General features: G+C 37.6%; 6 protein-coding genes and 1 long non-coding RNA gene across 7 annotated transcripts in view; 4 read left to right on the forward strand and 3 right to left on the reverse strand.

The window, feature by feature from the left end:
• Positions 1-222: 222 nt before the first annotated feature.
• On the reverse strand, positions 223-2,561 carry LOC129746636 (zinc finger protein 771-like). Its single transcript, XM_055740426.1, has one exon. It carries the CDS (start codon positions 1,537-1,539, stop codon positions 295-297), a length of 1,245 nt encoding a protein of 414 aa, XP_055596401.1. The 5' UTR covers positions 1,540-2,561; the 3' UTR covers positions 223-294.
• A 4,819-nt stretch (positions 2,562-7,380) lies between these two features.
• On the forward strand, positions 7,381-11,143 carry LOC129743070 (uncharacterized). Its single transcript, XM_055735013.1, has one exon. It carries the CDS (start codon positions 7,910-7,912, stop codon positions 11,141-11,143), a length of 3,234 nt encoding a protein of 1,077 aa, XP_055590988.1. The 5' UTR covers positions 7,381-7,909.
• A 1,837-nt stretch (positions 11,144-12,980) lies between these two features.
• Positions 12,981-57,587, forward strand: LOC129743818 (PR domain zinc finger protein 5-like). The gene is made up of 2 exons (XM_055736017.1): positions 12,981-13,570; positions 55,878-57,587. The coding sequence occupies exons 1-2, from the start codon at positions 13,415-13,417 to the stop codon at positions 57,369-57,371; spliced, it is 1,650 nt and encodes a 549-aa protein (XP_055591992.1). The 5' UTR covers positions 12,981-13,414; the 3' UTR covers positions 57,372-57,587.
• On the reverse strand, positions 36,968-58,485 carry LOC129743819 (defensin-B-like). Its single transcript, XM_055736018.1, has 3 exons — positions 58,271-58,485; positions 58,063-58,191; positions 36,968-37,440 (listed from the first exon to the last, which is right to left on the reverse strand). The coding sequence occupies exons 1-3, from the start codon at positions 58,392-58,394 to the stop codon at positions 37,349-37,351; spliced, it is 345 nt and encodes a 114-aa protein (XP_055591993.1). The 5' UTR covers positions 58,395-58,485; the 3' UTR covers positions 36,968-37,348.
• Positions 58,486-64,081: 5,596 nt separating this feature from the next.
• Positions 64,082-65,095, forward strand: LOC129745549 (defensin-A-like). Its single transcript, XM_055738677.1, has 2 exons — positions 64,082-64,294; positions 64,364-65,095. Exons 1-2 carry the CDS (start codon positions 64,171-64,173, stop codon positions 64,543-64,545), a joined length of 306 nt encoding a protein of 101 aa, XP_055594652.1. The 5' UTR covers positions 64,082-64,170; the 3' UTR covers positions 64,546-65,095.
• An 11,644-nt stretch (positions 65,096-76,739) lies between these two features.
• The window catches only part of LOC129743071 (protein phosphatase 1 regulatory subunit 12B-like), a 186,006-nt gene continuing 118,566 nt past the window's right edge, over positions 76,740-144,179 (reverse strand). The window contains exons 9-11 of the mRNA XM_055735014.1: positions 101,327-101,393; positions 100,548-101,078; positions 76,740-78,345 (exon numbers count right to left, since the gene is read on the reverse strand). Coding sequence (XP_055590989.1) covers positions 77,888-78,345; positions 100,548-101,078; positions 101,327-101,393 — 1,056 coding nt within the window. The 3' untranslated portion in view covers positions 76,740-77,887. The remainder of the gene's footprint in view (positions 78,346-100,547; positions 101,079-101,326; positions 101,394-144,179) is intronic.
• Positions 133,934-134,911, forward strand: LOC129744712 (uncharacterized). The gene is made up of 3 exons (XR_008736975.1): positions 133,934-134,121; positions 134,190-134,400; positions 134,480-134,911. It is a non-coding gene; the product is annotated as an uncharacterized LOC129744712 (long non-coding RNA).

The following is a 144,179-nucleotide window of genomic DNA, read 5'->3' on the forward strand; positions in this document are numbered from 1 at the left end:
AAACTGTTTCTTCTAAACGATTCTCGGTACACGCGATTATGTCAATAGACAGACAGCGCGCGTACAGCTGATAACAGAAGCATGTTAGTTTTAGATCTTCAACTGATTACCACCTTTTCTCATTGGTAGAAGGTAGGTTCACGCTTACGTCCTAATGAGGGAGTAGGTCATCATTTTCTTGTTTCAACAAATAAAGCAACATTATTTAAAAGCGTGCTTTTATTCTAAATTTATTATTGTCGCAATAAGGAAACATTTAATGCATACAAGTTTAACACTGTTTTTTTTTTTGGTTTAATCACTGTCTTCGATGTGCACTTTTTTCCGATGTTGATTCAGCAGGTACTGAACCAGAAACGATTGGCCGCACAGGCTGCACCGAAATGGCCGGTCCGTGCTGTGACGTGCCCGCTGGTGAACCTTGAGATCATGTCCGGTGAGAAAGCGTTTTTCGCACCGATTGCAACCAAAGGGTCGTTCGCCTGAGTGGGTTAGCAGATGAGTTTTCAAGTGACCCCGTTGTTTGAATCTGGACGGACACTGATCGCAGGCATGGGGTCGATCTTTGCTGTAGTGGACTTTGGCCCTATGTTCTTTAAGGTCTTTGGATGTTTGGAATGGTTGATTGCAATCAGCGCATGAGAAGTTTTGTGGATTGTGCTTCTCAGCTAGATGTACCTTAAGTTGTTTCGGGTAGATGAAGGCTTCGGGACAACTGGTGCATTTGTATCGCTTCTCGTTAGTATGAATGCTGGCAATATGTTTGCGGCAGTTTCCGTTGGATGAGAAGCGTCGATCGCAGTACTGACACCGGTAACCAAATTCCGCCGTAAAATGCGTTCTTCTGTGAAAGTGCAAATGGCTAGAGTTTTTGCACTGCTTGTTGCATACGTCACAGGCGAAAGGATTATCTCCCACGTGAAACTTTCGATGGCGCGCAAGAGACTCTTGGCTGTCGAATAGCCGCAGGCAAATATCACATGGCAGTGTAGATTTGTGGATTTCCCGCAGATGAATTTGCAAAAGCAATGTGGTTGGAAATATCTGATTGCACCGGCGACAACGGCTGTAAATTTTCTCTACCCTGTCAGGTGAAGTCTCTCGTTTGTGTTCTAGTAGCATGTGTCTCGTTAGGTGGGCTTTAATTTTGAAACGAAACAAACAAATGTGACACTTCAAGCCGCCGGCAGACTCACTCTCTGTGCCCGGAGCTACATTGTGTGTCCCATTTTTCCACCCACCACCCACCGCTTTTGCTACGTTCGATGTCGGCTTTTCATTCGGGGCAGGCCTATTACATAACGAAGTATCCAACAACAAGCTCTCCACGTCCACATTACTGACACCATCAATGAGAAATGAATCTCCTTCCAGGCGCACAAAATCTACAAATTCTTCGTCACCGTTCAACGGATCCGGAAATTCTTCATCCACCGAAATTTCCTTCAAAGTAACACTATCACAGTCCAGCACCAGACTACTTTCACAGTCGGTTCCAGCAAGCAAATTTACTCCGTTCTGAGAAATCGTTTCAGACATGCTGAAGACGACGCTAGAGCTCTAGCATCCGTTCCCCGCTAGACCAAACACCACACTAATCGAAAACATCAATAAACTTCAATTCAGAAAATCAAAATACACACCATCATCCACAAGGAAGGAAGGATGCAAATTGTTTTGTCAATGGACGCCGCTAAACAGACCGACTAAACTCAATTTCTCAACAGCTCAGCTCTAGTCAGTCGGTCTGTTGGTTGAGTTGAAGGAAGAGGCGAGCGGGCAGCCATCGAGTATCAGTAAGGAGAGAGAAAAACGTGATTCACCTCCCGGTCCGGCCCGGCGGTTTTGCTGCACGAGACGTGATCCTGCGCTAAAAAGGAGAGCACGAGCAATCACGAGATGATGGCATTCAGCTCTTGGTTTTGCTTACTTTTTTGCGGACGGAGGCTTGTTGAATTTTAACCCTTCAGTTTAAGAAAAAAAATTCATTTCATTTTTAATTCTTTGATACCTGTATATAATTTCAGTTTGGTTTATAAAAAGGAAGTTTATTTCAGTTTAGTTTATATTAGGTCCTAGGTATACCTATTACCTTTCAAAGTTTTTGTTATTAATCAGTTGAAAAGTACAACTTCGACATGCGCTCATCATATGAGAGCCGTTCCTTCCTCATCCTTCCAGTCCCATCCGCACTTTTGCGAATCACGGTTTTTTCCCCTCGCTGTACCCCGTCTGCGGGTGCACCGCATGTGAAGATACAAAAACATTATTCTGTCTGAGACGTTGGCGAACTGTTGTTGCTGCTCTCGAGTGAACTCACGTGTTGCGCTTGCATACACTCTGGCAAGTGTATACTTTCTTAGATGCTATTTCTGGGGCACAGTTTTTGGTTGCAAGAAGCTAAATTCAGTGTTCAACATTGTAAATCAATTTGCAAAATAAGTTCAGAGACGGATTTGAGTTTTCGGAAGGAATTGAAGAAAAATCATTTGAAGAAAATGTGTGGTTTAACATATCCTGTCTGGTTTGGTAGACTATACTGCTAACCGGAAACCGTTCAGACCACGTGCCAAAAAGCGTGCGAAATTTTCATCTCAGTTTTACTGGTTGAAAACGTGAATGCATTGCTAAACAGGTTTTCCAAGAAAAAAGAAATATAGTTGGATAAATGTAAGTCGTTTCCGTAGCAAATATTTGTGTCACTGAAAATTCTAAAATCAAATTCAAAAATTTACCAAGAACGGATCACTGTTCTTCAACCGACCACTCCGCCCACCTAAGATCTGAGAACGCTTTCAAAAGATACGCGCGCGCTCAAGAAGCTATACTGTGAACGCGATCCCGTTGAAATGGGATTGCGTTCAGCTGTTGATAAACAAAACCGACGCTTTACTTACTGTAGGTACGTTAACAAGATCAATATTGATATCTTTCGATATACATATTTTCTCAATTTGGTTTTCAAATTTTGCTGAAATATTAAAAATTACGTACTCGTATTATTATGGTAAATTGATTTTTTTTTATGTTATAGAAGCCAATCCGAAGGACGTGTCTTTTAATTAATTAATTTTCGTTTCAATATTTTTGTTACAAATAGTAGGGGAGAGCAGGAATTGTGAGCTATGGGTCATCGTAAATTATCTCAATATCTTCGAATCATGTTGACATAAACATCTCAATCCAACTGTCATCGTCGTCGCTCCGCATAAAAGCATATATTCACATACAGGTTGTCGACTTGTTTACTCATTAGATGTACTGTTTTAATTGGCCTTGGCAAAATAAATATATCTGTTGATCTTTTTAATGCGTTTGTAAGTTGCAGTCGGTGTAAAACTTATGGAACTTGTGGTTGTGATCATATTTTTTTACTCTTTCTCATTAATAAGGAATTTTATGGAAAAATCAATAACTCAATAGCTTGTGGTTTACCTATCAAGAACCACCTACATTTAGCTGTTTTATTTATGTACACTCATGACTCATACATTTTCTCAAAACTCCGGAAAACAAATTTATCAGAAACTAGCTTGTACATAACTCTATTTTTTCCCTGAGTAAATCCTGTGTAAGAAAATCTGAGAAATTTCAATTTGATAAAAATGCTACCTTTGAAAATTCCTCAAAAATTCATTGTTTCGTATTTTGAAAATGTACAGATGCGAAAATGTGCCAAATTACGTCAACATTCCAACCATCTTCTCAAAATTTGTCTGGTATGACCGAAAAGATTATGACAAAATACAATTTTTACACCACTTTTTCACATTATTTGTTATCAAGATCTTAAAAAAATATATCCTTATGCGCAACGTATTGCTTCTATCTTTAGCTTTCTTGGACACAAAGTGAAGTTTTTAGAGTATTCTTTAGCTGATCTATAGTCATTTTTCAAACAAAGCATATTTTTCGGATATTTTTCCTAGAACTTCAATAACGCAAAATTTAAGAGTTGAAGCTGGATATTGTTTGGAAAATATATTTCAGCTACATTACGAGGTTTCCAAAACTATAAATTTTGCAAAAATCGGTTGAGAAACAATAGAGAAATAGCGTTTTAGTCAGGAGTGTCATAATGATACTCCAGAAACTCTAACGGGTAAAAATTTCAGAGACGAATGAGGGTTAACTTAGTCTCGAAACGTTGGATGAAATGAAAAAAGGCCGTCAAAATCTGAAACATAAATATTATTGTTAACCTATTTAGATCGTAGAAAGTACGATATTAACGGTCAGTCACAAGCAATAGCTCGTATTCATGTTTTACTGCATGTTGATCCAGGTTCCATTTCTCTATTGTAACGCTTATTCTGATCTAGAAGTCAGTCAGCTTTCGAAGTTCCCTTCATCACCGGAGTTTACCACAAGTGGAATCGATCGATTATTTGAAGCAGCAATAAACTTCTGATAATAACCAAAAAAATAAGACTTTAATATGTTATTTTTTAAGTAAGTCTTAACTTTATAGATCTGTCCTTGGATATTCTTTACTCTGAAATCTTTCTATTTTCTCTATTCTAGAATTTAAAATGTTACGTACATTATTTGTCAGGAAATTCCAGGAAGCCTGAAAAAGATAGGTTTTTTTAAATGCCGGAAAGAGTTAAAATTTATATTTTAAGGGTGCGAGTTAGGAGCTTGTACCAGACCTTTGACATCTATTCCTTATCTCAGGCTAGCGCAAATCAGAGATTTGGCTGGTATCCTCAGTTCAGTACCAAGGGTGCAATCAATCATTTCAGCAACAGCTCAATACGCAATTATAATAAAGTTATAAACGATGTTTCTATTTGTCTAAAGATTTTTGGCCAATAATCTTTTTCAATTTTAGGCCATTTGGGGGCTTAGTAACAACATTAAAAAAAATCTGAGTAAAGTACATGGAACGAATCTTTGAGCACCAAACATCATGTGCTATTTAAATTAGAATTTTATTTCACTATTTTATCCAGATTTTACTTCTTAAAAAACACCCTTACTAAAAACCGCATTTGGTTTGGTGCCACAGAGTTCTTCTCTAGCACCAAGTTGTGTACTTGCTTCCCTCTGGAACCAAATGAAACAATTCAAATCATCACAGGTTAAATATTTAATGCATTTTGCTTTGTCTATTAAACCTATAATTAAATGATCAAACAAAAAGCTCTGTCTTGTTAATAGAATCGTTTAAAAAAGTTCTCATGAAGTTGTTAAACTAAAACGGAACTGTTTAGTTTCTGAAACGACAGACTCTGTATTCAATGATCCCCGAACGTAACTCCTCTTTTATCCAAGAGAATTATCGTGAATTTATTCTTCTTGCCTATTGCGTCAAATAGAGGGTGATACGGTCAAAATTTGGTCAATATCAACTTGACGTATTTCTTTCAATTTTGCATTTAAAAAACCTGAACACCCCTCATTTTGAAGGTGTGTGTGTGTAGAATGTTGCTCCTATTTTGATTTTGGAACTCACTCTTCAGTTGTCAAAATACCGTCAAAAAAAAAAGAGCAGCGTATCAAAATTTTGCTCGCGCATCGCGAAAATCCGAGCTATTCGCACGCAAAGCTTGCAGAATCGCTAAAAGTTGTCAAATCAACCGTTACAAATGTAATTAAAGTGTTTGGGGAACGTTTGTCGACAGCCAGGAAGTCTGGATCGGGGAGAGAGTTGCCGGTAGTTTCAAGCGATCCCTAACCTCTCTCTCCGAGATGCCTCAAATAAGCTGGGTGTATTGTCTACAACCGTGCATCGATCCAAAAAACGAGCCGAACTATCGACTTACAAGAAGGTAGTGACTCCAAATCGCGATGATAAACAAAATACGACGGCCAAAGCGCGATCTCGGAGGCTGTACACGACGATGCTGACGAAGTTTGACTGCGTGGTAATGGATGACGAAACCTACGTCAAAGCCGACTGCAAGGAGCTTCCGGGACAGGAGTTTTATACGGCAAAAGGAAGGGGAAAGGTAGCAGATATTTTCAAGCACATGGAACTGTCAAAGTTCGCGTAGAAATATCTGGTTTGGCAAGCCATCTGTACCTGTGGCTTGAAAAGCAGCATTTTCATAGCTTCCGGGACTGTCCTAGAAATTTACGTGAAAGAGTGATTGAATAAACGTCTGCTGTCTTTCCTGAAGAAACACGGTTGTTCCGTACTGTTTTGGCCGGATTTGGCATCTTGCCATTACGGTAAAAAGGCCATGGAGTGGTACGCCGCCAACAACGTGCAGGTGATTCCCAAGAACAAGAACCCTCCCAACACGCCAGAGCTCCGCCCAATTGAGAAATACTGGGCTATTTCCAAGCGGAACCTAAAGAAGCCCAAAAAAACTGCTAACGACGTGCAGCAGTTCAAGGCAAACTGGCTTTCTGCGGCGAAGAAGGTGGACAAGGTGGCTGTACAAAATCTGATGGCAGGGGTTAAGCGTAATGCCCGGCAATTCGGATTTGGAAAAGCAGAAGCCTAACTGAATATTTTTACTGAATTTTATACTAATTAAACTTGAACAAGAAATTTATTTGATTTTTTTAAATAAACGATTTTACATATTTACACGCGTTTTCCCTTGACCAAATTTTGACCGTATCACCCTTTAAAAGCCTCTCTAAATGTTGCTGTTCTGAGTAGAAAATTTAAAAAAAAAAATACCAAAATAGATTGGACACCTACACCTTTGCAAATAAAAAACAGAAAAAAAGAACCTCAGAAGATTGTCTTCCTCCACTATATCATGCGTTTTCATCCAAGAAGAATGACTTCACTTCTTGTTGTGATTATTTACATCTTAAAATGGTTGTAAAACAAAACTTTCTGACTGATAGGCATTTAAAATTTTGTTGAGCAAAACTCCTTAAACGGATGTGTTTCAAGAATTAGCTTTCAGTAGATGTAATTAGAAAGTTTTAAACGAATAATAATCACGTTGTTCTAAATCATATTAATGTGGACAGCTCGATTGAGAGTATAACACTAATGACAGAAGGGTATAATCGCACTTCCTTGGAACTAGAGGGGGTCTTTGGTGCCAGAGGGGTATATGTGCAAATATTGATAATATGGAACCGCTTAAGGAAACGTTAAAATGCATTATTTTTTGTAAGAAAAAGTCAAATACTTCGTTTTTATTCCCAAAGTCGTTTTGTACATAAATATTTTCCCAAATTAATAGTTGTGGATTTTAGTGGAACTGTTTGAACTTCGAGTGTGTTTTTCTCGAAATCAGCTTTTATATGCACTCAGTGTCACTGAACGGGCCTAACGTGCCGACAGCATTGAACGCACTCATAGAGATGACAGTTCTCAAATTGGGACGATGAGAGAGGGAGAAAAGAAAGCTGCGAATTAAGCGGGAAAGCGAAAGCAAAAACATAAGGTCAAATTGTAAACAAACACAAGAGGGGAATTGCGAAACGCAAAATAGTTTTTTTTATTAAGTTCAATTGTATCGCCAAACGTTTGTGCTAATCAACAGGACACTTTTGTGCTTTATTACGGCAGTGAGCAGAAGTGAAATTTACTACATCCCAGCTAAGGTAGGCCAACGGAAAGTAGATTTGTACCTTTTTTAATTTGACGTTATTCGAACGTAGGCTAAAGTGCTAACCTGATAGTACGGTGGTGCGCAAGTTGGTAGAACGGCAAAGGAATCCAGCGAAGGTGAGAAATATTTAGAGAACTTATAGAAGCGCGTTCTAAATGTACAATTTGAAAGTTCAGGTGAAAAACGGAGGCACAAAGCTGAAAAGTTCAGGCAGAAGGTTACGAATTGAAAGGCCACTAAACGTAAGAAAGAAAAACTACAATTTCATTATGATTTGTTAATAGAATTGTACCCGTAGGAATTTAAAACTCGCCCAACTTCGAACGAATAAAGGAGTGTTACAAATTCGGAAATTACATTTTAAATTCGTTTACGGAAGGATGTCTGATTCAGCCAGCACCGCAGCCACTGCTGCCCAACAAGGTAAGAGCGTAGCTAGTAGGTCCCCTAAGGCCAAAAGTGATACCCCCCGTCAACTCAAGTCCGTTGCTCTTGGCCCCAATTCTGAGAACGGCAATACGAAACCAGGCACGACTAAGAAAAGGCCCTCTTCTGAAAAATTAAACCCCATTACCAACAAAACTCCTCCCAAAGAAATTAGCCATACTTCCTCCGCGAAAACGGTCGTAAATATCGGTCACAGCTGTCGGACGTGTAAATCGGTGGACAATAGCCAGATGGTGCAGTGCGACGATTGTAATGGATGGAATCACTTTAGTTGTGTGGGTGTGAACCAAAATGTGGAAAGTAAGAAGTGGAACTGTGAGAAGTGCAAAGCGAAAAAGAAGAAGGCAGGTGATATCAAGGCTCACAAAAACGCTGCATTGCCGAAGAAGGTCGATAAACCGAAGCTGGAGAAGCTGAAGAAACCCAAGCGAAAATCGTCGAAAGCTGCCTCAGTGACGTCAGCAGGCTCGAGGAAGTCTGCGAAGGCACATCTAGAGCTGCAGTTACAGAGACTTCTGGCGGAACAGACGCTGTTGGAGGAAAAGAAGAAGTTGATGGAGAAACACTTTAGCATTCTCGAGGAGCTGGTCGATCTCGAAGACGAAGAAGCAGCGGAAGAAGAAGTGGACGCTAATGCAAAGGTACAGAACTGGTTGGGCGCCGCTGGAAGCAAGCTCCAAGAAGAGGAACCAAATTCTACAAGTGAAGAAGAAGAGTGCTCCGATGACGAAGAAGAGGAAGAAAGTGGAGAAAAAGATTCCAGCGATAATTCCGAGGAGGAAACGGAGACAGACAGCAGCGATGACTCTAGTGAGGACGAAAAGGGAGGAACAAACGATTTCAGCTTCAATCCGAAGGATCGTTCTACGCCAGCGAAGAAAGGTGAAAGTAAGCCCAAACACGCAACCAGTAGCCGGTTAACTTGTAACCTAACGCGCAATCAGCTCGCCGCTCGCCATGTTGTCGCTAAGGACTTGCCTGCGTTCTCAGGGAATCCCGAGGAATGGCCGATGTTTTTCTCCACTTTTGAGAGCACGACCCGGATGTGCGGCTACACAGACGACGAAAACATGATTCGGCTGAGGAACTGCCTGAAGGGAGATGCGTTTGCTGCCGTTCGAAGTTTTCTTCTCCATCCGAAGACAGTGAACAGGGCGATGGATGCGCTCAAATTGAAGTTTGGACAGCCAAGGTTTATCATCGAATCTCTGAAAGAAAAGGTTCTTGCCATTCCACCGGTCGACCCTGAGTCGATGAACGCGATGGTCGATTTCGCGCTGGACGTCCAGAACCTGACGGTGACGATCGACGCCTGTGGTCGGAAGGAGCTCAAGCAGGATGCTTCGTTGCTGAATTCCCTGGTTTCCAAACTTCCGGGACCAATGCAATTACAGTGGGCGAAACACTCTAGAAGTATTCGGAAGGTCAACCTGAAGACTTTCGGAAAGTGGATCTACGAGATAGGCGAAGACGCCTGTCTGGTTTCGAAGCCGCGTCAGCCCAAAGTACCGTCACACAACCAGGAGCCACGCAGGAGAGCTCAGGCATACGTGAATGCTCACGTTGAGCACCAGGGAGAGTACCGTGCTCATTTCCCAGGAGGTAGCACATCATCAGCCGGCGCAAGAAGAACCTGCCCCACAGCGTGTATTGTCTGCAGGGGATCTTGTGCATCTCTCGCGAACTGCCAAGGATTTCGGGAACTGTCGTACGATGGACGGTGGGCAATCACACGTGAAGCCAAGATGTGCCGGAAATGCCTGAAGCGCCACAGAGGGGGATGTGTGTCCAGGAACTGCGGAGTCAACGGATGCACATGCAAACATCACCCATTGCTGCACAAGCAGCTCAATCCAGAATCCGCGCCCATGCAACCAAACGCAGAGTTCACGCCCATCCAGACCGGAGACAACGTGCAACGGGAAGAGCAGTCCTGCCACACTCACCTGTCCGGGTCCAGCGCTGTCCTGTTTCGCTATGTTCCAGTCGTGGTGTATGGGAACGGGATTGTGATCCATTGCTACGCTTTCTTGGATGACGGATCCTCGCTGACACTTATGGACCAAGATCTTGCGGACGAACTAAACCTGGCTGGAAAATCTTGTCCATTGAGTCTCAAATGGACTGGAGACACACGCCGTATTGAAGATAATAGCCAGATTGTCAGCTTAGAAGTGTCCGGCCTAACGGGAGAGCGCTTTCACATGGGAGACGTACGAACAGTGAGCGGACTGCAACTACCGCCTCAGACACTTGACGCGAAACAACTTCAGGCTGAAAACACCTATCTGCGAGGGATTCCCCTGGAGTCGTATCATAGTATCCAGCCTCGTCTACTCATCGGCGTGCAACATGCGAACATGACACTTGTCAGGGAGAGTCGAGAAGGCAAGCCTGGTCAGCCGATTGCTGTTAAGACCGATTTAGGATGGACGATCTACAGTGGAGCGTCGAATGGAGAAGCGCTTAGCATGGTGCACTACACTTATCACATTACCTCTTGTGACCACAAGACAGAATCGAACGCTGAAGAGGAGCATGAGCGCGGCGTGCATTACCCGAATGGCGAATCGAAGGCAACTGCCTGTACGCGTTCTCCTGCGGTTGATGGCCCACCTGTGGATTCATCAGTCACATCATCGACTCGACCGTTCGCACACGTTAATATCGACGTTTTGGAAAAAAGGGAAGTGGCTAAAGGGAGTAGAGTAGAGAAGAGATTGGGGGGTCCTCTGTTTTGTCTTTCTATCCTCGGGGTGTACTTACTATTAGCTAGCTCTTTAACCTCAAACTTGTGCAGCGACAGCAATTGGGAAACAAATTCCGTTGGCATCGATCGAGCGTTGAAGGAGGCGTTGCAAGCTGTATACCAGCACAAGATGATCCAGGAGTTATGTTTGGTGTCCACCACCTACTGTTTCAATCTACCGGCAGCTCCCCAGATGGGGGGGAGCTGGGGACAATTTGTACAGTCCGTCAAGCAGACTTTAGCGGAGTTACAATCACCATATCGCTCTAAGGAGGAGGAACTTAGGAGTGCCTCAGTCGGGGTCGAAAGCATCTTCAACGGAAGGCCGCTCACCTATGTACCGATCGAGGATGAAGCCGTTCCTACGCTTACACGAAACCACTGGTTGGTCGGCAGTTTCCACGTGATCAAGCTATGAGCCGACGTATGCGCTATCGCTATCATTCGAATGGCAAACCGAGACGGGTGGGCGCGTATCGTGAGAATTAAGACGGCGAAAGGCGTGCACAAGAGATCAGCTGTTAAGGTTCCAGCGCTAGACATGCGAATTAAGAAAGAGTTTGCAGACTCAGAGACGGAGTCAGCAAACTGGGGGGGAGTGTCACTGAACGGGCCTAACGTGCCGACAGCATTGAACGCACTCATAGAGATGACAGTTCTCAAATTGGGACGATGAGAGAGGGAGAAAAGAAAGCTGCGAATTAAGCGGGAAAGCGAAAGCAAAAACATAAGGTCAAATTGTAAACAAACACAAGAGGGGAATTGCGAAACGCAAAATAGTTTTTTTTATTAAGTTCAATTGTACACAAATAACACACGACGTATTACAGGACACGACACTTAACGTTTTTACTAACGGAAAAAGGAATTAAATTTACCTTTTTTGTCGACCGGTTTCGGGCTCGATGTTGCCCATCTACAGGACGATGTCCGACTGACTAGATGAAGGAAAAACACTAATACATGTTCATACTATCCAATAGTATTCGTCGAAGGGTGGTCGGGTTGTTGAAAACTTGGTTTGAGCAGGTTGAAAAGCGGTGATATGATTGGAGCCTCATCCTCGTTCATAAGTGGCCTTTCCGATGTAGTGATATACATGGATTCCCATGCGTTTAAATGTGACGCTTTGCGTACACATTTTTTGAACTTAACCTTTCCCCAATCTATGTGATGATTAAGTTCTGACGCGTGGGCAGCTACACTTGATTCGTTGCTCCTGTTGTTATCTACTGCGTTTTTGTGCTCTTTGATTCTGGTTCTGAATTTCCGTCTGGTTTGCCCAATATAGACGGCCGGGCAGTTTTGACATGGAATCTCATAAATTCCAGATCTCTCTTCCGGTAGCAGATGGGCAACATCGAGCCCGAAACCGGTCGACAAAAAAGGTAAATTTAATTCCTTTTTCCGTTAGTAAAAACGTTAAGTGTCGTGTCCTGTAATACGTCGTGTGTTATTTGTGTAGCATAAGTTTTTACGTTTAGCACAACCAGTAAAATGAGTGAAGTTCAATTGTATCGCCAAACGTTTGTGCTAATCAACAGGAAACTTTTGTGCTTTATTACGGCAGTGAGCAGAAGTGAAATTTACTACATCCCAGCTAAGGTAGGCCAACGGAAAGTAGATTTGTACCTTTTTTAATTTGACGTTATTCGAACGTAGGCTAAAGTGCTAACCTGATAGTACGGTGGTGCGCAAGTTGGTAGAACGGCAAAGGAATCCAGCGAAGGTGAGAAATATTTAGAGAACTTATAGAAGCGCGTTCTAAATGTACAATTTGAAAGTTCAGGTGAAAAACGGAGGCACAAAGCTGAAAAGTTCAGGCAGAAGGTTACGAATTGAAAGGCCACTAAACGTAAGAAAGAAAAACTACAATTTCATTATGATTTGTTAATAGAATTGTACCCGTAGGAATTTAAAACTCGCCCAACTTCGAACGAATAAAGGAGTGTTACAAATTCGGAAATTACACTCAGCCCTCTCTGGCTTTGAGGACCTGATTTATAAAATGACATATTTAGTAATTCACTTAATAAAATGATACCAGTCAGACGCAACTGACCCTGCTAGGTATTTTCATCAGCCTTTGGATCAAAACAAAATTTTGTATGTCTGCCATTCTACTCTTACCTGCGGTGCGAATACACTCGACCAGCAGCTTAAGTTGTCTTTCTCTTTCACCCATGTTTATTTACTTTCTGCCGACGCCGACTCTCGCTCCTCGAAAGACCGACGGTGCTTGCTGGCCGGATCACGTTCATCACTTTCCCGGCAAACTCGGCGGTGAACGGACGTTGTTTTTCTAGCGGCGTGTCTCTGTGTTGTTCCGGTTCGTTGGGTGGTGTACGCGCGCTACACATGCAAGAGTTTATGTGTGCAGCATCTGTGCCGCTCTTCGAGTGTTGTTAAGATCATCATCATCATCGTCATCGGGCTGCCGCCGTCATTGACATTGGGTTGCTCGGGTTGCTTTTTCGGTACTTGTGTGAGTGTATGTGCGAAGGAGGGAAGTATTGAGGCAACTGCTTCATGGTTTTGTAGACCTAGCACGGTTCCGTAGCGCTGTACATTGTATTGTGTACGCTAGAAGAACATTGGTTAAGTGAAGAGACTTCAGTAGAATACTGATCGATTGGTACAAGCCTTGTGAGGTAGTGAGGAAGAATCGGAAGAATAGTCATCCATCATCATGATCAGCCTACCGGAGAACATCGAGAATATCTGCAGGTTGTGCCTGTCGGAAACGGACGGTAGTGACATGTTGCCACTGTTTCCGGTACGGGGCGGAAACCCCAACGCTCCGACGGCGGTTGTGTCCAGGATTCGTTTATGTACTACTGTTCAGGTGAGACCACTTTTTTCGTTTATGGAGATACGGGGTTACAGGTTTGAGTAAGGGTAATTCAAAAGTCCTTCCTCTTAGTTTCATGATCAGGATTGAATAAGTCCCCTCACCCTTAATAATCTGACAACCAACAGTAGAAAATGTGAGACTACCGAGGGTATCAAATTTTCACAACTTGACGGTGATAGTCTCGCCATTGAATTTCAGGGAGTCTTCAAACCCCAAACCAAGATAAATACGTAGGACACAGCTCATGATACATACTTGTTCACCTCGACTCAAGTGGGCGAATGGTTTTGAGGGCTGTCCCATACCATAGCATCATCATTGGACCAAAGCAAACCTTAGTCCCAATTTCAATCAGGCAAACCCTCCTATGTATCTACATGCTTGGCGAGGGTCATTCAATTTTGTTCGGCTTCGGTACCACCACGCACTTTCCGTCCCACTTGGGTTGTGTTGGTCGGGTATCGAGTATTTTATGTTTAGCCTTCGTTCAAATAAAACGAGACACTCATCTGGTTCCAGAAGGTGGTGAAAGCTGGCCGGATACGCTGGGCGGGACATGTTGCGAGAATGCCGGACGACTGTCCTGCAAAACAGGTGTTCGCTACGAATCCGGTAGGAACAAGACGAGCGGGGGCGCAACGAGCGAGGTGGTTAGACCAAGTGGAGCGTGATCTGGTGAACGTGGGGTGCCCGAGAAATTGGAGAACGGTTGCCATGGACCGAGTGAATTTTAGGAATTATGTTCGTCAAGTTATGTCGTAAGACGGAATACTATGAAAATAAAAATAAATAACTCATCTGGTTTAGGAAACACGTTCCGAAGGCCTCTGACGTGCGTTTGCTACGTTCCACTTGGGAATTTTGGCTCAGCGCCATAAGTGGTACCCTGTAGAGTAAGCTATGGTGACCGATGGTCCAATCCTTGATTGTTATTGAGCCCCATTGAGTGCCGTCCGAAACCTACTACGTATTTCGAAGAGTTGTCTCGCTCCATCCACGGGTAAAACCAACGGAAAAGGGTGCTGCCTGAATTATATTGCTTCTTGTGCTGCTGGCAGGAATATAATCCAAACCCTTCGATGCCAAACCAAGCGAAGGGGACTCGAGCAATCCGGGATAGCGAGACCTTTTTCTTTACCGTTGCTGTTGTTGTTGACTCACTGGCTGGATTGAGTTGGGTTGAGCGCAAGATTTCCCCTATTTTCGTTTTGCCTCTGTCCTTTCGTTTTTTTTTCGCTCACCGGATCGCCCGTCGCCGCAGCAAGATATTTAAGAGGAAAACGTTCCATGCCGACTGTTGGTTGGTTTGGGATTCCAATGTGGAAGAAGCACAACTTGGGTGATACTATATTTTCGAACCGAGCTACAGTTGGTGTGCACGTTGGCTGTGAACCGATATCAACGTAGTTGCCGGGCTCGCTCGTCGGATCTTGCTAATCCCAACTGTGAGCGATGGGTTAGGAGTTGAATGTAAAGAGCATAATGATTAATCGAATAATACTTATAAAGCTACAGAAGTAGTAACGTGAACCGATAGATTATTGCTGTTTTAAACTGAGAAATGCTTGACGATCTATGATGCTAAAATTTTCTTATCTTTAGTAAGGAGACACATAACTTCCAGGCAGGATGTTTATGTTCGAGAATAAACAAGTTGATAATGCTATACCGTTTGTGCATGCTAGCCATTTTGACAATTTCATAACGGTGTAGATCACCTCGCTTGCAGACGTTTTTGAGTAGTTCGTCTTATGTGACTTGGTCATAAATGAGATCGTTTGCTGGGATTTTTTTAAGGCAACATTAATCTGCATTCGTCACAAAAAATGACCTATAGATTATTTCTACCTGAATAATACCGCTGCAAATGATCTTTGAATATCACGGCTTGAAACATAAAAATAATGTCATTATTTTGACCTGAAAATAAAATTTACGTTGGCTACATAGTCCAAATAAACCTGTTACTAGAAGCTATTGATTTTCGTCTATAATTCTATTTATTTTCGTCTATAATTCTATTTATTTTCATATCCCTCTATCTATTTCCTGTTCTCTTCAAAAAGTGATAATCTATACCTAAGTAAACAAGATTAAGAAGATTTTTAGTCTAAAGCTGTTGTCCTATTTGGTCGGATACCCTTCGGCCCTCAATTTTCAGCCGCATACCTATACCCATTCTATCAAATTAATTAAAATAGCTTTTTCCCGAATTTCCATAAAAGGGTCCATAAAAGCATACTCAGCTTTTGAAGAACGGCTATAACGTGCTACACACCTGGAACTTCAAAAATTAAGCCTTTTTCGAAATTTAGTTTCATAATCAAGCTGGAAAAATAAAGCCATTTAACCTTTCTGTTGGGCTGATAAAAAAACAAATTTTAAGAACCCTTTTGAAGCCCCACACTGTTTAAAAATTGTACTTGGAAATATGAACTGCTGCGCGTCGAATTAAGAGCTGAATATGCTAACACTAAGCCATGCTCGATTCTCACAAATTCCTTCGCTTTCAATTCCCTATTTGTTCATACCTTTAACCCTTCATTTCATGATTTTTCATTTTTCCTTAAAAATCATTTTTTTCAGTTAGAAATGATGAGTACATCAAGAAAAAAAATTTCAAATAAATACCGATTTTTCACTTTTTCCATACATTAATTGTTGCAAATTTGTTACTTTATGAAACGAAGGGTTAATTTTTCCTTTGATTCCAAGGAATTTACAAGAAAACATTTTCCGGCGATCAACACGGATTCATGCCCAAGCGCAACTAACCTTCTGACGTTCACTTCTTATGTGCACGAAAGTTTTGCTGCCAAGTCTCAAACTAACGCTTTTTATATCGATTTGTCTGCGGCATTCGACAAAGTCAATCAAGATATTGCCATCGGAAAACTCGAAAGCCTGGGTTTCTGTGGAACTCTTCTTGGATGGTTCCTATCTGGACGTAAATTAACAGTTCGCACGGGGGACTCTTTCTTCAGAAAGTTCTTAGCTTCTTCTGCGCGGTGTGCCTCAGGGAAGCCATTTAGGACCGATTATCTTCTCAATCTACTTTAACGATACGCTCTCACTCCTCGACGGCCCAAAGCTGTGCTATGCTGACGACCTAAAACTATTTTACGACATAAACGGCCAGGTCGATATTGATTCGATATTATTCCCTACAAAATCAATTCAACCTTTTCGCACACTGGCTGGTGTGACATAAACTGCCTGCCATTGTATCGCAGTAAATGTGCACTCATCAGTTTTTCAAGAAGGCGGCAGCCTTTTTCCGCTGAGTACTTCCTCGGAGATGAGCCAATCGCACGCGTATTCTAGACCGGAAGCTGGAATTCAGGGCACAAACAAACTACGTTGTCGACAAAGCTTCCAGAAGTCTTGGATTCTTATTTCGAGTGGCCAAAGACTTCAAGGATGTGTATTGCTTGAAAAGTTTGTATTGCAGTATTGTTCGCTCTATCCTTGAATACGCATCAGATGTTTGGTGTTCCTACTATTAGAATGGTGCCGAACGGCTCGAGGCTATACAGACCTATAGGCTATAGACACCTGTCTTGGCAAGACCCGTTTCGCTTGCAAAGCCAAGAACATTTATGCCGTCTCATAGACATGGACAATCTTCAAGCCCGCATAAACGCAGCACGATACTCCTCCGTCGCAGATCTTTTAACATCGCAAATCAACTGCCTCACGCTACTGGAAGCCATTCCTCTAAGTGTGCGACCCCGTGAACTAAGAACCCAGGATCTACGTTTGTATGTCCCCATTTGATTGAACTATTACGGAGCTAATAGCGCTATCATCGGTGTTATGAAAACATTCAACCGTTTTTCCGAGCACTTCGATTTCGATGAAGAAATGTCTTACGGCGTGTTCGTAAATTGATTTTTTCTATCGAAGTGATTTTTTCTATCGATGTTGGCGTTCGTAAATTAAACAAACTGTATGCAAAAGCATTGGAAGGTGATTTGACATCTACCAAACAAATCGATGCATCACCCAAACAAATCAGTTTACGAACACGCCGTTAAGTAAATTTTTAATTTAATTTATCTATTTAGATCCCAGGCTTCAACCCTTTATCTTATTCTAGAGTATACACGAGAACTACACGAATAATGAATATGAATTAACACTGCCTTCTTATTTTAATTTGTTCTCTGGCCATATTTTATTCGATAATATCAACGTTTGCATTATAAAGTGTCGTGATTCGGTAAATTCGCTCATTCCTAGCATTATTTTGAATCCGATTAGCTAACTGAAATGGCCTTCCGCTACGCAAACCACTGCGGCCTTCGTTATGACATATTTGAGATGTTAAATACGATGGTGAATAACATCTTCCACTGGTCAGATTTTTTAAAAACAATGCGTCCATCGAATTTCTGCGGGTTTCCAGGGATTCCAATCCTACCAGCATGCACAACACTCGATACTCCGGCATTTCTGCTTGTCGTCAAAGTTTTCTCAAGGCGTATCTCAGGAACTTCTTTTGAACTCTTTCTAGTCTGTTTATATGAATGTTACAGTATTGGCGCCAAACCATACTGGCGTACTCTACTCTTGCGGTCCGAACTAATCCGACGTAAATTGATACAATAGTATAGGGATCCTTCAACTGGTGACGAATTCTGCTAACCATTCCAAACATTGAATTAGCGAAGAATTAGAGAAGTTTAGCTCTGAATCCAACTCAACTCCCCACTCTTTTATTGAGGCTTGCCGTGTAACCATCAAGAAATTTTCCAGGCGATAGAAAGGACATGATGTTGTTAATTTTCCGAGGAAAAGTAAAACATTGCATTTAGAGTCGTTGACTTTTAATCCAACCCTGCCGCAGAATTCCGCAAATTTGTGTAGGGCATTTTGCAGAGTCGTGAAATCTGTTGGGTGAAGAATTGGCAGAAACATCTTTAAATCATCGGAATATACAAGCACGAACACATCAGACAGCACTTCAGGAAACTCGTTCATAACAGTGATGGAAAAAAGCGGTTCCAAGCAGTGATATCAACCTTCCAGATTTTGTCTGGATCTTCCATTTTTTTTTCTTGTAGGGGAGAGCCCACTGCGACCAGTAGTTGATCTATTGTGGTAATTACCCCGCGTTAATATATGCTATCAGGCTCACCTGCACTATGGGTTGAAGTGACAGTTGATTGCTGACTAAGCATTTTATCCCAATCGGGTATGATATCAAAGATGTATGATATAACCTTCTTAGGGCTGATATGCAACCATATTTCTTGTGCGTTTATTAACTTTGCCCCAAGTACACGCTCTCTCCTATTTAGGAAGGCGCAGCAGTTGCATAGAAGATGCTCTCCAGTTTCTTTTTCGAGCCCTCATAACCGACAGTCGTCGTTTTGAATAATGTTTATCCGTTTGAGATGTTGTTTTGTTGGACAATGTCCGGTCAAGAGACCTGTGTAAGTACTTAACTCATGCTTACTAAGGTTCAACATGTTTTTGGAGAGTCGTGCGCTTGGTTCAATGAATCTTTTCGCCTGAGCTGCTCCCTCTGCTGTTCTCCAATTGGAGACAATATTGGTGCTTTCCCAGTTCTTGAGTTCCATATTCAAGGCACTCCTCGATACTCCGCAGAAAGGTTCAGGTCCAATTAACAGGCCCTGAGATCCTTCCCTAGCTAGCTGGTCTGCTTCTTCGTTCCCTAGGATACCGCAGTGGCCTGGAACCCAGAATAAAAATACTCTGTTCCGTATGGCCAGGTTTCTTAGTGCAACAATACACTCCCATACTAGCTTGGAGTAACATGTGAACGTACTTAGTGCCCGGAGAGCGGCCTGGCTGTCAGAGAATATATAAATATTTGTGTATCTGTATCCTCTTTTCAAACAGGCTAAAGTGCATTCTAGAATTGCTTGAACTTCTGCTTGGAATACTGTTGGCTGGATCCTGAGTCTAGGTCCGAACACCCCTGCCCCAGTTCTATTATCCATTTTTGATCCATCAGTAAAGAATTTTATCGATCTGGAAGGAACCGCAGGTTACCTGACTCCCACACGTCCCTATCGTTGATAGTTACATTGTATGGTATGTCTAGATTGAAAACGGGTTCCATCCAGTCATCGTTCTTTACAATAAGTGAGTTTATTTTAAATATCTTCAGGATTTTTAGGTGCCCTGTAAGATCCCCCTCATAGAGAGTTTTGTTTTTGGAGAGTCTCAACGCACTACGTTCTGCCTCTAACTCAATAAATTGATGTAGTGGCAGGATATTTAGTAGTGCATTCAGAGCCTCGTTTGATGTGCTTCGCATAGCGCCAGTTTTAGCTAGGGTTGCTATTCTTTGAAGCTTCGCTAGTTTCTTCCGGGCCGTAGCTTGCACAGTTTTGGTCCACCACACTAAAGAAGCATACGATCTTCCATACTTTTTGGACTTTTGTCAGACATTTTTTAGGTTTCCAGACTTCCAGACTTTTGAGCTTAGGAATTTTTCACAAAACATTCAAAATACCAAGTTTTAGTTGTAAAATGGCAGGAAATGATTTGATAGTAATTGAAAAGTGAGGAATGCTGCGATTATGGATGCAAAACAGGGAGTTAAGCATAGAACGGAGTACTGCCGACAATACCACAATGGTCTCAAGCAGCGATAGTGTATAAAATGGATGATTATTATCAAGTAATGAACACTATTTCCTACAGACCTATCCAGACTTTTTTTTCAAAATCTTCCAGACAATTGGCATCTCTAGTCCCAAGTGACTCCCTTGTGGTACACCATTGTTGACCGAGAAAGCTCTGGATCTCACGTTCTTCTGCTTTAGGTATATCGTCTATCGATTAAGTATGAAGGAATCCGTTAAGTGCCACTGATTCCATTTTTGCACAGCGCCGACAGAAAAGCGTCTATGTTGATCACATCGAAGGCATTGGACATGTCGGTGTACAAAGCATCGACTTGTAGACCTTCCATCTGCATTGTGACACTCTTTTTGTCCACGAGTACATCTGGTCATAGAAAATGCTTTCGAAAAACTTGGGTATAGCAGAAAGGATTGCTACACCACGATAGTTATCGACGGAGATCCTACAATCGCTATTGTTTCTGGGCACTATATATGAATCTTCTAGAAGTTTGAAAAAAGGTCTTCATGAATCGAGGCAGTAAAAAGAAACAGTAAGAGCTCTTCGAGCGCATTCACACATTTATAAACTATTGATATGACATGATAAACTTTCCTAATGTGATTAATTTATAGCACTTATTCAATTTCACACGGTTAAACACTGGTTAATATTAGCTGAATAATTCCATTGATTTCTGTTGACTCAGCTGTCGATCTTGTCATCAAGTTCTTAATCAAATATTTAAAAAAAAAAAGTATAGGCAAAAATAAATTCGAAAAGATTAGTGCTAGTGTTGAAGCCTGGTAGAATTTTTACTTTTGTATCCCTCATTACTTGAAAATGATTCTATAAGCATCACTATGAATGTGCCTACGAATGCACCATACACAGTAAACGAAAATTACCGAGTTCGGTAATTTTTTTTACCGAAATCCTAACATGTGTAAATCGTTAAACTGTTCGGTAATTTTTTCGGTAAAAAATAAACGAACATCGGTAAATGAAGAATCGATTTACCGATGTTCATTTATTTTTTACCGAAAAAATAACCGAACAGTTTAACGATTTACACATGTTAGGATTTCGGTAAAAAAATTACCGAACTCGGTAATTTTCGTTTACTGTGTAGTTCATCGGCGAGTTCGGTGTGTGGGTTCGATAGAACTCAAAACAAAGTCACCTCCAATACATGTATTTGATCCAACTCCAGGAAACTTTAATCAGTCTTCAAAGCGAAGCTTACGATCCCATTGCTAAGCCGCCTTTCACTCAAGCGCTGCTACCTGGCCCAGACTGTACAAACAAGATATTTGATGCCCGCCCCTATGCGAACGACCAAACTCATTCCATTCAACCAACCAAACAACCAGCCATCGACCGACTAGCGATCCACGACCGTTCATCAAGCAAACGCAATCATCATCAACTTGAATCGTGTGTACATCTGCCTCTTATTTTTAGGCCGTTTTATAGACGTTGACGCTCTCGGGTTGGTTAGCGATAAAATGTATGTACCGTAGAACGTTTCTCTAAACCATATTTGTATCATCGACCCGATATAGTGTTGCTAGCTGGATGGGGTCGGTAGACCCGAATTGGTAGCCTCCCAGTTTCGGAACAAAAATCAATACTTTCCTCAGTAAAACATTTCGAAGACGGCCATTTTGTACTCCGGGTCCGATACCATGATTCCCGCTGCTAGCCGATGAGACAGGTTTCGAAGCTCACCAAATGGTGATGGTTGTGTCCATGAGCTCAGCTACCACACGCCATTCGCCATTCCCGCATAAAGCTGCTCCTGATAGCAACTCATGGCCTCCGGGTCAAATGAATGCCGTGGGTAAAGCATGTGCATTTCAGTATCAGCAGAGCAGAGAATACGGACACAAAACTTAAACTTCCATCGAATCCGGTCCAGGCAGCACACAGAAAATGCGCAAAAGCGAAAACCGTTCGTGATGTAGAGAACGACAACGATGATGATGATGATGACGTCGACGGCCTGGCCTGGTCTGGGTCTGTGTTCAGAAAGCGTACATTCCTCTGTATGGAAACCATTCGCTGCACAGTACTATGGCGTGATACAAGAAGAATTCTCAACGCGACCAAAACCTCGGGGGGTTTCGGGCTGGTTTCCCCCTTCGGCCGCGCCCGGGATTTCCTCTTGTCCGGACCCTGGTAATTTAAATCCTCTTGGAACTGGAAACAAGACACTGTCCGGGGCCAGATGAAGACCCATATCTTGAGAAGTATCCTTCAAGGGATGCCAGATGGGACCTTTTTAGAAAGAGAGCCATTATGGTGGGCGGATTACTTTTATGACTGGAGCCAACGATTTGCTTGGGTCCGATCTTCCGGGTGCACATTAATTATGCTACAGCATAGGGTATCCGAATACTTGCAAGGAATGATCGGAATACTAAAATTGTTCGGTATGAATCGTATGAGTCCATAATCAAATGGCGTGAACGTTAAGAGGTTGATTGCTTAAAATGTTGTCAAAGCACCTTGAATCATAATTAGCACACTGATAGTTCAATCATGGAACCCAAAAGCTTCATAATCCTCATAACGTCAAGTTTAATAAAGGAAGCCTTTTGGTTTCTTATCCCCACATGTTAGTCTAGGAAGTATTCTTACAGCAAGGTTAAAACAAATCACAGAAAATATCGGTTTTGCTTAGCATCTTTTCTACCAGTAGCCCTAATACAAACGCTCCTTGCTAAGTGTTCACCTCTGATCTCATGGAACCGATAGGTACGTCTCCTAAAAAAAGGTCACAAACGGCAGATTATCGCAAGCGCAACTGTGTGCGTCAAGAGCTTCAGGGAGGTTCGAAAGTGTTTGACCTATGCAACACAAATGGAACACAATTTTATGAACATTTAAGATAGCATGCTTTAAAACAACCGTTGAGAAAACCTCAGCTAGGTATCATATTGATGAACTTTAAAATTAAATATATATTCAAATTCAATAAATACAAGTTATTAAAGTATGATGTTCAAAATTTTCAAGTCCTTCAATTTTAATCACTATCTACCTATCGCTGAAACCCTATGGAGTAGTAGGTGTTATTTTATGCAGTTACAAGGTTTTATGCGTTCAGCTCCATAAAAAAGTTCCGAATTTAAAAGTTTGCTTGCGCTGACCGGCACAAGAGAACAGCAGCATCGACAACGGACGAGTGACTGTGGGTGGGTGGCCACACAAAAATCCAGTTCATTGTGATAGCTACAGGCGTTTGCTTCAGCGACGTGACTCCTGTCTCTCCATAGGATGAATGTTGTGGTAGCACAGCTTGGTTATTATCAAATGACATCGAAAGTTTTTGGTTTGACTTATACTTTCCTCGAACTAATACCTGACGCATGAAGTGATGGTTCGCTTAAGGAATTGTATCCTACTGTGATTTTCAGGTAGATGCTACGAAATCAATAAGTAACTGCGGCCCTGTAAGAATTCGTATTTCATGGGACTCACCTTAAATTTACGTGAATTTTAGTGAGTTCAATGCGATGTATTTTTGAAAGCTACGGGGAATGTTTTTAGTATTGGAATGAAAGGTAGGTCGATTTGTATTTTTATTGTTGTTTATAATAATCAAAATAAAACAAAATTAAATTGTTAAACCATGCTGGAGCCTATCCCGTCGTGTTCACCGTGGTATAATTGGCTTACGCGCCGTTGTGTTGAAGCAGAAATCGCGGGTTCAAGGCCCGTATGTGAGCCGTTGTATATTTTTCGAAAAATTCATCATATTTACAGTTTATGTTTTTTCATTCTTTGATATCTCATATTTATCTTATACTTTCCATCAGTTTTGAAAATGAGGAGTTCTTGCCTCTCCAATGATTTTTGTACACCAATGAGCTCAAAGTTTCGAAAAAATATTCGATTGGGCGACACTGAGGCAGAATTGTTGGGTTGTGGTCCTTAGGTAAAAATGGGATCGAATGGGTGTTCAGGAAGGATTGTGTTTTTTTTGGCATAATGTGATGACCCTTTATCCGGCCAAAACACGTATTGTCCATCTGCATGATGTTTGTGTTGAAACGGCATCAACATTTTCTTCGAATATTCATTCTGGTTGGTGGACATCTTGTTGATAGTCAAACCAGGCGGCTTGAACCATGACTTAGAAAAACCTCTCTCGGAAATGGCGGTATATAGCATTACTTTCTGTTCAAACTTATGTTTCAACTCGTAGGTATTTAATGTTCGGAGATGTAGTAGAACTATCCTTGGAATAGTATCGATCGTTTATGGGGATATGTGTCTACGATAGAGGTAAGTTACATTTGTGGTCCAAAACAAAACATTTTCCGAAATATTTTTTTATCATCCTGATCCTCATTTTGGGGCTCTTGTCTTCTTTCGGCTAATGTCCTGGTGAGAACAATGGAACTTTTTTGCGGCATCCCGTTGGCTCAGTGATTCCTTGTTGTAGAAGGCACGAGAAAGAGAACGAAGTCCTTTTGCGTCCATAATTTTCGCTGGTCTTCTACTACCTTGCTTGCGAGTAGTTGTTGGTGATTTAAGGATATGGTAAACAGTGGAAGCCGCCACATTTTCACTTTTAAAATGTTGTACTGTATACTTTTTACCGAGATTTTTGTGCAGTTCGTAGAACTGTACAACACGTTCGCGAAATGCTTCTTGTTTCGACGGCATTTTGTATAAAACTTGACAAACATAAACAAAACAAAAAATACTAGTGAAAAGGGGAGAAGAAAAGCAAACACATACACACTCCCGTTTTTTCTCTGAGCTCGTTTACACAGTAAATAAACGAACATCGGTAAATGAAGAATCGATATACCGATGTTCGTTTATTCTTTACCGAAAAAATTAACGAACAGTTTGACGATTTACCCATGTTAGGATTTCGGTAAAAAAATTACCGAACTCGGTAATTTTCGTTTACTGTGTATGTTTAAATATTGGGGCCTAGAAAAAATTCCATTTTTTTTCTTGTTTTCTTTTATTCATCCTTCTTAAATCACTTAATCAAAGATTTTGAGACTTTCAATATGTTTTTCGGTCTCTAGGAGGTTACACAAATTAAAATACTGTCGTGCAAGGTGACTGTGGGCCTGGAGGGTGACTATGGGTTGAAATGAAAAGTGTTTGTTTTTTAAATATCTCTTTAATATTGAATATATCGATTTCAATTTTTAACACTTTATAGCTGGCAAATAACTTCATCTTTTACTTAAATAGCCAGTTCTAAGAAATATTTAGTTTTAATTCTAAAATGCTTGATAGTTCTGCATGGAATTGACATGCATACAACACCACTTAAAATTGTCATGTAGGAACTAATATCAACACAAAGTTCTTTACCAGTAAGATACATGCATTACGATTCGCTTAGCACGGAATAGTGTTGTTTTTAAGAATCGGTTTAAAATGTCATAAGTTATTCTTATTTTCGGAACACTGTTCAAAATTTGTTTAATAACGGTAAAACAAGTTGTAGTGTATACAACTTTAAACTTTTTTTTACAAACACAGCACAGATTAAAAATGTTATTGTTCACTACAGGAACATTGAGTATTACATTTTTACATGATTTTTTTTAAATACCTTGATTATGGCACTTAGGGCTTCACCATTATGAACAAACGGATTTTTATTATTATTAATAAATTTGATATGTCTATTGGTGAATTCTTAATAATACAAGCTCTGCCATTTCGGGCGTTGTTTTTAGTCCCCGTTTATCCATTTAAAACTCATTTTTCGTGTATTAGACGCATGATGATTATGCCCCGAACGATTAACTGTCTAATGCTAAAGAGTGCGAAAAAGGATTGCGCAAAATTCTACCCACCGTCTTCTGATGTCGTTCGGAGTAGCAATGCGCGGAATGGCAAAGCACTATTTGAGGTACAGCCGTGATTTAATGCTCAAATCTACTCATGATTATGGTTATTTGGTAACCGAAGCTCAGATTATGCACAATAGAGTTACACTTGAGTTTATGGCTAATTTTATCTTCTTGATAACATTTTTATAATAGAATACTAATTCAACGTTGACCCATAGAAGTTCACCCCTAGGGGGGACTATGGGTCAATTTTCATAACTTTTTCGAAATTCAATATTTTTCAACAATATTTTGCACACTTACACCTTTGCTTTTTGTAAACATCTCTGCATAGTTACTTTTTTATGTGAGTTTATTAACGGGAGTTATTGGGAAAACATTTCTGAAACATTGTTTTTGGCCCATTGTTACCTCGTATGACGGTACTGCTTTACGAAGTTTTTATTGAGTAAGCTTTTCGCATAATTTTGTTCAGCACATGAATGCCGATTCGCATAATCCTAAATTTTGAAGAATTGGCTTTTATCTTCCCCGTGGTTCGTTCCCGTTGGTTTGATTTTGAATTACGAATGCTTTTAAAAAATATCTCAGGCATCAACCTCATTCTTTTTTTTTTTTTTTTTCCAGGAATTTACCACACTGTGGCATTCTTCCCTTTTCCTATATTTCTTGTTCTTAAGCATTATCGAAATGTTTCCAAAGTACGGCACACAAGTCCGGCTGATAAGTGAACAATTTATTTTAACGGAAGCCAAGTCCAGATATACCAAGACTGATTTCTCTTACGGTACATAAGTCCGGTTTTAGAGTAAACAGGTAGTCCTGATGGCAGTCAAGTCCGGATATAACAGAAACAAATTGTTCGAACGGCACACAGGTCCGGATAGGCTAGGAAACAAATTCGAAGGACGGTAGATATGTCCGGATATACATATGAGTAACAAGGGATAGGTATAATCTAGTAGTTGGTTTCAATCCTTATGTTTCTGTGTGTGTGTTTTTCTTCTTCGGTTTTTTTTGTGGTGTTTTTTTCGGTTTTTTTTTGTGGTGTTTTTTTTTTTTTTTTTGGGTTTGAGGTTTAGGAAGGTTTAGGAAGGGAAAAGGGTGAGGGGAAATTAAGGGTGAAGGGTTATATTTCTTTGAGAAGACCGGTGTTTTGGAGAAAGTTGATGAGTTTCTTCTCTTCAGAAGGACAATTCGATAGCACTTGGCGAATACTATTGCCCAATTGGCATGCTGCTCTTTGAGGGGAGTATATAAAGTCTGCTTCATTTAATATTGGAACAAATTCTTTTGCTCATTGTGGCGCTCCTAGTGGACGGACTTTGAAACTTTTTTCACCCACGTGTCGGGAAATTTATTACCTTTCACCATGTATTTATGTCATAACACCAAATGATAGCATTTTGTAAACAACCGCCATGGAAGCCGAACGGAGAGATCAAATTGTGCACAGTTTTCTTGAAAATCCATTGTTGTCGGCATCGAAGCTAGCTAAACAGCTTAAAATGCCCAGAAATACCGTATGGCGTGTTATCAAGCAGTACAAGGAAACATTGACGACGGCTCGGAAGCCGCATTCGAAGCGTCGGAGTGGAACTGTCGACCGGAAACTGCGTGGGAAAGTCATCAAGGCCGTCAAGAGGAATCCCAATCTTTCAGACCGCGATTTGGCCAATAAGTTCCAGGCCGCTCACAGTACGGTGCGACGAATTCGTCTCCGGGAAGGAATAAGGTCATTCCGAGCCAGCAAACAGCCAAATCGGACGCTGAAGCAGAACAATGTGGCCAGAATCCTTGCTCGAAAGCTGTACGACCAAGTGCTGACGAAGTTCGACGGATGTATTCTGATGGACGATGAGACCTACGTGAAGGCGGACTTTGGGCAAATCCCAGGTCAAAAATTTTATTTGGCGACGGCTCGGGGGGATGTACCTGCAAAATTTAAGTTCGTGTTTGCGGATAAATTCGCCCGCAAGTACATGATTTCACAGGGGATATGCAGTTGTGGACAGAAAACCAAAGTCTTTCTCACTGACAAGACAATGACATCAGAAGTCTACAAAAAAGAGTGCCTACAGAAACGGATTCTGCCGTTTATTCGTGCCCACGACCGTCCAGTAATGTTTTGGCCGGACCTCGCAAGCTGCCATTACAGCAAAACGGTTATGGAATGGTACGCAACGAACGGGGTCACCGTAATACCGAAGGACCTCAACCCCCCAAACTGCCCCCAGTTCCGGCCGATAGAGAAATACTGGGCAATCACGAAGCGGAGGCTTAAGGCAAAGGGAAAACTTGTTAGGAACATGACTCAAATGAAGAACTGGTGGAATCAAATCGCCAAAACGGTGGACGAAAAGGGTGTGCGCCGCCTAATGTGCCGTATTACGGGAAAAGTACGAGAATTTCTTCGAAACAGCAATGAATAATTTTTTTAATTTTTTTTTATGAAAGAGTAAAGAAAATGCTACATTTGTATGAAAAACAAATTATGAATTCGTTAATAAATGACTGAACTACACGCAATTGTTTGTGTTCCAATATTAAATGAAGCAGACTTTAAGACAGTCAATGAGGAGGTGGCGTACAGAGATGATACAATGGCAAGAAGGGCACATGGGTGGGTTGTCTTTTTCGAGGAGGTAGGAATGGGTTATACTGGTATGACCGATTCGGAGTCGTGTTAGAGCGATTCTTTCTTGAGGGTTGGAACGGTCAATCCAGTTAAGTGTCGTGTTTTTTACTTCGCGCAGTTTGGCGGTTCGATTATCTCCCCAGTTTCTCTCCCAGGCAAGAATCAGTTGACTTTTTAAGTATCGATATGCATCTTGTTGTGGGATGGGAATGCATAATGGAGTCTTTTCTGTGCCGGAAAGAGCCAGGCGATCGGCGGCGACGTTACCGGGAATACCTGAATGGCCAGGTATCCAGACGAGGATTGCTTTTCTTTTCAAGGCTTCTTCCGAAATATATGTTATCCAGGGATGTTTGATATTTCCCCCGGAGACCGCTTTAAGAACACTCGCTGAGTCGGAGAATATTATAGGTGGGCTAGAAGTCTGAGTGTTCTTGAGTGCATCTAACAGAGCGAAAGCTTCAGAGCTGAATACCGAGCACTGATGTGGTAGAGCAATAGATCTGTTGTTAATCGTGTCGTGAATACCACAACCTACCCTGCCATCTATGGTCTTAGAACCGTCGGTGTAGATATGGGGACTATCGTTGTATTTTGTTTCAACTAGGGTATGGAAATGTGGCAAAACGGTTAGTGGATGTTGACCGGCTTTAATTTTGTTAGACAAAGAGAGATCTACGGGAGGAGTTTCCTCAGTCCAATATTTGAATGACGTTTTTCTTCTTTGTGAGATAGTGGGAATAGGTGTGTTGATGAGATCGCTTAGTATTACGTTATTGCGATGTATCATAGGGGAATCACTATTGCCGCCGATGGCAAGCCATCGCAAGGACTTGCAAGTCAAGTGTTTGGCAATCAGATAGTTAAATGGAACCTCACCACTTTCCGCCATTAATGAAGTTATTGGGCTGGTACAGAAGGCAGAGCTAATGGTTCTAATGGAATTATTGTATAACGGTTCAAGTTTTTCGTATAGGAGTGGCCGTGCTCGACTTACGAAGCCTATACCATAGAGGGTAGACGGCAGTAGCCATCCATGTAAGAACCGTGAGAGTGAATCTCGATTTGCCATACTAGGTGATTTGCTAAGGATGCGGAGTAAGTTGATTTTGTTAGTAGCGTTTTTTCTAATTTGGTCAAGATGAACTCTAAATGAAAGGCGATCGTCAATCCAAACCCTAAGAAGACGGGTGGAGTGGACTAGTGGAATGGTTTGGTCAAAAAATTTTACCGGAGGGAGTTTTTGGAGTTTCTTTCTATTGGGACCAAGGTGGAGGAGTTTGGATTTGTCTGGGGAGAAAATAAATCCGACTGTCGGTGCCCAATTTGCTACAATGTCTAAAGCTGATTGTAATCTCTTACGAGTAAGACGGGCAAAAGGAGACGTTGATATCAGAAGGATATCATCAGCATAGACGAGGATTTTGATATTATTTGGAATGATTTGGAATATGGAATTAATGGCAATAAGGAAGAGAGTTGGAGAGATCACTGATCCCTGTGGGACACCTGAAAAGACAGGTTTCGGGTTGGATAAGGTAGCATTGACAATGACCTGGATCGTGCGGTTCGAAAGAAAACTGTGGATGTACTGGTACATGCGACCACCAATGTTCCATTGCTGTAAAGACATTAGGATTGTTTCTCTATTGACACGATCGAATGCTTTGGACAGGTCCAGGGAGAGAAGATCGATATGTTGGTGATGGTTTAGTGAGTCGTCAAGAATGTTTTCCAGAAAGCAGAGATAGTCGTCTGTGGAGCGGCCGGGGCGAAAAGCATACTGTCGGTCGTCTAAAAGGTTATTTTGATCAAGGATTGTGTTTAAGCGATGGTTGACCATCCTTTCCATGATCTTTCCAGCACAATCTAGAAGGGTGATTGGGCGGTAACTGTCAAGATCACAGGGGTCTTTTTGTGGTTTTGGGATAGGGACGACCAACCCTTTTTTCCATTCCTCAAGAATGTGTCCTTCGTTCCAAATATTATTTATTATATCTAGGAAGGTGGTTTTGGCAAGGAGGAATAGGTGTTTGAGAAATGGGTATCCAATGTCATCGGGGCCGGAAGACAAACCCTTAACTTTACGTAGAGCTGCATGAAGTTCTTCAAGGCTAAAGTCGGAATTGTAAATGTTATTGTACGGGGTGGAGAGCATAGTAGAGAGAGATGAGTCGACGGGTGGAAGGGGTTGCTGATTGGTGGTGGTTGGATTGTTGTTGTTGTGGGTAGAAGTAGTGGAGGTAAAGTGATAGGAAAACGCGTCGGCTAGTGAAGATGGATCATTGGTGTCTATTTAAAAGAAGGTGAAACTGGTTTTTCCTAGGTTCTCCATTTAGAGCTTTGATTTTGTTCCAGAGGACTTTAGAGGGGGTATTAGGATGGATTTCCTCAGTAAATGTTTGCCATGCGTTTGTCTTGGCAGTGCGGACTGCTGCCCTGGCGGAAGATCTAGCATTTTTGAATACCTCAAGGGCGTTTTGTTTTCGTGGATCGTCATTGGGGATACGCCTTAGTGTTCGAAGGGCTTTTCTTCTTAATTTTATTGCTTCACGGACTTCAGGGCCCCACCAAGGGACAGCAGTTTTACCAGGTGTACCATTAGTTCGGGGAATAAATTTGGTGCCGGCTTCGAGAAGAATCGTGTTGAAGGAGTCGATGTTGTTTGGGACAGAGAGTGAAAGAAGATGATCGACATGATTTTGATAGCCGAGCCAGTCGGCTTCCTGGTATCGCCATCGGGGTCTGGTGGCGGCTATAGGGGTCGGGTGCTCTAGTTTTACTAATATTGGAAGGTGATCACTTCCTCCACTGTCGTCCAGAACGTTCCAGCTAAGTTTAGATGCGAGTGACAAAGAGGAGATGCTAAGGTCCAAAGCAGAAGTGTTTCCTGAGCTGGGACAGATACGAGTGTGGGAGCCGTTGTTCAGGATGGTTAAGCTCTGTGCTAGGGTAAAATCCCCGAGGAAACGACCACGACGGTCAATTGTTTTACCTCCCCATTCGGTAGAATGAGCGTTGAAGTCACCTAATAGTATTATGGGGGGTGGAATTTGACGAATGAGTTCTTCGAAGCCTTTGGCAAAGTCTTGGAAGGGGAGGGATGGTGAGGCATAGAGGGAAACAACTGAGATTTTTATTGGAGCCTGTAGGCGAATACAGATGGTGTTGAGGTTGGATTGGATAGGAATTGGTGAGAAAGGAAAACCATTTTTGATACCGAGACCAACGCCTCTACTGTAGGGATTGAGGGGATCTTTGTGGGTGATGAGCTGATAACCTTTGATGGAATTTCGGTTGATGGCAGTGTCTGGGACAAGAGTTTCTTGCAATGCTAAGATAATAGGAGAAAATTTTGCAACGAGAATTTGAATATCAGATAGACGGGATTTAAAACCTAGAATGTTCCACTGTATTGCCAGGTTGGTAGTGGCTTTATGTGTAGGAATGTTGGGAGCCATTGCGAAGAGTGAGAGGAGAAGATTGTTCTAGTATCTGCGTAGTAGAGGGGTAGTGGAAATGAAAGAAATAAATCGACTTACCGACGGTTGGGCAATTTGGTTGATTGGTTACCGTACCTGGGGATCTCGAAATCAGAGTCGGATTGATTTGATGGTCTCCTGTTTTTGATTATCCTCACTGGAGAGATGTTTTCGGGGGACTCGGTACCTCGGCCACGCTTCGGGGTAGAGCAGAGCGGTTGGGAGTTGTCGGCAGTGTCCATGGATGCTTCACTGTTGGAATCAGTCAAGGTGGTATCCGAATCGTCGCTTGGGATGTTCTTTTTACTTTCAATTTCTCGGATTTTTGTTTGCAGTTCGATGTTTTGTTGGATTAGATCCGTGATCTGTTTTTCCAGCTCCATAATTTTCCGGTTGTGATCGATGGAAGTAGTGTTGTCGTTGATTAAGCGTTGTTGCACCTTGGATTGAGTGACGATGTTGAGTTGAGAACGGAATACCTTGACGGCTTCGGAGTGGCTGATTCCCATGTCCACACGGATGCGAGTCACGCTCTGTTCTTGTTGGTAAGCAGGACAGGAACGATTGTTTGTGGGGTGATTACCTTGGCAGTTGATGCAGTGTGGCTGGTTGGGGCAGTCCGGATGGATTGTACTTTCTCCGCAGTTTTGGCAGATAGGAGGGTTTGGGCATTTAGCCTTGGTATGGCCAAACCTTCCGCACAGGAAGCATTGCATTGGGCGTGGGTAATAGGGCCTCGTGGGGACACGCAAGTAACCGAACCAGACATGTGTTGGAGGAACGGTGCCTTTGAATGTGAGCACCACTGTGTTGGTGGGAACGGTTTTTTCGTTGACTTTCCTGGTGAATCTGTAGACTTTGACGACTTGTTGTTCTTGCAGGGCTTGGCAAATTTCGGATTCATCAAGTTCCGCTACTTCTCGGCACGAAACAACACACTGGCAGGTATTTTTGGTGGGATGAGGCTCAACTGTGACCGGAGTGTCATCGATAAGTTTCTTCAGTTGTAGAAGCTTATCGAATTGTTGTTGGCTTCGGACTTCCAGCAAAACTGTTTTTCCTCCATCGGTTGGGCTGGCACCATCGATACGACCGGCAATCTGGTCAATCGATTTAGCGATGATAAACGGGTTTTGAGGCAGCTTGGAGTTGACGGCAGCTTTCAGAACGAGGAAGCGTACCTCACCATGGACGTCGTTTGGATCCATCCATCTGGGAACGGTCCTCGAGTTCCTATGAGAAGGACCGGGAACGGGCCCCCAGGGCGGAATAGATTCCGTCATGAAGACCGAAAAATAAATTTCGACTGCAGCACCAGCAGGAATACAACCAAACAACACTTTATTCAAAACAAAAACTATACTGAGCGCGAACTATTCGTGAGAAAGCACGTAGGAGAGCGAATATGCAGAGAGCAATCCAAAAGCACGTCTGAACGTGACGACGTTTCACTTGCGAATGATCAACCTCATTCTTTTCACACTGTCCTATTTATAGCAACTTTTAAAAGCAATTTTTCTCACATTTCTATCAATCTAGCTCTTCCAAGTATAACGTGTGTTCCCCATTCATTTGATCAATTTTTCTCAATGCGGCACTGGATCCCCAAAGCAGCAGGAAGGCTTACACGATTGGAACTAATCATTTGAAATCACAAAAAAAAATCACTGAAGTTGCACAATCCTTGTTGTCCGATTTGCAGAACACGTACTGATCAGTGTCGAAAACATCCTTACACCCAATTTAAAAATGTTAAACCACATTGAACTATCCAGTCAACTTGGCCTTTTTCCTAAACTTCCAGAACTAACCCTATGAAAGATTGATTATTTATCATATTCCTCTTCATAATCGGTACTATTAACCCAGGTTCATCGCCTCATATATGAAAAATGTGTTTACTGAAGAACTGCGGAGTAAGTTTTCGTGATGATGGTTACTTCCTCATTCTGAAATGTCTATCATACGCATGAGTAACATTTCTTTTTTGTGACATGAGAGCATGCGAAACTGTTAGTTTGTACCTTCTAAGAAGAATATTAAAACTTTAACTTGTTTTAGTGTATCATCTAATATCCGATACTATTGCCATGCAATAGGTATTCTAGCGTTTCTTTTTTGTTTTAATTATAGTCGTTTTAACATCCTTGTGTCATTCACGACTTTCTAAGTATTCCAGTGAATTTCAAGCTACCCGACTAAACTGTTTGGACGTTTTCAACCATTCAGAATTAATTGTTATTCTAATAAACAGACTGTTAAGGATGTCAAACAAATTGATTTACAACAACAATCATTGAAGATCTCAAAGGACGAATTCTAGCGAGCAATTTTCCAGCTATACATGTAACGCTCTCGTTTCGAAACATTCCTCCCACGGTTGTATCCCATGAATCATGAACCCAAATCAACTTCCTCTAGCTTCTTCACGGTAACAAAGCACAGCAGAGCGGTGTGTATGAGCAAAAATCGATAACAGCGGGCTACCCGGAAAACTCCAACCCACCCGTCCGTCCGAACGCAAAGTTTCCTTTGAAAGCAGGAAAATCAGCTCTCTTCGGGCTGACTGGTCGGGCGGCTACTAAAACCCCAGAGAAGAAACCCCTCTGATGATAGGAAATTTTCTTGCAACGTCCAGAGCTTCTATGGAATGCTGCCAAGACATCCTCGTCAACTTGAATTGTTTTAAAAGCTGTCTTTAAAAGGTGCCAGAGCGGTTAGAAAGATTGGCCAAAATAATGCCTCCAACGAACGGATGAATGAAGATTACTGCTGAACAGACGCCTGGTTTTGTGAGGCCCTAAAATTTGCTCGAGCGTTCGAAATACCACCAAAGGTTGCTGTCGAATGTCATGGTTGGCAGTATCAGACTAGACAAACCGAACAGCAGCAGTGAATGATGAACGAGGCTTGCTTGATTTGTAAATTGCGTGGTTTAGGGCGTCTTGGACTACCACGGGTTGATCAAGCGTTGAGTACCTAGCGCCGTGGAATGAGGCGCTATGCCTTCGAATACACCATCATTTAATGAAAGGTTTGGTATTTTAATCCGGTAAAACTCAAAGCCAAAACAACTCCAAAAATGTATTTGCTCCAACTTCAGTAAACATTGATAACTCTTCAAAGCGCAGTTTACGATTCCGTTGCTCAGTCGCATTTCACTCGAGCGCTCCTACCTGCAACCAGACTGTACAAACATGATGTTTAATGCCCACCCCTAAGCGAACGACCACATTCATTCCATTCAACCAACCAAACAACCAGCCATCGACCGACGAGCGATCCACGACCGTTCATCGAGCAAACGCAATAATCATCAACTTGAATCGTGTGCACATCTGCCTCTTATTTTTAGGCCGTTTTATAGACGCTGACGCTCTCGGGTTGGTTGGCGATAAAATGTAGGTACTGTAAAACTTTGCTTTCAACCATTTTTGTATCATCGACCCGATATGGTTTTACTAGCAGGATGGGTTCGGTAGACCCGAGTTGATAGTCTCCCAGCTCAGGACCGAAAATCAATACTTTTCTCAGTAAAACGTTTCGAAGACGACCATTTTGTACTCCGGGTCCGATACCATGATTCCCTGCTGCTACTCGATAAGGCCACGTTTCGAAGCTCACCAAGTGGTGATGATGGCATGGTTGTGTTCATGAGCTTAGCTACCACCCGCCTTTCGTACCCGCATATAGCTGCTCATGGCCTCCGGGGCCAAATGAGTGCCTTTGGCAAAGCGTGTGCATTTCAGCACCAGCATAGCAGAGAATACTTCAACTTCCATTGAATCCGGACCAGGCAGCACACAGAAAATGCGCAAAAGCGAAAACCGTCCGTCCCACTCGTTCGTGATGTAGAGAACGACAACGATGATGATGATGATGACGTCGACGGCCTGGCCTGGTCTGGGTCTGTGTTCAGAAAGTGTACATTCCTCTGTATGGAAACCATCGTACTATGGCGTGTGATACAAAGTGAGAATTCCCAACGCGACCAAAACCTCGGAGGGTTTCGAGCGGCAGCATTATCTTTTGGAACGTAGAGGCGACCTTTTTGTGTCGGATCAGTTTCCCCTTTCGGCCGCACCCGGCCTTTCCCTTGCGCCGAACCCTGGTGATTTGAATCCTCTTGGAACTTGAAACAAGAAAGTGTACCGGGCCAGATAAAGACCCATTTTTCGGGGTGTATCCTTCGAGGGATGCCAGATGGGATATTTAGGAAAAAAGAGAGCCTTTATGGTGGGCGAATTACTTTTATTACTGGAGCCAACGATTTGCTTGAGCTCGATCTTTCGGGTGCTCATTAATTATGCTACAGCATAGGGTATCCGAATGCTTGCAAGAAATTATCGGAATACTAACATTATTCGGAATGAATTGTATGAGTCTATCATCAAATGACGCAAGCGTTAAGAGGTTGATTGCATAAAATTCATAAAATTTCTTAGCACCTTGAATCACAATTAGCACTGAGGGTTCAACCGTGAAGCCAAAAGTCTTCGTAACTTTCAAACGTCAAGTAGAATTAGGGCAGCTTACCACTGTAAGTAGATTTGGGAAGTATTCGAACATAAAGGTTAGAACAGAGCACAAAAAATGCTGTTTTGTTTAGTATATTGTATACCTGCAAGTGAAATTCCACCTTACCGATAGGAAGGTTCCCTGAAAAACGAAAAGATCGAAAGCGAAGGAATATCACAACACAACTGAGTGAGTTGTGCTTCAGGGAGGCTCAAATGTGTATAAGAGATTTTCATGATAAACGGCAGCTACCAATGATTTTAATGAGTAGACATTGCTTTGCTTAATACTGTTTGGCGTATTTATTGACCTCCTGATAAAAATCTCAAACAGTAAACTTCGTAAATGTAACATTTCAGAACACAACCGCACAGTTTCACCCGAGAGAAACAGCTGCAGCATCAGCGACGGACAGATGTGTGGGTGGCCGGTTAAAAATTCGGTTCATTGCGATAGCTACAGGCATTTTTCTGTTGCCTTCTATCTTTCTTTGGGATGAAAGTATAAGAACGTTGTTACTAAATCGATCGGAGAACTTTTTTTTTTAAGAGCAGGGAAAAACCCCCGGGAGTTGGTTACTTTTAAGACCATTCTCCCGAAGGCATAAAACCTCCTCACTTTTTGTTAATGTTTTTTTTAAATATTTTGTTTGCATACAATTGTAAAGTTTAACAAAATTTGTTTTCTTCACTTTTCATAATAATAAATTTTTCAGGTTTTGGGTGGTGGTTAGCGGCATGTGGCGGTTGTGGAGGGTGGCGGCGTTGGTGGTTGTGGCGGAGGTGGCTGGTGGAGAGGGCGAGAAAAAATGGTTTGTGGCAATTAGTGACAGTAATCTTTCAAGTGAGGAACTTGACATTTTCTGAGCCTCCAGTGAGATTACTCTCTGTTAAGGAGGCTTTGGAGAATTGATGGATCTGTGGCTGGTTAAGCGATCAAGTTTGTTTTTATAACTTTACACTAAAAGGTTAGTGGTTAGTTAAATTGATCCTCAGGTGGACTGTAACTTGTCGTTTGAAGCTGGCTCTATTTCTTATGAGTTTCAGGTGTTGTACTTCATTTTGCTAAAATACTCAGGAGATATCTTCATATGCTCGGTGTTCGCCCTTATTTGTATTAGATTTCCTCTCGAACGTGTTGGAAACTTATGATCCTGATACAAAAGTTGTTTGTTGTGGTGGAACAGCGGATTGTGCAGCAGGTTGTGGATCTGTATGACACTCTGAAGTTCTCTTAGTACGGCTATAGGTAGAATAGACAGCGATGCATCTTGGAACAAGCTAAGCGTGCCGAAAAGTCTGGATTTTTTATAAACCGCCTTGAGGAATCTATTTTGCATAGCTTGTAGTAATCTTATATTGATTTTTCTTGTGGCTACCCAAATGGAAACCATGTATTGCAATTTAGATTGCACAAATGCATGATACAGGCAAATAAGATTTTTGGTAGGCACGAATCTCGATATCTTCCACATTATGCTGTGTATAGCACTAAGTTCTTTCCGTAATAGTTCTATATGGACATCCCATTTTATAAGGTCGTCAAAGATCAGCCCGAGGTACTTGCAACTTTTAAAGACATACACCGTCTTAGCCGATTTAGGCTTTACAGACTGAATAAATGACGTGGACAACTTAAGATTAACATTTAACACCCAGTACTGAGATGGGAATCGAACCCATGCCATCATTGGACCAGCGATAACCGTCATACCACGCTAACCACTCGACCACTGAGACGTACGTACGTTGACCTTTTTAATCACCGTTTGGCCAACTTTCGAATGTTTTTTGCAAAGATAACAATCGAAAATAGGTCATTAAAATATGAATGACTCCGTACTGCACGACCTCAAGTACATGCCTGTGTCATAAAATGAAGTCAATCAAGGTATTATTCTTGAAAGAGAAAAGGTTTGGTATTAAAGTAATTTGAGTACACGTGTAAATATGCAGTTAAAGCTAGTCCTGCAAATATAAGCAAAGTTGAAAAGTTTCCTAAATACCTATTCTTGAACCTTATTTGCCAGCTACGTGTTTGATCATCTGCTTCATCTGAGTAGATATGGTTCTATTATGTGTTGTGAACCTACTTGGTTGAATAATACTACTGAATCAAAGCAACCGAAAGATTTCCTTTAATTCAACCACGGTATAAGAAAAGTTCTGAAAAAAGTACACTACCAGGAAACACTCAAATAGGGTAGGTAGGCCCAAAAAACAGACAACGGCACAATGCCGAGCATTCGGAGGTTTTCGCTACCTATTAGGTAGTAGCTTATCTAACTCGGATTATTTAAGGGAGGGAAACGGTACACATTCAACAATCGAAAACGCTCACTGAAGAAGATAGTAAGTTGCTATCGAAATACCGGTATCTGAACTTTTCTTATACCGTTGTTGAATTAAAGGGAATCTTTCGATTGCTTTGATTCAGTAGAATATGGTTGTTTATGTTCATGCTCACACTCTGGTTAGGTCAATCCAGATACAAAATTTGTTTATCTTCGTTGAGCAACGAATGAAATCCGGATCGCATTTGAATACGGCGAAAGCGCCAAAATCACTGTTTCTAGGAAATCGTGTTCAAAGTTTGACAGCTCCATATGCTCCCAGCGAAATTTTTATTTTGTTTTTTTTTTATTTTTTTTTAGAGAACCAAATATTTTTCAGTTAACGTTGTACACTCAAAATATAGGTCTCCGAATGTACTTTATCACCCAACTAATAACTTCTTTTGTTTTCCCTATTCAAAATTTCCTACCAAAATGTTATAACGATCGTTTTTTCGTTGTAATGCGATCAGTTGTTTTGTGGCGTTACCCCGGTTTACTTCAATTATTGCATGCTACCAGACACGTTTGCACTATTGATTCAAGTGGCAGTTGTATACAGGTTTAGTAGTGACTAGGCACACACTTATACTACATAAGGATTTGTTCGCTTTAAATTTTACCTACGATTATACGGTTTCCATAGTTGGTCAGACTCACTTACCTTATTTAAAAAAACGAAAAATTATTGATTGAATCTAAAACTTCATCCTTATTGACTCCCAGGACGTGGCTGGCGCCGTTATTGATAATTTGAAGAGAGAATTTTAGTTTTCTGATTTGAAACAAGGAATTGCAAAAATAAGGAAGATACAACAATGACCACACAAGTTATGGAGAAATGATTGCGTTTGTTTAGCTAATCATAGTTTTTTTTTATTTATTGCACATCAACGAATAACTTATTGATCCTGATAAAAAATAAATAAATTTAGGACACTACAAATACAAGGGTCTACACTACAGGGTGACAAAAAAGTTCGGTCACACAGAAAAATCTTAATATTTCAAAGAATAAGAAGAATATCAGAATCTGACTTCCATAGCTTTATTCAGTAACTCATCAAGATTCTTCACAGACGATATCTCGGAATTACACCACCTTTCTCTGATCGAACCAGCTTCAGACGTCTCGGAAAGTCGTCGCAAGCGGCGCGCACGTCCGGTCTCGTATAATCTTTTTCAACCTTGGAGTTCTCACAGACCTTGGTCGTCTAGATCGTGTCTTGTCCTCGGTGCCTCTGGTCTCTAGGATCGATTTATGGTCTGGTACACGAATTTCCGGTTGATTACGAGTGGTTTTAGGTGTTTGAATATGTTGAATATGTGTCCGGGTTTGTACCCTCTCACATATTCAGCGATAACAGCTGCTCTCAACTCTGCCACTAACAACTTAATGTACACAAACTGCACAGAAACGAAACTCTGCCACTGTGGGCAGAAAAGTTAGCCCTTTCATTTGACATATAGATGGCACCAGAGAGATACAAAGTATAGGCTACAGGCGACCCCCAAAAAAAAGTGTGACAGGACTTTTTTGTCACCCTGTAACTTAAAGCTTTAAGAATTTTTTTGGAATGCATCCCTCGAAACGTCAAAATCAAAATGTTCGGACTAGCGGACCCATCATTTTTCAACCGAAGAGGGACGTAGAGCTGGAAATCACGATTTCTGAAACCTCGTGGTCGTAGTACGTTGAGTTGAAGACCTTCCAACAGTGCGGGACTATCAGTTCTATAGATGAAAGCTAATCAGCTACGACAGAGGCTCGTGCGGCGGTCCTGCGGGCTTGTCGATGTCGATTTGGCGACAGCGGCTCTCGTAGCTGGGAAGTCGAAACGGGTCTTGCCTGTTCAGGTGTCGAAGGGCGAATCTCATAAAGTGCCGTTTGATAGCCTCAATACGCTCGGAACCGTTTTAGTAATAAGGGCACCAGATAGCAGAGGCGTATTCAAGGATCGAACGAAGCAAACTACAATAGAGACTCTTTAAACAGTCCTTGAAGTCTTTCATCATGCGGAACAGTAGGCCTAGGCTTCTAGAAGCGATGATGTAATTGGTAAGATCCAGTCGTTTGTCAAGAAGAAGCGATAGCCTCGTCGTCGAGAAAATAAACTGCTTTTAATGGAAGCCCCTTACGGGAAAAAAAATTGCTGTACATTTACTACGATCCAAAGGCAGGCAACTGACATCGCACCAGGAGGCGAAGAGGTTAACCTGATCCTGCAGGAACTTGGCATGCGTAAGCTAATGTTTATCCATCGAGGAGCAACAGCCCGTCGTTGAAATAAATCAAGAATAGTATTGGTCCTAGATGGATCCCTTGAGGCACTCCAGAGGGGGCACAAAACTGGTTGGCAAAGGATTCTGCCTTTCGAACAATGAGTTTCCGACCTAACAGGTAACTGCGAAGCCATTCCAGTAGAAACCCACAAAAACCAATACGATCGAGTTTGGTGATAGCTATATCATGGTTCACTTTGTCGAAAGCGGCTGACAAATACTCTTGCAACGGTCACCTTCTCCGCATTCTTCCGAGCCACCATGGTCGCTAAAACCTCCTACATTGCGTTAACACATTCATGCCCTTCTCCTTCGATTGATCCGGGCAGATCCGGCTTTTCCGGAATGGAGACTGGGGGATGTTTCGGAATGACGTGGAAACACATGGAAGCTCTGTGGGCAAATCTGTAACATAACTATAGTTCTGTGACGAGAACCAGCACAAAACACCTTAACCTCAATAAACGGGTTCGGCAAATAGTTGCCTTTTTTCGAGTTGAATTGTACCGTTTTATTTAGCGCAATCAAGGTCAACTTCACCTCGCTAAGTTTTAGATTTACCGTTTTTCTCGGTGAATTTACGGTAAACTTTACGTCGCTGTGAGGTACGTTTCACCTAGAAGAGGTACAAGTTACCTTTTTGGCTTTCACGAGCGTTCATCTTGCTATCTCGGTAAATTTTACCTTTTTATTATTTTCCGGTTGGAGTAGCAACTATTGTCGAAGAATGGCAGTGTGTGAATATTTTCCCTGTGATAATGTACTTTTGGATGATATTCTTCACACAATTTCTCACGATTCACGATTGGTAGAGTTTGCGAACTGCATTTTTTTTGTAAGGAATAACTTAGATATGTTTATAAGTTCTCTGTTGTTTCCTAGACAACCAAAAAATAAAAGTTCTAAATGTAGGAAAATACAATACACTTCAACGTGTTTGAAACAGACCTGTTTGAGCAAAATCTGATAAAAGAATAAATATTGTGGACCGACCTAACTAGCAATTTCTTTGTGTGACACAGTTGCAGCTCTAACAGTTTAGATCATTCGTCTCAAATAAAGTTGAATAGTCGATGTTTAAATCGTGAAAGGTTTTCCATAACATTTTCACCAGAATGATACTTGAATTTTTGAATAGATTACTTTCAATGAAAAAAATAAAAAGGTCATCAAAGACATAAGAGTAGGTACAAAATTCTTACTAGGTACCGATTTTCCAGCTACTATACAAGAAACGCTCCCACTCAAGCTGACATCTCTTATACAGAAACGTTTCTCCCTCAGACGGACAGACCGTCCCATGAAGCACGAACCCAAAACGGCTCCCCATAACTTCTTTCCCGTTCAGTAACTAACCCACCAGGGTAGTCGTATGTAAAGGCAAAAATCGATAACAGCAGGCTACCCGGAGAACACCGACCCACCCGGCCTGGACGAAAAGTTTCCTTTGAGAGGAAAGTTAAACTCTCCGGTTCCAACGGTCGAGCGGATGGAATAGATGCGTCATTCAATCCCCTAGTAGGAACACCCATCTGATGGCAGAAAATTTCCGTCCAACATCCAGGGAATCTCTGGAATGTTGCCCAGCCAGACACCCTCGTCAACTTTAAGCGATAGGTACTAGAGCGATACAAAGATTGAACGAAATAATGTTCCGAACGAACGGTTAAATCAAGATTACTTCTGGGACGACGACCGAATCGCCGCCCGTCGCCCCTTTTTGTGTGGTTGTTAAATTTGCTCGAGCTGTTTTTAGTACGGAAGCGTTCGAGATACGTCTCTGCGTTTCACCCATGGCGATGATTAAAATGACGCGTAATGAGTACACTCATCACGGTTGATAGGTGTTCATACGTTCTAGGAATTCGTAGGAATTGATTAACAATTCGCGTCAATACCACAAAAGGTTACTGTCGAAGGTCACTCGTTGGAAGTGAAAACCTAGTCGAAGCAAACTACAGTGTAGTGAATGATTAACGAGGCTTGCTTTGAATGTGAATAGCTTGGTTTTTCTAGGGTTACAACGGGGTTGATCAATCGTTGAGTACCTAGCTTGCTAGCGCTGTGGAATGGGGCCCACACCATAGCAATCGCAACGCAACAACCAAAGCTAGGAAGGGTACCAATATCAGCACACACCGGCATTCCGTTTTTGCGCGCCTGCTGTGTTCTGTTTAACCATGTATCAGTAGAAACCGTAGAAACTTTACTAGGAAGGAACAAACAGAAGACAGACACGGCTGCAGGCAAAAATAGGTTGCTTTAGCTTCGTCATTGCTGTCATGCGAACAGCAAAGAGTCAGGCAGCACGGCCACTTGTCGTCAGTTCCCAAGGGTACGTACACACAAAACTCGTTTGTGGTTTTGGGTTTTCAATCGAATAAAGCAAAAACCCCTCGTGAGACTTAAAAGTTCTTTTTGGAATCTCTCTAGATCGAAATCGCTCGACGCAAAATCAAAACATTAGGTTTTAGTATCTATCGTTTGATTAAAATTGGTTCGCATCGCTCTAGCAATAGAGTAATCTCGATGGTATCATAGACTGTTCGTTGGACCATTTCATCGCATTACTACTTGGTCACGTAAAACCTCCTATGGTGGGTTAATGACGATGACGATGATTTCAGTTCAACTGCTCATGAAGGTGCGATGACGATGATTACTGATGGCGGTGACGGTTCGAAACCCCTCATGCTCATGGCTCATACCATAGGAAGGCAGCTGGTGTTCGTCTGTGGGAGTTTTTCGTTTCTGCTGCTCTTTCGAATGAAATGCCAGTAGAAGAATGGGCGAGATGTTGTGGGTATGTAGTCAGGCTGGATGGTGTGTATACAAGTTGAGTTAGGAAAACGGCTGGGCTGTTGTCGGCCTAAAGATCTGCTCTTGCAGTGTGTTCTTGTATTTAAAGCGTTGCGTTGGGATGATCATGTTTGTTTTGAGTCGACTGAAATACTATTGTAAAAGTTAATAATAGTTACATATCAAATTATGCCTCGGTTACTTAATTTAAAACTTTTTAATGATGAATATTCATCATGAATAATGTATCTAATTTGACGTTTGAAAGAACGTAAGAGTAATTGTTTTCAAGTAGAAGGAGTAGTCAAAGAGCGTTTGAATACGACGAATACTTTTGTAAAATGAGTATATCATGGAAAGTTAGATAGAGCAACGAAACGGTTTGATTTTAATCCATTCACACTTTTTTTTTACCTCAAATTGATAAGGTTTACAACAGGCTCCTGTACTGCCGCTTACGGCAAGTTTGTCCCATTTTAATCATTTTTTAGTTTATAGCTGGAATCACTTTAATTTTATCTGTAGTTTCAACTTTGAATTTCAGTACTTTGTTCTGATGAACATTGAAAAATTCCCAAGTCATTTTGTTCCTTTGCACAAATGATTGCAAGTCGGTCCCATATAGCTTAGCTTAGATCATCACATGTCGGTCCCACTGCCATAAGGGACCAGCAAATGATTTTCAACAGAATAAAAACGAAAAAATAAACCTTATAAAGCGAAAAACGTCCGACTGCCGTTACAGTGATATAGTATGTATCTTAAATCATAGTAACCTTTTAATATGTTGACAATTTGAAAATAAACAATCTTGTTTCAACTGTTACCAAGTGCAGACGTCATGAAGCTTCTCTTGGAAAGTTAGAATCTAGTCCTTTTTCCCGATACTAGGTAAATTGGCGACAAGGATAAAGATTCTTCGCGTTGAAGGATTCAGGTATGTTATTCATTTTCTCGGAATTTGGAGAAAACTTTTAAGCGAACCAGTCGCTTAAATGCGAATCGAAAGTCTGGTTTCGTTCTGCAAATATGCAGGTTGTAGTAGAAATGGATCAGGCGCTTTAATGCACATTAAGAAGGCTGAGTCCATTCTGCTGAAAAACTATATATTGTAAAAGTTTGTTTTTGTAGATTAGTTCTGAAGTAGAAATGCATCAGGCGCTTAAATGCGAAATGAGAAGGCTGATTCCATTCTGCCGAAAAGCAGGTAAAAACTATTTTCGAGAAAATAGAAATGGATAAGCTGCTTAAATACACATAAGAAGTATGAAACCATTTTGCCAATATTGTTTTTTGTTTCGATTATATTTGTTTTAACATCTTTATGTCATTCGCGACTTATATCAACGATGCAGTTGGGGGACGGTCATTGAAAAACTTATCCGGTACAACTGTGTTCGATATTTATTCTTGGGCTCGAACTCACGGGCTCAGGAAACAACTGACTTGCTAACTGAGCTATATCACAAGTCCGTAAATTTTGCCAATAAGATAGGTAAAGCATTTTACTAATGAAGATGAAAGTCTGGTGTCATTTAATAATTGACAATAAGTCCGCTAAATGAGAAAGATTGAAAATTCTCAAATGGTTTTCCTGCACAAACAACAAGAGAACTTTGATAGAAAAAAATGATGATATTTGTTGTTGACAAAAAAGTGTGATAATGTTTTCCGATCAGCTACTTTGTTTCATCGACTAGATAAGAATATTCGAGAGTTAAAAATCATATGATGTGGAGATCGTTTAAAATAAACTCAAGAGCAGAGTCAAAAAAGTCTAAATCTGAACGACGGAACACAGAATCCGTAGACTATTTTTCTGTTTTGCGAAAATATCGATCATTTGTTGTAGCGTTATATTTTTTGTTAGAACAGTATGTTTTACATCAAAAGGTAGCGACAAACAATATGCTGATAACGATCTCCGAAGAAGATTGTTTTCATTACTGAAATTACTGATGAAAACGATGAATAAGAGATAAATTTGGCAGAAAATATGTGTTGAAAACCTGTCTCATTTACACATTCATGTCTAGACAGAAAAAGATCCCTATTGTTTAAAGAGTGAAAAATTATAAAAATGTGGTGTGGTATCTTAAATCATAGCAAACTTTTAATATGTTGGCAACTTAAAAATAAACATTCTTGTTTCAAACTATCTGCAAGTGCAGACTTCATGAAGCTTCTCTTGGAAAGTTAGAAACTTCTCCAGTTTTCCCGATACTTCAAGTGACAGATTCTGTTGATTACTTTCATTAAAAGCATTCAAGTGTCGAGTTCTTGTTGGGCCGTTTTATGATTTCTCATTGCCATTCTTCTCATTTCAACAAAAACGCAAATGGGACGAATTTGCTCTTACTTAAGCTTAAGCTACTTAGCTTTTAAGCTTTTGAATAGAAAATCTGATGTGAATGTGTTACTTTGGGGGCTAAAGAATGATCGAATATTGCGTAACGTAATATTTGAACGGCCCCTAGACTATTTTTTCTAGAACAATTATTTTTTTTTACCGAAATCCTAACATGTGTAAATCGTTAAAATGTTCGGTAATTTTTTCGGTAAAAAATAAACGAACATCGGTAAATCGATTCTTCATTTACCGATGTTCGTTTATTTTTTACCGAAAAAATTACCGAACAGTTTAACGATTTACACATGTTAGGATTTCGGTAAAAAAATTACCGAACTCGGTAATTTTCATTTACTGTGTATGTCTGATGTCAATTTGTTGGTTATTTTTTAGAATTTTCTTTTTTTCTTTGTTTTTCTTTCAAATTTCTGAATTGTTGTTGGATTGGTTTTCACCCACGAAAATTTCTGTTTTTTTATTCTTATTCGTACTAAATTGAATTTATTATAAATTATAAATTTTTACAATTTTTTATCATTGTACTAAAGCTACAAAAAAAGGGAAAGACAAATAGATAAGATGGAAGATATTTAGAGCAACGGATCTAATAAAGAAGACTCAACAACTGCAAAATTAAATGGAGTCAAACGTAGCAATAACGAGTAACGTTCGAAGGTGCGCTTAATGGGAATGGAATATGTATCTATTTTTGTTGGTCCAATTCTTGCCCAATCAGTTAGACCCAAGAATAGACCACGGATACTGGTGCTCTTAGTGTTCAATCTACAAAGCGTTCTCACAGGAAGTCCTTGAGTAGAAGACACATTTACGCAAGTGCTTGATGTGATTCAGAATCGACGATTTGGACACAATAGAAGATCATTATTTATATTGTTACTATTGGCGCAGTAACCCTGTAGGTGGTCAGTTTATTAGATAATCTCTCTCCTGTAAACACTTGTCTGTGACTCATCATTAGTTTACGAAAAAGAAGAGAGAAAAGTCACTTAAGCTTGTGACATACTGAATCGTTTTGCGTAGCCTAAGCTTTTCAATACGAAGAACTAATGTCCTGTAGAGACTTTATCAGTAAAACAATGAGCGACATGGGTATTGTTACCGCTGAATAAATAGAATAACCTCACCTCATAAAAGCCCACTATTACTACAAAATTAAGCTAGAAGAACGATGCAAGATCTCTTCTATAGGGGATTCAGGATGTTCAGAGGATTCCCTCATAGTATCAGACTTTCTAGGTGTAAATTAAAACCCTCATTCTCTTATCATTACAAAACTTCGTTGGACTCTTCACCAAGTTGACTTTGAGCATTTCGTCCTCTGACTCGTTTAAACTGAGCATTTAACATCCTTTGAAACAACTAATCATTGCTTAGGTCGTTGGCCTAATGCTTATCACCGAGTCGAAACTTGATGATGATCTAATTCATTTCCAGGCGTACGTAATCTGGGGTGTCCAGGCAAATTGGAAATACGTTCGTTCAGCTATATGCGTTTCATATTCATTTCATTAAAATATTTATTTCATGTAGTGAAAAAATAAAAAAAAGACTTTTATTATTCAGGGCTATTTTATCAAAAGTCGTAACACGTTGTCGGTCAAGGTTATCATTTCCTCTCATACACTTTTTTCGGGAGTTTAACAACGAAGGTTATTATTTCCTATGTACAGCACGTAAACCCACTTGGCGATATCAAATAACTGTATTTTTCACATAGATTTTACGTGAACGAGCAAGCCATTCAGCGTTTTGAGTTACGTGAGCATCACATAGAAAGCATCAAATCCGTCTATGCGTGTCTATGTCGCGTTCTTGAAAAGTTTATATGACTCGTTAATAAGAAAACGTTAATGAGAAAATTGTAATAAAATTGAAGACAACACTCTTCACAATGATTATGAAAAGTAGTATATCCATGCATATACAGGGTCCGGCAATTGAAGTGCTAATAGATAATTCAATCAAAACCAAAAAATTTGTCTTCCAAATTTAATAAGATTTACTTCAATTCATATTTTCAAAATCCATCAATTTTTTTGTCCTTGATCTTAACCACTCTCTGCAGAAACTCAAGGCGCATATTCTGAAAAGAAGCCCGGTTTTTGTGGTATTTAATCCCAGGATTCAGCTAGATGCCGGAACTTCCAAATCGTCATGTTTTGTAGAGCAGACTACGGGATTCAATATACCCTGCCATAGGCAGCCAAATCCATAGAGTTCAGGTCAGGCGAACTCACCGGACACTCCGAGCCCTAAATTATCCCCCAAAAAATTTTTTGTACTCAAAAATTGGGATTTTTTCCCATGGTGATCCAGTGCGAAGGTCTGCTGAAAAACTACCTTCTGAAACCAGAATGAGGACGTGTCCTCAGTTCTCGGACATACCGTTGAACTATACCCGATTCTATCGACAATTTTATTTAATGATACTTCTGAGAAATTCTCTCAGTTCGCATCTTAATGATCTTCACCATGATAAGTGTATCACCTATATTGGACAGCTCACGAAATATGACTTTTTTGCCGTTGCACAGCCTCGAACTAGGCAATATAGGTGTCATTTAATTCAGTTTTGTACGCTCCACAATAATCACTCTTAAAATTATGGCTGGACTTAATGGCTGGACCATGTACAGTGATGGTCTTATAATTTATTCGTTTCACCAAATTAAATAATTCAAAGCAATAGTATTCTAAAATTTGAAAGTTCAAATTGACCTATCGATTTTCCTGATACAAGAAATGCTCCCATTCAAACTATCGACTTTTTGAACATCAAAGTTTAACTCCGAAATGTTCCAGCCCCAGTTTCATCCCTTGAAGCTAAACCCTAAAACGGCTCCCCAAAGCTCCTTTACGGTTACCTAGCGCTGTTGAGTAGTATATAGGAACAAAAATCGATAACTGCTGGCTACCCAGAAAACCCGACCCATTCGTTGCCAACAAAAAGTTTCCTTTGAATTAAAAGGAAAACGGACAGCTACTACCGTCCTTCAATCCCGAAGTAGAAACCGCGCTGCTGATGGGTAAAATTTTCTTCCAGCTTCGAGAGATTCTCTGGAGTGCTGCCAAGACACCCTCATCAACTTGAATTGAGGAATTGTCTTCCTTAAGAGCTACTAGAGCGATAGAAATATTGAGCAAAATAATGCTCCGAACGAACGGTTAAATCAAGATTACTTCTGGGGCGACGACCGAATCGCCAACGCCCCTCACTGTGTGTTGCCGTGAAATATGCTCAAGCTGTTTGAGTCTGGAAGCGTTCGGGATGCGGCCCTGGGTTCAACCGAAGGTGATGATTGAAATGACGCTTCATTGGGGGGAATTTTTCTTCTGGAGTTCTCTCCTTATCGTTGTTAGGATTCAGAATTCCTAGAACCTTTCGGATCATGAAATGATTGAAGATTGACTAACATTTCGCTTTAACACCACCAAAGGTTACTGTCGAAGGTCATTCGTTAACAGCGTCAGCTTAGATAGACTGAACAGCGTCATAAAAAGTGATAAAAGAGGCTTGCTTTGAATGTGAATTGTATGATTTTTCTAGGGTTACAACGGGGTTGATCAATTGTTGAGTACCTAGCCAGCTAGCTATCTAGCGCTGTGGAAGGGGGCCCCCAATACCATAGTAATCACAACAACCATGGCTAGGTAACCAACCAATATCAGCACACACTAGCGTTCCGCTTTTCTGCGCCTGCTGTGTTCTGTTCAGTTCATGTATCAATGAACGGTACAGTACTCGTAGGGAACAAACAGACGACGACGGAAAGACGGCTGCAGGCAAAAATAGGTTGCTTTCGCTTCGTCGTCGTTGCGCCGTGATGTGAACAACAAAGAAACGGGCAGAGCGTCCGTCGTCAATCCTCAAGGGTATACAACAGAAACTCGTTTGTGGTTTTTGGATTCGATTCGAGAACGAATAATGGCGGTGCGTCTCTTGATGGACAGGTTTTCAAGAGCCGAACCCAACTCAACCGAATGAAGGACGACTATCAGCAGAATTTCCTTTTGGGATTTAAAAGCTCTTTGAAATCTAAATCATAAGGTTCTAGTAGCTATCGTTTGATTAATATTGCTTCGCATCGCACTAGCAGTGAGGTAATCTTGATGGTATCGTAGACTGTTCGCTGGACCATTTCAACGCAGTGCTACTTGGTCACGTAAAACCTCCTATGGTGGGTTGATGACGATGATGATGATTTCAGTTCATGACTGCTCATGACGGTGCGACGCAAAGATGATGACGATGGTGACGGTATACGAAACTCCTCATGGCTCACACCATAGGAAGGCAGCTGTCGTTCCTTTGCGAGCGTTTTTCGTTTCTGTTGCTTTTTCGTACCAGTAGATTGAACGAACGAGATGTGGATGTGGGTAGTCAGGCTGAATGATGTATATAAAAGTTGAGTTAGGAAACGGACGGCAGCAGTGCTGTTGTTGAGAGATCTACTCTGGCAATGTGTGCAACACTAGACCTACTTGTATCTACAGCGTTGGGATGTTCAAGTTTGTTCTAACCGTGCTGATAAATTATAAAATTTTAATCAAGAATTAATCAAAAAATGGATTGCTAGAAAATCCTAGTAATAATCGAATGGGATGCGTTCCTTTTCACTCCTTCATACAAAATACTTATGAAAAAAAGGATATTTGCACATTGTTGGTTACATTCTACTTCATACTTTAGGAAAACCTGTAGCATCTGAGGACATTTCCGAAACTTTTCGAATCGCAATCCGTGACCTTTGGCCTACGGAATACTGTCTGAATTATAAATCTGCTTGCACAACGTACTTCAAATGGTCTCTTGATCTTTATTAGAGGGGAAAAAGCCCATATGACAAGGATTGGATACCTCTCATATGCGCGGAAAACCCTCATCATTTGCACATGGTCCTATAATTACTCTAAAAACTAAAATAACAAAAGGGCTCTGCAGAATTTGTGCAAGGCACTCCTTCCACACGAATCATGAAAAATCACTTAGATCGGGCATATACAAATAATCTCAATTTAAACGTCTTATGTTATCATTTCTATAAGGATTTCATGTTAGCTGGGAGGCATCAGAGTAAGAGGTTGGCATTGTTAAGGTACAATAAAATATGAATGGCCCTAAGTGAGATCATTGACGGATTCCGGATGTTACGCGGAACGGTGTAGAACTGTAGAAGTATGATCTCCAATCTAAGTAGACATAGTTCTACCCGAGAGATAGGTTTCAAGCCATAATTTCACTATTGTGGATTTTATCAAAAGCAGCAGACAAGTCGGTATAGAAAGCATCGATTTAAAAACACTAATCTTAATCTAGAATGTATAGTTCACCGAAATGCCATTTATCATTTAATTAAAATCATAAACCAGCGGTGATAAACTGTTAACACAAAAACACTAATCGTGCATCAAATTATACATGTTCCACTAAAATAGATGAGAGAGTAATAAAAGCATAAGTAGGGGGTATATTACGGAACAGCAGGAACGTGACGCATCATGAGGCACCATGGTCTAGGACAGATGAGCGAAAACGGACAGAAGAAACAACATGGTGATTGGTGGATCGCTCTTCCTCCAACAACCATCACATAAGATCACTTGGGTATCCCGAGATGGCCGAACAGAAAATCAAATTGACTACATCTGCATCAGCCGAAAGTGGAGAAGGAGCCTTCTTGATGTCCGCATGTTCGATATCGATAGGACGCTTGGGAAAACCAGAGATCAAAAAGGCACACGTAGAACAGCTTGAATCCTGAGCCTCGGAACCGCCGACAGACGAAACAGTCGAAGAACAGTGGTGTGGAATCAGAATACCTTTATCACGACGAAAAGTGTTTTTTAATTATTAGTTGGTAAATCCTTTTTACGGATTGCATTCAAGGCACGGCGAGCCACCGGTGGACTCTGAGTCCATTGGTGCAGTTGGACGACTCACGATACAACGATAAGGAACACTGTACCCCCTACGCCATAAAGTCCACCTAGGACCACTGACCTTTGTTCCCACCTCGATCTGTTCGACACACTATACTTCAATAGTGGGAGGTCGATTCGCGCTAATGCGCTCCAAAGCAATAGTCGTTTCCGAATCCTCTTTCAGCAATTACCTCATTTTAACACAACTGAAGCGCAACCACTCCTCCGACGAGTTAGGACCCGACATCTCATCGTGTTAAAAGAGGTCCCCATTTAGCGCAACTACTAAGTTCGAGAATCTAGTCCAGGAAGTCCAGAACACAAAGCGAGTTGTCGACGACACTTTCTCTGTTCGAACACGCGGGTCAGTAGGTAAGCCTTCTAAGCCACGTTTAGGACGCTCCGAACTCTCTAGTGTTGACTTAAGTCACCACTCAGCGCAACTACTCAATTTTCAAGTCGGGTGCTTTACTCCCCGAAGCGCAAATCGAGCTGTAGACCGCCCTCATCAGGTCGCACTCGCGGTTCAGGCGCATCAATTCCCGAAACGCGTGTCGAACCCTGACACCTCCGGCAAACTGTGCCTCCCAGACACTGACGTGAAAACACGTCCCTAAGTGATCGATCTACCATTGACCACCACTTTGCGCATCTACTCGTTTTGCGAGTCGGGTCTATACCCACCGAAGCGCAAAACGAGTTGGCGATCGCTCTCCCTCCGGTCACGTCCGCATATCAGGGTCATGATCCACCGAAAGCGTGTTGGACCCTCACGCTCACATTCAAGTACTGGTACCTAACTACCCGGGGGCACCACTTCTTCCGCGCGGGTTTGGCAGACACGTCGACAGCCTCTAGTGGGTTTAATGTAGTTCTCTTGGCCGTACATCTGCAATACGCCAGACTTGCAGACACGTTTCCACTCTGTACCACGGGGAGGTGGAACTACGTCGCAGAGCGTCCAAACCGGTAGTATGGAAGAAAAAGTGTATGGTTGTCGAATGAAACCTGGAGAATGGTCGATGATCGGCAACAGGCGAAAGTCGGAATTGAGCAGGCACCGGATCAGCCAAAGCTGCCGCCCGCCTTTAATATGCGGAATGATTTCGAAATAGCATTCGACCGACTGAACTATAAAAAATATCTGAGCAGTTCTAAGGTGTAAGGAGTCCCAGAGAAACTAGTCCAACTCTTCGAAGAACAGCAATATGCATTTTCGTGCAAGGTCCTGCACGACGGTGTCTTGACCGATCGAATCCCGGTAACTGCTGGAGTGGGACAAGGATGTATCTTATCACCGCTACTTTTTCTCATCGTAATGGATGAGATCTTGACTGGATCGATTGACTGTAGGCCAAACCGAGGATTGCCGTGGAATTGTTCGACAATGGAGCAACTGAACAACCTTTACCTGGCTGACGATATTATTTTACTCGCTCAAAGACAACAAGACATGCAGAGCAAACTCAACGACCTCACCGAAAGCTCCAAGGCAACAGGTCTCAAAATCAATGTCCGAAGACCAAGTCGTTGGAAATCAACACAGATAATCGTTCCAATTCCGTAGTAGCTGGGCAACAATTTGAGAAAGTGGAGTGCTACCAAGAAAGACATCGAAACCCGGATTAGAAAAGCCCGATTTGCGTTGGTGAGTCTCCGAAACATCTGAAGATCACGCCAGATCTCTCTACGAACGAAAATCCTAATCTTCAACTCGAACGTCAAATCCGTATTGTTGTACGGATGCGAAATTTGGTGCACATATGCAGTGACGATGGGAAAACAGCGAGTTTTTGTAAACCGTTGCCTGCGAAATATCATCTGCGCTTGGTGACCTGGCATCTGGATCTCAAACGTGGAACTACATCGCCGGTGTCATAAGAGATTCGGGAACGTAAGTGGAGATGGATTGAGCAGACGCTGCGAAGAGATGAACACGAGATTTGCAGAGAGGCACTTGACTGGAATCCAGATGGGCATCGAAGAAGAGGCAGGCTCAGCAGCTCGTGGCGGTGTAATCTAGCCGCTGAAATCCGCACAATTGACGAAAACCTTGGCTGGCAGCAAGTGAGGACGCTGGCTTCGGATCGCTAACCGTGAAGATCTTTTATCCCAGCCCCATGCTCCGGACCCTTACGCAGGTAGGGGGTAGGAACGTGACAGGCTCAAATAAAACCTTGGGAGCTCCTTTTTCAAAATGCTGAGTATTACGCACGTAGACGCGCTTTAACGGAGTTACTTGGGTGTCTCAAATTGGCTAAGCTTAGCACGTGTATCTCTAAAGCTGTGATATGCATGCTTTCTTGAGGTAAGAACTGCGGGCAACTTACATAGCTCAGAACTGCGTGTCATATCTTTTCAAGATGAAGATTTTACTCGTTATACTTTTATACACGTGATGAATAGGCCCCGCAAAAACCAGAATCGACCACATTTATGTAGTTAACCAATTCTGCATGCAAGGATTATGAATCAAATTGTTTCGATTTCTGAGCAAAAAGCGGGAGAAACAAATGTTAGCAAGTTTCATATAGCAATTAGCTGTAGAAATCCGGAATAATGATCCTATAGTATCAAAATCTGGTAGTTCAGGTTTGGATAGGTAGATTTAGATTTCGTATTTGGCGAAGACCAAAACTAGAAGATGGACTTCAGCAGAAGGCTCAACCTTCTGCGAGCAAAACGGCATGATCTGAAAAGAAAGTCTGTACCGTCCAGATTGCCAATCACAATAAACACGATCGTACGAGTGATACTGTAAGTATATGACGAGCCTATCTTTGAATGGATCTCGTAGGGAAGGGCTGACAATACCTTCGAAGAAGTATGACTTTCATCGCCAGTTAGTTGTCTGAGTCAGCGTAGACCCATAAATCCTACGAAATCCAAACCGTTCATCCACCGTTCAACTATTTTTTGATACGTCACTGCCGTTCAGAGTACGTCTTTGGGTGCAGTCAACCTTCAGTTGTTTGTTTGAAGCAGGTAGACAAATAGTTCGGTTATGAGTATTCCCGTAGAGCACACAGACCTGAGTTTCTTCCATTCGGCGATTTACAGTGTTACAGTGCCGAATTGGATCAATGTCAGTGAAGTTCAAAGCATGCAGAGCCCTTAATTACTTTAAGCTCTGAATAGTCAACATGGGGTATCTCGAACAAACTTGTAGGTACATATAAGTACTTATAGCTTTTTAGCGTTTCTATATGGAGTATTGTTGCAGAATATTGGAAATGATAACTTGCGGAGTTACCGAAGCTCCGCTATCTGTTATGTCAAACTCTATCAAAAGGTTCAGGATCTTGGAAGTAAATTTTCAAGCAACTATTTTGTGGCTACGTAGCTATCCTTCAATCAAGTCAATTTGTTATATTTTCAATTGAGCACAATTACTTTATCTCAAGTCTTGTAACACAATTTGTCCCTCTAAAGCTTGAAATTTTTGTTTACCCAACCCCAAACCATCCCATCTTCCTAATTCAAACAACAAACTCACCTCTCCTTTTTAACTTTTAGATCGAACACTATGACGGAGCTCCGGCCACGATTTGCGAGTACTGCAGCACCCGGCTCGAGGATTGGCACGCATTCCGGGAGCAGTGCATCGGAACGGACGAGTATCTGAGGGCCAACTATCAGCACATTTTCGCCCCAGGCGAGGCAGGAATCGGCAGCATGAAGCTCTATCCGGTGCAACACCATCCGCGTACCGTGACGCCAACGGCGATGAGAAGGGGAGGCCCACAAAGGCAGCAGCTGATGGAGTCCCCACCTCAACAGTATCTAGAACCGGAAGTTCAGTACCAGGAAGGGTACGAGATTTATCAGGATAACCAACAGAATGGTGCCCTGCGCGTCGGGGTGGACGTTGGCAATAACGAGTTCTTGGTTGCGGAAGAAGTAACGACGGAGGATTTGATGAAACAACAGTTCCAGTACTACGAGGACGATAACGACTACGATGGGCAACAGGAGGGAGACGTAGAATTTGAAAAACCGCAGCAGCCACAGCCTCCCAGAATGGGTCGCGCGAGAGTGCCGAAATGGTCGGTTGAATATACTGCCAAGTTGAACACATTGTTCCATGTTATAGGGGGAGAAAAACCTCACCAGTGCAAGGTATGTCGCAAGAAGTTCCTGAGACGACCACATTGCCGACGACACGTTGTCCACGCACATAGTGATGAAATCGAGCATGTTCAATTGCCCAAAAATTGGGCTGATCAAGTAACGCCAAGGCCAATTTTGTTTTCGAATTCGGTAGACGCAGGTTCCCAATCACCTCCTCCGGAGGATCATTTCGAACCAACTGGCGAAAGACCACACCAGTGTTCCGTTTGTAAGAGATGTTTCAAACGGGCCCAACACCTCAGAAGGCACAAAGCATCCCATCTGCAGATCGAAATAGATCGTTCCGAAATTATGCGGGGCATTCAAAGTCAACAACAAGCTCAGCAACAAACACAAAATCTTACAACACCTCAGGACGATGACATAGACGACGACGTCGACGATGATGACGACGTGATTGCTCTCTCCGACGATGAGGATATGGGCGAAGAAATCTCACCGGAAGAATTCAACGGACTCCACAAGCCGAGCGTGTCACCATCGAAGAACCTAGCCGACCTTTCCCACTACTACGAACCACGGCCACCGATTACCAAAAACAACGAACCACGTCGCAGGTGCCCTCCACTTACGAAACTTCCTGGCGAAAAGCCGTACCAGTGCAAGCTGTGCCTGAAAATGTTCAAACGCTCCGATCATCTCAAAACCCATCTGCTGACGCACTCGGAGAATTTGCCATTCAACTGCGAATTTTGCCAGAAAGGATTCCGCTACAAGCAGAACTATCTTATCCACGTGAAAAACAAGACCTGCTTCGGCCCTCGGGGTAAACTGCGCCCCGTCGATTCGATGCCAGCGCTGAAACCCAAACCAGGCCTGCTCAAGGTATCTCGACGATCTGTCACAAATGGCGATGGGGAGATGGTCCTGGGAGACTAGGCCACAAAGTTGAATCGAATGTTTAGTCGTGTCATGTTGATTACTCGTAAGACTTGAATGTTATTAATAGATTTAAGAACGACAGATAGATATATGATAGCATAAGAGACAGAACAATACAAAAACAAACTAAAGAGTAAGAGAAAAGAGGAAAAACAAACTGTTCGATACGTAAAACAGTGACGATCGTTGAATAAACTTTGCATTTATTATTCGAAGAAAAACAATGTTGCTATTAATAGAAGGAAATCCATGAATCTGATTTAAAATTAATCGGTAATCCAAATGAAGTTGCATGAGAAGCCCAATGAAGTACGATAGTAAACTACCATGGAACAAGCATGATAAAGTTTCATTAAAGTAAAATCGTAATATAGTGCGAATCGAATTCTGAATGTCTTTTCTGCTGAGTATGGTAACGTAATATTTCATCAACAAAGTAGAACGACACTTAAATGAAAAAAATGTTTCTTACAATTTTCAAGGTCATCACTTAGGTTCATATGTGCCAATCAACCTGGTTCTAATCTTGTTCAAACTGCGATAACTCATCTCAATCATAGAGCAATTGATTCTCTAAAGTACATTCAAAATTTTATTGAATTGATTTAATGAACCACTATCAGACTAAAACGCTATTAGTTTCTACAGACGCAAACTTTCTGCCCGTTGCAGTAACCCCCTTTTTTACCTCGCAGCACACAGTGGGCGGCACAGGCACTATCGTTGACCCCAAATCCGCTTAACAGATCACAGGTCGCTCGCTTCAGTCGATAGTTGTCTACCGCTGCCTGGTACGATTCCTCCGGCAGTTCGTCAACTAAGTATGAATGAGATGCGATTTAAAATTCAAACCAAACCTAGAATTCTTAATTTCGAAAGATGAAATAGGTACTTACACAAGGTATTGGCGTAGGATCGAACCTCATCATTGAGGATAACGTCTTGAGGGAATCCGTAGCTGGTGGAGAAAGAAGCCAGAGCACATATGCAGCCCAACAGAAGTACGCTTGATGGTTTCATTTTTATGGATGTTTGTAGACTACTGATTGCCGAGATTTTAGCGAGGATGTTGCAACTACGGAAGCTGATTGGTTAGTGGTAGAGAAATGAAATTTCTTCTTCGCTTAAATAATAAGTGCCATGAGGGGAAGGATTAAATAAGTGATTCCCCCTCGTTTACGTACAGGGATAATTGAACGCTTATGCTTCTGGGATTCACAGCTACGACGATCTGTTTGAGGTAAACTTTAGGAAATATCGCTAAACCCAAATAAGCTTATATTATTAAGTACATTTAGGCAAGTAATGGGACATGGAAAATGGAAATTTGAAAACAAGTATTGAAATACGTGGATACACCTTGAATAAAGATAGAGATCGAGGTCAAGGCAAATTAAGACATCGACATAGAATATTCGCGTTCGAGCAAACACTTGTTTAAAGGTTAAATTGGACCAAAAGGAAGCGTCGATTCCATCGATACTCAAAAATTATGAAAATGTACCTACATGGGACTCATATGCATGCGCAGTCCTATTTGGGCGTCCCAAAAAATTACAGTCAAATTTCCCATTGGTATGATCAATTTTATTAGAAGCATTAGAAGCGTAGGACATCTACTGGCAGTCTAACTTTGTTATCTTTTAATTTTAATTTATTTAGTCCATCTTTGGTTGGAATATCATCCAGACTAACTTAAATCTAAGAAATACTACTTAATCCTAATTTAAATCTACGTTTACACATATCAAAATTAAAAAGATGGTACACTGCGTTCACAACATGTATTTATGGCATGGTTTCGGCCATATGCAGTACGGTGAAAAGGTAACCAGAGGAACTGACGTTGTCGTAGTGTCCTCGTTGATATGTAAAGGTCGACGCGTTCTAATACGTAAGCAGAGTCAACGCGATTAGTTAAGACATCAAAAATAAATGTTTGTTGTAGCTCGGTACGACGCTTTTCGAGAGAAGCAATACTTATCAGAGCATACCTTTGCTCGTACGGCGGAAGTCGAAGTGGTTCGTTCCAAGGAAGTCGCCGGAGAGCGTACCTAACGAAGTTTCGCTGGACACGTTCAAGGCGGTAGCAGTGTGTACTCTGAGTAGGAGCCCATACCTGAGCGGCGTATTCCATAATGCTACGAACCGAAGAGCAGTACACTGCTTTCAGTGCATAGACGTCGTCGAAGTCTTTCGTGCTACGACGCAAGAATCAGATATATTATTATATTTGCGATTATATTTGCAAGAATCCTAATGCAGCAAAACCCTTCGCAGACGTGAGCGCGATGTGTTCAGCGAATGTTAGTTTGTTGTCAATTTTCACTCCCTGGTCGAGAATGAATTTGACATTCTCCAATGTTGAACCCGAGAGTTGATATTCGAAGTTGACTGTGTTACGTGCACGAGTGAAGTTGACTATCTTGCATTTTTTGGCGTTTGCTGTCATTCCATTTAAGCGGCACCAGTCTTCTGATCTGCCGATGTCGTTTTGTAAGGCAAGACAGTCAACGGAACTGCTATTCTTACGAACAGCTTCAAGTCATCAGCACAAAGCAGAGTGTCGGATTGAAAAGTATTACATAGGTCATTCACGAAAACTTTGAACAGAAGGAGTCCAAGGTGACTTCCCTGCGGTACTCCAGATGGGGTGTCGAAAGTTTGTGATCGTCAATTCCTAATTTTCGTGAAAGCCTGTCGGTGCAATAGATATGAGGCGATCCAATCAAGTATACTTATAACCAAGCTGGAAAACCTAGGCAATCTATCTTTGCAAGGAGAATTCTGTGCGGGACACGGTCAAACGCTTTTGCAAAGTCAATATAGACTGAATCCACTTGACAACCTTTCTCCAGACTGTTACTCAGGAAACTAACGTAACACATCAGATTCGTCACCGTAGACAGTTTCTTTACAAATCCATGCTGGGACTCTGAGATAAGAGGTTTTATGGCAGCATACAATCGCTCGTGCATTAAAACTTCGAAAATTTTTTAAATTGAATTCAGGATTGAGATTGGGCGGTAGTTTTCGACGTGATGAGCATTGCCTGATTTATAAATCGGAGAAATTGCTGCAACCTTCCAAGCACTGGGAACACTTTAACATTAATTATATTTAATGTTAAATCTCTGAAACCCTATTTTTTCGCTGAAAAGTCACAGGGCTTTAGTCTAATGATTACATAGAACTTTAGTTTTACGAATAAATTCATCGTTTAAGAAACATCTTTTTTCTTTATCAGAGAATTGCAAAACCAAACCTAAATAACTTAATTTCAGTACTTTTACAGTTGCATTGACCATATTCGTCGATTTGTTGTCGTTTTTCTAAAACTCGCCTTTAAATAGACGTTATTTTCGTTTCTACCTTACAAAGGATCAACAAAAAAAAATTAAGAATAGTGGGAAGTTTAAGACCTAACTGTCAATAGCCATTTCAGATCAATTTTTGGTTTTTCAAAAAAAAAGGTCCTTTTCCAGTTTTGTTAAGGTGTTCTTAGATGTAGCTTTTGACAATTGGTTATCAAACATATGCCATCAGTATGGAATGTTGGATTAACATATTTTGAATCCTTCTGCGCAAAAAGTAAGTTAGAATAAGTATTGGCTTGGTTTTAATGCCGATTGTAGTAGACTATGTCTAAAAGCGGGTTTTTTGAGGGTTAATGAAATTCAATTTTTGATTATTTGTTAATAAAGTAACAAATTGAAAACGGACATGTATAACAAGTCATGATTAAATGTGGAGTTTTGAATAATTACTTTTCAAACAGTGTAACTTTTTTTTTGTAAACAATGAAAAATAAGAACTGAAGACATGTCGCCTGGAATGGGTCCTGACTAGGATTATTCGACCTTTAGGAAAAGATCGACCTCTAAGATCGATAAACGCTTTAATGTGCTTTAATTAAGATCCTCCATATATTGAAAAATTTATGATAAAATAGATCTTCCATAGATCGATCAATCTTAGTCCTAACCATTCTACTTTGAATTTTATAAGTCGCTAAAATGCCAAAAATTAAGTAAAAAAAAAATTATTAAAAAAATCACTCGAATGAAAAAAAATTAGCTCGGATCGAACGAGTATAAAACTGATAAAAGGTACATCGGGGAACGTTCAACTTTTTCGGATAACATTTTCGATGGAGGACTAGAGCTTCGTTTGCACTTGCTGGCAATTGTTCTGTTGTACATTACATATTTTTTAAGCCACTCAAATCAAATATTTAAAAAAATCTAATGTTGATAATTTTTATCCTAAGTTGCCTATAAGATTTTCTATAATTTTAAATATTTTTATGATGGAAGCAGAATCATGAATCCAAATGTAAGATATTGTAACAAATCTTTGATTTCTGAATACAGGCGAGTAAATAAATTCGAAAAAAAAAGAATAGAATTGTGATGTCGGTGAAACTACCTGGTAATGTTATGTGTACGTGACAATCTGTCAAGTGGTTCTAAGATAGCTTCCAACAGAGAAGCTCATTGACTATTTTTTTTTGTGCAGGATCGAAAAAAAATCCAGAAAAGTCTCAGTGGGAGGCCCAAAAACAGTTGGACTAATCTCACCAAAGCTCATATGTTGAATCGTTGAAGAAGTCCTACAGGATCTAACATTTGAATAAAAGTAAAGATGATTGATTCCATGAAGTTGAGGAATGTGTGAAGTTTTACCAAGCGCATTCTGAAAATTTCATTAGGGGAAGTGATAAAAAAGATAAATTTTTCTGACTGGTTCGGCTAGTTGACTAATAAACAGGTCTTCATTTCTACAAGGTTAAAAAGCTGGTAAAATTAACATAATACGGTGGTCAAATCGTGCGAAAAATATTTTGACCGCTAGTGGAATGATATTTTGAAAAATTTAGTAATGGACAGCAAACCGAAATCTTCAGCGGGCATCTGAAAAGTTTCCAGTCAGAAACTATTCGTTGAAAAGTTTCTCCTGTATTTTTCGGAGATAAACAAGAGAAGAATTTTTAAAAATTTGATTACTTGCTATTCAGGAGACTGGCGATCTGTGGAAGCTGCAAATCAGTCAGTGTTTCATAACGATTGACACAATGAATGGCTAAATATACACAGCAATTTTTTTTTTTTGCTGGAAACCAGCAAAATTTTGCTGGTTTTTGTCCCGCTGACTTTCCAGCAAAATTTCCAGCAATTTAAATTGCTGGAAAAAACAGCAAACGTTAATGCTGGTTTCCAGCAATTTAAATTTCTGGAAAATCAGCAATCCAGATTGCTGGAAACCAGCTTTTTCTTTCAAAACAACCGGCCGTATTTAGTATCAAATTTATAATTCAATTCAAAATTAAATTGAGAATATTTGCTGTGCTTATAATTAGCAATAAAAACAATTATTTTCTCCCATTTTTCAATAAGGGATTTATTTATTTCGGGAAACACCATTTTTTACAATTTTCTATAACCGGCTCTAGGGTGGCAGCTTTGTGCCAAAGTGTTGATCATCAGACACCTCTAAACAAAAATTTTGATTAGTATCTTTTATGGAATATCTACCTGTCCAATAAAAACTCACCCTTGACTTGATGCCTGATTGCTAGAATATAGAGGAAAATAAAAATAATTATATTAATCCGACCAAAATACGTAAAATAGAGTCTCACCTTGCTCCAGCGTACGAAAACAAACAGACTTCAATTTGACAACTCGAGTGCTGATTTTCCAGCAAACTAGATCAATTGCTGGGGAGTTCAGCAATTTGGAAAACCGATAGCTGATTTTTCAGCAAAAATGACAAGACTACAACCGAATGCTGAAAAATCCAGCAATTGGAAAACCGATTGCTGGTTTCCAGCAAAATTTTGCATTGCTGAACGTTTCCAGCAATTTTTTTTTGCTGGAAATCGAGGCAAAAATTTACTGTGTATCAAGAAGACTGCCTCCAAATGCGACCGTTTTCCTGCATGGCACTTCAATAGATCCACTTTGTTTTGGTTGAATCTGGAATCGTGTCATTACGCGAAAGCTGTGGTGTAGTCATAAAAAGTCAAAAATGTTGTTTTTGTGCCGAAGGAGGACAATCGACTAAATTTGTCATAAATTCTACCAAATTAAAAATTTAGAGTAATTTTGAAGGTCAAACCTCAAGAAACAGAGAACGTAATCCAAAACTACCATACTTTCTTTCAGAATTCAATTTAGATTTGGAAATAAAGCACTTGGACCACAATTTACATTGAAAAATTAATTTCAGAGTTGATAAAGACAACACGCAATAACAATCACGAGCATGTTGCATAACAATTTTCGTGATAATTTTTCTCGCTTTGCATTTATCAAACTCATCTCTTCAACATTCTTAAGCTAGATGATTTGCATCACTTTGAAAATAATTCTATCAAATTTGACCCACTGCTGATTTTTTCTGATTTTTTAGTGTACCTTAGATATTTCAGACGAAAATTTCAGGAAAAGTGTTACATGTCATCATCGATATCCTTATCAATCAACAGTCTGCCCGAAATGAACCAACATGCTTTCTCCTCCGCCCCTTTGTAACGCTAAGCAGAGGTGATTCCCCCGTGCGTTTACCTTAAGCAGATCACCGAAGATGTGAATCCCCGTCGATCGCGCAAGCGTTCAATTATCCCGTTCGGTAAAAATGCGGGGGAATCACTGTCTTTGGTCCTTCTCCCCTAGGCGATTATTATTTAATGGTACCGGGATGGCCGTTTCTGTACCATTAATCCGACAGCTTCTGTTGTAGCAACATTCACTCGAAGATCTCAGATTTTAAGTAACGTTGAAAAAGTCTCAATATGAACTCCTCAAGCGTGCTCCTGTTGGCCTGCCTGTGTGCTCTAGCATTTTTCTCAAACAGCAACGGATTCCCGCAGGATTTGGTTCTCGACGATGAGGTTCGATCCTATGCCAATACCTTGTGTAAGTGGTTAATCTTTTTAATTTATTACTTTTGAGTTAACTTATTTATCAATTACGTCCCTTTAACAGTTGACGAGCTGCCGGAGGAATCGTACCAGGTAGCCGTGGAGAATTATCGGCTGAAGCGAGCGACCTGTGATTTGCTGAGTGCATTTGGAGTCAATGATAGCGCTTGTGCTGCCCACTGTGTGCTGCGTGGAAACAAAGGAGGATACTGCAATAGTAAAAAAGTGTGTGTGTGCAGGAATTAAGCTTTTGAGAGTCTGTAAAATTTGGAACATACTGATAAGATCTCATAGTAAACGCATAATAATTAGATTTATAGGAAATTTTTGAATAACATGCTTGAATCCAAAAAAGTTTTTTTTCATTCTACGAATCCGAACTCTAAAATCATCGAAGCAACCTGCAGGTCTGACAAGACGTTGAAAATTTTGCTTTTCGCGAAAGTTGTAGAAGTCCAAGGAATATCTAAATAAGGTAGTGTCGAGAGCCATATTGGATTTTTTTTGTGACGTCACAAAAACGATTGTATCGAAAATTTATGTGAGGATGGTAGGAATTTCAAAGAAAAACACGTTTTAAAACGAAATCGAATTCCAATTTCATTTCTATTTTGTTGTAGGGCCTCTCTTTGATTATGTAATGGAGTTTTTTGGTCCTTTAGAGATTGCATCATGGTTTTTTCTTAATTTATTAATGAATGCAATGTTGCCTTGAAGCTAAAACGTACAAAAATGAAGAAAATATCAACTTCAAAAAGGTCTAGCTGGTAGATATTGAGTGTTTAACTGATTGTCATGATTTTAATCCAACCGGTTTACCATATACAATTCTTATGTAGAACAATTAACATTAATTCATGATTGTTAACTCAGTTTACTAAAATGCCAATAAAAGATTCTGTTTTTGTATAAAAAATTGTGTTTTGATCACTTTATTGTAATGAGGAGCTTAAAATGCACTGACTTGAACATTTTCATGGAAGACTTGAAACTAATTTTAAAGTTTTGCAAATTTCTGTGGAGAAAATCCACCATTTTTTAGAACTTCGATGATCTATTTTATAGACAAATTATTTGGAAATGAAACTTTTTTGCACCCATCTTAAAGAGCAAGAATCCTTCTACAATAGCATGTTTTCAAAGTGGAAAATTTCCTGCAGATTCTTCGAATTATCATCGAAAGAGAAAATTTTCCTAGTAAATTAACAGATTTTCCGTGATTGTGACGTCTCAGTCTGTACCAATACTAGAGCAGGGCTGCCTTGGCACTACCTTCTTTAAATATTCCTTGGTAGAAGTCGGTTTAAAACTTTTAAATATTTGAAGTTAAGATGGTTTTTGTAAACGGGAATGCAGATGAATTCGCGATGTGGCCGAGGTGATTTGCGCTACCGTGGTTTCCAGTGTTTGGCTTTAGATGAATAGACCCAATTCTCAAGAGTCATCAACTGAGTCTTAGTTGCTGAGGCAGCCTTAACCGCTGGATTATTTTCACTAAAGATGGAAGAAAAGGATGTTCGGATATTACTGGTCTTAATTCCAGATTTAAAGCTAAGTACATATTTTTCTTGTTTTCCATAAATTGCATTTCAGGATAGTTTTTAAGATAGTGAATAATACCACACTAAAATTATTGGGCTCATACCCAATTAAACAAGCAGATTGCTTAAGACCTCATTTTTACAATTTTAAAAGTAATTTGTTAATTGGTATTGTGGTTTCAGATCTTTTAAAATACTTAAAAAAGAGGTTACGCAGAATAAAGGCCGTTAATTCTATTCGGTAAATGAAAAAGAATTTTAAAAATTTAAAATAAAATTTAATAGTTCTATTTAGGTTGAAATATCATTCAGTTTATTGAATAAATGCTCTCATTATCTCACTTTTTCTTAAAATGTATAGTCAAATTTATTTGAAACTCCTTTTAAAGATCTTCGATCCAGAAAATTCTGACTTCTTGAAGCATGTAGCAATTGTTTTTTTGAATCATTCTGATGAAAACAATACAAAACAATAGTTTAAACACTAACTGCGCTGCGGAAAACGAGAATAGTAATTGATTTTTTTGGTGATTTTAGTTATCTGAACCATTTGATTGAAAATTCTAACAAACATTCAAAACATTCTATTTTCAGTAATCAAAGTTTGGTCGTTTTCATATAGACACATTTTTATAAATACAATTAATCCATAACAGCCATTCTTGCTCGAAACTGGTTAGGTTGGTGATCTTTGAATGACCTCGATAACAATTTGAACTGAACTGTTCAACTTTTAAATTTAAGATTAAAGACAAATCAAGGGCATGGTTGCTAGAGTTGAAATCTCCCCATTGAGACACTATAGCTCTTTATAAATTGAAATAATGCTTTTTTTAAAATATATATTAGAACATGGTAAGTCCAAGAAACGAAAAAAACATCTGACTGTCCAATTGAGAACTCGTTTTCAATTTATAGTTAGACAGTTTTAAGTGCAGGGCGGAATTTGTTAAAACCTCCACACTAGTCAAAAGTGTCTCCTAATCAAATCCCTTCTTCCATTCCTTAAACAAAATCATTTGCTAGGATGCAGAGTAGAGTGCCCCAAATGACCCAGCTTTTAAAAAAGTTCTGTGCTGCAGGCTAAAATTAATCCTAGGCCTAGTACAAGATCTCATGCCAAATTCGGGCCAGATCGTTTGTATGGGATTTTGAGACATTATTGTTCGGGAGAAACATGAAAAGCTTGTTTTGCATCAATACTTTAATTCTCTTCGGTCGATTTCTTTTCAATACGGTTTTTCTTAAAGCATGACAAACATTTCATCCTAAAACTGCATTTCGATTAGAGTTAAGCTAAAGAAGCTATTAGACTTAAAATTAAGCTAAATTTTTAAGGGTGGTATCAAAAATAATATATTCAAAGATACCTAGCTCTCAAAATTTTTCATATAAATGCCAACGGACAATCTTTCAACAAACCAAAACACCATCTACTGACAGAAAAGGTCAACATTTCTCGATAATAGAATTTTTCATTCGTAGCTCTCGTTCCGGGGGGGTTTAAAATGCACTCCAATATGCTTTTGTTCAAATTTGGAATACATTTACAAAATGCACTCTGGCATACTTTCACCAATTTTTTGAGAAAAGCTATGCCACTGACTCAATTCAATTGAGAACCTGACTCGTTTTTGCGCATTCAAATTACTCAATTAAAAAAATATCTTCAATTAAAACAGATAACTTATTTGTATTGCATATTTCGTTGATCCTGATCATTGATTCCAAATTTCACGGAACAGTGTTGAGGATAATGCGATTAAGGGTTTTGATGGGGGGGGGATGGGGGGGGGGGGGGGTTTCTGTTATAATACAGTTTTTTTACCAAGGTCTTAATTTAATTTAGTTTGGTTCATTCAGATGCAGATAAATCTAGTTTTTTAAGATGTTTAAATAAAAATCTTAAAATTGCAAAGCTTTCCAGTCTAAGTTTAAACAACTAGTAGCCACTTCAAAGCAAGTGATAAATATCATAATTCAGTAATTTTACATTTTTTAAATAATTTCAAATCAGCAAATGTTATTTCGGGGAGGGGGAGCAGGGGGTATAAAATTTCATTCTTCTGTCCACGTGGTATCTGAACGGCCCCCAAGGAAAAAAAGCTTTGAATATCGACTCTGTCGACTCTGATTCCGAAAACCGTGCTAATTCTGGAGAGCCAAGATCACGTAGAGAAAACCCTAAGTGTGTTTGTTGTGCAAATCAACCCTCAAACTGCTAGTTATCTCCGACCGTGTAATATAAATTGTTTTTTTTTCCTTAGCGTGTTTTACTGAATAGTTGCATTTCTGCCGCAGCATTTGATGGTGGCGCTTTTGGATTTTGTCCGTCGATTTTCGCATGAGTTCCAAATCTTGTAATGGATAATTTTTGGTGGTATTCTTTATCTTTACTCTTATCGAAATGCAGTCTTCGGATGAAATATTTGTCATAACTTATGCTTTAAGAAAAGCCATTTTTAATAGAAATCGGCCGAAGGAAATCAAAGTTATTGATGGAAAACTGGTTTTTCATGTTTCTTGCGAACAACATGTCTCAAAATCCCATACAAACTTCAGACTCCGAGCGACCCCTTCTCGTGATCTCATCTGGCCCAAATTTGGCATGAGATTTTGTACTAGGCCTGGAATCAATTTTACATAATATTTCACAGCTTTTCAATTTCAAATTTGGGGCAGTCTAATGTAGAGGTAGGCTCCGCCAAGAGTGTAATATTCATTATACCTTCTCATCCTTTTCTACCTTTTCCAAACTATCTCTTGACTACTAGGCTGGCTGGCGCCCCTAATGACGGTTCAAAGAATATGGAATAAAATTTTATATGATAGGGTTTTTGATTACGAATAAATGGGATCCCTATCTCTTTCCAGCAGTTGCTGATCGCAAGGAGAAAGGGGGGTTGTTTTTTGGCATAAATCGAGTACTTATTAGGCAATAGAGACCATATAATATGTGAGAGGCGAGAGGTAGTTCGTGAACCCTTCCCCCCTTGGAAGAGGGAAATGGGTGAGGAACCCATACCAGTAAAAAATACATTTGACTTAAATAAAGAATCAATACAAAGCTTTTAAAAACACAGCAAAAATTGCAGTTAATTGAAATCTAATTTAGAGATAAATTCTCAGAAATTTAGATTAATTCATTTTTGTAGAGCAAATTAAAAACTCCAGTTGATGCTCCCATTTCAAAGCGATTGCTTCTGAATTATGTTGCAATTTAATTTAAAATTTAATTTAATTCATTTTCGAATATTTTGGAAGGATTTTGGAAATTTTTAAAATACTTAGAGAGTTAAGGAGTATAAAGCATGATCATTGATAGCAGAATATTAAAACGACATTAGTGGCTACAACTAAATGTTTGTTACAAACCCAGATTTCATGTTTTGGAGTAACTTTGGTCACTATAGTTTTAACGTACCTCAACATCTTCAAAATAATTTCTTTGATACTAATTAGCACAGAAGGCTTAAAACATAAACATCACTAACAGTAATTATTTGTTAGGGCCCAATTGAATTTTTCTTTTTCTTATAAAAACAAATATACTTAAAAGATGGATAAAGATGGATGGATACTTAAATAATCCAAGATTTATAATTCAGCCTGAGTTCGTGTATATACAAACATTTTTATCCAAGAACCCGCTAGATGATGTATCATTAGGCCACTGTAAGCTTTGTATGAAATATCATATTTTTTTCAATTTTAAACCTCCCATGGAAAAAGCCAAAGCCAAAGGTTGTTTTCACTGTGAAAATAACTATAACCATTTTCGAAACGATTCGTTGTGTCCTGAATTAGCGATGAACTGGTAGTTCAAAAATATAGATCTTTACCACGGAAAAGATATTCAGGGTTTTTGACTGCTTATTTGAAAGCTGTTTAACCCTACACAGCAAAAAATTTCTAAAAGTATACGGAATCTAAAACACGAGCGATCTATTTTTTCACAAGTCTAATGAAAAAAAGATGTAATTTTCCACTCCTTTTGATGTTATTTTTGTCTTTTTTTAAAAAGCGAATAAAAATAAATTGTTTTGGTATAATTTTACACTCCGTAATGTAAAAATAATGCGGCCAATGAAATTTATATCACAAACAGTGTAAAATTATAACTGTTGGATTTAAAATTGACTGAAACTGTTTGTTTGTGCCATTTGCCAGTCGAGTCATTTTTCGAAAACCGAGTCGTTCCAAGACGAAGCTCCATCATCTCTATGGTAAAGTGGTAGGTTTTAAAATTAAAAAACAAACTAATGATGTTATTGAAATTAATAACTTGTTTCTCGATTACAGCGACGGCAGATTTTGAAGTGGCAGGGATCCGGAATTTGATTGCCAGGAGAGGAACTTGCCTGAACAATCCGAGGCATTTGTAAAAATCCATCCTGACCCGACAGTGACGTATGGATCCGGACCATGACAGTCCGGAACGGAATTCCCTTTGGTCCCCCCGTGACGCTGGCCGGTTAGAATATCAGCAGAATGCCCCAGCCTGGCGGTGCTCTTTATGGTGGGTGTACTTTGTTTTTTAAACTGCTGATCTTTTTTTTTTTTAATAAATGTTTAATAGTAATAAACTAGTGTAATTTTTCTTTTCAAAAGGCTCATAATATATCTCAATATTCCATAAAAAAGCAAGTATCCCGAAACAAATCTGAAATTTTACATCGCTGTGTATTTTCACACGACAATAAGCTGTTCCCTTTCCGTGCATCGTTTTTGGTCTAAATTTACACGCCTCAATGTAATGATGATGTAATTTTAGATTATAAACAATGTTCCGTTTTCGTGCATCGTTTCCAATCTAAAATTACACGATTTTTTCTTGCTGTGTAGGATGAAAATAAAAAATCGCAAAAAAACTTTACATAGCCGATGCATTTGTTGATTTAAATAACTTTGGCAAAAAAATTTCCGGAAATTATTGAAAGCTCTAGCAAGCAAAGCCTGCCATTTTAAAATAGTTTCAGTAGAATTCAGTTTTTTATTTATTTTGAAGCATATACAATTTTTTTAAAGTTTATAATTGATAAAATTTTGAACCAACTTTACACTTAAGATATATTTCTGATAGAACGCTATACAATTGACACATATTTACTTATATGTTATCATGATAAATGAAAATTCAAGCTGACCGCCAAAATCGAAATAACTTTCAACTTCGATACTTTAATAAATTATAATTTTAATAAGACAAATCTTTTGATGGTTTTTTTCCTATCATAAAATAAACTGCATACTTTTTTTGTCAATTGAGAAACACTAACAAATTTAAGTATTTTTCATTTCCGTGAGATAAATTTTTTGTTTCACAGTTTTGAAATTGCTACGTTTAAATGCCTTAAAAATCCAATAGTATAGCATTTCCATCATTTGATAAATTTTCTAAATTCTTTTTTTTTTCTAAATTCAAGTAGAAAGCTTACTCTTGAGAGTTTTCAATCTGATTACAAATAAGAAATAATTTTTTATTTTCTTTAGAGGCACAATTACATTGCGCTATATTTTCCTTAAGGTTTGAGATATTTCAATAAAGAAATTTGAAAAATGTCTCTATACAGATTATTCAGTTAGAACTGTTTTGAAAACTACTGACTGTTTAAGAATTTTTATCTGGAAGACTGAACCAATTTATGTGCTCTGGTTTTAAATTTAAAGCTCTGAATTTTTTTTAACTCTGTTTGAATTTGATCCTTAATTGATTTCTGATTTCTGATTTTGAATTCTTATTTTGAATTCATGTTCTTTATTCCAATGATGTTGATTTAAAGGCATATAAAAAATCTTTCATATCTTAATTGTGATTCTGCTTTCAAATTCTGGTTTTTTTCAAGGAATATTGATACTACTCAATGATTATATTTCAAATTTTTAATCTTTATAGGAATCTATTTTTGATTCATTCTTGGAATTTTTAAAGCGATTTTCTAATACAAATTTCGAATTTTAAATGTTGAAGCCACTTGCTTTATTTAGTAACAATATTAGTACAGCTGTAGAGTAGGGTGTCCCAAAATTGCATAACTTCTGGAAATCTGGGGGCTCACCCTCCAAATGGTAGATTAGGATGTGCAGAACAAACTTTTGTATCGAGCCGACTAAAAAAAATCATGTTTAGAGGTTCCGCAAGCGCGATCTTTAAAAAAAGTCCACTTTCAAAAGATTTGATTTTATATAAATTCTGGGTCCAAAAATTTTCATAAAATTTATATATTTTATATTTTTTAAATTTTGTTTGAGTTAAAAACTACACGTAAAAAATACAAAATGAACCGAATTTGTATCAAAATGTAAAACTAGCAAGCTATTTTCAAGAAAAAAAAATTTTTTTTGGTCCAAAAATTTCGAATTCAACTGACCAAAATGTGTACCAAGCGTAAAATATTTTTGATACCAATGCCATCAAAAGATGCGGATTTTTGTCCACTTAAACTTTGCTGAACAAAACATGTAGTTTGTATCAACGTGTGAACAGCTATTCACGATTTAATGCTTAACAAAAATCACAATTTAGGATATTTTTTATTTAATTTATCAAATTTGTCTTAATAAATACCTACTTTAATATCAAAATACTTGCAAAAAAAGACTTTGATGGTTTAAAGGAGTCACCAGAAAGCCATATGCCGAATTTGAGCAGAATCGGACAACAGGAAAGGGTTGCACTGAATCTCAAGTGTGAAAGGGATTCTGAGACATAGTGTTCTAAAGAAGCATAAAAAACTGGTTTTTCATCATACATTTTTGTCTTCAGCAATCGATTGCTTGATTATGAAGGTTTTATTAAAATTTCAATTAAGACTAACATTTCACTTGAAGACTGCAACTCGATTGGACTTAAAACAAAAAAGTTATGGCTGTTCCAAGCAGGCTTCATTTTGCTCATCTTGCCCAAAAGGAGACAGTGAACTTTTTCGCTCCTAATAATTGTGAGGGGATTTCAAATGAGCATTTCATCATCTGCTGCTGAGAGAGCCAAGAGGAATTTTTTCTCAAACGAATTATCACTCTTCTACTGTCAGAGCACTGTTGGTTTGTGACTCTGAAAACACCTCATCAGCACAACGTGTGATCAGTGAAATGAATTGCTCAGTGAAGGCAAGGGCATAGTTTTACTATTCTCATCGCTCCTAAGAGAAAAAGAAATGCAAATCACATATGAAATTTGGCCGTTTCACCAAATCACGTGGACAGCTTTAATGTGTGATTGAACCGTCCTCTTTCTATATGAAATTATGCAACATTGGCCCCAGCAAGTGCTGAAATAAACCACAACCGAAGCGTCCATCACTGTTCGGTCGTTGATTTCTCAGCCAGTAACTGAGAAGCTGATGAACATATCTCCCTTCTAGAATGAAATTGGGTGACTGTGTTTTTGAAGTGCTCTGCAACAAAACGTGGGCTGCTTGATCGGTTTAAGTGTGAGAAAGCATGTTTCTCTTAGGCATTTGACAAGCAGATGAGAAAAAGTGAGCAAAAATCAAGAGAATCGAAGAAGCCTGGTTCCAAGATTGTATTTTTGTGGCAAATTGTCGTTTAACACACAATGAGTACTTTTTACTCATTGCATTTTACAGGACAATTTGTAACCAAAATACAATCTTGGAACAGCCATAACTTTTTTGTTTTAAGTCCAATCGAGTTGCAGTCTTCAAGTGAAATGTTAGTCTTAATTGATATTTTAATAAAACCTTCATAATCAAGCAATCGATTGCTAAAGACAAAAATGTATGATGAAAAACCAGTTTTTTATTCTTCTTTAGAACACTATGTCTCAGAATCCCTTTCACACTTGAGATTCAGTGCAACCCCTTCCTGTTGTCCGATTCTGCTCAAATTCGGCATATGGCCTTCTGGTGACTCCTTTAAACCATCAAAGTCTTGTTTTGCAAGTATTTTGATTTTAAAGTAGGTATTTATTAAGACAAATTTGATAATTTAAATAAAAAATATCCTAAATTGTGATTTTTGTTAAGCATTAAATCGTGAATAGCTGTTCACACATTGATACAAACTACATGTTTTGTTCAGCAAAGTTTAAGTGCACAAAAATCCGCATCTTTTGATGGCATTGGTATCAAAAATATTTTACGCTTGGTACACATTTTGGTCAGTTGAATTCAAAATTTTTGGACCAAAAAAATTTTTTTTCTTGAAAATAGCTTGCTAGTTTTACATTTTGATACAAATTCGGTTCATTTTGTATTTTTTACGTGTAGTTTTTAACTCAAACAAAATTTAAAAAATATAAAATATATAAATTTTATGAAAATTTTTGGACCCAGAATTTATATAAAATCAAATCTTTTGAAAGTGGACTTTTTTCAAAGATCGCGCTTGCGGAACCTCTAAACATGATTTTTTTTAGTCGGCTCGATACAAAAGTTTGTTCTGCACATCCTAATCTACCATTTGGAGGGTGAGCCCCCAGATTTCCAGTAGTTATGCAATTTTGGGAAAAACCCTACTGTATAGGTCCTAAAATGCTACCCTAGGGAACTCCAAAGTCACCGACGAATGTGTAAAGGCAGGATTGGAGTTGCAACTATATCTAATTACCTTTTTGGATTGGCAGGACCTAAAGGCTACACTGGACCTCGGGATTTAGTCATTTGACAACCTGTGATATTATTTTTCCGTATCAAGTTTGCATACATTCCCAAGAATTTTCGGATCATTAAAGACAGGAAAGTTTTTCAATAGAATCAAATATATTTTCTCACTGTTCGGCTTTCCGACAGATTTTTCTCTGATAACGAAGGCTGCTGTCTGTTTTCCACTAAAATTCCCCCTCGTCCCGTTGTTCCGATACTTCAATAATGATGAGAAGAGACGTGTTGTACAAACAGCTATTACAAGTGTGGGTATGTTTTAAAAAAGATGAACATCTTCTATTTTCTGAAGAACTATTTTGTTTTGTTGTTTTTTTGTTTTGCTATTACAACTCTTGATCGTTTGAATCTGTTGCTTCGTTCTACTGTTGGATGGATGGATTTATGAGTCGTTTTCTAAAATATTTATGTATGAATTTGCATTAACGTAGTGCAGTTTTCCTCCGGGAGTGTAAAAACGGATCAACAATACTTTCTTCCTATCTAACAGTTTTAGTAAAAATATAAATCCTAAAGTTCTTACAGCAAGAATAATCACCATGTGTGCTAATGAGAATGTACGATGCAAAGCTATATGATATTGTTTATTTTTCTAAAGTTTCTTTTTTAAATGTAATATTTTACAACGAACCGTTCAGTTCTAGACGATTTTTATCTTTGATTGTGGGATTCATCCCGGGTTTTTTTTTCAAGTAAATATAATTGATTGACTTTGAATAAATCTTCTACAATACAAGTCTAGAGTGTTTGCTAGGCATGTGTTACTAAAGGTTTTTCTTGTGTTTGCTTTTCGGTATTGAGTAGAGTACAAATTTTACAAAATATTTACAACTTGAGGATATAGAATCCCCTTTGACTTGACATTTTTTTTTCTATTTTTCATATTATTTTTAACCATTCAGTTCCCGTCTCAAATTAATTTTCCGTTAAGCTCATTACCAGTTGTAGTCCTATCTGCAACTTACTTTTGATTTATTTTAAGTACCTTTTTCACAGTTCTGTCTACATTCTCTTACACTCTTCGATATTGCTTGGTTTTACTCACTTTAAGTAGTTTTTTTTTCTGTGTTTTAGAATCATTCTACGGGCTGAGGATTCAGATAAGTAAAACAAAAAAATAGATGAAGCGATTCATTTTATTTTTGCTCATGTTTCACTAATGACTTGATATCTTTAACAAACCGGCTGCAAGAACTGCGCAACTGAATTTAACCAAGCGGAAAGCCGTTAAGCCGTTAAGACATATGTACTTGCAGCAAGTTCATAAACGAGTTAATTAATAACGTCTGTCTTTGCTTAGAGTCTCAGGTGGATTAGAATGGCCTTCGCCTTTGCAGAATTAAAACTCAAGTTCAAGTTTGTTTTCATGCATGTGATGCAGAACAATTCGCGCTTTGTGAGAATTGAGCGAAGTTATGATTTGAAAAAAAAAATGACAACTGGTTTAGAAATGTTACTAACAAAACGATAATGAAGTCAGAATTCTTGTTCAAATTCAGAATTCAGATAAAAATCTTGAATTCAGAATTAAATAGAATTCTAATTCAAGTTTCAGGTTTGAAATTTCAAAATTTAGAATTCAGAAATGAAATTGAAATCCAGACTTTTAACGATTTCTATAACTTTCGCAATTTAGAATTCATACAGAATCAGAATTCTGAATCTGAGTTCTGAATCTGATTTCTGGATCCGATTTTCGGATCTCAATTCTGAACCTGAATTCTGAATCTGAGTTCTAAAATCTGAATCTGAATTCTGAATCTGAATTCTGAATCTGAATTCTGAATCTGAATTCTGAATCTGAATTCTGAATCTGAATTCTGAATCTGAATTCTGAATCTGAATTCTGAATCTGAATTCTGAATCTGAATTCTGAATCTGAATTCTGAATCTGAATTCTGAATCTGAATTCTGAATCTGAATTCTGAATCTGAATTCTGAATTCTGAATCTGAATTCTGAATCTGAATTCTGAATCTGAATTCTGAATCTGAATTCTGAATCTGAATTCTGAATCTGAATTCTGAATCTGAATTCTGAATCTGAATTCTGAATTTGAATTCTGAATCTGAATTCTGAATCTGAATTCTGAATCTGAATTCTGAATCTGAATTCTGAATCTGAATTCTGAATCTGAATTCTGAATCTGAATTCTGAATCTGAATTCTGAATCTGAATTCTGAATCTGAATTCTGAATCTGAATTCTGAATGCTGAATTCTGAATCTGAATTCTGAATCAGAATTCTGAATCTGAATTCTGAATCTGAATTCTGAATCTGAGTTCCGAATCTGAATTCTGAATTCTGAATTCTGAATTCTGAATTCTGAATTCTGAATCTGAATTCTGATTCTGAATTCTGAATCTGAATTCTGAATCTGGATTCTGAATCTGAATTCTGAATCTGAATTCTGAATTTTTAAATTTATTTGAATTATTTTCTTTGAATTATATTTCTGGATCTCGAATCTTCATTTGAAAAATTAAATTTTGAATAAGAAATTTACAATTCATACCTTCTCTCATTTTTTTTGCAAGATCTGAACCGAGAAAAGAATTCTTTGCATAAGTTTCGATCCAGATTCTGAGTTCTTTTTCCTAATTTTCTATTGAATAATGTTTTCAATTTGACAGAAATATCAAAATTTGGATGCAAAATCAAATTATTTTGGCAATTCCAAATTTGAGCACCTTTACTGTAAAATTCAGCTGCAGTTCCTGCCCGCCGTTCATTGTGATGTCATTTGAATGCAGCCGAAAAAAGTAGGACAGACGAAATTCTAGGATATAAAGTAAGACGTGAGCTTTTAGGTGTTTTGCCTTTACAGAAAAATATACTTTTATTTCGTACTAAGTGCTAATAGTAATTGAATACTGAAGATAATGATGAATATTTATTAGGCGTTGGTCCACTTTAAGGACCGAGCGGGAGCAAACAATAGTTTGTTGAACTAAGTATAGCGCCTAAAAGTAGACTTCTACCCTACAGCAATTTGTTCTTCTAGAATTGTTTCCTGGGTGCTTTCGATCTATGTAGATAAATCTAATACTCTAACGAAATCGTTCGCGTGAATGGAAAAAGGTCTCATGAGTTTTTCCGTCTGTTTTTTTTAAGGAAATAGAAAAAATAGAATCTCTCAATAAGTTTGGTTACCTACACACTTAACTACATACATATCGGTTACAAATATTTACAAATTACGGCGACGGATTTTTACCGAGTCCTTCGACTTTTCCATGAACTAGTCTATCGAATTGGATTATATCACAACTTTAAGTTGCCTTTCAGCTTCTTTTAACTTGTCCCTTCCAAACATGCATTCTCTAATCCTAGGGCAGCGCTTAATCCGTTCTAGCTAACCAAGTCCTTTCGTTTTTTCCCTTATACTTTTGACTTACCAATGATGTTCTCCCGGAACTTTTCCTTACATGATCACGCAGCACCGCCTAGACCTGGTACTATCGCTGACCACATCACTGGTATTGCCGCTGAACTTATTCAGCGTCCCACTGGGAGTGTCCGGCCGTGTTCCGGCAACACCGGAGGAGGCCAAAATAAGCGACCCGTTTCCGTGTGACTGTTGATCTCGATGCTGCTGCTGGACCTGCTGAAGGTGATGGTTGTTGAGCTTCTCGATCGGAGCACTTCCGTTTCCGCTGTACAGATACGGTTGCTGGTGATGTTGGTCCATTCCCGAGGAGGACATCAGGGCCAGTTCCAGGGGTTGGCCTCCGTTGCCGGTTCCGTTTCCTGCGGCCGTCGTCGTCGTCGTCGTCAGACTGCCCTGGCCACTCAGAAGCGACCCATTTTCCGGACTCACGCTCGATCGATTCTGGGACCGGTGTTTCTTCAGATCGGCCAGCGTTCCTGCGACAGATGGATCTTGTGGTTTGAGATTCGGTTTTTATTCGGTATTTGGATGGTGTTATTGTTTTATATTTGTGTGTTGGTATAAATACGTGTGCGAGTTTATTTTTTAGTTTTAATTTGCCGTTTTTCATTCGTTGTAGTTTCCACGAGTGGTTTGGGGAAGGAGGTGGAGTGAAAGAAGAAAAAGAAAGAGAAACACATTGTTGGCTTGTTGCAATTGTTTTTTTACATTCTGTTGATTTGATTTGTTATAAAATGTTTGTATTAAGTACTAACGTGCACTTGTTATGATTTCTATTGTGAAGAGTTAGTGTGCTCAAGGCAAAGCATGAATAGAAAGAATTTTCAAACAATTTGAAAATGAAGCTATACTTTACGAAAAAATGCAATGATGTTTAACTGAAACTGTGTCAAATAATCATTGAAACAGACAAGTTTAAATTTTTGCCAAAACTGTTCTGTTCTCACGGATAGGGTCCCTTTCGGTACATCGTCAACACCTGTGCAAGATAGGTGTGCAGAGAGTCGCTAACTATGTGACTAAAAAAATTTGTTGGGAAGTTCTTTGGTTTGAAGCCCATTGTTAAAGATTAATAGCATGGTATGCAATGAACAACGTCCAGGTGATGCTTAAAAACCTTCCTAATACGCCTGAGTTCAAAACAATCGAAACATGTAAAGCTACTGTCGCATAAAGGGGAAAACAATACAAAAAGGTGATCAATGTTTTCAAGATATTTCACCTACATTACAAGTAGGTACTTTCAACTGAGCTTTTGATATAGATAAGTGATTAATAATCTAGTAGTGAGATAGATTTTTTTTTGTAATTTACATTTTAGAACTATCGTGGCTTCAACAAGTTTTCAGACTTTAACAAGTGTAATAATTTTGTTGAAGACGTTAACATAAAAAGTTAGAAAGGTTTAAAAAAAATTTTTTTTAAACCAAAATTTCCACTTTTTTAACGATATTTTATCAGGCAGAGCTTATACATGCATAGTAATTTTGAATGAATTTTGAGTCACTAAAAATGGGACAGTTTTGTAGAACATATTTTATAAAAATATTTTTACTGAAACGAGATATATGAAAACATAAACAAATAAAAATATTGGTAGTATTATAATCAGGCAGATTCTACCTTTATGACATATATTGATTTCAAAGTTAAACCGTTTTATTTAGTTGATTTCAGCTAGTGATTTTCAATGATTTTTGAGGACAAATTTGAATTATTTTTTTTGTAATGAATATTTTTATTCACAGTCCACATACTATGTGGACAACTTAGGGAGAGGGGTATTTGTAAATGTTCACCCCTGTCCATTGAGAGGGGGATAGGGTTTTGGGTCATGTCCACGTGAACATACTAACCTGATCAATATTTTCGAAAGGTAGATAAAATTATATTATATTCTTATAAATATCCTAAAATCGTTCCATTTCAATAAAAAATAAATGATAAAACATTGAAAAAAAAAAACGATAAATTCGAAGCTACATAATTTATTTGGACGTTAGCAAACAATTGTAAACAAACAAAACGAGTTTGGCTCCTTAAAGCTTTAAGGTTGAGCCGTCTCTAAGCATGTCTGAGCACGATTTTGGTACAACCCTGCTCATTTCGGACGACAATTAAACAGCTGATTTCTGCTGTGCGTTGTTGTTTACAGTTCAACATAAAATTTAGTGTCTCGTGAGCACCAGTTTTCATAATTTTCGCAAAAATATCGTGCACCAATATGGTGTACTTGCCACAACATTTCGCTGAGTCAGTTGGCGAAAATAGAAAAAACTTGAGCGAAAACCGGGTGGACAAAACTTTGAACCAGAAAGTCATGCATGCTTACGCCAGTAGGAATACTACCTCTGTTCGGGATGGCGCAAAAAAGTGGCATCCCCTCTCAGCACCGTTCATAGTGCCAAGTAAGAATTGGGTCTAAAGACATATAAAAAGCAGAAGAAACTAAATCGGAGTCAAAAACAAGCTGCTTCTGTAAAACCAAGAGCACGTAAATTACAGTATGCACCTCACAAATTTACAATTGTAATGTTTTTCTGGTGAAAATCAAGTTTATTTCATGAATATTCCTCCATAATTTATCATTTTATGTTTATTTATTATATTGCCATTGAAAATACGGCGTTTAAAAAAAAAAGAGTTGAGTTTATGAGGAGCAGGCCATGACGGAATGGCAGCGCACGTGTTTTTTTTCTCTTCGTCGGTGAAAATTATATTTTTGAATATTTTTGGAGTATAAACCGTTTAAAACCGTGAAACTTTGCAATTTGAATTGCCGGTGATAATGCCTTCCTTTGGAGAGTGAATATAACGAACCTCAAGCATTAGAACAGTGCGAGAAATTATCAGGAGCTGACTAGAAAAAACAAAATCGCTGAAATGCACTGTCCTACATTCGGTGAGTTCGTTCCATGATATTTACATAAGTATTTTAAATAAAATTGAAACAAATGTTGGTTCATGAAGTTTGCACCTTTTCATTAGGCATTAGGCTTCTTGGATCTTCTTTCTTGGTATCTTTGCCTCTATGAAGAATTTCCACTAGCATTTGAAGGAAAACGGGAGTCAATGTAGTGATTTGATTTCAGTTTTCATCAGAGGAGAAGATTCATATTGGGATATTGTAAAATGTGAAGGAATAAAACCATTTTGAATCAAGAATTCAATCAAATTTATTTCGATTCAAGAAGAAAAAATTCTCATACACATTTATCAGTTACGTAATTTGTGTGATTGTGGTAAAAATGCTTCGAGAGATCGTGGGCTGCTACGATTTTATATTAATGAAAGCAGAGTGCCGAAGAAATTGTGTGAATGGATTAATCACGCACTTGGTCTTCCGCCACGAGCGTGCACGCCAGTCAGCAAGTCAGTCCGTCGGCGAGCAGCAAGTGAGTCAAGCAGTGTGTGGTTCCTCCGGCAGTTCTTGAGCCGGTGGCTCACTGGTACTACTTCCAAGCTTAAGAGTTCCGGACCGGTCTGCACATTTGGCGACCGTGGCAGGTATTTGTATCATCATGGTCTTTAAAGATCGGAAATGCAAAAAAAAAGAACCGAAAGGAGGAAAAATGCAACCTGCGGCAACTTACACGATAAAAAAAAAGTATCAAAGTAGTGTTAAAATTTAAATAGATTTACTCATTGGGTGCTAGTAAATGAGTAATTTTTAAATTGTGAGTAAAGTAAATTGGTGCGAGAAGCAAGGCTGCGCGATAATTTTTCTGGTTCAAGTTTTAATGCAAAATCCAAGGAAAACGTGAAAAAGTAGTAGTATAAGGTAATTAGATCAAAACAGAGAATTGTCATGATGCGTTGGCTAACTATTATTAATTATCTTATCAAATTGAAAAATCAAGCGAGTTGAGAGGACAGCTTGAGATAAGATTCTACTATGAAGCGAGTCGAGAGGACAGCTTGAAATTTGGAAAAGCGGGTCGAGAGGACAGCTTATTTATCTTATCAATTGAAATTCAAGCGGGTTGAGAGGACAGCTTGAGATAAGATTCTACTATGAAGCGAGTCGAGAAGACAGCTTATTTATCTTATCAATTGAAATTCAAGCGGGTTGAGAGGACAGCTTGAGATAAGATTCTACTATGAAGCGAGTCGAGAGGACAGCTTGAAATTTGGAAAAGCGGGTCGAGAGGACAGCTTATTTATCTTATCAATTGAAATTCAAGCGGGTTGAGAGGACAGCTTGAGATAAGATTCTACTAAGAAGCGAGTCGAGAAGACAGCTTATTTATCTTATCAATTGAAATTCAAGCGGGTTGAGAGGACAGCTTGAGATAAGATTCTACTATGAAGCGAGTCGAAAGGACAGCTTGAAATTTGGAAAAGCGGGTCGAGAAGACAGCTTATTTATCTTATCAAATGAGAATAAAACGGGTTGAGAGGACAGCTTGAGATGAGATTAAACTTTGAAGCGTGTCGAGAGGACTGCTTGAAAAATGGGAAAAAGTGGGTAGAGAGGACAACTTAATTACCTTATCAATTGAGAATCAAGCGGGTTGAGAGGACAACTTGAGATAAGATTTAACTATAAAGCGCGTCGAGAGGACAGCTTGCAATTTGGAAAAGCGAGTCGAGAGGACAGCTTTAAATATGGAAGAAAGCAGGTCGAGAGGACAGCTTAATTATCTTATCAATTTAAAATCAAGCGGGTTGAGAGGAAAGCTCGAGATAAGATTTAAATATGAAGCGAGTCGAAAAGACAGCTGGAAATTTGGAAAAGCGAGTCGAGAGGACAGCTTTAAATATGGAAGAAAGCAGGTCGAGAGGACAGCTTAATTATCTTATCAATTTAAAATCAAGCGGGTTGAGAGGAAAGCTCGAGATAAGATTTAAATATGAAGCGAGTCGAAAAGACAGCTGGAAATTTGGAAAAGCGAGTCGAGAATCAGGTCGAGGGAATCTTCTTATCAGTTGAAAATCAAGCGCGTTTTAAGGACAGGGTGAAATAAGACTGAACTTTGAAGCGTGTCGAGAGAACGGCTCAAATGAATGGTTCAAATTTAAAGCGAGTTATAAAAAAGCTTAGAATTGTGAAAAAAATTGGAAAAGACTGTTTTCCTATTGAAGGAAGAGTGAAGAATGGGATGAGGAATCATGTAGATTGAAAGATCTGCTTAAGTTGAGAACGTAACATGAAGAGAGCGACTCGAATGAATTGTTTAAATTTCAAGTGAGTGGACTACTTGACAATGTGTTGAGAAGACAGCTTTGGTATCTGATCAAATTTTATAATAAAGCGATTTGGGGAGGCATCTTTTGATAAAAGAGAGCAACGACGCAAGAACAGTTTTAACAAATTGTTTTAAATTTCAAGTGCGTTGAGAAATTGACCAATTGTAAAAAAGTAGAGTGAATACTAACGCAAGTCAAGGGACTGCTTGGATTAATTGTTTTAAATTCAAAATTGCGAGGACAGCTTAAATATGGAAAAAAAATAAAACGCATCGAGAGGAAAGCCCAAAAATCTCGTTAACCAAGCGGACTGAAAGACATTATTTACATCAAGTGGGAGCTTAAATTAGTACGGCAAGTTTTATAAATAAAAAAGAAACCTTGAAATTTAAAAGGATTGAATAGTGATAATCATAAAGATGCGAAAAAACACCTTTGAAATTCAAATGTAAACGAGATAATGGCTAACAGTTTGAAATATAGGTGACATTGACCCTGAAATAAGATGAGAAAAAAAACGGGAAATGTTTTGGTCAATTGACAAGTCAGCTTAAAAATGGATGACTAGTCAAGAGAAGTATGATAGAAAAAATTGCTTGATAACATAATTATTTGGCTTGTTGACAATCAATAAGATAAAAAAAAAACAAATTACTGAGTGTGGATGTCGAATCAATGAATGTAGGTGATTCAATCTTGCATTCAAAGTTCGATTCCGTGGTGGTTGACAACTTCCTGCGCTTATTCTTTTGCAACCAAAGAATCAGTTCGATCACTATTTAGTGATGATGATAACTGGTTTATCTTTTGCATGAACAATTACGATAGATATGTGAGAGTGATAACTGATTTGACAATTTCAGTAAAGATCAAGATAACTAACACAATATTGTTTTGTATCCATGAGTTTGAATTCCGAGAGATTCTTAACATAATGTGGGAGGATAAATTTGAATCCAAATTAACAACATGTGGAAGATAAAATATTGTATTATAAAATCACGGTACACAAAAATGATCCTATCATGGGTGTTTTTATCGTTTCAAATATTGGATTTCTCAAAACAACTCAATTGATTAAATTTGTAATGGCTGAATTACAACACCGTTTCATAGATTATGTTAGCCGTGTATTTAATTTGTAGCGAGTAAACAAAAACGATCCAATTTGTCTATATAGTGTAACTTTTTTATCTAAATATGTTAATTTATCTTTTGCTCGGAGATTTTTTTTTGTAAACGAATAATATCTAGGATATAGTATTCCAAAAAAACTATTAAAAAATCGTTTCTTTGAAATTGTATTATTGTTTTGTTCGGGATAGGAAGAGGATGTGTGAATGGATTAATCACGCACTTGGTCTTCCGCCACGAGCGTGCACGCCAGTCAGCAAGTCAGTCCGTCGGCGAGCAGCAAGTGAGTCAAGCAGTGTGTGGTTCCTCCGGCAGTTCTTGAGCCGGTGGCTCACTGGTACTACTTCCAAGCTTAAGAGTTCCGGACCGGTCTGCACAGAAATGATATAAAATATTCTTATGATTCTAGCGCCGATGTTAATGACAGCGAAAAGTCGTGCCATAATGGGTTTGAAGAAGACCGCAAGTGGCGATACTGGTTCTCTTATATCCCATGGTTATCAACATAAATGTGGATGGTTTCGCATCGTAGCATCTCTGATTACATAAAAAATTGGTGAGCTCTTTCCATTTTTATTTGTATTTTTCTGTTTTTTTCTTGTTCATCAATCCAGTCTGCCAAGTTGGATTTCCTGAAAAAATGAATTACCCTTCCCCTTCCTGTCTGAAACAGCACCTTCATATGTAGGGTCGCATGAGTTCTCTTGAACCTGAAAAGTTTATTTAGCTGTTCAGACTATCCCTATATGATTATATTGACTTGCCACGGTGTGCATTTTGGTAGGGTAAGTGTACCTAAGACAACGGCTTAAGGAAGCTTTTTTCATTAATTCAATAGAATTGCCTTGCATGTTGATTTGAAACTGGTATTTATTCATTAAACTTTGTTTCGAATACTGTTTTATGAAACTATGTAGGAAATAGATCAATCCATTACGTACTTTTGAGTCAATTTATGATTGATTTTTCTCATTCAAGTTCCTCCCTTGTCGTACCAGGTTCCTAATTCCGTCGTACAAGGAGACCGGAATTGTCTCAATTTATTCCACCCTCTTCAGAAATACATTTAAAATTTTGCGGTTGCGGTTCATGCAATTAGCATCAGCTTACATCGAACGGATCAACAGGATAACAGAAGAAGTTCTCTCGAGTAACCAGTCGCAATAAGCTATGAAACTAGGATAGCTTTATTCTAAACAGGTCTACCATTGCTTGGCTAATGCATCTGCAGGCAGCAAAGTATTATACCTTCTATTCAATTCTACCGAAATTGTCTCGAACTATTCCTCCCTCATGAGGGATAGATTTGAAATTTTGCGGTTGCGGTTCATACAAATGCGATTATTTACTTCGCACGGATCAACCGCGCAGGATAACTGCAAAGTTCGAATGAGATCTAAGTCGCAATAAAATGGACTTGCCAAGAAATCCCAAGGTAGCGTTTTTGCAGCTAGGTACTATTGCTTGGCTAAGGCAATTGCATGCAGCACAATATTAGACCTTACAAATTGAATCCACCTTGCAAATTTATTTTGTACCAACACACTCTCCAACGGACAGGGCTGCCATGATCCAGGATTTGTCTGTAAAATGAAATTTTATAACATTCAAACAGACATTTTTCACAAATTACATGGCACAAATTTACACAGTAACTGCATATATTTAAAGAACATCAACATTTTTAATAGTAATAAATGTTTTTCTACGCAATGAGACTGAATAGTAAGACATTTAAGGAGAGGCAGAATCACACTTGCGTTTTGTCAACATGTGTATTCTTATACATGTGGGAACCCTGGCGAACGATATCGACACAAAGCAACGCCACGTTGATGCGTGTAATGGGCATTAGACTGGTTCAGCTCATCTATTCAAGTTTTTTTTGCGAGCGAAAAAAGTTTTTGCAAAAATGTGTTTTTTCGGAAATTGACGCTTCGTTATTCTAACATTTTGTTGTTTGGGTTCAAAATTTTGGGAAATGACATAGAGTAATCCAACTGAAATTAAACTTTTCGACTTTTTTCAATCAAATTGTAATATGTCAAAAACGACAAAACATCTTTTGTTGAAAATTCACTGAGAATTTATAAAAATGCAACAAACATGAGTCAAGTATTAAAACTTATATGGTAGAAATCAGAATATAAGCGGGTTTGATTTTGTTGAATTTTGAACGAATATGTGTACAAAAAATCATATCGATTTTTTATCCAAACTTGTATTGAGATCCAAACCAGAGACTAATGAACTCTTAGTTCAAAGTTTAAATGATTCATTCATCCGAATTCTCTTGTCATTTTGACCTTCAACGGGAATTTTTATCATCGTTTTTCCATGCATCGTAAAGATTCAATAAAAATCGAGGTTTTCGGTCCAGGAATTGAAATTTTTTCCTCGAGTTGATCCCCATTTAGAGAATGTCTGAAAACTGGAGAAGTTTTAGTTTTAGTTTTCAAGCATCTCTCAGTGACCATTCTGTAGAGCAAAGCGTTTGGTCGTATGTGCGATATTGCAGTTTGAATGCAAGAAGCTTAAAAAGTCTAATTTTCAAATAATTGATGTATCTCAAGTTTCAAACACTTGAGAATGGTTTAGTGTCATCAGATAATAGAACCAAAAATAATCAAATATTAAAATATGAAATAATTTGGAAGAAACAATTTCATTGGAGTTGAACGTTAGAAATGTGTAAAGTTGGAGATATTCTTGCGTGCACTCAAACGTTTATTAAATTATGCACGATACTGTTAGTAAATAATTTGTAAAACACCAACCACTAAGCTAAAAAATCCATCAATTCTTTGTTCATTTGAAACCATGCATTATAAGCAATGCTGAATACATTCAAATAATTTATCAATATAAATAGACTTTTTGCACTTATCTCTCAGCGCATCAAGTTCCTAGCTTCAAAATAAGCAAAATTACTGTATTGTGTTGTGATTACTTGGAAATCCATTATGTTCATTCTCTATGAGTCCGACTGTGTTCAGCAAAAAATAGTAAAAATGAACCGGTCTAATTCCAATTCTTGCAAAACGGTTTCCTATTCCTGTCGCAAAATTACGACGAATTATGGAGCCCGAGCGATTCGATTTCAATCGAATATTAACAAATTTATATAGTTCAGCTTAGTTTGAAATCATTTTTCTAATTTTATTTCAACAGTTTTCTGTCGAATTTTATGATTTTGATCGTTATATGCATTGACAGGAAGCGATAAAATAAAGAAACACGTTGGGGGGATCACTAAGTTCGTTTTACAATATGGCGGAGTGCATCAATAATTCAATTCACTTCGCGATTTCAATATCAAATAAATTAAGAAAAAGTTTTAAAAGTGACAAATTTGTGATAGAAAATAAATTCACAAGCTTAAGTTTATCATGTGAAGTAGCCAGTTAAAATGGAAAGTGATTTTTCGGCTCTGAAACATGCATTCTTGAATTGCGACGAATCAGAGGGATACGACGGAGGAGGGTACACCTACCCTACCATATTGATTTTCAATAACAACACTCGAAATAAGTACTGAATCCAGGTACTCATTTTGGCATCTTGTGTTGGATTTGATTGTTAGTTGTACCTCGTGTATCAGCCAATGCAAGATGTGTGTAGTCACCCAATGCTATGCTATGCTATGCTATTGCCATTGAAAATACGGTGTTCATATCTTTTCTCGGGGTTTTATTTGATAAATTATAAAAAAGGGTAAAAAATACGCAAAAAAAGTTTATCCACCCCCAAATTAATACTACGGTTTAAGTGTGTTTTACAAAGTTTTAGTTTGTAGCCTGCAGCTTTCTTGAATGTAAACAGGGATGCCAGGTGTTGGGGATAAAAAATCTGGGCAATTTAAAAAAAAAGTCTGTGTATGTCTGTGCACAAGAAAGATCATAAATTTGATACCGATTTTTTTTTAGTAATGCGTGTGAGCGGGGGGGGGGGGGGAGGGGTTCTGGTTATTTTCGAGTTAATAACTGTATAACAAATTGTTTCTGTTACTGTTTCGCACCACGTACCATCACTGATCATACTGACAGGACACTTAGAACAAAAATTCGATCATTTTCTGGCTATTTTTTTTTCGTCAAATTTAGCAGGTTCGCAATACCGACGGCAGGTGGCGAACCTACAATTTTTCCGATAGAAATGCCCTGTAGGAAAAATGTACCTGTTTTGCACGATTTTATCGTCTGAACTGCCTGTTTTTTTGCGAAAGTCGGGTGGCACTTTCTAACTGGGATAGCATTTCTTCAAATCGATCGATGCGCACTCTGGAATCGATATTGCGTACTATCGATTCCAGAGTACGTAAATTATCCAAAAAACGAAATCGACTGTCCAGTCAGTATGGTCAGTGGTACCATATCGATCTTATTAAAAAAAAAGTTTAATAAATGATTGGTCAAATATCAATCAATACAAGTGAGATTTCAGTCTAATATGGCGCTTACGGATCAAATTCGATACATGAATATAGCTTTCATCACTCGATTTTGAAAGTCTGTAAAATCTGGGCACTCTCAGGAAAAATCTGGGCAAAATCTGTGTCTGACCAATATCTGGACGAAGGGTCAAAAGTCTTGGTTTTACAGACAAATCTGGGCACCTGGCAACCCAGAATGTAAACATTGTGTCTAGCTGTCATTTAGCGCTCTTGAAGTTTTCGTTTCGTGTTTCGTGTTCAAAATTGGAAGTAATTGATTGCAAATTGCCCCAAAAAGCACAAATTCCGATGAGCATCCGAAATTTGATTGTTGAACATCACAAACCGGCAAAAGCTACCGTAATATTGCCGATATTGTCCAGCTTAATAAAGATACGGTTGCTAGGATTGTTCAGGGGTACGAACAGCGTGGTTCGATCTCACCAGCTAAGCGATCGGGGAGTCCTTCAAAGACTACAGGCCGAATTGACAGAGCTAGCGTGAAGAAGGCAGAGCAGAACCGGGGACTATCAGCTCCGAAAATTGCGAAACAGATTGAAAGCGAATTTTCCATTCAACTTACATCACAATCCGTGCGGTCTTAAGGGCACAGTAGCGCTTAAGAAGCTAGGTTGTCCGCAAAAAATATCAAAAAAAAAAAAAGATTAAAGTTGGCCCTGGACCACATTTCATGGACCAGTGATGACTGAAATAAGGTGATTCGGTCAGATTAGTCGAAAGTAATGCTATTTGGGTCTGATGGTATCGCAAGAAAATGGCGGCTAACCGGTGAAAGTTTGAAAAAGGAGTGTTTGCGGCCTACAGTCAAGCATGGCGGTGGTGCGTTACTTAACATACATTGATTTTTCAGCCAACTGAGCATAACTTTGATTTTCATTTGCAGGTAGAGTCATGTTGTGCAGGTAATCTCAACTGAATGGGACAAAATCACCCTGGAAACAACTGCTAAACTTGTTGAATCGATGCCACGACGTTGTCAAGCAGTTATTGAAGCCAAAGGAGGTCACACGAAGTACTAAAGCTATGTGAGCCAGAGGAGTGGATAAACTTTTTTGCGTTATTTTTTATATTTTTTTTACATCATTTCTCAAATACAACAGAATATGTTTTTTATTTGGAACTTGAATGAATTGACTTTGTTTTAACATAAACAATAATAAACTGAACAACAATTAACTGTGTTTTAATTTTCCGTAGGGTTTTTTGGAATAAATCTAGTTTTTTCGCTGGGGGTGGATAAACTTTTTTTGCATACTGTATATGATCAATTACCGTGTGGAAAATCGGCGACGACGAAACCTATTGCAAGTTTGAATACAAAACGCTTATGGGCAACCAGTATTACCCTGTTCGCGATGGCAAAAGTGTTGGTGAGACGGAGATGAAACGATGTTACATATACTCTCAGTGACTTACAGAACTTTAAGCGATGATGAGGTCTCAAAAATATGTTGGTCCAGGATCCAAGTCGATATCTTCCAAAATAACGAAGTTTTGGCCAAAAGAGTGAACCACATCCAGAGCGCGCCGTAGCGCATGTTTTGCGGGCGAGCCGAAGCATGAACGTAGAGCGACCCTTCAACGAAAACATGTTCAGACCAGTTATGTTTAGTGTTTTCGGAGAAGAAGCATTACACGACCCTTATTCTTTTCCAGAAATTGGACGCGTTTCGTTAGTAGATAGTCGTTCGTGCAGCTGCGCAAGAGTGAGTTTTTGGCAGTGAATATTATATTTGGACAAGAATGAATGCCAAAGCTAAATAAAGGTTCTCGGGATCTCTGTGACTGTAATTCTTTCCGTAAAACACAAAAGAAAAAGAGGGCTATTTTACAAAATCGAAGGATGAAATGAAGAAGCCATATGGGCAACGTTTTAACATTACTCCTCAACCGACAGCAACCCGCAACACCAGTACACTATGGGACAGCCCCATACAATGAGGCGGCAAAAAGTATATTTTTGCTATTTATGAACTTTTTTGAAGATGAAATGAGTTGTTTACATTCGAAACCCAATATAAACTATTTTCGGCTTTGGTTTTACATGTGTGCTCAGAAAGAACAATAAAATTGGAACATTAACTCGTAAAAATGCATAGTGTAGTTTTGAAACAATAATTGTTTAAATAAACTTATTTCGGATACGCGTGCATATTTTTAAGTTATGTGTTCACAAAAAATATTTGAGAGATTAAAGCAAAACCACTCAGGGTATTTTTGTTCAATATTTTTCAGTTTTGTATGAAGAATTGAAGAGTATACGCAAAAAAATGCAGTATAAAAATTTTATAATTTTTGGGAAATAGGTAGTTTTTAAAAAATCTCAGATATCGAAATTCCATCGTAACTTTTGGTCACAATCAACTACAATCATCTTCCTGCACTTTATGAACAATGTTTGCTTAATGATGTTTAACATAAAACGTACTATTTTTCCAAAATGGTTAAAAATTACCCATTTTTTGTTTTTATTATAACTTTAAAGGATGCAAATATATGCAACTTTTTTTTCTTGCATTCGAATTATTAGACTTTTAGCTATGTTTAAAAGTCAAAAAAAGTTTTGGGAAACGTAAGGCTTTTTTCTTAGAGACCAAAATGTGTAAACCTTTTGAGTAAATCATAAAATTACTCAGTTTTTACACTTTTTTGTTAACCGTGTAAAAATAAAAAATATATCAAAAAGAAGCTTAGAAAATAAGCTTTCTAACGATGTATTGGGAATTGATGTAGCATTTCATTTAAAGGAGAAAAATTGATTTGAGTATTATTGGATCTAAAGTATATTTTTCAAAATGTTCTAAGTCTGATGTCTGTGAAACGATAAGTGCTTCTGATAATGATTTGAAAAATTGAGAATATCTTAGTTAAAAATAAAGCTTCAAACTGGTGTATGACAAATACCATTACGATAAAGTTAATTTTTGACTTTTTGCCGCCTCAAACCCCATAGTGCAGTACTGCCCCGATGGAGATGAATCTTGGTGCAAATGGCAGCAGGCTAAGGCCAAAAACGAGCTGGACAACTTCCGCCATGATTATATAGCGTTGCCCAAAAGCGTATTGGACCCAATAAAGCCGATTTATGAAGATCTGAGCAACGACACATTGCTAGAACGCTGTGTTGGCGGATTCACCCGAAATTCCAATGAGAGTTCCAATCAAATTGTATGGAAGACAGCCCCTAAACCAACCCACAGTGGCTCCAAAATCGTTAACATCGCTTCTTTTTTGGCAACCTGCATGTTCAACAATGGTGTAACAGCTTTGCTAGAAATCATGCACGTGTTAGGAATATCACTCGGACCGAGTGCCCACGCGTACGCTGTAGAACAGAATGAAACTCGCATAGTGAAAGCCGAATAGACTAAAGAAGCTCGAATTCGGCACCGACAACAAAATTTGGAGAGTTTGAACATTCCTTCGGCTGTGGAAGACCTGCATTACGGGTTTAGTATCGGTGATTCCATGTAAGTGAACAACATTTCATGATTTTTTCCTACCCAAGCTTTCAGTTCAGAACCAGTGGGCCGAATTCCATTCTTTTGATTTTTCTTGATTCCTTATAAAATTACCCGGTCCTTAACGTAAGCAAATTTTTGCAATGTTTTGCTTAGTTTTTTTTTCAATTGTCAAAAAAGTGACGAAATTTTAGGTAAAAAACGCTTTTTATGTTCAAACGTCCGCCATTTTGTCCAAAATCAATTTTTCCAAAAAAAAGCTCTACGTCAAGGACTCGGCACATGTTTTTATTGTAAAACTAATGTGGATTCACTCATTTCAGATAAAAACTGTCGCCGTAATCGCGGTCACCGTAAACCATGTTTTGCCAGCAGAGCTCCACGGAAACCGTCATAGCGTCCCCATTTCTGCACCGATTTCAATGGTAAACAGTAAAAAAAAAATACACAAAATGAATAAAACGTTGATTCGATACACACAATAGTTGATTTTTAATAAGCCACTGAAAATGACCTATTTTTTTGGCGTCTGCTCATATTTCCCCCCTTAGCCGCGGTTAGCCTCCGACCGTGGTCTAGAGGATAGCGTTTCAGTCTTCTAAGCCAGAGGTCATGAGATCGAGTCTCGGTCACGGCATAAATAGTATTCTTTCTGTGGGCAGGTGGTGTTAGCATTAGTAAGATGCTATAAATTATATCCTTGAAAGATGTACGCTTTAGTCTTAAGTAGAATTTAGATCTCTTCAAAGAAACATGAAGTTTCACTGAGATCCTATATGTGTGTGTTCGTTTTTTTTCGTTATAATTTAAGATCCACCAAAATAATCTCAAATTTTTCACTGATGCTAGGTTACCCGAAAGTCATCGAAAAATCATATGGGAGAAAAAAGTCACTACTAAACATACTTTATTTAATTCCCAACATACATATGTCAAATAGTTTTATCAAAGAAATCTTAAATCTCTTTACTCATCACTAATGTGCAACGGAATCAAGGTCTATCAATTTTTCAATCTCACTGTCCTCATCTTCTAATTCTGCATTTGATTTTTTTTTAAACTTTTATAATAGTTTTGTATATGACTGTTTTCTTACGAACTTGGATTTTAAAAAAGGGTAGGGCTTCTTAACATTTGCTTTTGTATTTGGAAAAATCTCGAAATTCATCCGTACCTAACCTTAAAGGTTGAAATTTCATTCGTATTTTTTTTATTTTCCTTAACAACCAAATTTGATTTGATAAGTGCACCTGGGAAAACTATTCATAAATGGAGCAAAAAGAATTTGATTGTTGTAAAATAATTTTAATTTTATAAGATAAGTCACCATATGTAAGTTTTAATTTTTAAATTGTATTCAATAAAACTGTTGAAATAAATAACATTGATACTTAGAAATAAAATAATTTATGTTCTAGTAAATTGTCCTTTAATGTGAGCAAAATACTAGATTTAGTTGAAATCGAAAAAAAAAGTTGCTTAAATGTAAATTATATTCAGTTTCCCGTTATTTATTTAGATACAAGACACGTTGTGAATTTCAAGCAAGTTGATTTTCATAACTGTGCATTTTTCTATTGAAGTTTAGTAAAAAAAAACAAAATTGAAGTATTTACTGGGGAGGGGCTCAAATTTTAAAAGGGTTTTAAGAATTTTAAAATAATGTTTGGAAAAAGACTTTTAAAAACTGAATCGGATTCTTGAATTATTGGAATTTCTGTTTAAAAAAACTTATTTTGAAACTACTCCGTTTTCAAAAGGCCTTGGTGATATTTTTGACGATTTCGTTACTTTAAAAATGTAGTATCAGGATGCATTATCATCATAAAATTTTATAGCTCTTGTACATGGCAAAAAGTTGCTCATAGTTAAAAAAACAGATACGGGAACGAAAAAAAAAATAAACAGCGTTAAGGACAAAAGAAAGTTTTTTATGATTTTTAACTTCTGCTTTATTCGGAATAATTTCGTGAATAAAAATTTTATAAGTACTTTTTTTCTTTCACAATATCATTTTATTGTTCTGAGCGATTTCGTTATTGGTGGGGCTTTCCAAAGCCCCTCAAAATTCAAACTGGTTCCCAACGCTCGATTGAAAGCTTTACACGGTTTGGACCACTATTGAAATACAAAATAAGCAATATAAAGATTTTTCGAATCCTTTGATGTTATGTACAATATTTCCTAGACCAAGAAAAAAATAATTCTAATATTTTAATTCTGGAAAAGGCTTCACGGGCCACACAAAGACGACCGCGGGTCACATGTGGCCCACGGGCCTTGATTTGGCCATCAATGGTTTAAGGGATTGCTTCCTACTTCCTTCCCCCCATTAGAGAGACATACATTTTTACCGAAAAATTAGATGAAAATGCAATAGTATGTCACGCCATTTGTAAGTGTGGCATGCATTCCGAGCCTTTCGTGAACAATGACACAATTAATACAGCTACAGTAATAGACGGTTCTATTACTGCCAATGACCCGCAAGAATGATCAAGTTTTCATTTGAGGCGCATCACAACTCGAAATCAAAGTAAAGTTCTAAAGACGCGTTCTTACATTTAAGTATTTTATGCTATGTATAATTATTGAATCTTACTACTGATCTCACTTTTAACAAACTTATCCTTTATAAACTATGTTTAGAACTATAATCTTGAAAAAAAGATGAAACATGCATAAGATGGAAAAATCATTCGCGTCTGTCAAAGTCGCGAATGCCATAAAGATGGTAAAAAGACTATAATCGAAACCAAAAAAAATCGCGTCTGTCGTTCTTCACAAAATGATTAATCGTATTTTCAAAACTAGAAAATTTGATTGGGATTACTTCAGTTAGAAAGATTATAGAAGCAAATATTTTTCTGGGTAATTGTTAAAAAGTATCTTAGGTATATATTTCTTTAACGAACAGAAACAGGATATTCACTCAGATAATAACATAATACATTGAACTTTAATGTGAAAGTCGATGATGTTTCTAGATCCAAATTGTAATCTCCATGCTTCTCTGATAGTTTTCATCACTAACATTGATTTATTTTTTTAAATGAACAGTGATAACCTGATCAATTTGTACTAAATTTCAATAAATTTACAGTTCAGATCGTGTTGAGATATTTCTACAAAAAAGTTTTTTTTTAATTTATTAAAGAGATTTTCACTTTTCGCATATTTATTACAGGATTTTTAAAGCATCTTACATTGATTAGTACTAGGATTGAAAGTTGCATGGATCAATAGTTTATTGAAAATATTTATAAACTGGACAACAAGAGATGAAATTGATTAAAGATGTACTCACGAATTTTGTTTGTAAACATAGCTTAAGTAGATACAAACACTTGTCAAAAGTGTTTCCTGATCATATCCTTGAACCCACATTCCAAAACCATTTGTTTTTGATAGGATGTAGAGGAAACCTCGGTTCTAAAATTTTTTGTTCATCCTTTTCTCTTTTCTTCTACCTATCTATGGACTACAAGGACGCGGCCGGCGCCGTTATTGACGGTTCAAAGAGAGAGCATCAGTTTTGGGCAATGTGAATGTGTTGTCAATCCCAGACACCATTCTTTTGACTTCTGGTCAAAACTGATGGCTCCGGTCAATCACGGAGTAGCAACCATTGGCGATGTGGAATTCGTTCTACTGAGCCATACCAGCGATCGTGGAGCTCAAAATGTTATAATTTATTGTTCTTCGAAGAGTCCCATTAAGTCTTCATTGCTATACTCTACTCAACTAAAAATACCATGTCAAAGATATCTAACGGATTTTTCGTCATTCAAACATATTTATAGTGCAAAATCATTTTGGTTTTTGTTTGTCTGTTCATTTATAACAGTAGACTTTTCGACGTTCACATGAGAAATTATCGTTCACTGTGAAATTCCTTAACCATCTACCTTTATCTACTATTCAAATCTATCCTACATAAACCAGCCGTATCGAAAGAAAGAAACTTGAAGAAGTACTTATTTGACGATTTAAAGTAGATGTGAGTAACCAATCAAGCTAAGCGAACTTTTCAAAGCTTTAATTTTGTTATCCTGAATAAAAAACTCAGAATCATAGCTTTTCGAGAACAGCCATATGTCAGTACAAGAATCATAGAAGCTATCAATAAACAACACTCAATTGACACGGATGCGCGTCTAGGATAGAGGTTGAGCTTAAAGCTAACCGTTCACAGTTTGTTTCCCTTCGCACCTACATATGCCATTATCTTCAAAAATTTATGTTCATTTCAAATTCAAAGCGCTGTGATAAAACTGTCACCAGTCAGCGTGCTGATTTATCACACCATTGTTTATTTTGCACTTTCTTTTTCCATTTTCTTTTCCTTTCTAGGTTTTCATCTTTCTAACTGATGCTGTTTGCTGTTATTTGGTGGCTCATGTCCTAGAAAAATTTAACTTGCAGGTGATCATTTTTTGAAAATAATTTCCAAGAACGGGAAAGTAAAATTAACTTTTATATCCATTCTTTAAAAATTAGAATTCATGGGGAAAGAAATCTGATTAGAGGTTCGAGGTTAAAATGCCAAATCATGATTGATCATAAATTTAACATAGCTGGACTGCTAATTGACAGAGCAGTAAAAATGGTTCTAAGAGAAAAACACTTTTTATTTTGAAATAATCAACTTCCGGAATGCAAATAAAAAAACACCCGAGAATGGTCGATACAGCACCAACACAAGGCAAATAAGTTCGTGATGTCCTTTTGCATAAAATATGGAGCTTTATTGCTAGTGAAATGGGGAAGAACACCATCAAGCTTTCAAGCGTTTTTTCTTACTCTCTCGCTTTTTGTGGAACAGAAGCAAAGGTGTTTTTCCTAGGTAATATGTTTTTTTCGAAACTCATTTCTTAACTGCTGCCACCGACCGATGCGATAGTCATCAGCAATTTCATTCAGTACCGTGTGGGTCGATTGAGTACTAAACGATTACAACAAGAGACGACAAGACGAGGCGAATGTTCAAAGGTGTGTGACAGGAGCACTTTACAAGCATTGAAATATTATACTCTCAGCTTCGAAAGTTGGCAATCTAATTAAAAGTTTCTAGGTAGTAGCAGATGTGCCGAAGAACTATCGTATGATCAGCGATAACTCGGGAGATTTAATCTTATATAGCTTCTTATTGAATAATGAAACAGAAACAACCAAAATCCCAATAAAATTTTTGAAAAGATTAATGAAATGTTTTACCCCTTTTTTAGATTTTTCAGTGGCTCCATAGAGTAATTTTACACTTTATAAAACAATTTCAGAAGTCTATTGGTTCAGAATAAAACAAATAAACTTGTTTAACAAGAAAAAAAATTAACATATTGTTTAACATAACTAGCACAAATCTCAGAATATTAGAAACAAATTCATATTTTTTTTTTCGGAATTCTTGTTGTTTTCAGATTGGAAGAAGGTTTTTCAAATTAGTTTTTTCTACATTTTATTAAAAAAAATCATCTACGATTTTACTGAAAATATGAAAGCAAAACTAGGCGAGGTTTACAATATAAAAAAAAAATGTTTAAACCTCTGATTTCAGTGCATTTTTTTTTCTAAATAAGCAAAACAAAATCTTATTTGTGAGACTGAAAAAAAAGAATTATCAGGGGGATTTCAAGTGTGCTTAAGAACTAGCAAAGAAAGAAGTTTTTTCCCCCTTAATTCAACTCGCAAATGTTGCACAATATTATTCTTTTGTCTTCTAGTGGTCCCATAGAGTGATTTTACGAACACTCTCTGGAGCCACTAAAACAGCTTTTGAAATACCTTCAAAGGTATAATTGTTCTAAAGATGAACTGTTATGAGAAAATTCAAACAAAAGAATCCAAAATCGTTGGAAAAATAATCTTTAAAATGAATTTGCTTACACCGATAACAATTTTCTTATCGACATATGTGAGAATTTAACTTCTTGGAAGCCAAAGTTTTTAGGTTCAGTTTCAAAGATAAGCAAGGCCGGATTAAGGGGGGGGCAAAAGGGGCAATTGCCCCGGGCCCCCCGGCTCAGGGGGGCCCCCCGAGGGGAAAAAAGTTTTAACATTCCTTTAATCATACTACTTCAATTTCTACAAATCTATTAAAAAACTAGAAAATCGGAATGACAATTTGAAATATAACAACTAAAAGGGCCCCCGGGAAATACTATCTAGAATAGTTTGTCTCTTGAATAAGTTAAGGAGCCCCCCTAGAGTTAGTCAGGGGACTGAGATAAACGGAGAATCATCGTTAATGATCAAGCAAATTTTGCAGCCAATGACTGAATTTGTTATAATTTGTTGCAATTTGTTAGAGAGAATTAGAAGGTTTCAGTTAAAATGAGAGAAACCGGTGCTCAGGGAGAGTTGAAATGTGCTAATTGTTGCAAATTGTTACAATTTGTTAAGCAGTTGTGGAATTTTGATCATTACCATTCCAAATGCAAATAATTCTCTCTCCACTGAAATCCCTTGAAGTTAGCAGTGAAGAAGTTTTCCTGCATTTTGCGAGCTAAGAATTTCGAAATCTCGGTATAGAATTTTAAAAATTACAACTCAAAATCTGGACAAAAATAATGTGAACCGAATCCGAAACATAAATAAAGAGGAATATGAGGCAAAACAATTCAAATTTTTATTTTTTTATCGAAACATGTCAGTCGGGATATTCTGTACAGAACAGGAAAAATTAAGAAAAACATTTCCTCGTTTTCATTGCATACAAACGTCTTGCACAATGATAATGTTTATTATTATTTTAACTTTCCAAGTAATGCTTACTGCACTAAACTAGGAGCTAATTTCGCTAAAACTGGCTAACTGTGCTAAGAGAGAACAGAGAAACTTTATGATAAGCAATCTGAATCTTACCCGCGCAGTATCCGGGTGAATACCGGGTATTGTTATTATAGCTTTTCACTTTTCGATCATTTTTATTGAAATTTCCGTTGGTTTATAAATTCTCAACCCTTTTCCTTCCCAATTTTTGAAAATAACATCATAAAAAAACTGTAGCTGTCTAAATTGGACCAATCAACAGTACAGAGTTTCTTTATTGAATTTCCATCCCAATTTTGGTCTTAAACTTGAAATTCGCCTTGAAACATTTTCAACTGATATAACCAAAATTTTATCATCTACTGAAGTCAATATTCTGAAGTCAGCACATCATTTTCCAAATGATCATTCTCGAATTATTATAAAAATGATCTCATAGTTAAGTTGCAAATATCATTGAGAGATTATCTTAACATGTAGATTTCAATTTTTTCAATCTTATCTTTTTCTAGGTTCAATTTATTGAGATTTGTTTCTTCAGTTACTGAGGTTCATTTTCATGGTTTTTCTGAATTTTGAGAACTCAGGTTTTTTTTTAAGATACTTAACTCATTTGGATTCCTTATCTGACTTTTTCAATGCTAGCTGATTCTGTGTTTTAAACATTTAATCTCTAATCTGAGTTGTTTTTTTCAATCGATCATTTTTGCACTTATAGCTCCTTGGCTTTGAGGGCATCGAATGAAATTTTTATCACATTTAGAATAACAATTTGGTAACAATTTTTTCATCTGATGAGAATCATATTTGTAAACGTTTCATGAAAACGTTTTTTGTGTTCCAAAGATATAAAATTGAAATTCACATTTGGTGCAATTTCTGCTTTGGCTCTGAATGTAACTTTAAATCTCTTTTTTTATTTAATTCATATTTTGTTTCTCAAAACTTGATTTGAAATCACGATTTAGATTTGAGACACTGAATATTGGTTCTAACTATAACCTGATTAAAAGTTTCGAATTCTCTAACTCTTGTACCTGTATCTCTATAGAATTTTAATTTAATTATTTTCATGATACTTCCCAATTGTCATGAGGTAAATATTTCTCGATGAATCACAAAACAGATGATCAATAATGAAATGAAAATCATTTGAAATATCTGTTCGGTAATTTTTCTAAATCATAGAACTTTAGTTGGTGATAAGGATTTAAAAAAAAAAAAGAGGATTAAATTGAGCATTTTGCAGCTCAAGTCAAAGCTTTCATTGTTTAAAAATGTCTTAACTCTTCCGCAATGTTTGCACCTAATTAATTAACAACTTTTTTTGAAGGTAACAGAAACTATCTTCTGTGCAGACAACATGGAAATTTGAAGGCTGTAAACTGAGCTTATATCCAGTTCTTTTACACGTTTAAAATGTTTTGTATTCTCTGGGAAAGCATTTGAAAAAAAAAATCGAATCATAGGGGCCCCCCGAGAAAATTTGCCCCGGGCCTCCCGATGGCTTAATCCGGCCCTGAAGATAAGACTTCTTCTTTAAAATACTTAAAAGGCAAATAACAAGTAGCAAATCGATGAAGCATTAAGTGCAACAATAGATGTAAATATCAGGATGAAAATGTTAACCAAGCATCTAAGGTTAATTCTACAACGAAAACGTCAACAAATGGGAAACACTTACCCACTAGAACCGTAACCTGCACGTTGATCTTCCCATTTTCGTTGTTGGACGTCGAGTAGACTTCGGTCGTCGCGTTTGGAATGTTTGTCGCAGGCGCTCCACTGTTGCTACTATTGCTACTGACTAGATTTCCGTTGGCAGTCGTCGCCAGCATCTTGTTGCCACTCGTTGTCGAGCTTCCGCCTCCGGTGCTGCCCAACTTGACGCTGCTCGTTTCGCTCATGTAGGAATCGTTGTCCTTGCCTTCCGGCGAACGACGATCGTACTGATTGAGGGACGAGTACGCTGAAGAGGTGGACGACGACGTTGTGTGATAGCTGTTGTGATCCTTGCTATTGGCATTGTTGTTGTTATTGTTTAGGTGGTTGTTGTTATTGTTGTTGCTATTGTTGCTGGTGTATCGAGTATTGTTCAGTCCATTGTTGAGCGGGGTGCAATTTCCGTTACCGTTGAGGCTGTTGTTGTTATTGTTAACAGAGTTAAGGTGTCCGTTGCTGACATTCTTGCCGTTGTTCAGGTTGTTGTTGTTGACTGTAATGGAAGTTGAGGCATAAGTTTTCTGCTAAATTGGTTCAAATATTTTTTAATATCAAATGTTTGAATGATTCTCTGGAAAAACATAATTGTATCCCACAGATTACGATTATGACTCTAATAGATCTTTATTATTTATAGTTACTAGTTTTATTCTTATTTTTTAAGAATAAATGTCCTTTGGTAGATTCACCGTGGATTTGCGTTAGTTTCAAAACATCTGATTTCTGTTTTCTGAAACTTACCATTTGTCGTCGTTGAGTTACCGCCAGCGTTATTACTTGATGTCACCCCATCTGGCGTTGTGTAACCCTGGAAATGAAAAAGATAGAAATTATTAGTTAAAGAGAAGTATTCATTGATCGTCGACTGATAATAACTAAAAGTAGCTGACAACAAGTAATAATAAGTATGTTATATAAATATTTATTTATTTTTTAAACGGTAATGTAGCCAGCAGATCGTGGCCTAGAGGATAACACCCTTCTCTTCTAAGCCAACGTTCATGAGATCGAATCCCGGTCGTGACATAACCTGGCACACATAGTATGATGAAGGTTTACGGTTTTAGCATTAGTGAAATGCATCCGGGTATACCTTGGAATTGTACGCCTCAATGACGCAGCACATGCAGGTGGATGGATCTTTTCAAGGGAACTTAGATTGCACTTGGAGATCCTACCTAGATATGTGTGTGCTCGCAGTGTTACCGGTAAACAACTGCAACTTCAATCAATAGTGCAGGGGTGTCAAGTAGCACAGCAGAGTAAAAATAGTAACGCGGGGTAATACCACAATAGATCAACTAAATGGTCACAGTGGACTCTCTCCCCAACAGGAAAAAAACGGTAATGTATTCGCACGAATATATTCAAATTCCACAGTTCTACAATTATTCTGTACTTTTATGGCTTCAATGTCAATTCAAAAAAAAAAAAAATCATTCTAATAAAAACAGGCAAAGCAAAATCCAAAACTGCTGTATAGAATAATAGCTTCGTTCAACCGTTGGTAAAAATCGGGTTTCAACTGGTTTCTATCAACTGATAGATGTTCAACGAGCCAATGTTTTGGTCGAAACTAGTCAGGTCGTTGTTCAATGGAGCAATTTGAAATCAGTCGAAACCAATCCAGCTCGGCAGCAGGATTCATTTCGACCTGGTAGAAATCGGTCGAAGTCAATTGGAAAGAGACAGGTGATAAACTGTCAATCCATTTCTACTTGATTCGACCCATTTTGACCAGACTCCATTGAACAGACTTATTGTCTATATCAGGGTAGGTAAAACACGCCCGTCACGCTTGACCCGACTAGTTATGTTTCATCAAACGACCGGCGACGGAGCCCCACTACTCGTATGACGGATAAAGTACGTCAAATGAAACATTTCTCCGTCATGAGACTGGCGAAACTCCTACACATGGTCAAATTTCTCCTCAGAGTGACTAGCGAAGCTCTTCACACTTCGATCGGCTGCTGGCGACAGGTACAACTAATTGAACGACTTGCTGGCAGAGAGCAACAATAGCAATAAAGAACTGAAAACGCGCTTGCTGGCAGGAGTAACAATAATAAAAAATGCATTTTTTTCGTCTTCGGTCATTTGAATGCGATTGCTTGACTAGGAAATTCTTTTAGCTTCAAACGACTAGGGGATGAGTGACTGGCAAACGAAGTGACTGGCGTATAAGGAACAGTCAATTGAGTTTGACGGAGCAAGAGGCTCACCATTCACAGTTTTTTGACTAATGACGAGTGGTTTCAAAATTCAAAATTTAGCCAAAAATAATAACAATACCAAAAATATACCGTAAATAAGGTAATTGAAATCAAATCAAATCATCTTTGTACCTGAAAATAATCACATTTTCGTAGGTGATGGAAAAAATTAAAGAAAAATAAGCTATCAAAGAACGAAAGAACATAAGCCGTAAATATCATGAATTTTTCGAAAAAGATACAACGGCTCACCGGCAGGACTTGAACCTGCAATCTCCGCCTCAGTACAACGGCGCGTTAGCCAATTTCACCACGGTGAACGTGATGAAACCGGCGAACACGAGCAATCGAGCTCTGCCGATCAACTGCTGGACCTTCTATCGAAACACCATGTATATCCCGCATGTGATTTTTCCCGCTATTGAGCTCTCTTGTTTCTCTAACCCCACCCATCGACTCGGGATTTAGCCGAGCGAGCACATGGTCGATTGCTTCGGGTAATTGATTTCTAAACAATTTCTTATTTATGACTAACCCACAAACTTAAAAAATAATAAATTTTACTGATAAAATAAATCAAAATTTTCAATGTAAATCAGAATGAATGTTTCAAATCTATTATGCTATTTTCAGTAAGTCATTCATTTATCAAAATTATGTTCCTTATTCGGAACTAGAAATTTGCTTGATAATGAATTCTTAGCAGTCAAGTTTTCAAATTTGAAATCAATATTTCCGAAACACCAGAAAAAGAATGAAAATCAAAATTTCGACTGAAGCTTAGGCACAAGAATTAATGCACAGAAATAGAATACATAAAATATACCACCAGATTTGAAAAGAAAATCTGAATTTTCAAATACATGTTAGATCAGGTTAAAAATCAACCATGATTAAAAATTGTTAGAAAAATGATGATTGTTATTTATTATTGATTTTATTTAACTTTTTTTTTCTTCATTTTCAGTGAAAGGATTTGATTAAAAAATTCCGCTGTACTTTCTTAAATTAAAAATAAAGATTTGAAATGTGGATTCTCGATTAGAAAAAAAAATTTTGAACTTAGGATAATGTATTCAACAGTTAATAATTGAATTTTATTTGAAAAAAAAAGAAAATATTTAATTTTAATTCAAGACTGCCAGTGATCGAGTCAAAGATGAAACCCTTTTCTATATTAAAACTCTTCCAGTTTGTTCAGGATCGCCCCTGATGGCAGGATTGATAGCATCAGAATTTCTTCGATGATAAAAAACTCACTCATTCAAACAAACATTACAAACTTCTAGTGGACTGTATAACGGCTTAAACTAATTATAAATTTTGACTTCCGACAAACAATTATTCAAACTAATGGCCATTTTGGCCTCTGACACTGGCCCCAAGAGCCGCTGATTATGTTACCGTCTCCGATGGTGGTTGGTTGGAAAAGGAGATCGAGCTTAGGACAGAATTTTGCTCGACCTTTGGGAAAAACCTCTTCGTGTCCGAAAAAAACCCGAATGTTTTGGCGCGCATTGCTGCCGTTAATGCGCGCAGCATCGTCATGTTGCTACTGAGCCTTTTCTAATTTTAGAGTGGTTCAATGAGCCTCGTTCGTTCCAGAACACAGTTATTAAAATAAAAAGGTTTAAAAAGTTCTTAAGTTCGAAATAATAACTTTATATATTTATAATGCAACATGTCCAATTAAACTGACAAATTACAGATTGGAAAATGATCAATAAGAAATTGTAAAAATAAAAATCAAAATGATGAATTCCAAGTTTTTTTTGTTGATGTTGAAAGCACAGAGTTTATACAAATTTAGTTAACATTGGGCATTAAAACTTAAACATTTAAGTTGCTAGTTCAAGTAATTTTCGAACTTTTTAAAGATCAATTAAAAATGATGATCGAATAAAAAAATGTTTAAACACAATGAAAATTAAAAAAAATAAAATTTATATGTATATTTAAAAGATTATAAATTTTCAATCTAAACTTTTAAAGTTTAAAATTTCATATTCTGGATATTTTTTCGGTTTCCATTGGATTATTGGGTCCTGGAAAGGACAGCAGGTGGAAACTATATTTTTCTTATTACAAATTTAGTTCCAAAGGCTTCCAAGAAAATAATGTTTTCAGAACACAAAAATTTAGAATTAAAAAACAAAAACAAACTTATAAAGAATATTTCATAATGTTTAAATAGTTTTACTTTTAAATTCGGTAAATGTATTTGAAAATTAAAACATAATATGAAGAATAAAATGATAAGTTTTTTTTTTAAATTTTAACATTTTAACATTTTTTTTTCATTAAACTTGATTAACCATTTTAAAAACTTATTAATAGAATTTAATTGACTTAAAGAAACGGCATTTAGTTGCATATGATTCAACGATTGATTTGGTAGAACCCGTTCGCACGGCCTTGGTGCGCAGTGTAATGGAAAGCTTTAAGCAAAAATCGATTTACCTCACATTTGGTCCTCAATATATTGAAATTTGATGATGTAATACTCAAAGTGGTCAAACTATCATTCTCTTCAAAATAATTTTATCACTTTCGATTAGAAATGAGTGTAATTGACGCCAATTTTTCAATCAAAACTTCATGTTTCTGATGAAATAAAAGTTATAAAATCTTTCCAATAACTTGGTGCTATGGACTGTAAAACCAAGCACTTATATTGTTTAAATGTGAGCCCTTGATCTATCTACAGGGTGACAAAAAAGTCCGGTCACACAGAAAAATCTCAATATTTCAAAGAATAAGAAGAAAATCAGAATCTGACTTTCAAAGTTTTATTCAGTAACTAATCAAGATACTTCACAGACGATATCTCGGAATTACGATCAGAGAAAGGAACCAGCTGCAGACGTCTCGGAAAGTCGTCGCAAGCGGCGCGCACGCCCGGTCTCGAATAATCTTTTTCAACCTTGGAGTTCTCACAGACCTTGGTCGTCCAGATCGTGTCTTGTCCTCGGTGCCTCTGGTCTCTAGGTATCGATTTATGATCTGGTACACGAATTTCCGGTTGATTCCGAGCGGTTTTAGGTGTTTGAATATGTTGAATATTTGTACGGGTTTGTACCCTCTTACATATTCAGCGATAACAGTTGCTCTCCACTCTGCCACTCACAACTTAATGTACACAAACTGCACTGAAACGAAACTCTGTCACTGTGGGCAGCAAAGTTAGCCCTTTCATTTGACATATAGATGGCAACAGAGAGATACAACGTATAGGCTACAGGCGACCCCAAAAAAAAGTGTGACAGGACTTTTTTGTCACCCTGTAAATCATACCTAATAGTTTTCTACTACTAAGTGACTCTGGTAACTCTATTCAGAAATCTAAAAATTAGTAGTTGTTAAGCTTCTGATTCCAGGAAAAGTCAAATAAAATTTAATGAATCTAGCTTCAACCGATCCTGAGAAATCGCATCAAAAAGTACAGTTCGGATCATACATATAGACCTGAAGCGCAAAGGAAGGTTAATTCATCCACTTTGTTTAAAAAAAAAACTCTCAAGTAAAGCTTAGTTCATTTTGAAATGGGACACTTTCTTGTAATGATAACTAAATAACCTAGTAATCGAAAATGCAAAATTTAGACAGCGTTGTGTTGCCTCTAAAAAGTACTATCCTACTTTTTTTTATTTCCAAAATTCAAAATAGACGCATTTCCGAGATATTTTCGATGCAATAGAAAAAGAAAAAAATATGTGTATAGTTCCCTTCAAAATTTGTCATTGGTTCGGTTGACGGGATGAATCATGCAACTGGAGGAAATTCCCGATAAAAGAATAAAAATGATAAAATTTCTTATAATCAAATCGACAGTTGACAAAACCGTAGTTTATACCAAAAATTACTATGCGTGAATGGTAAAAATGTATGAAAACATTGTCAAAATTTTCCACCAAATTCAAATATAAAGTTGGAGTGAAGCAAATGATCTTCAACTGCGGTGAAGAGTCATCAGGGAAATCAAGACTCAGATGATTAATTTGAAATTATGAAAAAAAAAACGGAAACTAAGTGTATATCGCTGAAATGCTCAGAAAATTAGTCTCCGAGTGGCTCAATTAAACTGAATCTCAAACAACAAATTTTTGCTACGGATGCAACGGATGAGTTATTATGATGGATAAAAAAATAGAGAAAAGAAATCAAATCAGAAAATGCAAAAGACGGCGAGTTGCTAAATTTTCCCAAAAAGATATGATGAAAATAAGAAAAGGGGATCAAGTATCCCCACTCCCCACTCTCCCCAAACCATCAGTAGATATCAGTAGTTGATACCCCATTTTAGAAAAAAAAATGACCTTAAGAGGTCTATAAGCAAATTTTCTCAAAATATAACAATGAGTTCAAATTTTCATCCAAACAAATAGTATGATTAACCTGACATTTTCACTTACTCAATATTAAGATCATGATATGGATTATAAATTGATTAATTTCTTATGGGAGAGTGGGGTATCATGGGCCACTTTTTTCGTTGTTCCATAACTTCTTTATTATAAAAGATAAAATGAAAATAAAAAATGTTATGGTTTTCTACATTATAAGGTATTTTTTTTATAATTTTTAATAAGTCATTTTCCCCAAATTCTGACTGTTTGAAAAAAAGCAATATTTTTTGGATTTAAAAAAATGGTGGGTAATCGTGGGCCACCAAATCCAAATTGACCAAATAACACGCAAAGTTTATGAGTTGACCCAAAAGTGTGATTTCCTAATTCATTTCGTTACTTTAAAGCAATTTCAGATGATGAAATAAAAAAGAGAGCTGTGTATGATCGCATAGATTCCAAAACCTGACTCGCGAACGTTTTGGCAAAATTTGTATATAGGACGGACAACATATTTTTCATAACTCTTCATTTGGTATAAGAAAACTTTACAGATAGGAAAAACGTATTTTAAGTTCTGAATGTGTATAAAAACATAAAAATATAGGTGGTTCAAGATGTGTGGCCCACGATTCCTCACAAGCTATGATTTGCAAATTGGTTGCGTTTGTGTGACTTATTGATGTTTCATCAAAAATTCCTTTTCCACGTGAAAGATCATGACAAAACTAAGATCATAAGCGTATGAGCATATTTTAGTTATGCACTTTAGGTTCCCCATCGAAGAAATTAGCGGGTGTTTTTTTAAATATGTAAGTTAATTTTTCTAACTTTTTTTAACTTGATAAATAAAAGAAGCATTTGATGCGTATTTCGGTCAACAACATACAGAAATATATGCTCACACAAAGCGACGACGATGACAGTTGGTTTGGGATTTTTTTTTATCTCAACACACATCTGAGATATTAAAAGTGGCCCAAGTTTCCCCATGGCCCACGATACCCCACTCTCCCCTACTTATAACCTAGGGTTGCCAGATTTTTTTCAGCACGTATCCAAGCCGGACAAATTCTAACTATTTTATCAAAAAGCCTGGCGAAATCCGGACAAAGGATTGCAAAATTGTCTACCGAAAATCCGAGCAATATACGGTAAAATTTGGTCGAAACTCAGGAGCTGATATAAAAATGAAGAAAAAATCGAAAAAAGCTTTTATTTCTTCAAAACTAATCAGTAGATTTTTTATCGTGTGTAGTCTTCCAAAAAACCTGTCATGATTAATTTTGTAAAACTTGCTAACAAAATTTCGTTTTGGGCGCATAAATTTTAAAATAAAAAAATTTCAACACAATTTGTTTTTTTTTGTTTGATTTGTCAAATAATTCAATGAAATCTGGACAACCAGGCTGGACCGAACTTATCCCAAATGTTGCAAACCCGGACAAAACCGGGCGATTTGGCAAGCTTATTATAACTTCTTAACTCTGATGAACTTAAATGTTTTAGGGTCACTAATTTGAAGAAAATTATGATTTTTCTTGGATATCTGAGATAATTTCCTCAGACAATGGCAATCAATCGAGTTTCAGCTCAATTTCGTTTCGAATACTACTAAACACTTGGTTACGCACCCGATACCGCAATCCGACGATTTCATCCTTTTCCAGCTTGTCTTTCTTTTTGTCCCGCACCTTTTCCAGGTAGAAGACTCGTTTCATCTTTTTGGGCTGAATTTTGAGGCCGTCGGTACCACTTGTTTGGTGTAGAAATATCACCCAAAATTCACTATCGATCTTCCAATCAGTGTCTCTTCGAGGAAACCACTAATTCCGATGCGCACTTGATCCACACTCCCAGTCGTAAACACACGCGAATCACTCGAATCTCCACTCACTTTCAAGCTTCGATAATTCTCTTCGTTTAACTTTCGAATGCTTACTCGCCTGGATCACTTGCTACTGTTGAAAACACAGACACTTGGGAACCTAATCTAGAACATTAACCAATAATGTAAGCTAGTCCCAGTTCTTTTTTTGTAAATTTATTTAACTCTGCTGTTGTTTTTCGATGAAATTTTTGAAGAAGGACCCACCCCTGATAAAGTTTTGTTATCCTGTTCACGGAACAAAATCGACTGAGGGGGTTATTCGAATGCTAGAGCTCTCCTCAGGGTAAGAATTTTTTGAATTATTATTTGTTTTTATTTTTTCTTCCTACCGGGACAGTTACACTTGGCTGGATTCGTTCGACTCATTCTCATTCAGTTATACAGATTATACAGATGGGTTTGAGGGGGATGGAGCGGGTGCAAATTGTATCTATTACTACGAATCTGTTTTAGAATCGTTGACACTTGAAGGTCAAGAGATGATACAAGATGTACGTAAACAGCTTAAAGGATGTGCAGTTTGGTTAAGTTGCTGAATCGTTTGGGCTTAAAGTCTGAATGATGTTTATCACACGCAACACCAATTGTATAGCCATGTTTCATGAGTTGTTATAAAACTGTTCAACCTATTAGAGGATGATGATTATCAGGTTACTAATCGCAAATTGAAAATAGTATGTTTAAAATAGTCTTTATAAACAGAAAAAAATCTTTTTTTTTTGAAATTTTAATGATATCCCTCGTTTTTAGATCAAATATCACGCCTGGCCAGAAAGTTTCATGAAGAACAAGTTCATAACCAAAACATAACCTCAACGAAAAGGCAAACACTAAATCGTGTGATATCAGAAGCCGGCCTTCGCATCATAAACCAAAACCAGGTAGGTAGTACCTAGTCGTAGATTATCGAGGCACAATGCACACGAAAATTGCTCCCCCATTCATTTTACTTCGAAGAGGAGGACATAGCTGAGTTTCAGAACCCATAACTTTAGCCAATTGGCCATTAATCTATTTAGGCGGAGGGGTCTTTTTTGTTGTTATTATTGGCACATGTTTACTCGCGAAGTATGTTTGCCACATATAGGAAAATTGACTGCTGTTTCATGCTATGTTTTTGCCTTTCTAACAGAAAGGTTTGGTTATCGGTCGATTGGGGAGATCATTAATTATGGGTCTTAGACATACCTTTATAGGTACCTATCGACTCAGCTCGACGAGTTCTGTTGATGTCCGTGGATTTGTATGTGGAATTTAAAAAAAGTCTAGAACGTTTTTGCAAAACTGGGCTGCACAATTAAAATGATTTTAGTCTCAAAAGAATGCATTTTTTTTCCTACACAACCGTTTCAAAAACGGGAAAAAAACAAAATAGTTGAAACCGTTTTCTTTACCAAATACATATCATACTTATTATGGCATAAAAAAAAGTTGCTAGTGGCGCCTCGAAGCAGCAGCACCAGCAATCATTTATAAATTGGAGATAATCAAAATAAAAAACTTAAGCTTATTGACTCGGGAATCGAACCAAAAATCTTTAGATCCCTAGTCGCTAGCGCTATCCAATAAACCATCGGCACGCTTGACTGAGAGCGGCTCAAACTCAAATAGCTAAAAGGCATTACTAAGACGCACCGTGGTCTGGGCAGTTTCTCAGTCTTCTGGGGCAAATACGGCAACAGTGTTTATATCTTACACTTCTTGCTTTTCAATGCAGCAAATGGCGGATGGGCGTTTCCTTCAGAGTCCGCCATGCCTATAGACACTATAATTTCATATATGAAATTATAGTGTCTATAGCCATGCCGGGTGTCAACAAAATGCAGAGCCGTACAGAAAACTGCGTTGGGGGGGAATTTATATGAAGATTTTATGACCCTCGTTTTTTTTACCCGTGTTGAAGAATGAATTAATGTTTTTTTTTTAATTTCTACATACTCATACATAATTTAGATTCAGTTTCAGATGCAAAATTCATATTCAGAATTCAGATTCAGAATTCAGATTCAGAATTCAGATTCAGAATTCAGATTCAGAATTCAGATTCAGAATTCAGATTCAGAATTCAGATTCAGAATTCAGATTCAGAATTCAGATTCAGAATTCAGATTCAGAATTCAGAATTCAGATTCAGAATTCAGATTCAGAATTCAGATTCAGAATTCAGAATTCAGATTCAGAATTCAGATTCAGAATTCAGATTCAGAATTCAGATTCAGAGTTCAGATTCAGAGTTCAGATTCAGAGTTCAGATTCAGAGTTCAGATTCAGAGTTCAGATTCAGAGTTCAGATTCAGAGTTCAGATTCAGAGTTCAGATTCAGAATTCAGATTAAGAGTTCAGATTCAGAATTCAGATTCAGAGTTCAGATTCAGAGTTCAGATTCAGAGTTCAGATTCAGAGTTCAGATTCAGAGTTCAGATTCAGAGTTCAGATTCAGAATTCAGATGCAGAGTTCAGATTCAGAGTTCAGATTCAGAGTTCAGATTCAGAATTCAGATTCAAAGTTCAAATTCAGAGTTCAGATTCAAAGTTCAAATTCAGAATTCAGATTCAGAATTCAGAATTCAGTTTCAAAGTTCAGATTCAGAATTCAGATTCAAAATTTAGATTCAAAATTCAGAGTCAGAATTCAGAGTCAGAATTCAGATTGAGATTCAGAATTCAGATTCAGAGTTCAGATTCAGAATTCAGATTCAGGATTCAGATTCAGAATTCAAATTCAGATTCAGAATTCAGATTCAAAATTTAGATTCAGAATTCAGATTCAGAATTCAGATTCAGAATTCAGATTTAGATTTCAGATTCAGAATTTAGTTTCAGAATTCAGATTTTTGAAAATTTATTTTCGGCATATTGGTGAAAAATTCAGATTCATGGAGAAAGAATATCAGAATTAAAAATTGATGAAAATGGATGTTGCGAGGTAAAGTATGGTGTACGTTAATAAATTTTCCTTGCAAAAATTCTGTTTCGCTCATTTCATCATCCGTTAATTTTCTCCTCACAATCATATTCCAGCAAATCAAAATGAGATTTACAAGATTAAGAATTCAGATTCAGAATTCAGATTCAGAATTCCGATTCAGAATTCCGATTCAGAATTCAGATTCAGAATTCAGATTCAGAATTCAGATTCAGAATTCAGATTCAGAATTCAGATTCAGAATTTAGATTCAGAATTCAGATTCAGAATTCAGATTCAGAATTCAGATTCAGAATTCAGATTCAGAATTCAGATTCAGAATTCAGATTCAGAATTCAGATTCAGAATTCAGATTCAGAATTCAGATTCAGAATTCAGATTCAGAATACAGATTAAGAATTCAGATTCAGTATTCAGATTCAGAATTCAGATTTAGAATTCAGATTCAGAATTCAGATTCAGAATTCAGATTCAGAATTCAGGTTCAGAATTCAGATTCAGAATTCAGATTCAGAATTCAGATTCAGAATTCAGATTCAGAATTCAGATTCAGAATTCAGATTCAGAATTCAGATTCAGAATTCAGATTCAGAATTCAGAATTCAGATTCAGAGTTCAGATTCAGAATTCAGATTCAGAGTTCAGATTCAGAGTTCAGATTCAGAGTTCAGATTCAGAGTTCAGATTCAGAGTTCAGATTCAGAGTTCAGATTCAGAATTCAGATGCAGAGTTCAGATTCAGAGTTCAGATTCAGAGTTCAGATTCAGAATTCAGATTCAAAGTTCAAATTCAGAGTTCAGATTCAAAGTTCAAATTCAGAATTCAGATTCAGAATTCAGAATTCAGTTTCAAAGTTCAGATTCAGAATTCAGATTCAAAATTTAGATTCAAAATTCAGAGTCAGAATTCAGAGTCAGAATTCAGATTGAGATTCAGAATTCAGATTCAGAGTTCAGATTCAGAATTCAGATTCAGGATTCAGATTCAGAATTCAAATTCAGATTCAGAATTCAGATTCAAAATTTAGATTCAGAATTCAGATTCAGAATTCAGATTCAGAATTCAGATTTAGATTTCAGATTCAGAATTTAGTTTCAGAATTCAGATTTTTGAAAATTTATTTTCGGCATATTGGTGAAAAATTCAGATTCATGGAGAAAGAATATCAGAATTAAAAATTGATGAAAATGGATGTTGCGAGGTAAAGTATGGTGTACGTTAATAAATTTTCCTTGCAAAAATTCTGTTTCGCTCATTTCATCATCCGTTAATTTTCTCCTCACAATCATATTCCAGCAAATCAAAATGAGATTTACAAGATTAAGAATTCAGATTCAGAATTCAGATTCAGAATTCCGATTCAGAATTCCGATTCAGAATTCAGATTCAGAATTCAGATTCAGAATTCAGATTCAGAATTCAGATTCAGAATTCAGATTCAGAATTTAGATTCAGAATTCAGATTCAGAATTCAGATTCAGAATTCAGATTCAGAATTCAGATTCAGAATTCAGATTCAGAATTCAGATTCAGAATTCAGATTCAGAATTCAGATTCAGAATTCAGATTCAGAATTCAGATTCAGAATACAGATTAAGAATTCAGATTCAGTATTCAGATTCAGAATTCAGATTTAGAATTCAGATTCAGAATTCAGATTCAGAATTCAGATTCAGAATTCAGGTTCAGAATTCAGATTCAGAATTCAGATTCAGAATTCAGATTCAGAATTCAGATTCAGAATTCAGATTCAGAATTCAGATTCAGAATTCAGATTCAGAATTCAGATTCAGAATTCAGATTCAGAATTCAGATTCAGAATTCAGATTCAGAATTCAGATTCAGAATTCAGATTCAGAATTCAGATTCAGAATTCAGATTCAGAATTCAGATTCAGAATTCAGATTCAGAATTCAGATTCAGAATTCAGATTCAGCATTCAGATTCAGAATTCAGATTCAGAATTCAGATTCAGAATTCAGATTCAGAATTCAGATTCAGAATTCAGATTCAGAATTCAGATTCAGAATTCAGATTCAGAATTCAGATTCAGAATTCAGATTCAGAGTTCAGATTCAGAATTCAGATTCAGAATTCAGATTCAGAATTCAGATTCAGAATTCAGATTCAGAATTCAGATTCAGAATTCAGATTCAGAATTCAGATTCAGAATTCCGATTCAGAATTCAGAATTCAGAATTCAGATTCAGAATTCAGATTCAGAATTCAGATTCAGAATTCAGATTCAGAATTCAGATTCAGAATTCAGATTCAGAATTCAGATTCAGAATTCAGAATTCAGATTCAGAATTCAGATTCAAAATTCATATTCAGAATACAGATTCAGAATTCAAATTCAGAGTTCAGATTCAGATTGAGAATTCAGATTTAGAATTCTGATTAAGAATTCGGATTAAAGATCAACCTGGAATTTGAAATTGGAACTTATATTCAAATATTAGACTAAGTGTTGTAACTCAAAATTCAAACTTTAGAATCAGAATAAGATTTCAGATTTAGTTTCCAGAATGAGATTAATCATTTAATAGCCATATTACTTTCCCCTCCTTTTGTGGGATTTTTTCTTCTATGCGTGGTTGAGCTCTAAAAAAGGTATCATGCTAGGCCACGTGTCACGGCAATCCATCAATATTGTAGTTGGTTTTACTTATTCAGTAAAAAAAAGCATAAAAAAACAGTAAGATTCGAACCGTGACCAGCAACGTGAAAGTTCTGATTGCTACCACGGCACCATTTCAGCGTGATATAAGTATTGGAAATTCAACTGTTTATATACCATTCTTTACATACATAGAATGAACTCCTTACATACCAGTTCGCTTTTCCCCAAAAAACGTACTATGCATCATTTTTTTATATTGAGATTGGAATTTTTCGTGTTTGAATATCTGAAATCATACTTATATGATTCAGAGGGAAGGAATCTATCATGTGTATTCTATATTATTTTATATATTTCCAAATATAACTTACGCTCTGTTAGAAAGGCTCCAATCCACTGTTAAGTGTATTAAATCGGGTTTTTTTCAAAGCGCTGGGTTAGTTACGTGCAACAGTTGTGTGTCATGCGGCCCCTTTTGGCTTTGGGGACTCGGAATTTGCGTGTTGCGGTAACGCATAACCGATATATGGGTTCGGTTTTGGCATATTTGAAAATTGCCATCAATCCATGCTAACAGAATATAACAAATGCGTAGTCATAACATTTAGGCTCATGCTTAAAGCTGTAGCTACAAAAAGCAGCAATGGAATCCTTGTTTCAACACCGGTTGCAATTAACTTCGATAATAGTTTTCAGTCAAAAATAACACCTTGGAAATGTTATCAGTTTTGCTGAAGAAAATTCCATTTTCAAGGGAAGTTTTTAAAAATAAATTGTTTCGAATTAATGCAATGCTTGTTCAGATTTTCAGCGAATGAATTGACGACTCATTCGGGCAAATCTTGTTATGTTCATCTTGCGAAATTTCACTTTAGGTTCGAGAACCGCTGTAAACTCTAAAAAAAAACTCGTTGCAAAACATTTGCCACACAGTTCCAAAATCGGACAAAATGGGCTCAGTTCAGTTCAGTAACATTCAGTAAGTTCAGTTCAGTAACATATGTTCACTAGACCGCAATACGTTTCATTTTTGTATGGAAATTTGTATGGAAAAAGAAATTTTTGCACATTAAATCATTCAGAAAATTCAAATAAGCCTGAAATAAAGTCGGTCTTTGATTTTTGGTTTTGTATATTATTAAGCTTCAATTTTTGCTAATATGACAAGCAGCTAAGAATTTCATGAAAAAAGTTATAACCATTTCAAAATAAAAAATCTCAATCCATTTAAAAGTATTCAAAAATGGCAGACTTTGCTTGTTAGTGCTGTTGATAATTACATGAAATGTTTATAAATCAATTAATTCTCTAGCTATGCAAAGCAGTTTTTGTGATTTTTTATGTTTATCCTATGGTTACACAGCTTCCAAATCAACGGACAAAAACGCATAAATTAAAAAAAAATTGAAAAAAAAAATCATCGAATAACTTTTTTGGGGTACAAGTTGGGTTTGTGCTTTGTTGACATGAATTGTACTGCAAGAATCAAGAAATTTTTTTCATCCAAATTTGAATTTTTTGGAACTTTCAGCACATTTCTGGCAATTTTTTAATGAAAAATTTTGTTTTCCCATATAAATTCTTATACAAAATTAAAACTCGTTGCACTAATTCTGAACTGAATGAAACGCTTCAAAAATTTATAATGCTATTTCTGACAACAACAAAAATAAAAAAAAAGTTATGGGAGGTGTAAAAATTTATGAATTTGAAATTTCCATACAAACAACTTTTTTTTAAAGATTTGCGAACAAAATACACGAGCACTCCACACTCCTAAGCACTTAAAATTTTACAATTTGAACTTAGATGTAATAAAATTCCTTCAAAAATTAATAATTACTTCAAAAATTTTGATAAAATGATTTTCAATAAATAATTTTGACGGAAATGATAAATTTCGAAAAAAATTCGAAATTTAACATTATAAATCTAGTATTAGACAAAAATTCACTAGCAACACTGTATGGTAATAAAGCTGTATTATCTATGATAATTTCTATTCAAGACAAAACGTAGTTTTTTTTTACTTTGTTTATTTGAAACGGCTCATACCGAAGGTTTTAAAGAGCCAAACCCACGTAGTTTTTAATTGAGTGAAAAAAATAACAATTCAATCATTTAATAATATATTCCCCCAATTCCTCAAAAGGATAGGTTGCCGAAATCTCAGAAAAGTCTAGAATTTCACAGAATTTTAAGCAGATTTTCGTCACAGAATCTGTGTCACAGATCAAAGAATTTTGGATATTTTCACAGATTTCACCGATTTTACAGATTTTTTGAATTTTGTACACATTTTCAGAGTTTGTAATTGGTACTGAGAATTGTTTTTTTTTCAAAAAAAATTGCAAAATTGAGAAAAAATTGTGGATATTTGAGATGCGTTTTCTAAGAATTTTGGGGTCAAAGAATTTCAGGGCCAAATGACAGAATTCCAGAACATTTGTTGTCAAAAACACAGATTTTTTTCGGCAACCTTGCCTTTGGAAAAAAAAATAACTAGGGAGATTTCCCAATCGTTGCACAGCCAAGCACATTTTTTTTGTTTTATGCAGTATTTCAGACAATTTAATCGAGTTCGCTCAATTTTTTTCGTCAAATGTGCTCATACAGGCTTGATCAACAAGATCCAAAAGTTCAAGTGTTCCAAAATAGGGACATAAAAATTTAACAAAAAACTTTAAAGGCAGGTTGTTTTAGCCCAATAGTTGCACAGGAAAATTTTATGTAGTGCTTCAGGTTGTCAAATTTTTCCTAAGGTTGTACATTAGACTGCCCCAAATTTGTATGAGAAATTTCAAGCTTGTGAAATGTTATGCGCTGCTGGCTTTAATTGATCTTAGACCTAGTCCAAGGTCTTATGCCAATTTTGTGCCAGATCGGATCCCGGGAAGGGGTTGCTAAACGAGCCTGAAGTTTGTATGAGATTTTTAGATATTTTGTTCGGGAGGAACATGAAAATCCAGTTTATCATGAATTACTTTGGTCCCTATTCGGTCGATTATTATTTATTTCGTCTTTGGTTTGAATTACCGTACAGACTGATGACTTAAAACTATGTAATTCTGCTTAAACCTAATTTAAAACGACGTTTACACATATTAAAATTAAACAAATGATACACACTGATTTCTTTTGAAAACGGTTTTTCTTAAAGCCTAAACTAGACACGAATGCCAAAATGCTGGTAAAGTGTCAAAAATAAAACCTAAATAAATTAAAGCCTAAACTATGAAAAATATTTCATCCGAAGGCTGCATTTCGATTCGACTTGTGATAAAAAAGTTATTAAACTTCAAAAATAACTTTTTTCAGAGTGAAATTCATCTCTGTTAATGCTGCGTCAAAATGTTCGAAGCAGTGTCTCTTTTTTGAAGCTTAATAACTTTAGTGTCTTAAATTAAATCGAAATGCAGTCTTCGGATGAAATATTTCTCATGGGCTTTAAGAAAAACCGCTTTCAAAAGAAATCGGCCGAAAATCCTTTCGTGCTCAATCCCATACAAACTTTAGGCTCGTTGAGCGACCCCTTCCCGTGATCCGATGTGGCCCAAAGTTGACATGAGACCTTTTACTAGGCCTAGGATCAATTTAAGCCTGCAGCGCATAACTTTTTCAGATGTCGCGTCATTTGGGGCACTCTATTGTACATCTTCAAATCCTTTAAAAACTCAGCCACCATGTGGTCTAAGGGGCTGATATTTGATACGGAAGCTTATTACGAGAACTTTTTTTTCAAATGCTATTCAATTTGTAGACGGCTTCTTCTGAAGGGGTCGTCCATATAAACCGTCCAAATTGGACTCATAATATCAAAAACTTTCGATGCCGTCGGTTTGAGATCCTGGAATTATTATCTGCCTTCGAATTTTGATCGGAGCCATCTAATTGAAGTGTTATTTTGTCTTATTATATTTATTTAACCAATAACGAGCTTCTTTCTTCATAATAATAATAGGACGTGATCTGTGATACCCCCTTACACCCCTTTGAAGAAAATGTCATTTCATAAAAGAATTGATTTAGGTCTACTTGGAAGTTCATCGATTTTTACAAAAAATATAATTTTTACGCTATAACGTAAAAACGCACTCAACAACGCCAAAAGTTTCAGATCGTTCGACTGACCTTTGCTGAAGATATGCAGTTTTGTAAGAATTTATCTTTTCAAAAAGCTAATTGATTAAAATACCTTTTTCATGAAAGGGTATTATTTGTTTATTTTATTTTTTATTTTGTATTTGGGATGATTTGTAACGAATGTGACTTTTGTAGCAATTCATCAGTCTTCAATTAACATTCACATCAAATTGAAATGTTTCCCAACAGTATTTCGGCTGAAAAACTTTTGTGTTCAAATTCAGTTTCACAAAAACTATATTTTTTCAGGGTCATGTGAAATTTTTACATATGATAGTAGTATTTCAGGTCGTCCAACCTGTGCCTTCGAGTTTTTTGTGATCTTGGGTCCAAATTTTCCCACTGTGTAATATTTTGACAAAATTTTCATCAAAATCAAGAGGTTTGCTGTTGACATGAAATACAATTTTTTAGGATTCTTCGAGTAGATGCAACTGATCATCTCGAAATCTTCAGATACTTTGCGTAAAATTTTGAGTTAACGGTCCGGATGAAGGATTTCAAAATGAATTTAATAAAAAAGAAGTTCCCCAGAGACAAAGCCGTTTAAGTGCCTTGAGGCTACTTTGACACTTTTCAGGAATTTCTAGGTTCCCGATTTTCAATATTTACATACATTTTTAGCGAGTTTAATAAACTTAAAATCCAATCATAAGATATGACAATAGAAAAAAAATCATTGAAATATGAAAATGTGGTAATCATCATTAACTTTGAAAAAAAAAATAGCATAAAAACGGAGGCTGTTAAAGCTTGAAATGTCAACAAACTATCAATTTCTATAAAAATCACATTTAAAGTGTCTTTAAATTAAAGTTGGAACAAATTTCAATTTCTTCTTTTGTCGACCCTCCACCCCACCCCCATTTATTTTTTTCCCCCGAAAATACTGAAGAGGGGAATACGTAAAGTTTGATGTTTTTATTGAAAAATTGATAAATTCTCGAAAAAAATTAAAAATTTCAATAGAGAAAGTCAAACTGTAAAGGATAAGAGTTGTATTGCCTTTTGTATTCGAGATTTTTCAAATTTTCGTTCTATAATAATTCGATTGTACGCAAGTTTGAGCCATGCAAGTTTTTTTCCAATTTGTTCCGATTTATTGAAAAATTTGGATTATTTTTTATTACTCTCTATCTTAACTTATTTTGATCCAGCCGACCTATTTTGGACCACCTTGTCTAGCTCTCTTATGAAGCAACTAATTCTGAAAAAAACTGCATTCCATGCCCGGGCTTCAACTATATAAGTTTAAAAAATTCAGTGGTCCAAAATAGGACCACTGGTCCAAAATAAGTCCGTTACCCTATTATCCGAAATGCGCTGTTGATACACGAAACTCATCGTTTTTCTATTTAACAAGCATGGTAACGCAAAATCGATGTATCTCGTTTGGATACACGTGGATACGAACGTTTTAAACAGCTTTTTGTAGGCGAAACTTTGATGATCCATTTGCATACGGTGCGCTCTGCCCGATGTTGCCCGGTGTTCATAAAATTGGAACTGAAAAGCACTATTCTTATGCATTTTATCATTATAACTCAAAAAGCTTATATTTAACATACTTGTAATGTTTAGTTTAAATAGCAAAATGAAAATTTAAATGATCAGAAAAAAAGTTAAGATAAAAGAACTGCTTTTTCAAGGTTATATTCATATTTTACACTGTAACTCGAAATAAGAATGAAAAACACACTCGACGACAAAGGCGAAGTTTCATTAAATTGCATTTTAAACAAGATGGTCGAGAACAGCAAAGAGATTGGATCTACGGTTTAGAAGTTAGATCTGTTTATCTCACTTATAGGCGTATCAATAAAAAAAATCATTGACTTTTTTTTATATAGCTCATTCTATTGAAAAACGTTTTCGAAGACATCCAGAAGATACCAATCACGTTTTTCAACATTTTTGACCACTGTGTAGTCGGGAGATAGGAATTTGGGGAGGGGGCATCCATATAATTTTCTCTCAAAACGCGAAAACTAATCGAGCAAATGGAACCAAATTTAGCATGGGAGGGTATTTGGGTATGACGAATGTTTCTATGATGGATGGTACCTCTCCTTCGTTCCAGTGGAGACATACAAAGGGGGAGGGGTTTCCATATATTTTTTTTTGAGTAACTCGAACACTTATCGAGTAAATGGGGAAATATGAACGGGGGTCTTCTATGAAAATTTTGGCATAACAATCAAGCAAACGGAACCAAATTTGGTATGAAAGAGTATTGCAAAACGAGAAATGTTTAAATGACAATCTGAGACCTCTCCTTGTTTACTTTTTTTTTTTAGGTGTTATTTTTGACACTTTACCAGCATCGTGGCATTCGTGTCTACAAACTCCTTGTTTACGTTGGGAGAATAGGAGTAAGTGAGGGGCACTTTCATTCAATTTTGCGTAATCGAACACTCATCAAATTACCAAATTTGACATAGAGAGATACTTGGGTACGTAAAATGTTTCTAAGATCTCAACTAAGTGTTGTGCGCCTACTTGGTTGAATAATTCTACTGAATCAAAGCAATCTCTTTCCAATTGCAATGCTTTGATTCAGTTTCTAAGATGAATTAGCACGCTTCACTCCTTCTAATGGAGAGGTACAAGGTGCCAAGGCGGGCTCCGATACAATTTTTTTGCACGAGAATTTCTAGATTTAAGACTACTTAAGACTACAGATTTATTTTATGAATTTTTACCTTAACGGTCTTGCTCATTGGGAATCAGGGCCTTCGATTTTTTCAAAATTAGTTCTTTTATTTTTTGTAATTAGGAAAAAATGTATATTTTGTTTCCTAGTGCAATTCATCCAGAAATTGAATTGGGAATTTTAATTCTCATATTTTGCTTTCGCGATAAATGTATTCTTGTAATTACTTCAAAATCTTTATTAAAATGTCAATTCTCATAAATTTTTGAAAATTTTTATTTCGTATTTTAATTTATAATTTCTTTGAAGTTGGATTTAATTTCAATGAATCTGATAACAATACAATCCTAATGGATTTTACGTTCACAATTCATTTCATCTTGATTTTTTTATTCTGATTGAAATTATTATTTTTATAAGTCTAAATCTGAATTCTTTAGTAGATCGGAAATTATGAATAATGAATCTCTATATTAATAAACTTTGTTAGAGTTCTTATATGTACCCTTCACTTAGTTTTGACTATCAGCGATCTTTCTAAAATTTTAGATTTTGTGCAGTGTACTCTTTCTCCTGAATCTGATTCCCGATTATATAAAACTTTCATTGAGCTTTTACTTATAAGGTTAGAGGAATGAAAATAACTGATAGTAATAAAAATAGTTCAAAATAATGATAAATTGAAATAACGTTGCACAAAATATAAAAAAATCATTTTTGTAGATAATTTAAAAAAAAAAAATTCGAGGTGATACAATTTACATTTTTCATAGTTTGTTTTTCATACGTGTACCCACATATTTGAATAATATATTCATTTACCAAAAATTTAATAAAGTTCTTAAAATTTAATTGATTCCTACTTAAGGTTTTCGAAAAAAATTGAATCGGCTTGATTGAGAAAAAGAAACTGATTCAGCTTTTTTGTATGGAAAAATAAATTTGAATTCAATTTCCTTAAAAATATAAGTTTTGTTTTTATTAAAAAAGATTCTGCTTTTTATGACTTACTTAGTTTTGTAATTGAATTTGAGTAGATATTTCAAACTTGATAGGTAGATTTTAAAGCCAGTTGATGGAACATCTCATATCTACAGATTTTTAATCAACGAGTTGACTTATTATCAACCTGGAAGTTAAAGTTAAAAAAGGGCAAAAAGTGCATAGCACGCGTCTGGATCTAAATTTCTAATAGACTTAGGACTTACTCAGTATTAACAATAATATGGGGTTACATCTGTAAAACAACTTTAATTTTTTTGTAAGAACATTTACTTGCATCATCATCTTTAAGCCTATATTTATCTTAATCGCCTTTGTTTTCAACAACACCCAAATGCAACATCCCAAAAGCGCCATCCCAATTAAGAATCGAACCCCATATTGAGTCGTTAATTTCTCGAGCCTTTCTAAATTGGGCCACAAAGTTCGGGAAGTGATGATTTGTGACGGGGTCCGATTTTCATCTCCTAATCGACTTTGTACGATATGGTCCCACGTCAGTCATCACAGCTGAAAGTTCCAGTCAAGGGATTCAAACTTTCCCGACAAACCGCATGGTCCCAAATTCGGAGACCGTCATTTTTCTTTAAATTTCACCAGCCAGTCTCTCTCTTTTCCGTTTCAAGATTAAACTGCGGCCTGTCGTTGATGCTCTGAGAAGACGGGGGAATAGGAAACGGATGGAAATCCTGCGATAAATCACTTTAAGCCTTCTGTAATCAAACTGGTTACTCTGAGAGTCCGCCCTCGACGAAAGAAATACACATTCATATATTAGATAATCCACAGGCTTTTCCTAGTGATTTATTTTCTCTGGAGCCATCACTTGATTTTTTTTCTACAAAAAAAAAGCACAACCTAAATTTTCTTCTTCTCTAGCTGAAGAGTTTCCCAAGCTGTTGAGCCTCAAGCACTTAATTAACTAAATTAATGACTGCAGCTCCCACGCACGAGACTACCGAGAAATTCAGGGTTCACGTTACTGTAACGCGGAAAAACACGCGAGGACTCGACCTGGACCTGGAAAACCCGAACTTACATGGAAAAACAGATCGCGAAAACAAAAAAAAAAACTCAACAAAGCGTACCGTACCGAACTCGCTAAGCCACGCGACTAACTCGATCGAAGCACGCAAAATTGATCGTCGCCACCATCGCCTGAAGAGGGTTTATTTTGGCTTCGAGTTCTTTGTTGGTGGATGGGAAGGTTCCTCCAATTCCGACGTACGATCAGGTGGGTGTAATTGGAGGGTCTTCTGCCTCGTATTCTCTGTTTCTCTCGTGTTTTTTCCTTCGGTGCAAACGTATCAGTAACGAACTCATTTAAGCGCACTCGATCCATGAGCGCAGGTTCAAACGTTTAGCAGTTGGGCACACAACAACTCTCAATTTCGATTATTGATGAACCTTAACGAAAATAATTGGCCCCGGACAAGCAACGATATCGGTTCGGTTTCAGTTAGGGCGCCATGCCAAAACAAGAGCAAATGCAACAGTAGCCTGTAGCAGCAGGTGTTTTTTTGTATCGTGTTATTTGAACCCGAAGAACAGTGATTCTCAACCGACATTTGCAAGCTTGCTTAAGAAGAACTCTAATACTGAACCTAGATGGATCTGACAGAATTTGGGTCCAAAAAACAAAAAAAAAAATTCAAAACCTTGGAGACTTATTTTTTTTCCTAGGCCTAATAAAAGGCACCATGCCAAACTTTATCCCATTTTTTCACTCATTTGATCAGCTTGGAAGTCGCTCAAAGAGGCTGAAATTGGAATGGTGCTTTGGTATTATTTGTAAGTATCAAAATCACCTGTTTGGTCTTTTTTTGTGTATAGGTGAACTACCCTACAAATTTAGTTTTGTTAGACTAGAAACAGTTTTAACAAAGTCTAACTAATCACTAGTGAGTCATAAGTAGCGGGAATAAATTGATGTTACGTATTACTTGAATCGCGTCGTGTCGAATATGCCGAATATATAATTCTATACCTTTGTAATTAATTATGCATGGCTTTAATCAATGGTTTTTCTGACGCATAGTGGTCGAATTGGTCAACTCATTTTTGGTATAAAACAATATTTAAAATACGAACTCAGATCAAACACTGTGCAATGTAAACGAAATTAGTTTTTCAGAGATAAGGTGATTTAAGTAGCTAATGAGGAATATTTTATCTTTTTGTTCACCACGAAAATATCAGATCGGGAAAATTAAGTATACAGGGTGTTCAATAAGTTACACTGTTTAATCAAATATTGTGGTTAAGCCGTAGCATATATATAAAATATTTATGTTGTCGAGAATAAACGAGTACAGAACTGCCGTGATATGCCGAAGTGACGTATATGCCATTCCCAGATCTTGTCATTAAGAGTGTCTTTCTCCCTTCCCCCACTTTCCACTTCTCCACGACTAATCATGAAATGTGATACTGTATACAGATCACATTTTATGAGGGGTCCCGGAGAAGTGGAAAGTGGGAGAAGGGAGAAAGACGAGAAGGGAGAAATGACGAGATCTGGAAATGGCATGTACGTCACTTCGGCATATTACGACAGAGAATACCTAAAGTTATCTCAAATACAAGCTTTTTTTTCGTGTTTGGTGTGAAATGTCCAAAAAGTAGCTGCGTGCCAGCTGATTTTCTTAAAAAAGTTTATCAAAAAGGCGGAGGATAGACATCAAAAATAGACGAAAAACATCAGCTTTTGTAACTTTTTGTAAGTTTGCATTGTTTTTTATGGTTCTTTTGGCTTTTTTTGCATGTAGTGTTTATTTGTATAGACTACTAACTGATCTGGTGTGCTTTGCTATACCTTCTGAAATTGATGGAAATTGAACAAAAGAGACTAATTCTTGTTTTATTAAAACTTATTTTCTGTTTTCAAAACCAGTCCGAGAATTTGTTTCCCAAAAGTTATTTCGTATCTTAAATTGAGCCTTTATATTTATATATTCATTAGTTCCTAAATTCTGCCACAATAAATGTTTTACTTGTATAAAATTCCTCTCCCAAGCCATTTTTGCTTCCATTTGTTTGAACACTTTCCAAGTAATTTAAAATAAAATTATGGGAGTCCCTCTGATTAATAATCAAAAACACGATAATCTCTTCTATGCTAAACTCGATCATTTCGCGAGTTTTAAAAAAAAGTATGGATGCACCCGATTCCGTTTTAAAGCTTCCCACTGTCTAAATTCTTGTTTTCATGTACTTTCCTATTAAAAATTTGACCCCATTTGCTAAAAATGTTATCAAGTTATGCAAAAAATTGTATGAGAGCCTCTCTCTTCTCTATTCTTCCACCCACTGGAGGGTTCCTGAATAAGCATAGAAACTTTTCCTAATCCCGGAAATCCTCCCCTACTTAGGATTTCTTTTGTATGCTAATTCTATAGATATGCAACAAAAATGTATAAGGCTTCCGTCTCCTCTTCCTATCTCGCTCAATGGAACAAGGGAAGGGTCCCAAAAAATTATAAAAACATTACTCTTATCAAAATACAATCCCATTCAAAATTCGGTACCTTTCGATTGAATAGCTCTCCGCGTTTTTAAAAAACTGTGGTGGCTCTCCTTCTCTTTCTATTTGTTTATTGGGATTAGGGAGGGGTCACACACAACCATAGAGTCTTTTTCCGTATCCAAATATCCTCCCATGGCGAACTGTGTTCCATTTGCTCGATAATTTCATCAGTCATGCAAAAATTGTATAGGAGCCCCTTCCCCCTTCCTGTTTCTACAGTGAAAGGAGAGAAGAGCATCAAACCATTTCGTTCACCCAAATACCCTCGCATGCCAAATTCGATTTCCTTCGCTTGATCACTTATCGGTTATTTCAAAAATTTGTATGGGCTCCCTCCGCTTTTCCTATCTTCTCTATGTAAATTGGGAGGAGTTTCAAACAATCATAACTTTTTCTCAAATCCAAATATCTTTCTATGCCAATTTGGTTACATTTGCTCGAATAGTTGCAATAAAAATCGTATGGAAGCCCCCTTTCCCCTTTTACTATTTCCCCTCTGGGAAAAAGGAGGGGTACCAAACATTCATAGAAGTATTTCTCATAGCCAAATATTCTTCCATGCCATATTTGGTACCATATGTTTGAATAGTTCTCAAGTTATGAAAACATTTCTTTTTTGCTTTGGAAACCCCCTTCTCCCTTCCAGTAAGAGGTAAGGGTCTCAAACTGCAATAAGAACCTTGTCCGGCATTTTGAGGCTCATCTACTGATAACTCTTAACGGAGTTGTTGATCCACTTTGGGGTCTTCAGATGGAAGTTGCATCATAAATCGGGCTACACAATGATATTTTTTGCAGAATATTCGGTGATGCAGATAGTTCTTTTAGACACCATTCGAAACTTATTTACAATTTTTCATATTGAAGATAATTACTTGATAAAATCAAATATTTTCTATTTCATGACTTCCGTTGAAAATAAACACAGTTTTGTAGCTTTAGAATATGGTTTTATTTTTTTACAAAAAAAATCTAACCGAATCTAGCTCAACAAATAAAAATGTAAGAAATCAGTAAAAATGCATGTTTTTTTAAGTCGTTAAAATGAATCTTAATTAATTTTTTCCTAAAAAAAAGGTGTGATCGACCAATATTAGATTGCATTTCAATTCGAGTAAATTTTTTTTCTGATCAGTTGATTTTAAAATTATCGAGATTTTAATTTGTATTCGAACTTATTGAACACCCTGTAGTTTACAAACTTCTAAACTACGATTAGATTTTTTTAAAGTAGAAGCGTTGCTAGTATATTGAATGCCAAGTGAATCGGTTAAGAGTAATTTCAATAATCACCTTCTTTTCGTATTGTTTAAGAATTTCAAACTTTCTGTTTATTATCGTTGAGATTAGCATTAAGTAAAGAAAACTGCGCTAAATTAAGTTCATAAAATGGAACCTTGTTTTTTTTACCTTTCTTAATGAGTTTAGAGTTCAAATTCGTGACCGTGCAGCTACACACAAAAAAATCGCCATACTTAAAGCATATAATTACATGCTGTAGAAGACACAGGTTTATATTGAAATTATTTCATTATTTTTCAGCTAATTGAAAAATAACCACTCAACGAAAATCCTGTTTTGCTTGGGATCAATGAGTTTTCGCTTAACTCGTGTACGCTTTTGTCATTTCACAAGTAGGAGATTTAAAAAAAAAACAAAATCAAGTTCCAATTTCTTGAGAATTTTAACTTGATCATGCCAGTTTATCTTATCACGCTTCATAAGTTTCAAATTTCGGATAAATACATATACATAAACAAATAATTGGTTTAAAAGGAAATGCTCCGAATATATTGAAAATAATAAAACTTTAGCTTAAATTCCGATTTCTTTAGCCATTCCTATTTAGCCATATGCTGTAAAACTAATGTAAAAATTGGCAGGAAGATATTTAATCACATCTTATGTACACATAAAAAGTTAGTGAAATATCTGGAATATCTCGTTTAAAAACGTTCGGGTGAGTTTTTTTCTAACAAATCAGCAAGAATAACATTCAAGATCTCGACAAGTGACATTGAATAAAGCTGAGATATAGCGTAACATTTCATAAGGGCGAAACTAGCAGTAAGCCCGAAACGAGAAAAACGCGTTTGAAATTTCGGAACATCTCATCAAATCCTATTTAAAAAATCGACCACTTTTTGTTCAACAAAATAAAAAAAATGTGCATTATATTCACTTATTGTTCGTTGATTATCAAAATCTATAACCTTTTTCACTAAATTTCAGAGATTTTGAGTTTCGCCTTTTTTTGTTTTGGTTTTTAAGTTTCGCCCATTGGTCCTACACGCAAAAACTTATTAGACCGTTTTGTCACACACGGTCATCTCAGTTTCGCCTATTGGCCTAACACGAATAGAAAAATTTACCCCATTTTGAAAAGGCGTAACTTTACGTTCTAACGAAAATGGATCAACAGGAAGTTTCGCCCAATTGAATTTTATTAATTTTTTGAAAGTTTTTAGTGGTTTTAAGATGAAACCGCGTTAATCAGGTAAAGTGCAACCGCGTACATTCAGAATGACCGTTAACTCGATTTTTTTTTATATTTGGCAGTTTCGCCCTTTTGAAATGTTACGCTAGAGATGATAAAGTGGAAATTTCCAAAAGGTCGAAGCTTTATGTTGAGCTATTTTGTGTCTCAAACTACTACTTTTCACATAAGAAAATGTACACGACCTTCTAGAAAACTAAAAAATGTTTGGTGTCAAAAGGGTGCAGGAGATATTGTTGGCATCAGAAGGGTGCAAGTGATTTTTTTTTTCACAGAAATCAGTTAGGGGAGATAAGGGCATAACGAGCACCCAGGGCATAATAAGCACTCCTTGCTCTACCAAAGTACGTATTTTCTGAAACAAATTTTCATGCCACCAGCTAGGTTCTTAAGTGACGAAAATATTATAATTTTTGAGCACCACCAAATAAGCTTTTATGACTTTTAAATCATCTTGATCTGAAATGTACGCACTGAAACTTAATTTACACACTGTTTCTCAAATTTCACCATCATAAAATTTTTGATTTTTCACTTTAATCAATTTTAAAACGCTTTTTTACTTAAATTTGTTGACCTTGGGTGAACAGAGCACTTTTAATGAAGGCAAGAAGAGCGTTTTCTGCCGGGGAATCTAGCAGCGAATTCGACTCGATGAAGTCTACTGAATAATAGAGCTACATTTAGCTTGACTTGTTTCATCTGTCGGTTTGGCCTATTGGTAAGGTGTCGGAGAGGTAATCAGTAGACTCGAGTTCGATTCCTGTTCGAGGGGATTTTTTTTACATACCATTCCTAATTGATTTTTTTTTTATTGTTACATTATACGGCTAGTAGCATCATCCGTCAAACAAAACACCAGAAACATAATGTATGAGCATGTGTTAATTTTTTGAATTTTACAAACAGACCTAGATTATTTTGTTACTGCTTTTTTGATGATTCTACGCCTCACCGTTTAGTGCAAAATGCATCGATCATGAATGATAAATGAAAAAAAATCACCTTAACCAGGAATCGAACTCGAGTCTACTGATTACCTCTCCGACACCTTACCAATAGGCCGAATCGTCAGATGAAACATGTCAAGCTGTAGCTCTATTATTCAGTAGACTTCATCGAGTCGAATTTGCTGCAAGATTCCCCGGCAGAAAGCGCTCATCTTGCCCCGAAAAATGATGCTTATACTGCCTCAGGGGGATTCTCATTATGCCCCTACAGTGATTGGTTTTCAGCTTTCGGCAAAAAATTTTAGAATACATTTTTGAATTTTTTTATCTACTTTTTCAAGTTTCATCCAATTAGGCAATAGACTATTTGAGTGTCTGAACACAAAACAATGATGTAATACACATATTACAGCTGTTCTCTATGGTTAAATAAACGTTTTCCTTAAGGTGGCCATTATGCCCTTATCTCCCCTAGCTGTTCAACCAAAAATAATAATTAAATAGAAATGTAAATTAGCCTTTTTCGGTCTTGGATGTAGATCAAACAACGATTGCTTTTTAAATACCCGACGTTTCGACTGGTTTTGTTGGTCTTTTTCAAGGGAACTAGAAGTTTTTTTTTACCAGAAATTGTGTTATGAGCGTTGTAAATGATTTATAAAATGTAGTGTGTTACTCACTTTGCTATCGTTGTTTTTGTCGAATTGTATTTTTGGTGGACAAAAACGAATTCGACAAAAAAAAAACAGACAGCAAAGTGAGTCACACACTACATTTTATAAATCATTCTAGTGTCCCTTAAAAAACCAACAAAACTGAACGAAACGTCGGGTATTTCAAAAACAATCGTTGTTTGATCTATATTTAAGACCGAAAAAGCCAAATTCTAATTTCCATATATCATCCACGGTCGAAAAAATAAACCTGATAACAATTAAACTGTGATTTTTTTTTTCAGATGTATCCTTTTAAAACCTCTAAGGAGTCACCCAATCCAAAATTTGAGTAAAAAGGTGATTGGGCAATCTGGAAATTTGAGGCCTGTTTTTTCACCTCAACTGATAAGTTTAAAAGGTATTTTTTCAACAAAAGAATTTATTTTAAGTCGATCATCTTAAAAAATAGTTTTACAACTGTCAATTCATGAATTTCAATAAAAAAAGGTTTTGCGAAAAATATAGTTAAACTGAAAACCCATACATAAGCTATTAACAAGATTCTCAATTTTGATAAACACCGTAATTAACAAGGGTGAGAAAACAGGAGGTTCATGTGCGTGCATGTGTGAACTTCCGCTGGTTAATTGAAGAACGAAGGATCCATCACATCGCTAACCACCTGTTGGCATTTGCCGGAATCGAAAACATCGATCGATCCGCGGTTGGGCAGCACATGACACGACAACGACGATCAAGTCTCGTGCGCACATACGCCTCAACAAGTCACCTACCGAAGCAGGACTACGCTTGGCGCATCAAAACATTGCATTGCTTGTGCATGTGCATTAAGCGTCGCCGTCGTCGGCCTAAACTCTCTCTTTCCGGGCCGGCACGACGCTGTTTTCACTCTCCGTCCCGCTTAGGAGTTTTTTTTTTTAAACAATTTTGCTTGTGAGTAAGTTCCACCTAAGCTTTTGTTTTTCGTTTTCCTGTTAAGCTGCGTTTGAAAAATTGAAACTCACCCAGTGGCGATTGAAGAGCACCGCGAAACTAAGGTATCAACTACGTATCAATGGGGTCCGATGATAATAGGAAAAGCGATCGATTGAAATTCAATTCCGATGCCAAAAGGAATTGATTAGTGAGGGCAATTTGTAGGACTGTCAACAGTAGCTCTTGTGCGAGAAACATGGGCATTTAATGACGACGGCATTTTTGGACGAAAACGATTAAATTGTATTCCATAATTAAAAACGGGCAGTTTTAAAGAAATCAATTTAAGTCAGATGGAATTTTCTTATCGAAATTGTAACCAAAAAAGAATCCATAGGTGTATTTTTGCTTTAGACTGAAGGCGATTTAACAATGTTTCCATTTGAAACCATTCAAATATTAGGATTTTCAAATTCTAGTAATTTTGCATAAAATAGTATGAAATCTGTCAGTATGAATTATAATGTTTTCAGAGTAACATACATAAAATCCACGACACTAGTAGGTAATTAAACTTATGTTAAACCTTAATTTTTACATAATTATTTTCCTAAAGGGCACGCAACAGATCACTCATAATCAACGATTCCACAGTGCAATATGTGTGTTGGTGGTGTGATTGGCACAACCAGCAATAGCAGCAGTACCTAGTGCATATGGAATTGCATTCATGCAGAAATTTTTCCGGTTTCGAACCCGTGATTTATGTGCCAAGTTTAGCTTTTTACCCCTTTGTTTGTAGGTATGTATGTTGTGATGTGACGCGAAAATGTCGATGGGCAGCAGAAGGCAGCCGGTAGAAATTCGGTTTGGTCGCCAATCATGCGAACAAAAATACCCGGGAAACATTCGTTTGTAGGTTATGGTACAAGCTACGAGCAAATGCAATGGGTGGGCTCTGACTGCTGGAAAGTTTTTTGGACCATAATATGGTCATTCTTTGGCTGCCAAAGCCAATTGGTAATGAGGGAGGAGGACCCTGTACGCAGCAATTATAATAACACACTACTGAACTGAATATCATCCGCCCAGGTTATTGGTAGTGCTGAACCAATTTGACGATGTGTAAGCATATTTTATGTTGGACATTTGAAATCGAAATCGAAATAATACATTCAGAACGCTTGAATGCAGAAGTTAAAATTTTCAATTTGGAATATATTGATAGAACTGACTTATTGTTTTTCGTTTAAATAGAATGGATCAGAATTGTAGGCATTTTTTTCTTTTTAAAGAAATGGAAAATGAAACTTTATAGAAAAAAATGAACGATATTTTGCAATGGTTTTCAAAACCTGGAAAATTCTGGGCCTTTCGATTTTTTTATTTCGAATTTTTAAGCAGAGCAGAGATTTAAGCAATAAAGTGATTTTTTTTATTGTTTCGATTATAGTCGTATTAACTATCTTCATGGCATTTGCGACTTTATCAACGGTGCAGTTGGCGGATCGTAATTCAAAAACTTATCCGGTACAACTGTGTTCGATGTTTACTCTTGGGATCGAACTCGCCTACATCGGAGAGGAGAGGAGACAACAGACTTGCCTACTGAGCTATATCTCAAGCCCAATAAAGTGAAGTGATCATTTCAAAATCAAGGAGAAACATCTCAAATTTATTTTTTTTTTATCGAAAGCTGCTGACAGCTTTCAAATTGTTTTTACAACTCCCAAAAAACCACCTTTATGGCTGAAAATAAACTGAGCCCAACTTTAATTTTCTGCTTTTTTTCTAAATATGTAAATAAATCTAGCAAAAACGGACTTTATTTTAACAATATTCTGGCAATCGAGGTAGATATTAGTTTGTTAATTGTGTTTTTTTTTTCGATTATAGTCGTTTTAACATTGCCGGTCGACTGGATGCAGGGTATCCTCGTGAAGTTCCCGAAGAAAGGAGACCTGACAGAGTGCAGTAACTGGCGAGGCATAACGTTGATCTGTACAACCCTCAAAGTACTGTGCAAAGTGATCCTGAACAGGATCCAGGAGAAAATCGACGCTACACTCCGACGGCAACAAGGTGGATTCCGATCCGGACGATCATGTGTGGACCACATCACAACGCTACGAATAATACTGGAACAAATCAACGAATTCCAGGACTGGTGTCCGTTGATTTCGAAAAAGCATTTGACCGACTGAACCACGAAAACATCTGGGCTGCTCTTAGACGACGAGGGGTCCCAGAGAAACTAGTCCATCTCATCGAAGCACAATACGAGGCATTTACGTGCAAGGTCTTGCACGACGGAGTCTTGTCCGAACCAATCCCGGTAACTGCTGGAGTGAGACAAGGATGTATTTTGTCACCGCTGCTTTTTCTCATCGTAATGGATGAGATCTTGACTGGATCAAGTATTTGTAAACTGCTGCCTGCGGAATATCATCCGCGCTTGGTGGCCTGGCAACTGGATCTCGAATGAGGAACTACATCGCCGGTGTCATCAAAGGGCGCTAGAAATCGAGATTCGGGAACGTAAATGGAGATGGATTGGGCACACGCTGCGAAAAGATGAAAATGAGATTTGCAGAAAGGCGCTAGATTGGAATCCAGAAGGACATCGAAGAAGAGGCAGACCCAGAAACTCGTGGCGGCGAAGCCTAGCCGCTGAAATCCGAACTGTCGACGAGAATCTTGACTGGGACCAGGTGAAGACGCTGGCTCCGGATCGTCAACAGTGGAGGTCTTTTACCACGGCCCTATGCACCGAAGGATCGGCGCGGGATCATTAAGTATGTGTGAACGGACTACACCGCCACTTGACAGTTCGTCATGAGCGTGCACGTCGGTCACACACACGCTCGTTTTGATTAAACCATTTAGGGTTAAAAAATAACCATTTTATGGCTTAAGCCCAAAAACTACTAATATGGTTATTTTTCAAGAATTTTTCATTTTTAAATTTTAACCATTTCATTAGTTCTCGAGCATTAACCACAAAATGTTTGGAAAATTTGGTGTTTCTATCGTAGCCATTTTGAAATAATTGATGTGCCTGACAAACGCGTTTTGAAGAAATCCTTTATTCAGTCGAACTTAATCGAGTTCTTCATTAAATCGGTCCTAGTATTGAAAGAACACATCGAATGTATTGGTAATGACAAAAGGTAATCAATTTAATATAAATTATCGCCATATAAATATTCCAACCTAACATTATACAAAAAAATTTCAGACACCGATAAGACGATCGCTTTTGAAATATCAAAATGGAACACCAGAATCATCATCAAGTTGAAGGAGCCGCTTGCTACCGGTTCATCTTCTTCAGCCACAGCCCACAGCGAACGAAAGTTGGAAAAGCATCGACCTCGCACCATCTGGCAGCGGTCCTCGCACAATTTGGAAACATTATCACGAAACAGATAACCCGGATCACACTCCCGGTAAGTTTTAATATTTCTTTAAATAATTTTAAATGTAGACTTCCAAGGATAAAAGGTTGATGAAGTATTTTTGTTTTAGAATTTCTATCATTGCGAGATACTCGACCGTTTTTTCACCATCCTGATGGAGCTGGAACGGGCTGGATTGCTTGGAAAACATCACCCGCCGGTCATAAATTAACCACTCAACCCCTCGTGAACGAACAGTCTGGCGACAGTGATATTTTGGTCGTCTTGGGATCTACAAAATGTCACCAAAGTATACGGGTATGAAATCACCACTTCCGGCGGTGTCCGGCACCGAAGTTATGTTAGTTTTTCATTTTAATTCGGTAGGGATCGTGGGGAGAAATCACTTTTGTTGCTTTTAAAGCTACCGGATGTTTCGGCCTTGGCTTAGGCCTTATGCTAGGTTGCAGTTCTTATAATTTTCCTGGTTCCGCTCAATTCCTGTGCTCAAAAATCATCTTCCTATAAATAAAATTTATGTGGCAAATACCACATTAAGAAATAAAATGAACTACTTATTTGAAAACCGTGTTTTCCTTAATTTTGCCGATAATTTTGTAATACGTTCAATCCTGCAGTATTGCTCTTTGAACTACGGTTTAAAAATAACCATTTCCTAACTTCTCCGCTGAACGCCCTTATGTTTAAAAAATAACCATATTCGAACTTCTCCCCGAAAAGTCATTTTATGACTTCTCATGGAGAACTCATAAAATGGCATTTCCCGGGAAAAGGTCAAAAATGGTTATTTTTGAAACATAAATGGTTGAACAATTTCTAGCGTGCAGTCAGTCAGCGAGTACGACCCGAGCAAACGAGTCGAACGTAATAGCGTTAGTTAAAATCAGTCTTTCTGTACGCGCGCTGCTTTTTCGTGTGACGAGAAAATGTTTGCTCTCGCTCACAGCTTTTTTATTCGCAAGCGTAGCGACTGTACATGTCACGCGAGATTTGTTGCTTGCTTGTTTACTTCTCATTCGGAAAATATTGCGATGCGTTCGGGGATATATCGTCTCTTTCTGACACGAGCGAACTCTGTGTACTGGATGTACGCGAAAAAGCTCGCGAGACAATGCTCGTGAGACGTCTCGTGTACGATGGTTTGCTGCGCAGCCACACAGAGAGAGACGAACGGAATAAATCAGTGTAACATTCGTTCTGTAAAAAGATGTTGTTTTTTTAGTGATCAGTGATTTTTGACGACGAATTGTTTAATATAAACTTTGCAGCAAAAGTTGCCATTTGCTTGCTGTGCAAATACCATGCACTCAGGTCAGCGTGGAGCGCTCATTTCGTCAATTGGCCCTAATCCTGACTAAACATCGGACGTTGCTTGGCGAGGAAAATCTACAGAACATTTTGTTCATTCGACTCAACCAGGAACTGCTGAAGAAAGTTGATTTTTGTAAAACCTGAAAGAAAATTTCACTCATTTTTTTTTGTATTTACTTTTTATTATTTTCAACTACCTACAAAGCAAAAGTTATGAATTCTTAATTGTTCAACAGTTTGAATAAATGATGTTGAATTGAATCCCTCAAAGCGATCATATTTACAAGCACTGTTCATTAAATGTATTGCAGTAAGGCTTGTTAGTTAAATTTGATTTTAACATGTATATTTGTGTACTTGTTTCTGCATTTATTGTCTGACTGAATAAAAATAAATGAATTCTGCATTTATCAATTTGAGCAAATAATTATTTTTCTATGAAATCAGAAAAAATACTCTTGCAATTCAACCTCATGTAATACTGCGTAAAGGATACAGTCAATATCACAAAGCATGTATCGTGTTTAAAATATTGAATGATTTTCAGTGTCCATTGGATTCATTACTATTTCATCCAGTTTTTCTATATTACTACAACGCTGTTTAGTAAAATCAGTGATTTATAGTTTTTTTTTTAAATCAAATAAGCATTTCTAGAGGAACATTTCAATACGTCTTATCTGCTTTGATAGAAAGCGATTTTTTTTTTCTTTTAATCGCCACGGTTTTTTAAACACGTTTAGTGACATGTTTCTTATACTGTGTAAGAAGAGTTGATTGAATGAATAGAAGGCCAGAGAAAACAATAAGCGCTAAGTTGTTATTTAAATTAAAAGTCGATCCAGGATGATGGCTCTTTGTTGTCATTGCTGATAAATATTTACAATGACACCAAGTGAAAGACGTTTTATAGGTTATATAGGTGAACTTAAAACTATGTTGGATAATCAGATTAAAATACGCTACGTTTGCTTCTCGGGCAACTGTACATCGTTAGAACCCTTCAATCAAATATCAAAGACAGCACAAAAATATAATAAATACTTCGCACTAGATAGCAAGCAGCTTTCGTTTATATGGGGCTGGTTGTAAACTATCTTGAAATGCATTAGGGCTTTTTGAAATAAAATCAATATTTTTAAAATAGACTAGCTGATCCCATACGAACTCCATTTCGCTTTCAACTTGGAGTATGTCATGAACAGTTTATATGAAAGTCAATTGCCAAGCATTCTCCAGATGCTCTTCCGAATTCATTGTTAAGTAATAATTGCAAAAATATTGGACGATCACTTTGTCTGTCGTCTGCTACTTAATTTGAAATCAGCAATCAATTGACCGTGGAAAAAACTCACGTGTATAAATTCCGACTAAATCATTGCATAACAACGCAATTATTTCCAAAAAGTTAAACCCCTTTCGGGAGATTTTATACAATCTTTGATACCTGAAATCGATTGCCCTACCCACAAAACTCCTGTGTGCAAATTTTCGAAGCAATCCACTGTACAATAACGTCAATTTTGTTAAAAACAGGGAAAAATTAATTAATATGGACGACCCCTTCCGTCGACCCCTGGCAGACCCTGGCCTGGAGTATTTTGTAAATATTTTACTAGTCTGCGTTACGGTTGACGAAACAAATAAAAAAATAAATAAATAAATAAATAAACCATTTGACATCTGAAATCGATTGCCCGTCCCTGAAAACTACCGTGTGCAAATTTTCATCCCAATCCGATGTATAATAACGACGATATTTCAAAAATATTGAAAGGGTTATATGGACGACCCCCTTTGCTGGCCCCATACGTGAATTTAATACCTAAAATCCACTGCTCATCTCTCAAAACTCTCGTGTATAAATTTTCGTCTGAATCCAATGTATAATAACGACAATATTGCATCAACAGTGAATAGTTAATATGGACGACCCCTTTGGCCGACTCCTGATTTTAGTTTGGATAAGTGAAATCAGTTTATTGTCCCTAATAACTTCTATGTGCAACTTTTCATCGCAATCCGATGTATAAAAACGTCAATATCACTAAGTTACTGAAAATTTAATATGGACGACCCCTTTTGCCGGCCCCTTACACTGAATTTGATACCTAAATCGATTGCACGTCACTCAAAACTCTCATGTATCATTTTTCATCTGAATACGATGTATAATAACGTCAATATCGCAAAAACAGTGAACAGTTTATATGGACGACCCCTTTGGCTGACCCCTTACACAAAATTTAACACCAGAAATAAATTGCTCGTCTTTCAAAACACTTTTGTGCAAATTTCCAACACGATCCGATGAAAAGTAACGTCAATATCGCGAAAACAATATTTGCCTTCTATGGACGACCCCCTTCAGCAGGAGTCATCCGAAAATCTAAAAACATTTTTCATCCTTCCTGGTCCTAATGAGCATCCGTGCCAAATTTCAGCTATCTAGCTCTTAAGACGGCTGAGTCTATAGAGGACAAACAAACAAACAAACTTACAGAAACCAGATAATCAATGAACTCCTACTGCGAGGAAGTTTGAAAAAATATTGAACATATCATCACATATCTCATATTTCCATAAAAGCTGAGTATTTTGGAAAAATTTTCGTTTTTCTGATTCATCCCATACTATAAAATTCTCTTTACTATCAGCTGCAGGCCAGCGGCATCTGTTGGATGTCACCGTCAGATGCATTGATTGTTTGCCATGCGCCAGACGACATCGACCTTTTGGTTGAACCAGTTTGACGAGCAAGCTGTGGCTTTAAATGCAGCGCCGCGAACAGTATCAATTTCTACTTAACGAGAAAAGTACACGAGACGTCTCGCGAGAAAATGCGCACGAGCTGTCGCATGTACATGTATCTCATGTACCTCGCGCAACGTAACAAGAGACGAGCAAACGATTTTCGCATCGCAACAGAAATCCTAATGCCTTGATACACGTCTCTCTCGGCTAATTTTTTTCTCGTCCGTGCACGGTACGCAACTCGTCGCAGCTGGGAGAGAAAAGAGAACAAAGGCGCAATGCTCACTGTCTCTTGTGTGTGCTCGCGAGATTTCAGAAAGGCTGGTTAAAATCCCAGAAAAACAAAAAAAAACAAAAAAACAAAAGAACGTAATGGCGCGTAGTTCCCCCGGCTGGGTTGGTCCTGTGGCTGCCGATACTGCTCCGATCACCGAACCGGTTTGCACAAGTAAGTAAGTAAGTATAGTCGTTTTAACATCTTCATGTCATTCGCGACTTATATCTAACTATAAACGATGCAGTTGATGGACAGTCATTGAAAAACTTATTCGGCACAACTGTGATCGATGTTTACTCGGGAAGCAATTGACTTGTCAACTGAGCTATATCACAAACCCTAAATTGTGTTTTATAATCATTCCGTTTCTACCAACTTCAGCTTCGAAATATGTTTGTAAGTACATATAATTGATTAGCCTTAAGAAAAGTCATATCCAAGCATAAAAAATGCAGGAATCGGGGCACCTTGAATCGTATACGCTCGTTTTTATTTAACCATTTTTGAATGAAAAATAACCATTTTTTTGTTTTTCCTGCAGAACTGTCAATTTCGTTATTTTTCATCAATATTTTAAGGTACAATTTTAACCATATTCCTAGTTCTCGGGTATTAACCGATAAAAGGATGAACATTTAATCTCAATCAGGAAAAGAACCGAATAAGAAACATTGTCCGTTTTCGCAATCGTACGAGGGATTGTTCTTGAAACGATTTTTTTTCCATTCTTTCATAACAGTTATTTCATAGTTAATAACAGTGATTTTTTTTAAATAAATTTTTTGCAGGAACCGGAACCCCACGGCTGCCCAGAAAAAAATCAAGTGTTGTATTTATAATCCAGTGCGACTATTGGCGAGACTGCGATCTGCCGGATTGGAATCAAACGATACATCTCAGCACCAATCCAATCGATGAGAAAAGAAAAAAATAAGACCATTTAGTTCAACGTTTTTATTATCAAAGCACAATACCACGTTCAAGTCGTATCTTAGACTTTTTTTTCGCAAAAATGATAAACTTTGAAAACTCACTTGAAGTTTCTTTGAAAAAATCGAATAATGTGAATAGATCCGGCTCAGTGCGAATTTTTAATGCCATCTGACATACTATTCCTAGATTGATTAGCTTTATTCAGATTTTATCAGTACTGCATAAGCACGTTTCTGTATACATATTGGAGAAATTTGTTGAAGTGTGAAACATGTTGAGCACCACTGACTTTCAGTATGTGCTGCACGGCTAACTTTAACCCAAAATACAAATACGCAAAACCCAAATCTTCGTGGATACAATCACAATTTACTCTTACGATATATTAAAAACCTAAGCTAGCTTAACATTATTACTCACGGGCCCGTTTCCTACCATAGTTCACAAACTTTACATCCCAAACGCACAACAGTCATATCACAGCTATCGGACGACACAGGTTTATCACAGCTGAATATCACGGGAATATCTGACAACACTGGCTGGTTGCTCTGCTCCACTGCCCGGAGCATATCCGTAGACTGCTTCCGGCTGGATCCAAATCGTTGGAATCTCACGGCGTCGGGAATTCCGTTCTCAAAAACAAGACTCGAAAAAGCCAGAAGTGGCACAAAAACGAGTCCCGAAAAAAGAGAATTAGGTGAGTCAAAAACGACCCTGTCAACCATCAATCACTTATTAACATTTGTTTCTCCCACACAATCAACAAACAACTCCCCCGATTGGGGCCGTCTTTCCTGCACAATTTATAGTTCCGACCGTCTGTCGAATGGACATCTCGGAGGCTGTTGGCCTTCGAACTGGGCTCTACAAAATTGTATGCATGACGGAACTGGTTGGCACAGGGGTCTAGAATGGTTCACTCACCCTTTTGTGTTGTTTGCTGTTGCGGATACTTTCTTTCTGTCCTCTATTTCTTTAGCTGCAATTGTTCCGGTCGCTGCGACTATCTGCGGTGAAATCCAACTTTCTTAGAAAGGCCGTTCAGGAAAATGATACTAGCCTTACCTTCGTTTCTACTGCGCTTGCTTCTCTACACCAGAGTCTCGTCGTTGCAATCGGCGCCGTTCCCATTGGCAATCTGTGTCGAGTGTTGCGAAAGTCAATTTGTTTTGCAGTTCCACCGTGTGTTTCAGCTATTTCTCGCCTTTGGAAATGTAGCTCCTTAAGTTCGTTCCTTCTGGCTACGGCGGAATTGCGCAAATGCAATCGCGAACACAACCACTAAAAACGTTTGGACGATGCTGTTTTGTTTTCGCTTCTCCTTGTTTACCTTTTTTGTTCCGCGGGTGCGTTTGACGTTTACACTCTAAACTCTAAACACTCATTCTTTGGTTTACTGTTAACTCTAATGGTAGGACACACTCAGAACTAAATAGCTACACGACCTTAATTATGATGCTATAAGTGTTCAGTTTAAAAGATTTGCTAAAATTTTTTGTAGGTTTTGATTTCATAAATGGGGTTTGATATTCATACAAAAAGATAAAGTTCAAAACACACGCGGACATAATTCATTTCCAAATCGGGTTTTCCGTTAAGAATGATGAATGTTTTGTTGTCTTTCATAAACCACATGATTCTTGTTAACAAAAAATATTATCAAACAACCTGATGTGTTTAAAATCATCACTTTGTTTAAATGAGTAAAAAGTTTAACGTTTTAAGAAATATTTTTTGAAAATTTTCCCTGGAATTCTGCACTTCCGACTTTTTTTTAATGAAAGTTTGGTTTTGCGCATCCCTTCCAAACGAATTTTATCAATATTTTCAGAAGATTTTTGTTGTATGAGTGGAGCCCGGTCTTCCTTCATTGCATCGATCGACCTTTACGGTCTACTCACGTCATTCATTCATCGATTCTGTCAACTTAAAAAAATGGAACGACGGCCAAGGAATTGGAGCACTTCAGTGAGTACTTTACTGGCATTTTTTAACATTTATGAAAGTTTCCTAGAGAAAACATATTTTTGTTGAACTCTTAGCAAGTTAGCAAGTAAATTCTTTAGAGGATGTTCTATGGTGCACTTAACAGGAAGGTTGGAATGCAGAATAAAGTGCTAGAGAAGCATACACAATTTTTTAAAAGTTTTTAAAAATAAGAAGTGATTAATCACCGTAATGTATGTTTGTTACTTAATTTATCGGCCTTATCGTGATGTCCTTTTTAGTAAGAAAATCTTAAGATTTGAAATATTTACAAACGGATAGTAAGAAGAAATAATTGATGAGTGGGTAGAATTTTGTTCAAAAACATTTCTATCATTCCATATCACTTATTTGTCCGGCACGGGCCAACTACTATTTAAATATGAATTGTTAGGTACAGATAGAGTTGCATCTACCACCGCACATTAGTGGCCAAAGCGTGGTTCGCCCCACAAGCGGAAGCATCGGTGGTAGTTCACTATCAGACTATCAACCATCACGTTTCGCAAACAAACCCCGGTTGTTACGAATGCGATGATAACAAACTGAGAAGGCTAAACATCGATAGATCCGTTCTGGGTTGAAACCATGAAAGAGCTTATCTGAGCGATCACATTCCATCTTTTCGTTCGTTCGCACCGCTAGTTTCCGCTTGTGGAGTGAATCTATGTTTACTTTTCACCTATAAACCAAGTTATTAAAAATATTTAATGTGAATACATTGTGGATAAATTTTTATACACTTAATATTTGTTTCCGATAGTACGCTATACAGATACAATTGACATTTGAGTCATTCCATATCATATGTACATATGTATGGTATGAATATGTTTGAGAACTAAAGCAACTTTTTTTTTGTTTCGATTATAGTCGTTTTACCATCTTTATGGCATTCGCGACTTTATCAACGTTGAAGTTATTGAAAAACTTATCCGTGTTCGATGTTTACTCTTGGGCTCGAACTCGCGGACATCGGCTCAGGAGACAACAGACTTGCCAACTGAGCTATATCTCAAGCCCTAACTAAAGCAACTTATCATACATTAAAACTTTCGACAAAGCAATAAATACTTAGACTTTTCAAAAGGTACCCATCGAAAATCTGTTGACTACTTTTATCTTTTTATATAAAAAAAACTACATAGGTAGACAGTTATTAGGAAAAATTGTCGAATAAATAAGTTGTTGAAAAAAAGAATATATTTTTTACATTAATGAGAGAAAATCTAAATCTCATAGTTTCGAAACTGCTAAGTCTTGATATCGTAACATTAAACTTTATTTCGGCACCAAAACTAATGACAGGATCAGTTCCACAGAAGAAACTAAAATGATGTTGATTTTTCAGAACAAAATTTTCAATTTTGCCATTTAAACCTAAAAATTCAAATTTATTCATGTAAACGTTGTAGGGATCAAATAGGCTTAGTTATATTTTCAGGAAGATTAGGAGGCCAAGGATGATTATGTCAGATATTTTCGGAGAACCCAACAATAAAGACGTGAAACCTAGAAGCATCTTTTAATCAACCGGCATCCTGCAACGTTACTTACGTTTGAGCTGCTTTATGGGTGAGTATCATAGATTTGAAATAATAGACGAATAGACCATAGGAAGAAAGTTACTGAGGTGTTGAAAAGAGCGAGGAGCTATCCGGCTATCATTTCAAATCTATAATACTCACCGATAAAGCCGCTCAAAATTTCCAAAAACAAATTCACGTTGAATTCTCCCATTAAAAAAGTAGATTTTAACTTTAAGGTTTGTTTGGGATAAGTTAAAATTTTGTTCAAAAAAACATAAATGACTTTGGTGGTTGTACTCCATTTTCCCCAATACCATTGCCCAGAATGAAAAATTACCAGAATTTCATTCACCCACTTCCCCAGATTTTTTTTTCCCAGAATGCACTATTTACCAGAATTTTGTTTCCCAGAATGAACCATTTCCCAGAAAATTTTTCACCAGGATTAACCATTTCTCTGAAAATTTTTCGCCAGAATTGCCATTTCCCAGAAAATTCAATATATTATTCCAACCTGAATTTGAAAAAATTAAAATAGAATTTTTTTTGTAGAGAAATGAATCCAACTTAGATGAAATTTCAGGGACTAGAAAGGGAAAATTGATGTTGAAAAACATGCGAAAAAAAATTCGCCTTGTCTCCCGGTGAGACTTGAACCCACATCTTGCACCTCTCCGGGGACCATGTATTAACATTCTACTACAGGAGACCAACCTGGCGCCAACCATACGCCAGGTTGGTCTCCTGTAGTAGAATGTTAATACATGGGCCCCGGAGAGGCGCAAGATGTGGGTTCAAGTCTCACCGGGAGACAAGGCGAATTTTTTTCGCATGTTTTTCAACATCAATTTTCCCTTTCTAGTCCCTGAAATTTCATCTAAGTTGGATTCATTTCTCTACAAAAAAAGTTTCGCTGACTGAATGTTTGAGTCAAGACCCATCTTTGGGTCACAGTTTAAAAATTAAAATAGAATTTCCACAAAAATTGGGTTCCGTTAATACTATTCTTTTGCGGC

The sequence above is a fragment of the Uranotaenia lowii genome, chromosome 2 (genome assembly GCF_029784155.1).
Source record: "Uranotaenia lowii strain MFRU-FL chromosome 2, ASM2978415v1, whole genome shotgun sequence".
Classification (NCBI taxonomy): Eukaryota; Metazoa; Arthropoda; class Insecta; order Diptera; family Culicidae; genus Uranotaenia; species Uranotaenia lowii.

Excerpts from the sequence above, each read along its gene's own strand:
- LOC129746636 (XM_055740426.1), bottom strand. The coding sequence starts at position 1,539 with ATGTCTGAAACGATTTCTCAGAACGGAGTAAATTTGCTTGCTGGAACC.
- LOC129743070 (XM_055735013.1), top strand. The coding sequence starts at position 7,910 with ATGTCTGATTCAGCCAGCACCGCAGCCACTGCTGCCCAACAAGGTAAG.
- LOC129743818 (XM_055736017.1), top strand. The coding sequence starts at position 13,415 with ATGATCAGCCTACCGGAGAACATCGAGAATATCTGCAGGTTGTGCCTG. Across the intron at positions 13,571-55,877 it reads GTTTATGTACTACTGTTCAG|ATCGAACACTATGACGGAGC; the intron begins GTGAGACCACTT and ends TTTAACTTTTAG.
- LOC129743819 (XM_055736018.1), bottom strand. The coding sequence starts at position 58,394 with ATGAAACCATCAAGCGTACTTCTGTTGGGCTGCATATGTGCTCTGGCT. Across the intron at positions 58,192-58,270 it reads ATCCTACGCCAATACCTTGT|TTGACGAACTGCCGGAGGAA; the intron begins GTAAGTACCTAT and ends ATTCATACTTAG. Across the intron at positions 37,441-58,062 it reads CGCCCACTGTGTGCTGCGAG|CCACCTCCGCCACAACCACC; the intron begins GTAAAAAAGGGG and ends CCTCTCCACCAG.
- LOC129745549 (XM_055738677.1), top strand. The coding sequence starts at position 64,171 with ATGAACTCCTCAAGCGTGCTCCTGTTGGCCTGCCTGTGTGCTCTAGCA. Across the intron at positions 64,295-64,363 it reads ATCCTATGCCAATACCTTGT|TTGACGAGCTGCCGGAGGAA; the intron begins GTAAGTGGTTAA and ends TCCCTTTAACAG.